At 36.4% G+C, this 124,060-nt stretch overlaps 4 protein-coding genes across 11 annotated transcripts; 3 read left to right on the forward strand and 1 right to left on the reverse strand.

Moving 5' to 3' along the window:
* The first annotated feature begins 2,738 nt into the window (after nucleotides 1-2,738).
* LOC138335148 (DNA nucleotidylexotransferase-like) lies at nucleotides 2,739-12,447 on the forward strand. Its single transcript, XM_069284096.1, has 9 exons — nucleotides 2,739-2,958; nucleotides 3,661-3,850; nucleotides 4,343-4,444; nucleotides 4,927-5,106; nucleotides 5,960-6,031; nucleotides 6,304-6,424; nucleotides 7,083-7,215; nucleotides 10,464-11,031; nucleotides 12,093-12,447. The coding sequence occupies exons 1-9, from the start codon at nucleotides 2,819-2,821 to the stop codon at nucleotides 12,177-12,179; spliced, it is 1,593 nt and encodes a 530-aa protein (XP_069140197.1). The 5' UTR covers nucleotides 2,739-2,818; the 3' UTR covers nucleotides 12,180-12,447.
* Nucleotides 12,448-22,436: 9,989 nt separating this feature from the next.
* On the forward strand, nucleotides 22,437-39,658 carry LOC138335149 (cytochrome P450 26A1-like). Of its 3 annotated transcripts, none has more exons than XM_069284100.1 (5): nucleotides 22,437-22,567; nucleotides 34,807-35,020; nucleotides 35,509-36,000; nucleotides 36,449-36,880; nucleotides 37,508-39,658. In XM_069284100.1, exons 2-5 carry the CDS (start codon nucleotides 34,808-34,810, stop codon nucleotides 37,856-37,858), a joined length of 1,488 nt encoding a protein of 495 aa, XP_069140201.1. In that variant the 5' UTR covers nucleotides 22,437-22,567; nucleotide 34,807; the 3' UTR covers nucleotides 37,859-39,658. The 3 variants fall into 3 exon arrangements, with proteins under 3 accessions (XP_069140201.1, XP_069140200.1, XP_069140199.1); XM_069284099.1 differs by lacking the exon at nucleotides 22,437-22,567 and adding an exon at nucleotides 28,089-28,312; XM_069284098.1 differs by lacking the exon at nucleotides 22,437-22,567 and adding an exon at nucleotides 28,511-28,581.
* A 2,611-nt stretch (nucleotides 39,659-42,269) lies between these two features.
* On the reverse strand, nucleotides 42,270-105,303 carry LOC138335150 (F-box/LRR-repeat protein fbxl-1-like). Of its 6 annotated transcripts, none has more exons than XM_069284104.1 (7): nucleotides 105,247-105,303; nucleotides 67,108-67,588; nucleotides 51,712-51,978; nucleotides 51,130-51,296; nucleotides 50,270-50,472; nucleotides 45,313-45,492; nucleotides 42,270-44,266 (listed from the first exon to the last, which is right to left on the reverse strand). In XM_069284104.1, the coding sequence occupies exons 1-7, from the start codon at nucleotides 105,286-105,288 to the stop codon at nucleotides 44,095-44,097; spliced, it is 1,512 nt and encodes a 503-aa protein (XP_069140205.1). In that variant the 5' UTR covers nucleotides 105,289-105,303; the 3' UTR covers nucleotides 42,270-44,094. The 6 variants fall into 6 exon arrangements, with proteins under 6 accessions (XP_069140205.1, XP_069140203.1, XP_069140206.1 ...); XM_069284102.1 differs by lacking the exon at nucleotides 105,247-105,303 and adding an exon at nucleotides 101,879-102,073; XM_069284105.1 differs by lacking the exon at nucleotides 105,247-105,303 and adding an exon at nucleotides 99,126-99,180.
* On the forward strand, nucleotides 84,507-119,351 carry LOC138335152 (zinc transporter ZIP13-like). Its single transcript, XM_069284107.1, has 9 exons — nucleotides 84,507-84,894; nucleotides 105,334-105,438; nucleotides 105,843-105,952; nucleotides 106,462-106,635; nucleotides 107,514-107,603; nucleotides 108,234-108,347; nucleotides 108,722-108,791; nucleotides 110,319-110,418; nucleotides 111,408-119,351. The coding sequence occupies exons 1-9, from the start codon at nucleotides 84,612-84,614 to the stop codon at nucleotides 111,478-111,480; spliced, it is 1,119 nt and encodes a 372-aa protein (XP_069140208.1). The 5' UTR covers nucleotides 84,507-84,611; the 3' UTR covers nucleotides 111,481-119,351.
* Nucleotides 119,352-124,060: the final 4,709 nt, after the last annotated feature.

A 124,060-nucleotide genomic window follows, 5' to 3' on the forward strand; every position in this document is an offset into this window, starting at 1 on the left:
GGGGGCAAGAGCCAAAATTTATACAAGTTCTGTTCCCCTTCCCCCAAGGATGTTTGTGGCCAAATTTTGTTACATTCCATTCAGAACTCTATGACAAGTAGCGATTTAAAGGATTTACCTATATTTCCCCTATTGGGCCCCGCCCCTCCAGCCCCCGGGGGGTCAGAGCCAAAATTTATACAAGTTCTATTCCCCTTCCCCAACGGATGTTTGTGGCCAAATTTGGTTACAATCCATGTAGAACTCTATGACAAGTAGCGATTTAAAGGATTTACCTCTATTTCCCCTATTGGGCCCCGCCCCTCCTGCCCCCGGGGGGTCAGAGCCAAAATTTATACAAGTTCTGTTCCCCTTCCCCCAAGGATGTTTGTGGCAAAATTTAGTTACAATCCATGTAGAACTCTATGACTAGTAGCGATTTAAAGGATTTACCTCTATTTCCCCTATTGGGCTCCGCCCCTCCTTCCCCCGGGGGGTCAGAGCCAAAATTTATACAAGTTCTGTTCCCCTTCCCCCAAGGATGTTTGTGGCCAAATTTTGTTACATTCCATTCAGAACTCTATTACAAGTAGCGATTTAAAGGATTTACCTATATTTCCCCTATTGGGCCCCGCCCCTCCTGCCCCCGGGGTGTCAGAGCCAAAATTTATACAAGTTCTGTTCCCCCTCCCCCAAGGATGTTTGTGGCCAAATTTGGTTACAATCCATGCAGAACTCTATGACTAGTAGCGATTTAAAGGAAATGTTGACGGACAGACGGACGACGGACGGACGGACGGACGACGGACGACGGACGCCGCGCCATGACATAAGCTCACCGGCCCTTCGGGCCAGGTGAGCTAAAAATGTAGATGCTAAGACTGAGAAGGTGGTAAGTACATGTAGAGCATCCCCTCCCTCTCATGTGAGAGGCCTATACATGTACATGTATAGTGATTTATCATTGGACACTATATTGCTGAGTGTGTTAAGAGTCTACGAATTTAGGTTAAATAGTGTCCTGTGTGCTATACCCTCTAACAATGTGCCCCCTTCACCTGGCTTTACTATAATATTTACCATTCAAATGGTATTTGTTTTGATTTACCCATGATCTGACTTGAAGATGGCATTTTTCTCCCATACTCCCACAGGGATATCCTGTGGTTGCTAGGGAAAAAGACATCCCTATCTTATACAAGGGGGTGTAAGACAGCTCACACGCACTAGACAATAAGATGATGTCATCAATACATGCGGCAAAGCTGCGATGTGCATTGTCAATAACGTCATCAATTTTGACACATATCTATGTTCCTGTGATCCTGACGCGATCAAAAAGCTAGAAAGCAACGGGAATTTCGTATTTTTTCTTAAATAAGCATGAGAGAAAAAGAATCAAATATTGCGTCAAGTGGCCATCAACCCTAAGCAAACCTCGGGTTGACGTGCCAAAATCTTTCACTCTGGTAGAGATATCCCTGTCCACTTGACAGAACCATGTAAGATTCTATTAATCTTAGAGAATAGTGAAAGTTTGGTACATGAATGTGAGCATGGATGGTGTAGGCCTACTACGGGAGAACGTGATAAAAGTGTGTGGATGTGTGATAACTTTTAAGAACTAATTTATATGTGTTATTTACATGTTACCGTCGCTAGGATTCATCGTTTGTTGTCTTCAGTCGTCCATGCTGTGCATGTGTATTACCGTCGCAGGACAAATGTCGTATGACTGGATGAGAGTTAGGGTGGGTGTGTCAATGTATCGTAAGCACCGATTGGTCTGTGTGTTTTATATCGTTTCGTGTGCACATGTGTTTTAAGGGTAGTACAGAGCTCTTTGGGCTGAGACTGCTCCGTTGTCATGTGTGAACTAAGTGGACTGACTGTGTTGGTGTTTGTGTTCATGGTGAGTTTATGTAATATTGGTTGTATGTCTGCACTGAAGCCGGGAACTGGCCCCTTATATGTATGTGTGTGTGTCCCAGCGGCAGCCAATAGGTATTGGTAAGGGGCGACGTGTGTCCGTCGTTATATGTAATGTTGTATACATATATTTAACTGTGGTCCGTTTTCAATACACCTGTTGAAATGTTTATGTGAGTTGTTCATTTCTACGTAATAGACACCCTTTGTGACCCCTTACCAGAACCTGGGTTAGGTGTGGTGGGCGATACGCCTACAAAATAATATGATGAGAAGCGTAAAACATAAATTGGTTCAACACTAGTGGTAAGGAAACGAATACAAATGACCTTTATATATTTTAATTAATAAAATCTTGGGTTGGGATTTGAAGTCGGGGAGTGAGGGGGGGGGAGGAACTTACCGCTATTTATAGTATCAAAGTTGGAAAAGAATACAGATAGGCCTATGACTTTTTTTTCTAAATCATTAACATCAATATTTACACACGTATATACACAATTCTATTTATATATGCTTTCGTTGATATATGAAATACTTACCGAGACAAAAGAAAATATTGATTTTTATGATGCCAGCGCAAGAAAAATTGTTTAGGTTCGCAACGCGCCACCTGTCGACAGGAAGTTGGTATCGAACACTAATAAGGAAAGGGGACGAAGGCGAGATAATACACTTGATTATTTAAAATGAAATATAGCTTTAATCCGTACTTATTCAGTATAATACATTTACATTTTACATAATTTGGATATGAAATTCACCGTCAACTGATATTCCGCAGAAAATACAACGTATTATTTTCTTTCTTTCTTTTTCCGGATTTCGATTTTAAATTTAGTCTACAACTTTCGTTTTCCTTGTTCAGCAAGAATCAGTGTGGTGTGTTTTCGTCAAGAAATTTACAAATATGAGCGACACTGAAGCGAGTACCAGCGAGAGCAAACCCGTAGTGGTTTACATTGTACCTACAAGGATTCAAAAGAAGCGTTTAAAGGATATTAAATCTGGAGCCAGGCGCAAAAAACTATCCGTTGTGGAGTCATTTGGGTAATAGTTTTGTATGAAAAAGCTTGCATGCATAATTTCGTTCACATTGTTAACTTACCAACCAGAATTACATTGGTTATAAATGCGTTTTCTTTGACCTATACTCATTTTACGCACGAAAAATACATTAAATCGATTTGATAACGTTCTGAAGAAACGATAATTCTCTGTTTGTTAAAAAAATACTGAGTAACGGAATTTTAATTGACATGTAATTGTACGCTTACTGGATAGTCTGACAGAATGGTGAAAAAATGTGGCTTTCGTAGTAAAAGCGCGAATTCTTGCTTGATAGAAACTGGTTACCAGATCAATTTCAGATATGGGCCGATTGAAATAATCCAAGATGGCCGCCAAATTAAAGATGACCGCCATTTTTGATAAAAAGTGATATAATATATATATATTGTACATTTTAGATATGTTATAGGCAGGATATATTTGGGGACAACTTTAAAATATGAAAATTAGCATCTGTCTATCCAAGATCAAATAAATAAGCATATACACATTTATGTCACATTGCATTAATTATTTGTTTTAAAAAAAATTATCTTGATAATATAATATAAAAATGTGAAAAAATTGAATTGTATGGAAATAACAGCTGATTTTTTGTTTATTTTTTATTCATGTAATATAACATTCACACTCTAGTAGTAGTTTAAATACAATGTTATGATTTATTTAATTGATTTTCAGTCCAAGGGTGACACACATTGTAAGTGAATTAGACAACAGATACAAAGTTGCACGCAAACTCAAGATTGTGGATTATTCTATATTGAAAGGAATGGAACTTCTTAAGTTGACATGGTTTACAGCATGTATTAAAAAAGCTGAAATTATACCAGTAGAAGACGAACACAGAATACCGGAACCCCCTCCAGAGGTACTGCACATCATGATATAAGTGTTTTTTTGTTTTTTGTTTTTTTTTTTTTTTAAAAGAGAGAGAGAGAGAGGGAGAAAAGAAAGTACCCAGATTTTGTGTGCATGTATACATATAAAGGGATGATTTGACTTTTGTCATTTTGATAATTATAACCTAATGTTTCATTATAAATGTATACAAATATTACATTTATTATGGACACAGATGCTAATACATATGTAGCTTATGTCTATCATTTATCATATAAAATACAGTATGGTACAGTAAATATACATACACCTGAATATAATTTCTTATTATCCAATCTCTGAAAAAAAATGAAGTTGTAGATTTAATAAATGACAAGATGAACTCAATCATTGGTTAAAAGTTTATCAGTTTTTAAAATATGACTTTATTCAAAATTTTATTCTTTTATAAAATGTTCTTTACAATCTGGTTAAAGTGTATATAACACACTGTATATGTCGACTGTGCTTTCTTTGCCAGGAGGAAAGTGCAGCCCCTCTGGAGTCACTACAGCAGATCACTACTACAGAGTGGGCGTGTCAACGTGCTACGCCCCTACGACACTTCAATGAGATATTCTGTGTAAGATTTGTTATATTAACAACAACAACATTAATTAGTGTTTATTTATATTGAGTCTCACTCTCCTAAAACCATGTCTACATTATACATGTATGTATGGTACATAACCATAAAAATAACAAGAATAGTACTATTTAAAATATGTTACTTTTCAAAAGAACCTAAAAGAACACATGGAAAATCTAAATCTATGCAGAATAGAAGAAAAATGAAAAAGATATTGTAGTATAATTATCCTCATACAACCAATTGACCAATTTGAACGAGTGATATTATCAAAAAGAATCTTGGAGTATTTGAGAAATACTGTATTTGATAAAAAATGATTACCTTCCAACTCAATGTCTGTTTGGTTTTCATTGCATTTTACCCAGTACTAGTGTGCTAGGGTGAGCTCTAAAGTTATCTGGTTTACTGTGGTAAAGCTTTGTTAAGTATTTTGGTGCCTTTAACCTTGATCTTGCCCATTTTTCGCTGATTAGAATGCTCTAGAAGTACTTCAGATGAAGGCAGAGTTCGTCGACAGTGGTCAGGACCACCTACGCTCACTGGCTTTCCGCAGGGCTTCTTGTGTGTTGAAGTCACTGCCATTCGTAATCACAAATGTCAAGCAGGTCAAAGGTCAGAAAGACATTGGGGGTCATAGCAGACAGGTCATTAAGGTAAGTCAAAATGTCAAACAGGTCAGAGGTCACTTATATTTTGGGGGTCACAGCAGACAGGTCATCAATATTTTGTATTGCATATTACAGAGTTATCTGCCCTTGCAAGTAGATATTGATTGTGACGTCATGTGTTTGATAGCTTCATATCATACTTTGCCGAAAAGGCAAGGTGAATTCTGCTCACAAAACAATGATGTTACAATGGATATCTACCTACAAGGGAGATAATTCTTTATTATGCAAAAACGGAATAAGTAAAAATACGGATAGGGTGTGGTTCCTTGGGTTGCTTATGCAGTACATGATTAATTATCTGTACAATGACGTTGGCAACTAATGGTATCAATTCTATTGAATATCACCTATACAGAATGTACCAATTTTATTGAATACCAATTCAAAGATGCCAATGATTTTATTGAATAATACCAACAAAAGGTGCCATTTCTGTCATTCAATTAATATGATTGTTTTACAAATACCCAGTATATTATTCATTACAAATACCAAGTATATTATTCATTATTACAGTTTGCACTGACATGGACTCACTAACCATGCTTTCTATTATTATCAGTATCAGTGTATAATGATAGTACAAATAAAAATTACCTTCTGCAGTTCCATTTAGGCAAAAATCTGCTTTGTGTATTTGTAAATCATATAATGATTAATAACTTCCTCACAAAAGAAATTCTTTCATTTTTAATAAATTCCTCTCAAAAGAAATTCTTTCAAAACAATTAAAAGGAGAACAAAATTCTTTTATTGAATGAGAATTGTTCTTAAAAATAAGGATTGTATTTATCATTGTGCTTTACAACCATACAACTTCTGATTTCAATTGCAGGAGATTCTTGCTGAAGGATTCGCCACAGAGGTAGAAGAAACATTAAAAGATCCATGGTTTCAGAAAGTCAAGGTATGTTTACCACAGGCGGTTTGTGATGATTGTAATTTTCTCTTTATTATTTGATTTGAGATTTTGTCAAAAATTGTTATTAAGGATACTTCTTAATGCCTTCGATTGGGTAACTGCAAATAAACTTATTTTCGAGGAGAAAACTTTTAAATGATGAGAAAGGTTATTTTTATTTAAAAATATGGAAAAGAGTTTACTGTCTATAAGGTGTTTTATGATACACTGATAATAATGGTAATTTCTATCTAAAACCTTGTTTGTTGCTGTATCAGCTTTTCTCCACAATTTTTGGGGTGGGACCAGCCACTGCCAAGATCTGGGTAGAACAGGGAGTGAACACGGTGGCGGAGGCTCAGGCCAAGTGTGAACGCAAGAACTGGATGGTTCAGTGGGGTAAGTATAAACTATACTTCTTTGGTATAAAAAGGCACTTTCAATGGGGTTATATACAACTTGTTATGGGCCCTGCCCAAAAGGAATTACTTTCCTTCCCTAAATCACCTGATCCCAAGAAAAAGTGGGGGAAAGAAAAAGTTTCCTTTTGGAAATTATCTCCATGAGATGATTCTCTTTCAAAATTACTTAGCCAAGGGTTCCTGCCATATAAAGCTAGAAAATGCACTGTATAGCCTAAATTACTGTTGCTTCAATAGAGATATTACACAGTTACATTGTCCAATTTCTAGATAGAATATATAGATATCACATGTAAATCAGTTTTGTACTTTCACACCTGTTATCTGTATTTTGTATGTGTGTATTAATTCAACATAATTACAACATACCTGTTCAGTGTATTTTTGTTAAGCTAGATAAATCCCTTTTAAAAATACACTATACAGGTATATTTTTAAAAGAGATTTATCTCGCTTAACTAATATTAGTTTCTATATTGTAATATGCATGTGTTCACTACTGGTGTTTGAGTATTATTAACTTGTTAAAAAAAATAAAGTAAGGGTTATGAAAGGAATACTCCACAAATTGCCGTAGAGTTTTGAAATTTAAGTAACCTTTGTAAATAATTACATCTTCCTTGACCATTGTCCAGGCCTGGCCTTCCATGATGATTTGATTGACCAGGTCCAGCTGATAGAGGCTGAGAATTTGACCGCTGTTATCAGAGCAGAAGCCGAGAGGATCTTACCGGGTGTTATTGTGACACTAACTGGTGGATTCCGAAGGTATGTAGATACTCTTTAGATATGCTCTACCACTGACAAATCACAAAAGTTCATTACTTTACATCATTACCACTATTGAAAAGGTTCTAATTTTATTTTCCAATGAAAACAATGAAAATCAGGGGTAGAATTTAACTTTTTAAGCCACTATCCATTTTTGGCAAGTTGGTAAAATTTCAACTCGCCAAATCAGAAACTTGCTTGCCACTTTGAAATTTGTATTAAAATTAACCAATTCATTGATAACTATTTTTAGGTCATCTGACCCGAAGGGTCAGGATGACCTATTGTCATCATGCACCGTCCGTCCGTCGCCGTGCGCCGTGCGCCGTGCGCCGTGCGTAAACTTTTCATTCAAACAACTTCTTCTCAATAACCGGAAGGCCCAGGGTACTCATATTTGGCCTGTAGGTTGCTGGGATGGAGGGCTACCAAGTTTGTTCAAATGAATGACCTTGACCTTCATTCAAGGTCACAGGGGTCAAAAAAGGCCAAAATCTTTAAACGACTTCTTCTCAAGAACCAGAATGCCCAGGGTACTGATATTTGGCCTGTAGGATGCTGGGATAAAGGGCTACCAAGTTTGTTCAAATAAATGACCTTGACCTTCATTCAAGGTCACAGGGGTCAAATAGGCTAAAATTCTTTAAACAACTTCTTGTGAATAACTAAGAGGCCTAGAGACCTGATATTAAGCCTGTAACATGCTGGGATGAAGTGCTACAAAGTTTGTTCGAATAAATGACCTTGACCTTCATTCAAGGTCACAGGGGTCAAATAGGCTAAAATTCTTTAAACAACTTCTTGTGAATAACTAAGAGGCCTAGAGACCTGATATTAGGCCTGTGGCATGCTGGGATGAAGGGCTACCAATTTTGTTCAAATAAATGACCTTGACCTTCATTCAAGGTCACAGGGGTCAAATAGGCTAAAATTCTTTAAACAACTTCTTGTGAATAACTAAGAGGCCTAGAGACCTGATATTAGGCCTGTAGCATGCTGGGATGAAGGGCTACCAAGTTTGTAAAAAAAATGACCTTGACATACATTCAAGGTCACAGGGGTCAAATAGGCTAAAATCTTTAAAGGACTTCTTCTCAAGAACCAGAAGGCTCAGGGTACTGATATTAGACCTGTGACATGCTTGGATGAAGGGCTACCAAGTTTGTTCAAATGAATGACCTTAACCTTCATTCAAGGTCAAAGGGATCAAAAAGGCTAAAATCTTTAAACGACTTCTTCTCAAGAACCAGAAGGCTCAGGGTACTGATATTGGACCTAGTACATGCTGGGATGAAGGGCTACCAATTTTGTTCAAATGAATGACCTTGACCTTCATTCAAGGTCACAGGGGTCAAAAAGGCTAAAATCTTTAAACGACTTCTTCTCAAGAACCAGAAGGCTCAGGGTACTGATATTGGACCTGGTACATGCTGGGATGAAGGGCTACCAAGTTTGTTCAAATGAATGACCTTGACCTTCATTCAAGGTCACAGGGGTCAAAAAGGCTTAAATCTTTAAACGACTTCTTCTGAAGAGCCAGAAGGCCCAGGGGACTGATATTTGGCCTGTAGGATGCTGGGATGAAGGACTACCAAGTTTGTTCAAATGAAGGACTTTGACCTTCATACAAGGTCACAGGGGTCAAATAGGCTAAAATCATTTAAACAACTTCTTGTCAATAACTAAGAGGCCTAGAGACCTGATATTAGGCCTTTGACATGCTGGGATGAAGGGCTAACAAATTTGTTCAAATGAATGAACTTGATCTTCATTCAAGGTCATGGGGGTCAAAAAGGCTAAAAATTTTACACGACTTCTGCTGAAGACCCAGAAGGCCTATGGTACTGATATTTGGCCTGTAGCATGCTGGGATGAAGGGCTACCAAGTTTGTTCAAATGAATGACCTTGACCTTCATTCAAGGTCACGGGGGTCAAATAGGCTAAAATCTTTAAATGACTTCTTCTCAAGAACCAGAAGGCCAAGGGTACTGATATTGGGCATGTAGCATGCTGGGATGAAGGGCTATCAAGTGTATTCAAATGAATGACCTTGATCTTCATTTTAGGTCACGGGCGGCAAATAGGTTAAAATCTTTAAATGACTTCTTCTCAAGAATAAGAAGGCCCAGGGTACTGATATTGGGCATGTAGCATGCTGGGATGAAGGGCTACAAAGTTTGTTCAAATGAATTACCTTGACCTTCAATCAAGGTCATGGGTCAAATAGGCTAAAATCTTTAAACGACTATGTTGTATTGTACTAATAATCAGATGACCGTTAAGGCCTATGGGCCTCTTGTATTTATTTATTGTATATAACAATAAATGTTTTACGTTTTAGTGTCGTTATATAAGTGTAGTTTGACAACTTTTTATTTTCAGAATGACAATTATTTAGCATTTTGTGCAAATAAAAAAAAATATATAAAAAAAACCTTATATATGATTAAAGTGTTTTTGTCTATTCTAATCTTAACTGCAAATAACAGCAGGATTTATACTTGTCCTTTTTCATCTTGTGCATGCTTTTAGCAAACTACTTAAAACATTAGGAAGACATATTTTTCACGGAACACCTCTAAACTTTTCAATACCAAATCAATGTCGCTGTTTTTGAGACGCTTGAAAGTATACAGTATTTCAAAGTGTCGACAAGACGCTGCATTTGGAATGTTGTGCTTCCGATTCACGATTCATTTAGGCTATAGTTTGGCACACAATTTAGGACAGGTGTATTGATTGGAAAATTTAGTAACTATACATATGTATTTGAAATGACGAACGATGCACCCGCTCGCCAAAAAATGCAAGTACAATATTTTTCCACTCGCCATTTCAAAAACTAACTCGCATTTGGCGAGTGTGTGCGAGTGTTAATTTCGAACCCTGAAAATAAATAATTTCATGTGGAAAAAAAATCTGTGGCACTATGTCCTATATGGAATGAAGTACTTATTTCTCATGCACCAAAATCAAAATGAATTATTTCATATTATTTTTTTTTGTGTTAATTAGACATATATAAATGATTAAACACCAATTATTGTTCAAATGATGAGTATCGTTTATGCTCTGTCGGCAGTGGAGTATCTTTAAGCGACATGATACATACTTGTATGTTGTGCTAAGCAACATACAAAAACATACATACAATTAGTTGAATTGTCATTTTTTAAAACTTTTATGACTGTATTTCGTAGCACACTAACATATTTTTATCTGAAATTCATCTGTGTCATTTTAGAGGTAAATCCTGCGGCCATGACATAGACTTGCTGTTCAGCCATCCCGAGGAGGGGAAGGAGGTGAACTTTCTACCAAAGCTACTTACACAGTTGGAACAAAGATCGCTTGTGTTGTGTGGAAAACTGGAAAAGAGTTCTTATGGTGACCGAGTGTTATCACGAGACTACAATACAAAAGGACACATGGATCACTATGAAAAATGGCTTGGACTAATGAAACTTCCTAAACGTTTCTGCCATGAGAAAATCAACCCCAGTGAGTATCGGTTTCTGATGTCTAATAATGCCCCGGTCAGAGGCATTGAGACCTGTACAGCGGACGACTACGAACCACATAGCAAGAAACAGCGACTGTGTGAAGGGGAGCCCTCTCCGATTACCTTGGCCACATCACCTCGTACATGGACAGCTCGTAGAGTTGACCTTGTGATTGCCCCTTACAGCATGTATTACTACGCCCTGTTAGGTTGGACAGGAAGTAAGCAGTTCAACCGTGACATCAGATTGTATTCACAGAAGACCCTCAACCACAAACTTACAAGCCATGGTCTATGGAACTTTGAACTGGTTAGTATTATAACAATTCAACAATTAAAATATATTTAAGTATATTGATGTCACTATTTTTAATTTTATCGGGCTATGAAAAAAAATTTGTTTGCGAACTGATTCTCACAAAAGTTTGCAAGCAAAATTTTTTTTTGATAACCTGATAATATTAAAAAATAGCGACATCAATGCTTATAATTAATTTTATAATCTATTTGATAAGTACGTTTAAATGCACTTTTCTAGTGATTTTTCAAGGGATTCTTTTATCGAATCAATATGCAATGTCAAGGTTTTTATTGTGATGTCACGATTCTTTATTGTGATGTCACGATAACGTCTGGGTTTCACACCATTCTCAGATTTTATTTCATAGTGGTATGGAAAAAAAATATTGGCCAATCAAAAAGCCAGATAATCTGATTTAGTATGAAAACAAAGAAAAAATTAATGATATAAGTATGTATGTCTTTGTCATGAAATAGGCATGTGTCAAGTCTAAATGTTTCCTCAGGGGAGAATTTCTATGTCTTACATATGTTTTCTAGTTACAAAAGAGTTTCAGTAAGTTGGTAAAATGTAACAAACTAAATAATGTGAAAATGTTTTGTGTTTATGTTTGAATCATGCTTTGTAAATTTTATGGTGTGAGAGTCAGTGAAAATGATATTGAAACAATTTTTTCAAAAATTATATGAATTTCAAGGCAACAAGAAAATGGATAAATGGCACGTACCTGCTAGATAATGCATTGCTCAGTAACAATTTGAGTTACCTTTATCAGTACTCATTTGCAGTTATTTATTCTATAGCAAATATTACGGTTTTGAAAAAAAAAATCACTATCATAAAATAGAGACAATAAAATGATATATATTGTCTAATAATTATTGTTTTTGCAAGAAAAGATTTTGTCATATTTTTGAGGAGATATTTTAGAAGGGGAGATAATTTCTTTATACTTGGACAAGAAATTGATTTGACTATCGAAATATTTTCTTAAAAATTGTTTAAGGATACAAATAAATTATTCCTTGTTCTATCTTTATTATTTCACTACTTTTGTTTGTTTGTTGCAGAACAAAAAGCTTCCAGCATCTAGTGAAGAGGAAATATTTTCACACTTAAATCTTCCTTACCAGCAACCATCAGACCGCAACTGCTGAGTTCTCCAATACTGGTGTAAATATTCTGCACATGAAATGTAGGACTTTTAGATACATACATATAACTTTAGCTAGCCACATTATTCATTCAACATGTATTTTTCAGTTCTGTGTGAATGGAGTATATTGTATAGTGACCATCATGACCTATAAAAATAACTTTAATTTAAGGTGGTTGTCCTCTTTGGATATGCTTGCTAATAGTCAGGATATAATAAATCTGTGTAATGAAATACATGTATGTTGACAATCTTTTAGTGACATGAGCTCAGTGGCCGGCATGAAGGGTAATCGAAAATCGCTGTAATCGTAACATGATTGTAAATTAATTTACAAATTTCTTCTCAAGTAATCGCAAATAACATTTTATCAATTATGAAGTTGATTTTGGCACCCAAGTTATAACTAAGATAGGTTTTGAATTGTTAAAAAGTTCTTCTTATCTGATGGTAGTTCAAACTTAAAACTAATGATAAATTGGGTAACACATTGTCTAATATTGGTATCGTGCATAATCTTTTTAATTTCGTTTTCTGAAAACTGTAAGGAGCTAGAAAGGCAAATAAAGAATACCAAATGAATTGTCAATCACAGGATACACCTTTATAAGACTAAATTTTTAGTTTCATCAACACCTAGTGTGCCAAAGTGCATAGGAGAATTATTGTATTAAACCATAGAAAGGTCATTGTTTTCATAAAAGCCAACAGGTTATTGAATAAGGTTCAATTTAGTTGTTTTAGGGAGTATATCTCCTCAGATTTCCAACTGTACTCTGTTGTTTTTTAGGAAATCAATGCAGAACGTCAATAATGGACTGTGTTTATATTAATCAGTATGCTGTCGATCCTTTTCACCTTCTAGTATACAATCAAATCAAAATTATACTTTGTTTAGTTCTTAGAAGCATAAGGTCACATTTTTTCTTTGAATAAATCTTTTTTAAATTATATACTTAATCAACTTTTTTACTGTATTTAACATGAATGGTGCATTGAAAATTATAAATGATAAGAAAAATTTACACTGGACTATACAGTATTTATGCTTTCCTCATTCAGAAGAACTCTAAGAATTGATATTTCAGGTATTACAAGATATCTTTTCTAAACTTGTTGTGTTTATACTGTTATCTGCAATTGCAGGTTGTCAATTAAACAATTTTGAAAGAATGCAACATGGTAATCTTTCAATGTCATTCCAGTTTAAAAAGCACGATGTGCGCACATGCTGGGACAGGTGGTATATATCTTGAAAATCACAATTTTACATAAAAAACAATTTGACAAATTTATATGATACTATTTTAATGGTCTGGAATTGATATCAAATCAGTAAGAAATATGACTAATCTCATAAATATCTGTGATTAGAAGATAAAATCTAATAAATCATATTTAATTATCGTAATCGAATGTAATTGGAATGTAATTTCAAATTAATTTTGTGTTTAAATGTACATCGATAGCTCGTAATCGAATACTAAAGGTCAATGGTACCTGTAATCGATTAATAATCGATTACTGAATTTTCCAGCTAACGTAATCGATTATTAATTAATTTACATTTTGAAGTAATTGTGCCCATGCCTGGCTCAGTGTAAGGGAAATATTGTGTATATCGACCAGTCTTTACAATGTCAAGAGCTCTGTGTAAGGGAGCACTACGTATACCGACCAATAATTACAACAACACAAGCTCTGTAAGGGAGTACTGCATATACCGACCATTATCAATTACATTATGAGCTCTTTGACATGGAATATTGTGTATACTGACCATTATCAATTACATTACGAGCTCTTTGACATGGAATAGTGTGTATACCGACCATTATCAATTACATTACAAGCTCTTTGACAGGGAATTTTGTGTATACCAACCATTATCAATTACATTTTTACAAGAAACACTTTGTATACCAATCATCTATTACAATGACATCTTTAATATTAGGGAAACATTGTGTATACTGACAAATAATTTTAATGTCATGAGCTCTGTATTATAGAAATTCTGTTTATACCGACCATCTGTCACATTCTTGATTCTGGTAATTGATACATATACAAAGTGTATATGGTGTCTGCGGATAATTGATCTCCCATATTGGAAAAGGTCCAGATCCATTGCTTTGGGTGAATGTTGTCTTAGTGGTGAAAACCAACCCTCAATCTCTCAGTTAAAAACAAAGCTTTTGACAGATGTCAGATAAAGGCTGTAGGTTGAGGGGTTTTCCCCCAAGACTCTGCCACTGCTGTGTAATACCAACCTAAAAACCAATTTCAATTAATGTTTATAGTTAAGTATTATTACTTTTATTTTAGTGTTCAATTTAAGAGTGAATGCATAATGCATGTAACCGACTGTTTGAGCGTTCATACTGTATAATAGAGTAAATGATCTTGTGTAGTGCTAGGATTGTGATGACGACAGAAAGACAGAAAAATCGTGTCATGCATGGAAAAGTCGTTTTTTTATGGAGAGAGAGAGAGAGAGAGAGAGAGAGAGAGAGAGAGAGAGAGAGAGAGATGCTTATAGCTTGAAAAGTTTTTCTGTAGTCTTTATCATGAAAAAGCTAGCTAGAGGAACATATTTTTAAATGTAAATACGATTGTGTATCTTTCTTACATCTGTATCAATTTTACATATATACTTCTCCATCCATATGTCATTCTGTTTGTGCTCAATACACAAATGTACTTGTTTTGTCATTCATTGATAATGAACTGCTAATGAAATTTATGTATCAATGCAAATTATATAATTTGGATCTCAGAGAAAATTTTATATTCAAATGCTGTTATTTGTCATTTGTACATAACTACAATGTAAGTTACTATCAATTTGAAGTTTTCAAAAGATAAATTCCTGTCCATATGGTAGTTCTGTATAGTTGCGAATAATTGCAGGGGGGGGGGGGGTCTATTACAATAACTTTAAAGAGACAATTCAGTGAGGCTAATTCTGTTACATAACCGCAAAGCAAAATATGACATAAGCATATTGTTCTAGATTTCTTATGAAACATTTAACAAGAAACATTGACAAATTTTACGACATTGTTAAGTGTTTTGATTGATACCGTTGAACTTCCAAATTGTTGATCAATACTATTAGCAGCTACAACATGTACGCTGTACCCATACCCGAGTGTAAGTCATACACGTTAAACAAATGCAAGACATAACCACAGATGAGTCGATGAAATTATTTTTAGACAAGAACATGCATCCAATAAGGTAAACACGCTACTGAAAGAGCGATTTGAGTAGTTCTAGGCTAAAATTTCTTTACTACACTGGCAAGGGCCAGGGTTCGGCATACAAGACATCTGACCACTATGTGTAATGGCGGACAGTACGGGTGTTTGAGCATTTTACATACATTTCACTACAGTGGACTTTTCTGGCATATCACAGTAAAACTAACTCATGTAATTTCTGTTAGAACTGGTTTGTTTCCAAAATATTTGCAAATTTTAATGTACTCTTAGACTGAATTGTCCCTTTAAAATTTGTATTATTCATGTAATACAATGTATAGTTTATACTTCTTTAATAATGTAATTTTTATGTGTACCTAGCTAAACATTAACAGAGTTAAGCTTAGGAAAGAAGACACACAAAACAGGATGATATGAACCTTCATATTCCTCTTTATCTTCAGTTTCTTTAAATACTTCAAACCATAAATCAATTTTTAAATGCATCAATGTATCATATTTGTTGATATAGAATTTATGCCGGGACTTCATTGTTTAGGAGGTTGTTCTAATATCTACTTCAAATGTACTGTACATCAACATTGTTAGTGATTTTTATATGCTTACAAATTCTCTCTGGCATATAATAAATAATGAAATAGTACAACATTATTACTGATTTTTATATGCTTAAAACTTCTATGGCATATAATAATAAAAAATGAAAGAATATACTAATTGTTTGATGTTAGTTCATCTTGTGTATACAGATCTGCAGCAATTGATTTGAATCATATCTATATCTCTGGGGAACTCTGCTAAACCAGTATGTCTCTTTCAGCAAGTGGTTAAATGGTTTTACAGGGACCTGGCATGAACATTTTTAACCAACAGTATACATATATATATTATAGTATCCATACTATAATATATATATATATATATGTATACTGTTGGTTAGAAATTTTTGTGCCAGGTCCCTGTGGTTTTAAACATCTGTATCTACCACAAATAAGAAGCCCATGGAGCTCACAGTCATCTGCCTACTGGTAGTACAATACACCAGTGTGGACGAATACAGTAGTGGAAAATCAATCTTTGGATAAAATACAACAGGCCCAATGGGCTGAAATTGCTATAGAGGTTGTTAGTTCCTGACAACTGTGACCTTGAAAGTAGGTCAAGGTCATATAAGGAAACAGACTTGAAAGAGCTTCATCTACTGTGCTAAATACTCAATATCACAGTACTTTATGAAGTCTTTTATTTATTGAATTTTTTTTTTTGGTTAGAAATTTTCGTGCCAGGTCCCTGTGGTTTTAAACATCTGTATCTACCACAAATAAGAAGCCCATGGAGCTCACAGTCATCTGCCTACTGGTAGTACAATACACCAGTGTGGACGAATACAGTAGTGGAAAATCAATCTTTGGATAAAATACAACAGGCCCAATGGGCTGAAATTGCTATAGAGGTTGTTAGTTCCTGACAACTGTGACCTTGAAAGTAAGTCAAGGTCATATAAGGAAACAGACTTGAAAGAGCTTCATCTACTGTGCTAAATACTCAATATCACAGTACTACTAAGACTACTAGTTATTTATAAGTAATTATTCACTGTGACCTTGAAGGAAGGCCCAATATTGTATGTCTCAACACCTCTGAACTACTGACAAGTCGTTTAAAAACTGACCCTTAAGGAAAGTCGGTATCTTCATTTGAACACACTTAATAACTCTTCATCCCAGCAGGATACAGACAAAAAGTACATTGGGGTTTAAACAAATTAGCCTATTTGCACCTTGTGACTTTGGATGAAGGTCAAGATCATTCACTTGAACAAACTTGGTGGTACTTCATTCAATCAAGCAAGGTAGGATAACAAGTTTGTATAGGCTGAGGAATGTCAACAAGACAGGTCTATCAGGAAAGGTCAAGGCAGATATTCCAACAAGGACTACTGCCACAGCTTTCCTGGCCATTGAGGGTATACGATATTCCCTATCAAGTTACAACAGTGGAGAGACTTGAAAGGAGAATAAGTAAACATCTCTTGAGATGGTTAGGGGTTCCTCAGTGCTTCTTATCAACAGGACTATACAGTCGGGCATCAACACTACAGCTCCCGTTTATAAATTGGTAGTAGAATTAAAGACTGGAGAAGCAAGACTTGTCATGACACTCAAAGACTCTAGAGATGAGAAAGTAAGACAAGCAGGAGTAGAAGTGAATACAGGGAGGAGGTAGTCAGCCAGAAAGGCTGTTACATAGGCAGACAGCCGACTGTACCACAAGGACGTCGCTCGACAGTCCGTATTGGAAGACAGGGGTTGGAAAGTGATCAGACAACCAGATGGAATCAAGCTAATCTAACAGAGAGGAGACACAAGTTCAAAGAGATATAGGCATCATGAAAAAGCGACAGGTAGGAGAATGAAATAAGTAGAAATTGGCAGTTAAGAACCATCGGAAGCAGAAGAAAGGAAATTGTCCTGAGCAATGATGTGGAAACGCACACCATGGCAGCTTTACTTTATCCTGAGGTCGGTCTATGATGTACTTCCAACACCATCAAATCTTCACAGATTGGGACTGGTGGAAGAGCAAACATGCCATCAGTGTGACGAGACAGGATGCCTAGAGCACATCATCTCTTCGCGTATTGTGGCACCGTCTCAAGAGCGATACACATGGAGACATAACCAGGTGCTCAGGCAGCTTGTGGACATCATGGAAAAGGAATGGCGAAGAGAATATCGCACATAAAGGGCTAACATTTATCCAGTTCCAGAAGGAGTGTCAAACACCGGTGAAAGCAGCAAGCAAGACCAATCTAGGTAGTGCAGGAAGCGGCGGGTGGCATGTCGGCCTGGGAGTGTAAAGTGGTGGTGACGACAGCATTACGACCAGGCATAGGCTGTAAATCTTCTAGCAAGACAAAAAATGTTAATACTGGAACTGACTGTACACTGGGACCAAGTATGTTGAGTTGTTGGACAAATTTGGAAGGAAAGTCTGACAGGCATGGAACTTCCCGATGAAGGTAGGCTGTTGAGGATCCCACAGCTAATCATGCACAGAGGCGAGAGTATCTAGAAGTCAACCGTCTGAGAGTAGGGTCTGATCACACCTACTGGCCTACCATCCGAAGAGACTGCCATGATAAGGGTTGAAACCCTCGAAGATGGATGGACCTGGCTGATGACGACGACGGTTAAGTAGCAACATCAAAAGCGGACATTCGGGTACTATTCAAGCTATTATTAATTAAGAGATTACTCTACTTTGTGACAGAAGTTCGAAATTTTGACTGCGAACAAGCTGTTGAAGACGGAGAACAGGGCCCTTGGACCGAAACAGTTTTATGAATTATTGATTAAAGGCAGTAATCCCCGTACAATCACTGTGAGTGCCGCCTGCATTGAATGGCGAAGTTTGCAAGTATCCACTTTGATCCACAGAAATCAGGGTGTCTTATCGTCATTAAGAAGCGAAAGATAATTAAACATGCAAGACGAAAGACTTATCAATGATGTACGTCTTCAACCGGTTTGTTTTTGTGGCAATCGGAGCATTTAGCATCTGATGCAGCAAACAAATATCTGAGGGGTGGAAATATCGACAAGACTAGACTTCGCGGTATGTACAATATGGGCACCATATGGAGGCAATGGTGGTATTAGCTTGGCGTATCATAATCTGTTTGATAACAGAGCCGATGGTGCATTGATAATAGTTGCAATATTGTAGCTCAAATGCAAGAAAAAGCGAGTGAAGGTGTGCTAAATACGCTGGTTCTCTGACTCAAACTTATGAAAACATACTAGCAATACCGAAACTGATACAGTATATTTCTATGCTTATATTTTAATCACTTGCATCATATTTGAATCCCTTGGAATAATTGAATTTTTTAAATGTACTATTTACTGAGCTGCCATTAGGTCGATACCTCGTAAACTGTTGAATAATACAGTATATTTACATCACCATTACACTAAGAAACATAGTAAGTTGGTACGTAGTGTAAAAGCCATTTTGTCAATGAGCAAATGGTCAAGGGTCAAACTTTGTAGGCTTGACCTCTCTCTTTTTTATTCACTAAAGGGGGTACATGTTCTTCGTTTTGTGTTCGTTCGAAAAAGTTGATTTCTAGCTAATGTTCTTCCATGTTTTACTGGAGTAACTACATAGGTATATGTAAGACATGTTTTAGAGCTTGTTCTTTATGACCATCCTCGATACTAAAGGGGTTTCTTACACTGTCTTTATATCAACCATGTGCTACCTCATAGAAAAACTGAAGGCAATTCAGAAGAAAAAATGTCAATTACTTTGACGATTACAGAGAGAGCGACGCCCTACTTCAAAGCAATACAGTCAACCATAGTGTTTTTTTGTGACATAGTCCAGGGCATCCTTGATACTCCAGGGGTTCCGGTCACTTACGATCTACACACCCCTGGACTATATCATAGTAAGACTGAAAGCAGCTCAACGGAAAAAATCTTAACCAATCACAGACCAGAAAAAACTCCTTTGAAGACTACAGAGATCGCGTCGCCCAACTTCAACGCCAAACAGCAAATATGCGGCTCTTTTGATGTACATCAAAGGACTAAAATACATGTTCTTTTGTGTTGCGTCCAGTTTTACTATGAGATTGTCCGAGTCCAGGGTAGCTCGAAAAACTCTGGCCCTGACACCAGACTTAGACATTATGACAGATAGATGTCTGGTCTAAGTCTAACCAGACATGCAGCTGTCATAATGTCCAAGTCTGGTGTCAGGGCCAGAGTATCTGTGGGCTAATTCCAGGGGTGAATATGACGGCAATGATAGTTCATGTAACCCCTGGAATATCGATGATACTTTATGTATATATGGTCATAAAACTGAGCATATAGCCTATTTAAAAGAAAACCAGTTTATGTCCTAAATTTTGACGTAATACTGTAATAAACTTTGGGTACATTCATTCCGAATCTATTGAATTATCAGTCTACAAGACTCAAATGTCAATTACATATTTATTATAACACTTTATTTGATAACTGGAAGACATAAAGATAATATATACTAAATATCTCCTTATGTGACGGTATATTATGTCTCCCTTATTTACTAATGTCGATATTAACTGAATTTTATTGTATGATTTTGTACCTTGTGTAATCCGGTGGTCAGTGCGGAGTCAGTCCGGGTCGGCTGACCTTATCAGGTAAGGTATAGTAGTGACCTGTGTATGACATTCCGACCGCGGTCAGCAGTTCATGTCCACACAATGTACAAGTACTTAATAGGCAATACGACCTATAGGTTATGTAATAGGATTTTGAATTAACACGCACTGTAAACTTACTCAGCTATTAGTTTATTTCAAACCCTCTGGTAGTATTTTCTGTGGGGAATAACGAACTAACCAACAAACTAGAGTTTATTTCTTGTGAAATGTACGTATTAGTTCAAGCCTACTCATATTCAAATTTGATTGAAATGTGTCAATTTGACCTACATACAATGTAGTATAGTCAATTACAATAGATAGGGTCTCAACAAATGATTTTGTTTTCTCCATGACACTAGACGGGTAATCCAAAAGTCTTGCTGACCCTCCAAACTTTAGTTGGAGGATCCAAATCCTGCCGACGCTATAAACTTTAGTTGGATGATCCAAATCCTGCCGACGCTCAAAACTTTAGTTGGATGATTCAAATCCTGCCGACGCTCCAAACTTTAGTCGGATGATCCAAATCCTGCCGACGCTCCAAACTTTAGTTGGATGATCCAAATCCTGCCGACGCTCAAAACTTTAGTTGGATGATCCAAATCCTGCCGACGCTCCAAACTTAAGTTGGATGATCCAAATCCTACCGACGTTCCAAACTTTAGTCGGATGATCCAAATCCTGCCGACGCTCCAAACTTTAATTGGACGATCCAAATCCTGTCGACGCTCCAAACTTAAGTTGGATGATCCAAATCTTGACGACGCTTCAAACTCTAGTCGGATGATCCAAATCCTACCGACGTTCCAAACTTTAGTTGGATGATCCATATTCTGCCGATGCTCCAAACTTAAGTTGGATGATCCAAATCTTGCTGACCCTCCAAACTTAAGTTGGATGATCCCAATCCTGCCGACGCTCCAAACTTAAGTCGGTGATCCAAATCTTGCCGACGATCCAAACTTCAGTTGAATGGTCCAAATCCTGCCGATGCTCCAAACTCTAGTCGGGTGACCCAAATCCTGCCGACACTCCAAACTTTAGTTGGATGATCCTAATCTTGCTGACGCCCAAAACTTTAGTCGGATGATCCAAATCTTGCCGACGTTCCAAACTTTAGTTGGATGATCCAAATCCTGCCAACGCTCCAAACTCTATTTGGATGTTCCAAATCCTGCCGACGCTCCAAACTCTATTTGGATGATCCATATCCTGCCGACGCTCCAATCTACAGTCGGCTGCTCCAAATCTTGCCGACGCTATAAACTTTCGTTGGAGGATCCTAATCTTGTCGACGCCCTAAACTTTAGGTGGATGATGCAAATTATGCCGACGCTCCAAATCCTGCCGACGCTCCAAGCTATAGTCGGATGCTCCAAATCCTGTCGACATTCTAAACGTATACAGACGCTCCAACCTTTATAGTAGTCGACGTTTCAGACTCCAGCCGACGCGCCCCTCTAGACGACGCAACAAACAGCAGCAGATGATTCATATTTTAGTCGGGTGCTTCAGATTCTTTCAAGCGTTCCGAATTCTACCGGGTGCTCCCAACGTAAGTGTTAGACGCTCCAAAATCCAACGATGATTTGCATTTCAAGGTTTCAAGATTTGTTCATAAGAGGTTACATATCTATGGTACACAAATTATACATTTATTGACAACTGACATCCAGTCTTCAGTCTTAACTTCCATACATGGTCATGTACATTGTACTATGTCTTTTATGTCAACTGTTACAGCCCGTGTTATTGCCCAAGCGATAAATATCGTAACATCTTAAATACTTGTTGACAAAATGTATGAATGGGGGTGGTGGGTGTCGTGAACAGGTCAGGCCTAGTTTGTTACTATAACTTCGTACTATACTATAGAGTACACAGGTGGGAAACGGCCAGGTGAGAATCGTCCAGGTGAGATGTAACATCACCAACACGTGTAAAACTATATACCAGGTAAGACATACAATGTACATTATAATAGAAACGTTCTCTTCATTTTCAATGAAAAAACAGGTTTAATAATTCCATGTAGTTTAAGCAATTTTCATATAAGATTTTATTTTATTTTTCGCCATTTAAGTGATTTTATTGCGCAACAAATTATTTGGCTACAAATATTTTGGCACAGTTTCCAAAATAACATTTGTCTCTAAAAAATAATGTAATATATCGATTACGAACATCGCGGTCGTGTAAGATGCAATTGATAATACATTTTTTTGTATATTGTTTGTAGGTAAAGGAATACAATTGATAATTACCAAGCTTTGTTAAGTTTTGTCTAACTTAGATAAAAATAGAAAATGTTGGTCATCATCCCTGTTATATAACTTTGAGTGACAGAAAGGATATAACAGGGCTGTATCAACTCATTCAGGTTTTTTCTCAACGACACACGTTAATATGATATACAAGCAGCACGTGACTATGAATTAATGTTTTCGCAGTTCAATGTATGTTTTGTAGCTGCTGACACGAATACACAAGACTAAGACGAAACTATGGCAAAGATAAATACCGCGTAACTAAATTTATTTTTTACTTCAGTATTTTTAATTTTTTAGCATGTTTTTTATCGAAAGTGTCGTTTTTCAAATTGTGACCTTTGACCCCAGAAATTACTATACATGTAGTCATATTTATCTGTTTAACTTGTCTCCTCGCAAAATATATTATTATTAATCGCTATTGATGAAATGCTTAAGATTCGCTCAAATGGCCTCTCCATTTTTATATAGATTTGTTATTTGCCAATCATGTATAGGATAAACACGCTATGACATAATTTCTCCATAATTAATTGAACAAAAGTAATGTTAGCGTATAATAATGAAGGTTGAGGAACCACGTGCCGGAAATCCATGCCAGGTTTCGGTGGCACCAGGGTATGGATTCTTGAGGCTTAAAATACGCGTTTAATGACTAAGTAGCATAGAAGTATACCTAGCATTAAATATGGATCAAAATTAAAGGATTTAAAAACTTCATTGCCCCATATTTTACTACTTCAAGTAACTCGTATCCTACATATATACGTTTGTAAGGACTTAGAGCTATCTAAAATGCAACCGTTGACATAACTTCTTTGACCCCAAATATTGAATATATTGACATTAAACATAGTGTATAGGTTTTTTTCAGAGTACCACATTTTAGATTTCCGTTGGTACGATTAAATAATTCTGTCGAGAAAACACATTGTAACATCATTGATAGTCCTCTCTGCTTCTGAGTCTCGGCGGAGACTCGAGTTTGGCTGCGATCTCTAATTTTCTGCCTGAAATATCGAAATTAAATCCGATGAATAATTTCCTCATACCACCGACAAAATCTTTAAACCATAACAATAACCTGCACATGTACGTGTAGACTACCTCTACCAATGATCATGGCGATACATTTTCTTCGTGCTGTCTCATTTTGCAGTCACATTTGGGCTTGCAATCGAGCGTTCCTCGCGAGACTTTTCGTTCTGTCCTCTTGTCAAGCGTTCCCTGTGAGACCCTGAGTTATATCCTTTGTCGAATGTTCCTCGCGTTACTTTCGGTTATGTCTCCTTGAGCGTTCCCCGCGGGGTTTTGGATTATGTCCACTTGTTAAGCGTTCCCTGCCAAACTTTGGGTCATTACGTCGCCTTGTCGAGTGTTCCCACTTCCCCGCGTGACTTTGGGTTATGTCCCCTGGAGTGTTCCCGCGAGACTTTGTGGTAAGTTTCCTTGTCGAGGGTTCCCTGCGAGACTTTGGGCTTTGTCCCCTTGTCGAGTGTTCCCCGTATGTCCCTTTGAGTGTTCTCAGCGTGAATTTGGGTTAGGCCCCCTTGTTGAGTTTTCTCCGCGATGCTTTAGGTTATGTCCCCTTGTCTAGAGTTCCCCGCGTGACTTTGGGTTATGTCCCTTTGAGTGTTTTTCTGCGTGAATTTGGGTTAGGCCCCCTTGTTGAGTTTTCCCTGCGATGCTTTAGGTTATGTCCCCTTGTCGAACGTACCCTTCGATACTTTTGGTTATGTTTCCTTGTCGAGGTTTCCCTGCGAGTCTTAAGGTTGTGTCCTCTTTCGAGCATTCCTTCCGATGCTTTGGGTTATGTCCCCTTGTCGAACGTTCTCCGCGAGACTTGAGGATATGTCCCCTTGAGCGTTCTCTGCGAGACTTTGGGATTTGTCCCTTTGACAAACGTTTCCCACAAGGCTATTGTTTTTTTATCGGTGTGATCTTGGGCTCTGTCCCCTTGTCGAGAGCGTTCCCCACAGGGCTTCGGGATATGTTCCCTCGCTACTTTTCATCACGAGGCTTTGGGTTACGTCCCCTTGTCAAGAGTAGATCACTGTCTTATTTTGTTCCTGTTTTGGACTCATTATATATCACGATGGAATGGGAGGATCGCTTTACCGGTCAATATATAATATGGACGGTTGGGATGAATTGCGTGTGCAACGCCTTTGGTCGATTCCATGAATTCGAAGCACTATCATTAAGACAGGGGTATCTGCTATCGCACGTAACTGGGCGAACATTTTGACATGTTATTTTTTCTTCATCAATCTATGAAAGGTTTAATGAATTAAACTTACTTTAACCGTCACCGCCATGTTCATTTTTCTCTCGGAACGCTTCTCGACTTTACATAAAGTGACTACATTATGCAAATTATGTTATGTTGTGCTTGTCGGTAAACTCGAGAAGCGTTCCGAAAAACAAATGAACATGGCGGTCACGGTTAAAGTAAGTGAGCTACACGATGTTTAAATGGGGTTTCTACAAAGTACGGGTCATGACACCTCCAAAGGAGATTGTGGATGAACACAGTTATGGATACTGTTTACCACCACAAGCGTAGATTTTGTGATTTTGGCTTGGTTTTTGAGGTGCCCATTAGAGCCGAGACGACATTTCGACCGGACAGAGAAATGTCTACCTGGCATATTTTTCGTAAATTTCCTGATTCATCAAACCATAACTTCGTCAATACTTGGCCAATTTTGTTCATCAAGCACTCAATGGAAAGATAAATTATTTCTCTCTAAGGTAAGATATCCGTCAATGTTGTGTAGAACCCATTTATTAAAATAATCACGGTTTTAAAAAAATAGGTTCGTTTTTCTCGACCGCCGAGTTCATACCCTTGATACTATAATATATATATATATGTAAACTGTTAGTTTAAAAAAGTCGTGTCAGGTCCCTGTTTGCTGGTTAACCCTCAACAGTTCATTAGTCACTGGTTGTTCAAATTTCTATCCATAACGTCGTTTATAACCGAAGATTACAACAAAAACGTATAGAATGAATAAAATTGGCAAAAATTATCCATGATCGATTGTTTCATTTGTCTTAGCAAGTGACCGAGTACCTCTATAGAGACTCGCAACTACGAAATTTAAAAAATACTATACACTTCCGTTCATACACTGTAATGAAAGTACTGTAATTCTCACCAAGTAGGTAGTTTTTGGTGGTGAATAACATATTAAAAGCTTATCTCGATCCTTGAGTATGAAACATACGGCACATATAACTTTAAGACTAAAATCAGTTAAATGTGACACCGTTATGCTTTAACCTTTTTACCGACCGAAGAATGACCTGGTGAGCCGACCCCGAACGTATTGTACGAAAACTCGGTTGGAATGTTATAATTAGATGTCCTGAATCTGACCTCAGTGAAGATGACCTTAGTTGAGTTGACCTCAGGTTAAGTATATAAATATACACTGAGACAAACAATGATATAGATTGATAAGTAAACATGATAGTACTATGTAGTACTGTACTGAGATAAAAACGTTATGTAAAATATACCTATATAGTTCAGGTGACGTTAAGTTCAGCGGGTCATACAGACTTTACCGTCAGTTCAATATAGGGGCCTACTCGAGAACTGTTGGATTCCATGCAACATCACAATGAAATAACTTTGATTGTTTATGTCGGTCTTTGCGACGTTAATTACTTGACAATTACGACAATTTAATATTTGGATAGAAATGTACATGAAAACAATTTTATAAAAAAACCATATAGATATATCGGTGACACTTAAAACGTGAAATCACACAATTACTACGTACATATACATATATAGATCAGATTGCCGCTGTCCTTCAGATAAATATAAAGTTGTTATGACTTATACCTAATATCAAATCTATGCACCGGAAGAATCTCTGCAGTAGTCTTTCAAAGGTTACTAAATGTCGTGTGTATTTTACAATGTAATAGACTAATGACGTCATCAACCTGTATTTTATTTATCAATGATTACTGATCCGTTGGTAAGATAGACTTGAACCAAAACATGATCCAGCTTTCCGACCGGTTTGGTGTATTATAGGTTTTATTTCTGGCTAACAACAAGATTTTATTTCATTATGAAGGAAATGAATACTAGTTTAATTACATAATTATACATTTTTTTAAAGATGATTGTCGAGAACTCAGATCTTGTCACCTGAGAACTGCACTTTAGAATGCAATCTGATGAAAATACATATCCTTATAACCGCTCCGTTCAAAAGAGGATTTGACAAAATCGCCTAAAAGGTCATGTTCGGATGACCTTTTACTTTCCACACATTGCTACATCAATGGAAAAAGCATTTCGTTCCAGTACACATATACAATTAGCTTTGGCCGAGATGACCACGTATACGTTTTACTAAGGGAAGTAACTGTGATAGATCAGGATAAGAAGAATTTTAAATGCATGTATAAACCAAAAGACGATTTTAAAATTACCCGTCAAAGTCCTTCATGTATAAGACAATTAATTGAATTACACGGATCGATGCTATTTCAATTGGTTCGACATTACTGATTTCCAAAAGAAATATTTGCAACAGCCTTCGGCTTTGGTTAGAATATTATAAGTTTCCTGCGCGGAATTATAGTGTGTTCTGATCATAATAGTACGATTATCACGAGTTAAATGAATGTAATAGCAGCTCCGAGTCCCTGTGATGCAAAACTAATCCGAACTGTCTAATCCCTGTGACCTTGTTCGCGCTGTGACGCATAAGTCTATCACTTCCTGTGTGTGTTGGTATTGATTTTTTATGTATCTGTGTATAAAAATAGCTTGTCTGGCGATATAAAGTCTCGTTTTTTTTATACGGGCTGTATATATATAATGTATTCACAATACATTCCTAGTATACACCAACCAAAAACGAAGCTTTTGTGTCAATTCAATATCAAATTTTGAGTTTGAAAAGGAACATTACGTTTTTAGTAAATTCATCACTCAATTTTGGTACGTTATAAATAATTTTAGTCATTCATTTTTTCAATGAACATTATTAATATTGTGTTTCATACATTTTCTGAATTCAAAAGTCAATTCACAGAATGATCCCGTAGATGGACATGACCTTTAAATCTACATGTCTTAATGTTTTACGTCCAAAACGATATCGTGCCCAGAGCATGAACCAATGCGCCATTTGGTTCGCACTGATAGTTTCCAAAACCAATAAAAAACATTAGCCCAGTTATGTATGAAATGTCGTGGTGCTTTACCTTGGTCATGGTTTTAGCTACTTAGTGTATAGTTGAAAGATGTCAGCTCTGCGCCAGGTCATGACCTGATGGCACAGTGAACTCGGGCACTGACCTCTGTCTACTACGATAAATAATGTAATGTGGGGTAATGTTTAACCATCTCGAGAAGGGTAGTTAAAATTCACACCAGGCCCCGGAGGATCAGGTAGGGAACAGAATTATATTTACAGTGATTATTTTACAATGGTGGAATCGTAAATATTTGTATTATTGAGACTAAGAAATACGTTTGTTATACATGTATAAATACAATATATACAACTGAGTCTAGTTAATATCAAAAAGACTTATATTGACAAAATGTGTTGTGATGCGTAAAATCCTTTTGTTAAGCGGACGTCAATTGCAAAATATACATTTACTTAAAGGATAGAGATCGTGTAATGGCTTTCCTGTCATTTCACAAGAAAACAGGTACATGTAAAAGATTTTTACGTACTGATTAACATTTAGCATAACTTGCTGTGGTATAAATTGATTATACTTATATATACCTGTTACTTATTTAGAATATATATATATATATATGCTGATGAGTAATATATATCTTAACAGATAAAATGGGAATCTACAGAGATGTAGCTGAATGTTCATTGATATCTGTAATACACATTCAGCAACAAATACCTTCACACCTGAACATTTACATTGCAGAAAACATTCTGTTGCTCTAAACAATCAGAAAAAAGCTTACGAAAAAAGATAGATAAGGAGAATAAGAAGATTAGAAATTCAGGTATGGAGGTGTGTGGGGATGTCAGGTATAAAGGTGTGTGGGGATGTCAGGTATAGAGGTGTGTGGGGATGTCAGGTATAGAGGTGTGTGGGGATGTCAGGTATAGAGGTGTGTGGGGATGTCAGTATAGGGTGTGGGGATGTCAGGTATAGAGGTGTGTGGGGATGTCAGGTATAGAGGTGTGTGGGGATGTCAGGTATAGAGGTGTGTGGGGATGTCAGGTATAAGGTTGTGGGGATGTCAGGTATAGAGGTTTGTGGGGATGTCAGGTATATAGGTGTGGGGATGTCAGGTATAAGTTTGTGGGGATGTCAGGTATAGAGGTGTGTGGGGATGTCAGGTATAGAGGTTTGTGGGGATGTCAGGTATAGAGGTGTGTGGGGATGTCAGGTATGGAGGTTTGTGGGGATGTCAGGTATAGAGGTGTGTGGGGATGTCAGGTATAGAGGTGTGTGGGGATGTCAGGTATAGAGGTGTGTGGGGATGTCAGGTATAGAGGTTTGTGGGGATGTCAGGTATAGAGGTGTGTGGGGATGTCAGGTATAGAGGTGTGTGGGGATGTCAGGTATAGAGGTGTGTGGGGATGTCAGGTATAGAGGTGTGTGGGGATGTCAGGTATAGAGGTGTGTGGGGATGTCAGGTATAAAGGTGTGTGGGGATGTCAGGTATAGAGGTGTGTGGGGATGTCAGGTATAAAGGTTGTGTGGGGATGTCAGGTATAGAGGTTGATGTCAGATGTCAGGTATAGAGGTTGTGGGGATGTCAGGTATAGAGGTGTGTGGGGATGTCAGGTATAGAGGTGTGTGGGGATGTCAGGTATAGAGGTGTGTGGGGATGTCAGGTATAGAGGTGTGTGGGGATGTCAGGTATAGAGGTGTGTGGGGATGTCAGGTATAGAGGTGTGTGGGGATGTCAGGTATAGAGGTGTGTGGGGATGTCAGGTATAGAGGTGTGTGGGGATGTCAGGTATAGAGATGTTTGGGGATGTCAGGTATAAAGGTGTGTGGGGATGTCAGGTATAGAGGTGTGTGGGGATGTCAGGTATAGAGGTTTGTGGGGATGTCAGGTATAAGGTGTGTGGGGATGTCAGGTATAGAGGTGTGTGGGGATGTCAGGTATAGAGGTGTGTGGGGATGTCAGTATATAGAGGTGTGTGGGGATGTCAGGTATAGAGGTGTGTGGGGATGTCAGGTATAGAGGTGTGTGTGGGGATGTCAGGTATAGAGGTGTGTGGGGATGTCAGGTATAGAGGGGTGTGGGGATGTCAGGTATAGAGGTGTGTGGGGATGTCAGGTATAGAGGTGTGTGGGGATGTCAGGTATAGAGGTGTGTCGGGATGTCAGGTATGGAGTGTGTGGGGATGTCAGGTATAGAGGGTGTGTGGGGATGTCAGGTATAGAGGTGTGTGTGGGGATGTCAGGTATAGAGGTGTGTGTGGGGATGTCAGGTATAGAGGTGTGTGGGGATGTCAGGTATAGAGGTGTGTGGGGATGTCAGGTATAGAGGTTTGTGGGGATGTCAGGTATAGAGGTGTGTGGGGATGTCAGGTATAGAGGTGTGTGGGGATGTCAGGTATAGAGGTGTGTGGGGATGTCAGGTATAGAGGTGTGTGGGGATGTCAGGTATAGAGGTGTGTGGGGATGTCAGGTATAGAGATGTGTGGGGATGTCAGGTATAGAGGTGTGTGGGGATGTCAGGTATAAGGTTTGGGGATGTCAGGTATAGAGGTGTGTGGGGATGTCAGGTATAGAGGTTTGTGGGGATGTCAGGTATAGAGGTGTGTGGGGATGTCAGGTATAGAGGTGTGTGGGGATGTCAGGTATAGAGGTGTGTGGGGATGTCAGGTATAGAGGTGTGTGGGGATGTCAGGTATAGAGGTGTGTGGGGATGTCAGGTATAGAGGTGTGTGGGGATGTCAGGTATATAGAGGTGTGTGGGGATGTCAGGTATAGAGGTGTGTGTGGGGATGTCAGGTATAGAGGTTTGTGGGGATGTCAGGTATAGAGGTGTGTGGGGATGTCAGGTATAAGAGGTGTGTGGGGATGTCAGGTATAGAGGTGTGTGGGATGTCAGGTATAGAGGTGTGTGGGGATGTCAGGTATAGAGGTGTGTGGGGATGTCAGGTATAGAGGTGTGTGGGGATGTCAGGTATAGAGGTGTGTGGGGATGTCAGGTATAAAGGTGTGTGTGTCAGGTATATGAGGGTGTGTGGGGATGTCAGATGTATAGAGGTGTGTGGGGATGTCAGGTATAGAGGTGTGTGGGGATGTCAGGTATAGAGGTGTGTGGGGATGTCAGGTATAGAGGTGTGTGGGGATGTCAGGTATAGAGGTGTGTGGGGATGTCAGGTATAGAGGTGTGTGGGGATGTCAGGTATAGAGGTGTGTGGGGATGTCAGGTATAGAGGTGTGTGGGGATGTCAGGTATAGAGGTGTGTGGGGATGTCAGGTATAGAGGTGTGTGGGGATGTCAGGTATAGAGGTGTGTGGGGATGTCAGGTATAGAGGTGTGTGGGGATGTCAGGTATAGAGGTGTGTGGGGATGTCAGGTATAGAGGTGTGTGGGGATGTCAGGTATAGAGGTGTGTGGGGATGTCAGGTATAGAGGTGTGTGGGGATGTCAGGTATAGAGGTGTGTGGGGATGTCAGGTATAGAGGTGTGTGGGGATGTCAGGTATAGAGGTGTGTGGGGATGTCAGGTATAGAGGTGTGTGGGGATGTCAGGTATAGAGGTGTGTGGGGATGTCAGGTATAGAGGTGTGTGGGGATGTCAGGTATAGAGGTGTGTGGGGATGTCAGGTATAGAGGTGTGTGGGGATGTCATGGTATAGAGGTGTGGGGATGTCAGGTATAGAGGTGTGTGGGGATGTCAGGTATAGAGGTGTGTGGGGATGTCAGGTATAGAGGTGTGTGTGGGGATGTCAGGTATAGAGGTGTGTGGGGATGTCAGGTATAGAAGTGTTGTGGGGATGTCAGGTATAGAGTGGTGTGTGGGGATGTCAGGTATAGAGGTGTGTGGGGATGTCAGGTATAGAGGTGTGTGGGGATGTCAGGTATAGAGGTGTGTGGGGATGTCAGGTATAGAGGTGTGTGGGGATGTCAGGTATAGAGGTTGTGTGGGGATGTCAGGTATAGAGGTGTGGGGATGTCAGGTATAAGAGGTGTGTGGGAGATGTCAGGTATAGAGGTGTGTGGGATGTCAGGTATAGAGGTGTGTGGGGAATGTCAGGTATAAAGGTGTGTGGGGATGTCAGGTATAGAGGTGTGTGGGATGTCAGGTATAAGGTGTGTGGGATGTCAGGTATAGAGGTGTGTGGGGATGTCAGGTATAGAGGTGTGTGGGGATGTCAGGTATAGAGGTGTGTGGGGATGTCAGGTATAGAGGTGTGTGGGGATGTCAGGTATAGAGGTGTGTGGGGATGTCAGGTATAGAGGTGTGTGGGGATGTCAGGTATAGAGGTGTGTGGGGATGTCAGGTATAGAGGTGTGTGGGGATGTCAGGTATAGAGGTGTGGGGATGTCAGGTATAGAGGTGTGTGGGGATGTCAGGTATAGAGGTGTGTGGGGATGTCAGGTATAGAGGTGTGTGGGGATGTCAGGTATAGAGGTGTGTGGGGATGTCAGGTATAGAGGTGTGTGGGGATGTCAGGTATAGAGGTGTGTGGGGATGTCAGGTATAGAGGTGTGTGGGGATGTCAGGTATAGAGGTGTGTGGGGATGTCAGGTATAGAGGTGTGGGGTTGTCAGGTATAGAGGTGTGTGGGGATGTCAGGTATAGAGGTGTGTGGGGATGTCAGGTATAGAGGTGTGTGGGGATGTCAGGTATAGAGGTGTGTTGATGTCAGGTATAAGGATGTGATGTGTGGGGATGTCAGGTATAGAGGTGTGGGGATGTCAGGTATAGAGGTGTGTGGGGATGTCAGGTATAGAGTGTGTGGGGATGTCAGGTATAGAGGTGTGTGGAGATGTCAGGTATAGAGGGTGTGGGGGATGTCAGGTATAGAGGTGTGTGGGGATGTCAGGTATAGAGGTGTGTGTGTCAGGGTATGTCAGGTATAAATGTTTGTGGGGATGTCAGGTATAGAGGTGTGTGGGGATGTCAGGTATAGAGGTGTGTGGGGATGTCAGGTATAAGAGGTGTGTGGGTGTGTCAGGTATAAGGTTTGTTGGGGATGTCAGGTATAGAGGTGTGTGGGGATGTCAGGTATAGAGGTGTGTGGGGATGTCAGGTATAGAGGTGTGTAGGTAGGGGGTGTGTCAGGTATAGAGGTGTGGGGATGTCAGGTATAGAGGTGTGTGGTGTGTCAGGTATAGAGGTGTGTGGGGATGTCAGGTATAGAGTGTGTGGGGATGTCAGGTATAGAGGTTTGTGGGGATGTCAGGTATAGAGGTGTGTGGGGATGTCAGGTATAGAGGTGTGTGGGGATGTCAGGTATAGAGGTGTGTGGGGATGTCAGGTATAGAGGTGTGTGGGGATGTCAGGTATAGAGGTGTGGGGATGTCAGGTATAGAGGTGTGTGGGGATGTCAGGTATATAGGTGTGGGGATGTCAGGTATAGAGGTGTGTGGGGATGTCAGGTATAGAGGTGTGTGGGGATGTCAGGTATAGAGGTGTGGGGATGTCAGGTATAGAGGTGTGTGGGGATGTCAGGTATAGAGGTGTGTGGGGATGTCAGGTATAGAGGTGTGTGGGGATGTCAGGTATAGAGGTGTGTGGGGATGTCAGGTATAAAGGTGTGTGGGGATGTCGGGTATAGAGGTGTGTGGGGATGTCAGGTATAAAGGTGTGTGGGTGTGTCAGGTATAGAGGTGTGGGGATGTCAGGTATAGAGGTGTGTGGGGATGTCGGGTATAGAGGTGTGGGGATGTCAGGTATAAAGGTGTGTGGGGATGTCAGGTATAGAGGTGTGGGGATGTCAGGTATAGAGGTGTGTGGGGATGTCAGGTATAGAGGTGTGTGGGGATGTCAGGTATAGAGGTGTGGGGATGTCAGGTATAGAGGTGTGTGGGGATGTCAGGTATAGAGGTGTGGGGATGTCAGGTATAGAGGTGTGTGGGGATGTCAGGTATAGAGGTGTGTGGGGATGTCAGGTATAGAGGTGTGTGGAGGGGTGGTGTCAGGTATAAGGGTGTGTGGGTCAGGTATAGAGTGTGTGTAGTTAGTGTTGGATGTCAGGTATAGAGGTGTGTGGGGATGTCAGGTATAGAGGTGTGTGGGGATGTCAGGTATAGAGGTGTGGGGATGTCAGGTATTAGAGGTGTGATGGGATGTCAGGTATAGAGTGTGTGGGGATGTCAGGATAGAGGTGTGGGGATGTCAGGTATAGAGGTGTGTGGGGATGTCAGGTATAGAGGTGTGTGGGGATGTCAGGTAAGAGTGGATGTGTGGAGATGTCAGGTATAGAGGTGTGTGGAGATGTCAGGTATAGAGGTATGGGGATGTCAGGTATAGAGGTGTGGGGATGTCAGGTATAGAGGTGTGTGGGGATGTCAGGTATAGAGGTGTGTAGATGTGTCAGGTATAAAGGTGTGTGGATGTGTCAGGTATAGAGGTGTGTGGGGATGTCAGGTATAGAGGTGTGTGGGGATGTCAGGTATAGAAGTGCTTGGTGATGTCAGGTATAGAGGTGTGTGTGGAGATGTCAGGTATAGAGGTGTGTGGAGATATCAAGTATAGAGGTATGGGGATGTCAGGTAGGTACTGATTGTGATGTCATGTGTGATGAGTTTGACACCATACATTTCACTTTAAACGACTTGAGTTGTGCACAAAATGATGACATGACAATGGATACCTACCCGAAATGGAAATCACTCTGTTATATGCAAGTATGGAATAAATATACAAAAATGTATGTAGATTTCAGGTTAAGGTAATTTAATGATTGTTTTATTTTTTCATAGAATGGAGATCACTGCCCAGTACCTTTTGTTGGATCCAGTGTGGCAGCTTGCTGGAGTACTAACACTTCTGCTGACATTACCTGTACTGCTGAGGTGGGCCTGGCAGGCTTACATCTACAGGGTTTATCCAACAAGTACTACCTCGACCAAGCCACTACCGCCAGGAACTCTGGGATATCCAGTGATAGGGGAGACAATCCACTTCATTCTCAAGGTAAGGATTAGTCCTACCTAGATTTGCTCTAGGTGATGACAATGTTTGAGTGAATTATAACCGATAAAATCTTTTCTTTGTCTTAGTCAAAATCTCTATATGGATCAGCTCTTGCTTTTTTCTCCCAATTCATATTTTACCTCTACAAACTGAACTCTTGTGTAATCTGGTCAAACGCTGTGGTCCTTGTAACTTTCTAATGAGACAGATTATTCTGTAGTGGATAAAGTGTTATAAACTCAAAGTCAAGCTAGAAATGATATGTTCTAATATTCTCATATGTATCAAGAAATATATACCAGTATCAATGATTTGCTCTAAAACATTTTAAATCACAGTAATAAAACATGCTTTAGTGACCACCTCCGCATAACAACAACCTGCCTAATAAGATCTTTTTCAGTGGATTCCAAATGCTCAATTTAAGCACCAATGGATGAGTATAAAAACAAATTTGTTTTAAAGAAGTCTATAAATATATGTTTCAGGTTGCTGAATACTACCACGAAAGAAGGCGCAAATATGGGACAATATACAAAACCCATTTAATGGGCCGACCAATGATTCGTGTTAGTGATGCAGAGTACTTCAAAACTATTTTAAACGGTGAAAATAGCATTGTTGTGTCGCAGTGGCCTGAGTCTACACAACGCATCCTTGGGTCTGGCGCTTTGTCGATGATGAGGGGGGACACACACAAGGTACGAAAGAAATACATCGCTGCAGCATTCTCCCAAAATGCATTGCAGTCCTACATACCAAGTTTTCAGTTGACGTGTCGTCAGCAGTTGAAAGCCTGGAAGGAACAGGGAAATATACTTGGTTACAAGGAATGTGCAAAGCTGACATTCATGATAGCCTCAAAAGTTTTAATTGGATTTCAATATGAGGGGTCTGCAAATCTGGTGAATCTATTTGAGGAAATGATGTACAACTCTTTTTCTCTCCCAATCAACCTTCCTGGGTTTGGTCTATACAAGGTAAGATTCTCTTGTCAAATTGTAAATGCAGATTATTTTTTGTTATTGGATAAATTCATAACCTAAGTTGTTTATTATGTGGGTAAGTTTGGGGAGTTGAGGGGGGAGGGGGGGTTGGAGGTGGTAACCAATCACAGAAAAACTTAAACCAAAATCTGTACAAATACAATAGGTTGGACAATAGGAGAGGGTGTAGGATGGGGAGGGGGGACCTTGTGGAGTGAGGGGGGGACCTTTGAACACAATCTTGATGCTCTGAGCCACTTGATCAGTACCGATGATTCACCCAGTTCAACCCTGCTACACAGATAGTGACATAAAAATCTGAGTACTAAACTATATCTAAAGGACAACGGTGAACAGAGCAAATTTCTCAATGGTATAAAAACTGTGCCTAAAGTTCCAATATTGGGGATAGAAATTAATTTTATATTAACATTTTTTGTAGGGTTTGAAAGCTAAACAAAAGATTGTAGCTGAGATTGACAAATGCCTGAGAAAGATTGTGAATGAGGGAAGCGACCAAGATTTTACGACAGCAATGCACTTTATCCTGTATTCCCAAGAAAGAGATGTCACTATTCCTTGGGAAGAGCTCTGCGAAGCCGCTAACGAGCTTTTATTCACTGGACATGACACAACCTCTAGTGTCCTTTGCTCTGTTATTATGTACCTTGGGAAAAACAAAGAATACTTGGACAGACTTCGGAAGGAACTCGAAGAAAATGACTTGTTGGATAATGAGGATGAAACCTTTGATTTAAACATCACCAAGTTGAATTCCCTCCCCTTTCTCCATTGTGTTATGAAGGAGGTTTTAAGGCTCGCACCACCTGTGGGCGCTGGATTCCGACGTGCGATCAAGACATTTGAACTAGGGGTAAGTCAATGTGACTATCCAGAAAGCAGAAGTGCTTTAAATTTCTACTACCAAATTCTTGAAGCACTTACCATAACACATTAGAATAAGAACGTTCTCAAGAAAGGGAGAATATATTTTATGTATTGTGACTTTAGAAGAACCAGAGTAAAAGGCTCTGTCCAAAGAAGAAAATTTGTGATTCTTTCAAATTTTAAATAGTCAATAGATTTTGCATGAATTTAAGCAGACAGAGCTAAGGGAGCCAGCATTAAATCAGAAAGCTGAATAATTGAAAATTTAATTATATATATTTAAAAAAAATTAAGAATAGTATTCAATTATTTTCAAATGTATTGATGCAGACTCCAAATACTTTTTATTTATGAAGTAGTACCATAAACATACTGATGTTAGTGCAGTCAAATTTTAGCACAAACGCGAAAAACATCTATGATTTATTAGCATGAATATAAATTAGTATAATTTGATAATTCAATACCAGAGATATTCAAAATTTAGCGCCCTACATAACTAATGCTTAAGTCAAAAATAGTGTAAATTTAAAAAAAAATATAACTACCTCTAAAATTAGTTTATTAAAAGTATATCGTGATATCATACATGCATGATTTCTATTCTATGCAGGACTATCAGGTACCTGAAGGCTGGACAATATGCTTCGGTATACGGGAAACTCATCACAATTCTCCAGTCTACTCAAAGGCACTGGAGTTCAACCCCGACAGGTGGACAGAGGAAGTATCCGACCTTGGGAAACAGGACATTGGAAAGTTTAATTTTCTGCCATTTGGGTATGGAGGCCGGATGTGTATTGGGAAAGAATATGCTAAATTGCTGGCGAAAGTTTTTATTGTGGAATTGTGTCGTACATGTGACTGGAAGCTGGAGAATGATAATATTCAGATGACATATATCCCTATTACCAAGCCAAAAGATCTTTTACCAACACATATCTATAACAGGGGAGGTAACTAGATCAGTATTGCCAAGGGAGATGATAAAATCAGTAAAAGCCTCTGACATGAATTTCCATTGATTAGGGGGAAAAAGTAAATTACAGAAGATAAAACAGAAAGAAGGTCGGTTTAATAAGATTTCGAAGGGGAGATAATTAAGATGATGTTAAATAGAAGGCTTTCAAATCAATAGACATTTCATTTTGTAGATAAAAGATTTCATATATTGAATTAATATTTGAAGTAGTATTAGGTCATTTTAGACAGATAGTGTATCTTACAGGGGAGTTCATTATATACATGCAAAATATCTTTGTATTATGCATGCAGGAAAGGTAATTGTAATCTAAAGGTCAATGGCACAGGGACCTGGCACACATTTTTTTAACAAACAGTATACATACATATATTAGATACTATTATATATATGTATAATGTTCAGATTAAAAAAATCGTGCCAGGTTCCTGTGGTGTGTAGCATCTTTAAATCTCTCAAGAAAGTAATCTTAACATAATAGTTTCTTTACAAACAGGGGAGGTAATAAGATTAGTTTAAAATTGAGTTTAAAGGGCAAGTAATAAAGATAAACAAAATTAAGTTTAAAGGGAGGTAATAAAGATAAACAAAATTAAGTTTAAAGGGGAGGTAATAAAAATGGGTAATATTATCTAAAATAGAGGGTAATAAAAATAGACAAAATTAAGTTATAAACAAAATTAAGTTCAAAGGGGACATAATAAAATTGGATAATATTATCTGAAAAGGTTATCTATATCGAATGATATTATCTTATAAGAGAAGGTATCTGAATTGGGAAGACTTATCTTACAAGGGGAGGTAATCTTAATCACAGATTGGATGGTAGGTGTATTTGTTTACATCCAATATAGAAAGGTTTGATGTGCATATTTATCAACTATGGCTCCATATCTGCTTACCTTTTTTTTCTTTGCAATTTGTGAGAATGTAAAAAGGGGAATAAATCCCGGTGTCTAGCTACATACAGATGTGATATTATTTTAAAGTTTCCCGGTGAAATGAGCTTGTATTAAATATGTACATTTTATATATTTGTTATTCATGAAAATTATTTTTTTTATTTCAATACACTTTTTAATGCTCCTACAAAATTTATTTTATTGAATATTAATCATTAATTGATAATAACTTCACTAATTCTGTATTTGCATATGAGTTATCTGCCCTTGTATGTAGGTATTGATTGTGAAGTTTTGTGTTGGCGAGTGTAATGTCACATGTTTTGGAGAAAACAACTTGAATTGTGCTCACAAAATACTGACATCACAATGGATGTACCTACATACATTGTGACAAGGGAGGTAACTCTATGATATGCAGTGACAAGACAAAGATATATTCCCAAAACCCAGGTGTTAAAAGATGATAAGGTTAATGACAGTTTTCAAAACAAGTTAAATTAACTTGACATAAGCTTGACAAAATTTATAAAATTCTGAAGTATTTCATTCTTAACCTGAGTTTAGAGATGATACAATCACAGGATTTTCAGCAAATGTGAGACGAAATAATTCACCAATCAAATGTTTGAGCTAATCACTCTTTGGGCAACTGGCTCTGGTGATTTTACAAGTACACATACATATTTTTTTTTTATTTTTTTTTTTTTTTAAAAGATAAATATATATAACTTATTCCAAAACCATCATCTTCTGGAATCTTATAAATATAAAAGTGAAATTAATTAATAATATTGGGACACATTCTTCAGTTTAATTAATGGAATTAATTAATATTTGGGCTTTAACTTTAAGGGTAATGTATTACACATCGAAACAGTTTACAGGGTTTCTTTTATGTACATAAGGTATACCAACTCTATTATGATATGTATTATTTTAGTAGTTGTTTAATCACTATAAATATAAGTATACATTTTATATGGCTGAACTGTAAATAGGGCAAATAAAATATGTGTCTTTTTTATTTTTATCTATCATATATACAACAAACCAGTGTATAAGGCAAGACTGATGTTTATATAAGTTGAATGGCCAAGGTATTACATTACATGATGTATTACATATGTTAGGCCAAATATTGGAAAAATGTGTTTATAACTTTATGATTATGTTTACAATGTATATGCACCATACCAACACAAGTTATTTTTTATTTGTGTTAAATTTGTGATTGTCAATGTACCGGTGTGAGGCTAAAATAAAATTAATCACATTTTGATTTTGTAATTGCAGTATAGATATATGATGTTATCTCTAAAGAATGTTTGTTTTTCATTAAATTTTTTAGTACCATGAACTAAACTAAAAATAGAGTACATAATTGTACATGTGACAGTAAATTATTGACTGACTGCCAGACAGCATGACATATTGTAATGATAAAAATAAATAGATATATTTATGTATAAATACTGTTGGTTAGAAATTTGTGCCAGGTCCCTGTGGCTTGGAGGTTTAATTGGCAGCTGGCGGTTTGTCAGTAACTTTCAGCCAATTTGTCTTTTTACGATGAATTAACTTAAGTTCGAATGAGGAGTCTTTCAGATACAGAAACTACTATACTTTTACAGTACTGGCAGTCAGAAACAAATATTCTTTTTGCTTGACCTTTCTGTGCAATGTAAACTAGTGTAAATTACATGAGAAACTGTTTGTGTTACATTTCATCTATTACCACTCATTGTTTTTATCTTTATTTGTTTTTATTGCTAATTAATCCTGGTGATATTGACTTTATGTTGTAGATATATTACCCCAGTACATTTATACATATATTAATATATTTTTTTCTATGGTGATTTTGATAGTGCTAAACCTGTCCATTAATATCTCTCTGCATTGATAGAATAATAAGACAGTTACTTTTCTTAGTGCTAAAACTACTCATTCTTTTTACATAATCATAGATGTATATAGGTATACAGTTATAAATATATTTATATATACTCATACTCTGCTCCCTACAAAAACCTACTTCAGACAGTTAAAGGCCTGGATAAAAAGTTTTATATAAAAACATTCTGGATAAAAAGTTTTATATTAAAACAAAGTCTGGATAGATGAAATATAGTTTTATAAAACAGTTTCATCAGTTTGGCTAAAAAACAGATTTTTGATATAACAAAATATTTTCTGTGGTGTTAAGTTAGTTTACTGTAAATATTGGAACATATTTTAGTACTGGTGATTCTGCACTAGAATTCATAGCCTTATTCATTTTTCATGTATGAAGTTTGATCATGGATCACAGTTGTCTGTATAGTGATGATGCATGTGTATCATTTTTCTTTAACAAATAAAATACTCCTAAGCAAAAATATGAGTTGCATTCTTGATTTGTAAAAAAGCGACAGATGATTTTGAGAACATCTCAATCAAATGTCCATCATTTTTAGGGTGTGGAGGTATTTTGTGCTCATACATAAATTAATAGAATTTTCCATGGATATGTGAACTAGATAGGAATATCTCTTACTGATAGAAATATTTTATTTTGTTAGCAAAAGGCCTGCCGAATGCTGATCTTCCAAAATCTTTCACTGATGTTTATGCTTAACAGACTAATGTTTAAATCATTGTTCTCCAATGATATTTTAAAGAAAGAAATGAAACGTTTTTATCAGACAGTCATTGCGGAAAACATAGCTGTCTTTTACTTGGGTAGTAAAAATACAGCTAACAGGCACAAATTGTCAAAAATGTCTTGAAAATATCTTGAAAAAGTATTTTCCTGTAAGCTTTAAGCACTTCCATACCTATCTCTTTGACAGATCTATGTAAGGTTCTATTAGTCGGTTGTGTTATTTTCCTCATAGATCAAAGGCAACAGCTCTGTCCTGGTTTTTTCGTAGCGGCCAAATGAGAGTGGAGTATTCATTCTAATACTTGCTCTCCAAGTTTAGAGCTTAAATTGCCAGGTATTGATTGCAGGTTGGTGATTTTTCTCGGAGAATTCCACCAAAACCTGTTAACATCTCTAAATGACAAAAGCCGTTAAAAGGACGCACAATATCAGCAAGTCCAATCTTCACAGGTCATTTTCAGGGCCAAGAGTCAACTAAACTACAACTCAATTACCAGACAAAATAAAACAAAGGGGAGTAACTCTGTTCTGATACAGCAGAAAGCCACTTACAGATTGGCATATTGACTTAGACCAACACTTATAAGTGGCTTTTGGAGTCTTTTGACACATTCACTTTGCCAAACAAAATAAGACATCAAATTTAAGTACAGTTTAATCCGCCTTAGTGATCACTTCAAAATAATCACGATGTGCTTAAAAAATAAAAATACTTTTGATATTAGCATCTGATCTATCAGCGTTACTTTCCTTTATTTCACTCCGTCAGTACTCTTGGGTGATTTCAACATATTTAAAGACCACAAGTGACAAGGGTTGACAGATATAAAACAGACCATGTTAATGGTATTTCATTAGTTTAATGACAATCAACAACCCGATAAGTATAATTACCTTACAGGTAAAATAAACAACGCTAGGTTAGACAACAGATGTCCCACACAGGTAGTTAATGTCTTAGCAGTATCACTGTTAAAAATGGCGGAACAATTAAAATAATGTTACCAACTTAATTCCATGTTTTTTAAGTTTAACAACTTCTTCATAGCCCTTTAATTTCATGATCTCTAACTCATACTTTATGTTACATTTAATTTGTTTTTGCGAATTCTAACACACAAAATATGCCAGATGATTTACCATATTTGACCAAATGTGCTCTGTCCATATAAAAGTACTCCTCCCTGTTTAGAGGCCTCAATTTGATTTACAATGGCGAGATTTCATAAATACAAACTATACAAACCATGTAGGTTTCCTTGTGTGATTTCTTTCGTAAATTAATTAATATCTTACTGCATTAATTTTGTGAAATGCTAGCCCAAATTTAATCCTAAATAGCGCCATTTTCATCATTTCGATATTTTGACCGCACTTTTTAAGTTGAATATGGTTATTGAGATTCTATTATTAAATCAGAATGCATTACATCAATTCTGACAATCCATAGAAAAAAACAACTTGAATTTGATTTTGAAATGAGGAGTGATTTTTAAACAATTAGCCCTGAGAGCCAATCTTCTAGTTTTTATTTTTAACATTTTGATATAATCTACTAGCAACAGACAAGATCACTTTGTATAATAAATTCTTTAGTTCATAAAAATAATTAACAAGTATATAGATAAAGTCTCTGAAACATATTATCATAAATAGCAAGTAAATGTATATCTAATTGCACATTTTGTCCCAAACTATCAAAATCTACATAATATATCTACAATATATTTGATTTCACAGCAACGGGTTCAGCTTTAATTTGTGTCCATTTCTTTACCTTCTATCACAAGAAAATATCTCTGTATATATTCTATTGGTGTTAGGGGCTTTAAAATCACCAACCTTAATGATCGTTATAAATCACAATAGTGATAAATAGTTTAATAATTATATGTTTTCAACTGCAACTACAAAAACCAAAGTTTATACAAAACAAATGCTTCATATAATACAATAATTTAGAATGCAATTAATATTGGGTCTTAATTATATCTTTCAATTTAATTTTAGATTCATAAGGTTCATTGGTGTCTAAAAAACAATACATTTAGTAGCAGTTATCTCCCCTTGCATTCACATAAACTACTGCATAAGCTTTGAAAAAGTAATATAAATGCATAGTTAAATATCCTTTTAGAGTTCCTTCATCTGTAGTTAAATCAGAGTGATGGGAAATTTTGATTTTTTTTTAAAGTCTAACATTTGATTATCGGTATCATGTTTGATTTGTTAAGGTAACATATGTAAAGACATAAAATGTGAAGCACTTGTTAACCTGGTAGGTTTATACGTTACAATCTGAATGACTAGGTTTCTTTCTACCACTCTCAAACAAGGATAAGTTTTACCTATCGAACAAACTCTGGACTTTCTCATCAATACTAATGACCTTCACTGACACAAGACAAGGTCAAGGTCACACGGTGAGGTATCACATGACAGCTATACTGAGGATTGTGGGTAAACTAATCCAAAGGGATTGGGATCACAATTTTTTATACGAATCTTCTGTGTACCCAAGCTCCTTCTGATCTGTCTTTTTTCGGCTAACTGATGATGGAAACATGCAGAGATTCCAAATGGTCAGTCAAATGACCTTGACCTTCACAGTCTTTGGCAGACATGAAAACACCAATACCAGTTACAGGCTCTGTAAGGGGAAATATCTCTCAGTTGAAGAGAAGATCTTTGTAACAGGACAGGAGACTGACGATACTTGTTGAGTAGTTTGTGGTTGTCCTAACGACCTTCACTCGGTCAGCTCTCTCGAAATTTGATTTGACCATCTCGTAATATTCTCCATCACTTAGTGTGAAAGACTTCATATTAGGGCAGCGTAACCTACAAAATACAGAGAAACAATTATTTCGCATAATTATAGTTTCAGCAGGATATTATGATGCTTGATTTCAAAACCTATCAACAGCTAATTGAGAACAAGAAGCCCATGGGCCTTAACGGTCACCTGATATTTGATGCAAATTAGTTATGTAATTTCCTTGGCAACTGCATGTCTTTTGTTCACGAAACAGGAATATAGATATTATAGGTCTACAATGTTATTTTTCATAACGTGGGTTGTCTAATGTTTCCTGCTGTCATACTGAATACTGCGCAGTATTTAACTATCGGTGCGCCAGATGGCAAAACAGCAAAATGACTCTCCACTGTTATCAAAAATTACGGAGGAAATCTTGCATATGTTTGGTGTGAGCTTATGTTAAGCCATCGGTATATATATTCTGATGTTATTAATGTTTTTTTAAGAAACCTTTATGTTTTACTTCAGAGAGGTAGTGGGCTTAAAATATCAAAAATAATTAATTGCATCCTGAAAAAATTCCATGGCACTATGCCCTATGTGTAATTAAGTACTGATTGTGCATACACCAAAGGTAAAATAAATTAGTTTGTATGTACCTTTGTGTTAATTAATACGCTAAAAGCTTGCGTTAACACAATTATATGTCACTTATTGCTAAAATCTTTTATGCTATGTCAGCGGTGGAGCATCTTTAAAATAAAATATTCTATAGTTCATTTTCATAGGAGATACATATATTTCCGTCAATAAGGTTGGTTCATTGAAGATGCAGCTGGTTACATTGTGTTGACATGAAAAAGGAAACGATGTAATAACAAGTTTGGAGTATGTATACATGTACTGTATGTTCTTATGCAGTTTGAAAACTAGTAGTCAAAGAAAAATTTTATATCAAAAGAAAATTCTGAATGTTTTCATTTATCAAAAAAAAATTCATTTTCGTTATTGTAAGACAAATCCTTAATAAAATCAAAATTTCAAAAAATAAGAAAAAGCACTGTACCTAAGGGGACAAATGACATTGTAACCATACTTAAGTTACGGTACTGGAGATGGACATTACCTGAGGTGGTCTACAAATTTGTTACTCTTGTCCGAGAAGCGAATGGTGTCGGGATCCCACTGGATTTCCAGGCGCTCCAGCCGCGGACAGTTCTGGGCATACCATTCAATCACCTGATCAATGTGGACCTTGCTCTGCATCTTCAGGAACCATCCATTGGCTGTACCCAGAACACAGATCCTAGGGAAATAAATAAATAAACAAATAAATAAATAAATAAATTGTGAATAAACAAATAAATAAATAAATAAATTGTGAATAAACAAACAAATAAATTAATAAATAAAGTTTGGTTTTATCATCTAATGTCCTATTAATAGCCAGGGTCATTTATGGATACACTAGGTTAATATGTGACAGAAGAAAGGGCGAGTACCCGCAGAAAAATCCTTGGCCTACGGTCAGAAACTGGCAAATGCCCCACATGAGATTCAAACGTGTGACCTACACTACAGGTTTGGTGGTAATATGTTGGGATATCTTAACCACTCGGCCACCTTAGCCCCTTAATAACTAAAGAATAAATAGGTAACAAATGTCAAGACATGTGAATTTACATGCATAGATGTTATCATTGAAACAAAATATTTTAATTCAGATTGTGTGTCATTTCCTTCAATTTATATCAGTGGCATATCAGAGAACTATCACTGAGGTTTTTCAAATATCCCAAAGGGTTGCAATAAGTAAATGAATTAGAAAAAAATGATTAAAAGACATAATTTTAAAGAAAATTTTATCTTAACTATGGACCCTGAATGATTCCTGAAAGCCAGAAACCTTTCTAGATTGCCACTTATTACTTCATGTAGTTTTTTGTCTAGTGATGCGTTGTAGTTTTTTGTCTGGTGATGTGATGTAGTTTTTTGTCTTGTGATGTGATTGTGTGTGGTGATGTGATGTATTTTTTTGTCTGGTGATGTGATGTATTTTTTTTTGTCTGGTGATGTGATGTAGTTTTCTTGTCTGGTGATGTGATGTAGTTTTTTGTCTGGTGATGTGATGTAGTTTTTTGTCTGGTGATATGATATAGTGTTTTGTCTGGTGATGTGATGTATTTTTTTGTCTGGTGATGTGATGTATTTTTTTTGTCTGGTGATGTGATGTAGTTTTTTGTCTGGTGATGTGATGTAGTTTTTGTCTGGTGATGTGATGTAGTTTTTTGTCTGGTGATGTGATGTATTTTTTTGTCTGGTGATGTGATGTATTTTTTTGTCTGGTGATGTGATGTAGTTTTTTTGTCTGGTGATGTGATGTAGTTTTTTGTCTGGTGATGTGATGTAGTTTTTTGTCTGGTAATATGATGTAGTTTTTTTGTCTGATGATGCGATGTAGTTTTTGTCTGGTGATGTGATGTAGTTTTTTGTCTGGTAATGTGATATAGTTTTTGTCTGGTGATGTGATGTATTTTTTTATCTGGTGATATGATGTAGTTTTTTGTCTGGTGATGTGATGTAGTTTTTTGTCTGGTGATGTGATGTATTTTTTACCTCACAAACAAGCAGCATGTTTACACAATAAAATGTATTTGCCGTAAACACATACCTAATGTTATTTTTATTCCCTAGCAAGCTGCCACGGTGATTTGTCACCGACGCCACACCTTGGTTTAAGTTTTTTTCCTGGAATATTTTTTTTTGTCGGCTACCTAACAACCGACATAAAACTCCTGGTAATCAATAGAGAAATTCCTTGCCTAGGACGGCCAATTACTATTCTCACTCACACAACAAATTGGTCTGTCTTAAAGGAGCATGGCTCGATATTGATTTCGTATGGTTTATTTTCTAACTCTGATACAGATAAACGCTACCATACCATACCAGATAGCTCCGATACTATCTCCCATTCCTACAACATAAGTCTCTTATTTTTATTTTCATCTCGAGACAAGAAATGATGTGACATGACAATTAGCCCTTGTACGTTGCGACATTGTGTGGTATTTAACCTATTTGTCTACCACTTGTCCTCCTATGAATTATGCATGTGGTACCAGGTTTACTATAAGCCATTCCAGTCTAAAGCCAGCCACCGAATCTATACCATCAGTCAATCACACACTAGCGGATGAGAGTATTTTTGTATTGGTAAAACTTAAAATTGATCTATATCAATAGAATCTTACATAGGCGTGTGATGTGAACATGGATATGTGTTACATGGACTAATAGAATCACTCGTGAAAGATTTGGCCGCCAACCCTCAGCAAGCCTCGGGTTGACCAGCAAAAATCTTTCACTCGAGTTGAGATATCCCTGTCTAATTGACAGACCAAGTTTGATTCTTTTTCTCCCATACTTATTTGAAAAAATATGAAAAACACATTGCTTTCCAGCATTTTCATCACATTATGATCAAAGAAACGTAGTTATGCGTCAAAATTGAGGACGTCATCGACAATGCATGCTGTGACTACGCCGCATGTATTAATGACATAATTTCATTGTCTAGCGCATGTGAGCTGTCTTACACCCCAACGTGTAAGGTAGAGTTTTCTTATCCATCGCAACCACGGGACATCCTTGTGAAGTATGGGAGAAAGGGATATCTCTAACATAGGACAGGGATATCTCTTGCAAGTTCCATAGGATAGGGATATCCGCAATTCTAACGGTGTGAGATTTTTCTATCTCACCTTTGGGATAAGATTCTTTAGCTATCAAACACTGTGCAAAGTCTCATGATTGACAGCCACTTTGTAAAGCCTTGCGTTTGAAAGCTACTCTGTAAGCCTCGTGTTTGACAGCCACTTGGAAAAACCTCGTGTTTGACAGCCACCGGGTAAGGTCTCATGTTTGACAGCCACCCTGCAAGGCCTCATGTTTGACAGCCACTTGGCAAAGCCTCATGTTTGACAGCCACTGGGCAAAGCCTCATGTTTGACAGCCACTGGGCAAAGCCTCATGTTGACAGCCACTGGAAAGCTCGTTGAGCCACTGGCAAAGCCTCATGTTTGAAAAGTTAAAAATCTTACCCCTTTGGTTGAGATTCTTCTGTCTCACCCTAAAGGGAGTGAAAAGATTCTATTAACCTCATCCTGAATGAAAGATTTTAGCTAGTTAATGTAAGGCTTATCAAGGGTTGAGGGTCAAAATATTTCATGTTGAGATATCCCTGTTAACCTGATAGGCCTATGTTTGATTATTTTTCTTCCATACTTTAATAGATATTATGAAAGTTGTGTTGAAACATTTTCATACAACTTCATCAAATGGACATTGCAACACGTCAATATTAATGATGATGTCAACAATGGTGGCCACATTGCTGATATGACGCCATTGTCTAGCATGACGTGTGGGCTGTTTTTTCAGTACTCCAGTAAAAGACTACCGTATTTGCCGTAATTGGCGCCCAGGGGGCTTATATAATTGTAACAAAGAGGGTGCTTATTAATGAACCAAAATGTAAGTTGTGGATGAAAAAGTCAGCCATATTTTAAATCTTTCTGTACTCATGGTACATTAATCTGTTACAGTAAACTTGCATATGCCTTTGGTGAATACAGTGATAGGATCTTTCCCAACCTAGGGAGGAAATAGAAATGGGCTTGTAAATAGGAATACCCTAAACTCTGTCGAGAGGGGCAAGGAAACGAGACATGGAGTGAATTGAGACGGTCTTTTTTCTGTGCTTTTATGGAAATAGTATACCAGCCAGATAGCTTTTGTTAATGGACACAGTAGTAAGGCTTGTCAAACAAGATGACAAAGACGGGCATAAGGCCTAATCATTTCTATAAAGGTAATTGATGGAAATGGTCGGCAGTACTATCCAAGGAAAAATAGATTTATTAACCCAATCCTATTGTCTGGGGATGCTGACTCGGTGTTTTGTCCCATATCAGCAAGTCTGTGTTCTGTAACTACAGCAAAAGAAGCTTACAAACACTAGTCAGATATCAGTTATCAGTAAATACAATTGATTCACTGAGCACTGAACGACCAATCTTCGGAATCCACTTAGGATCAATAGGAAATGTTATTGAAAAAAAATTATAAACGATAAATAGCGTTCTTGTTTGGTTTTATCATTGATTGCAGGAAGGAAATAATTGATATATGTTTTGTTTTTTTCCATCCCGTATAGCTGGTTATTTTTGTGGGAAAGACATTTTCATGATTTCGCAGAACATTGTGCTATGATCGTGAAAATTTGACCCACAAAATTAAGAAATAGTTGAATCATATATACTCTCAAAACATATTCGAAAATTTGACAAAACAGCTCAAAATCACGAAAATTTTTGATATGTGAATGCAGTATAATTTTTCAGGGTTTTAATTTTTGGCTCACTCTCCTCTCAAAAATGCCTCAAAATGTCAGAAGACATAAATGCTCTAAATTCCATATATGAAGACGAGACATGACAGGATTCAATGAAGCAGACAGGACAAGGATGGAGTGGAACTATACATGTACCAGGTGTGTCCCCATTGTCATGGTAAAAGACCTAAAAAGCACCAAGGTCTTTTTAGTACTTTTTGTAGTACTTTTTTTTAATTTTTTAATTGAGATAAATAATTAGTGACAAATTTAGCATGAAAAGAAGTGCTCTAATTACATTATTTAAAATTGTCAACTAAAGCGGAAGTTTACTGGGTTGATCAACAGTAACCAGATGGCTCAATCAGTAGACTTTCCAGCTAGTGTCCGGAGGTTCAGGGTTCGAACCTCGGTCTGGTCGCTACAATTTCTCATCTCCTGTTACGAAATTGGCTAACTTGCCAAGCCCTGTTTCAAGCTTTGGGAGTACATTAAGAAGGGAATATGCATACTTGTGAGTTGTTGTGTCTTTGAGGGAGAAAACTTAGAGAAAGAAGGGAGAAATGTAGTGAAATTGGACCTGGTCGATCATCAGTGACCATGTAGCTAAATCAGTAGAGCATTGGCTACTGTTTGGAGGTCCCAGGTTCAAACCTTGATCTGGCTGCTACATTTTCAGCCCACTCACCTGATGTTCTTTAAGAATGATATCACATTGAGCCAGAAGTTTTCTGTCAGTTTGGGTTTGCCTGCAATCATTACACCCTCTAGGTTGCCCCCTAGTTTATGTAGTAGCTGGTAGATGGCGCTTTCTGATAAGTCGTTGGTGTAACTAAGATCAATGGCCTTCAAATGGTTCAGTTTACCTCTCGAAATCAGCAGTTCTAGAATCTGAAAAAAAAAATTAGGGATGTAATTATAAAGATTCTCTTATGACTTTATACATTTTATGGGTTAAACTGATGAAACTTCTTCAGAAGTGATAATTTTTAAGACTTGTAGAAAAACACATGGACTGATCAAAATTGACCTTGACCTTTGACATGACTTGAAATCCATTGATTTAATCTATCAAGAAGGGACAGCGGTTTAGTGCAGAGCTGAGCAGATTAAAGGGGAAAATTTGTGGGCATAAGTTTTCAGGTGCTGTTAACCAGCTTTCTTTCACATGCAATTTACTTTCGTAAATTTCACGATATAAGTATATTCGAAAAAATTAGCAGCCGTGAAAGAATGTTGATTTATAGTGTTGGACCTTTCTACCACAAAGTCTTCACTGGTTGGTTGCCAGCTTCAAGCCACAATTGTTAAGTTTACAGTTACTGTAATTCAAAGGGACTTTTCTCTTCCACCTAAACTGTGACACTGAAACTTTTTATAAAGGTCTCAAATGACAGTAATTAGAAAAACAACAAAATTTTGTCTACCTAAAAGAAGAATGCATGACACCTTATCCATTCTGTCGGTACAGCTCCAATGAAATAGCCTACAGGTATGCCTCCATGATATAGTAATTAGGTAACCAAATACCTGTATAATCCTACTTACACGATCAGAGAAGAATTCACAGTAACCTAGACCGAGGAAGGTAAACCCAGAAATTCGGAGAAGCATGCTCTCCAGACACACTGTGGAGAGTTCTGTAGATGTCAGATCCAATTCCTGGATCACGGACATCTCCCAAGGGGCGGCGATCATGTGTTGGTCTACCACACCTAAAACAACAGGTAAAATCAGCGAAAATATTGGTCAGGATAAGAGACTAAGAAGGTGAATCTTGTTATTGTAAACCAATTTGCGCTACTAAGGTGAATTGTAAAAGTTTCTCTCTACAAATGATTATTAACTTTGATAAGATTGAAACTCATTTAACTTTACAGGTTTTCATTTCACAAAAATGTATGTCCGTAACTTGATTTGAAACTAAAATTGTGAATTCTGTAGCCATGAAAAAAATAATCTGGTGTACTTTAAATTAAACCTGTAACTTCCAGATTATTCAAGTATTTTTATCATTACACTTCAAATATTCATATATGCATTCTTTCTCTAATCAATTTCTTTCTCTCCCCTCTCCCATGTGTCACGTGACGTCATGGTTCCTTTACTTGTTTCTTTATCAACACTTACCTGTATGTTGTAGTAGTAAAGTTTTCAGTTTCTTGCATCTTTGTAGAAGGACCTTGAAGGATGACCCTTTGACCCTGAGACAAAAGTTCAAGGCCACACATTCTAGATGAATACAGTTGGAGGCGAGCAGCTCAATGTGTGAATCGTCAATGAACGTGATTCCGTACAGGTTCACGACCCGGAGGTTCGGTGTGTGAGCTTTGATCTTACCGATGTTTACAACCTCATAGATGTCGTCTTCTGCTTCTGATGACATTTCAAATGTACCTGGAAAACACAAAGTAAATAAAATTTAGCAAAATTATATACAATTCTTTATTTATTTGATAAATTATGATTCTGGAATATCTCAAAGTGGGAAAGACAGCTGAGGCCAAGACTTGAAGTGAAATGCTAGAATTGTACAGTTTTAGTAATACCAAGAAAATGACATTGTATCATGAATTAAATGACATTGTATCATGAATTAACATGATTAACATCATGGTACAACATAGAATATTTAATAAATATAAGACACATGCTTATTTATTTCTCAAAGTGACAATCTCGCACACAGGAAAACTCATATATACAAAACCCACAAAGACATCATAAAATGATATTTAGCAAGAACTTGCCATGTAAACTTCCATTTGTAAACTAGAGATTGTCTTTAAGACAAAATGCCCCAACCTCAGTATTAACAAATCAGGATTGGACGCGGCAGGATGTAAAACGACAGGACAAGATGTGAAACGAAGGGACACAATTTGATACCACAGGGCAGGGTAGGATGTACTGCAGACATTGGCAACACAATGTGCTCAAAAACTTCACATAGCAAAATGAATGGAGATTTATTGCATCTCCTAATAAAAATTTGCATTGTTTGTTTGTATAACTATTTAACATACCCTTACCGGACCCCTTACACATGTTCAATGAGACTGCTTAGAATCATATCTCGGGCCATAGAGGATTTTATAACTGCAGTGAGTCATAAATATTCTATAAACAAAATAAATCAAGACGTAAAACAGGACATATCTTCTAAATAAAACCAAATGATCAATATTTATAGAAATCTGAGCACAGGCATTTACCTCCGCACCATAAATAATTCACTCCATAGGAAATATTAACAAGTACTGGTGAGCTGAGAGGAGGAGAGAGCCCTACTTTGGATCGACACAGGAATAAGGAATGCTATTTATACAATCTATCAATATATGTCCGACATGATCTTCTCAAACATTTGGTACTAAGGAAATTACATCCAGTGACTCGGGTTTGTCGTCATGGCGACAGAATCTGTAGCAACGGAAGTTGTTTTCTTTATCCATTGTCCAGTTGCTGTGAAGATAGTTACTGTATATCACATATTATACAACATGGCTATACACATATGAATGAAATATTCATAGATTTTTCAGTTGAACTTTTGTTTCATTTAGTAATTAAAAATCATACAACATAAAAGTAATCAAACTTAAACATTGCAAAAATTCTGATTCTGAATCCAGCTAATTATAGCACTTCTACTTTTTATTATCAGTGTCCTACAGTCAAACCTGTCTATAAAGACCACCCAAGGGGGAAATGGTCTGAATAGCAAAGTGGTCTCTATACACAGGTTAGATTGGTAGTGTAGGACTCCTAAAAAGTGGTCTTACTGAGCAGGTGGTATTTAAACAGAGGTTCTGAATTTAATTTGGTGTGATAAGTCAGCCAGGGTCATTTAAGGACACACCAGGTTTAGATGATGGAGGAAACCCAGAATACCTGGAGAAAAACCACCGACCAGCAGTCAGTACCTGGCAACTGCCAGATATGGGATTAAAATTCAAAAGCAAAAGGTGGATTGAGGCCTTTTGGTAATGTGTTTGGACATCTTAACCTGGTGGTAGCCCCAGAGATCACTTTCACTTCAACTAACTTATTGTACCATTTGTCAGGAGGGTTCTGTTTTGTTCTAACTCTACGGGAGAGGAACATTAAAGAGCTTCTAATTTTACTTCAAGTTAAAAATATGAAAAAATAATTAATTGCATCCGAAAAAATTAAGCGGCACTATATCCTATATGGAATAAAGTATTGATTGTGCATGCACCAAAGGCGAAATAAATTATTTTATATTATTTTTTGTGTCAATTAGACATATACATACACGATTAAAAACCAATCATTGTTCAAATGATGAATATCATTTACCGTATGCTTATGCTCTGTCGGCGGTGGAGCGTATGCTCTGTCGGCGGTGGAGCATCTTTAATAGTGAAGTAGTACACATAGTTTAACTTTATGTTCAAACAGCTGTAAAATATCTGTTATGAACATGTTGTATGGCTGACATTCACTGGTGTAAACAGATATCATTAGCTAACTGTAAAATATGTCAAGTGTTCCTTCTCCCCTCGGCTCCCATCTGCTCTTACCGTCAACAAGGTTATCATTCTTATGAGAAAGCCACCAATTTTCAAAACAATACTAATCATGATCTTATTGTGTGATTGTTTTTAAGAGTATTTTATGTTACAACAACCATACTATTACATACCGGTATACAGATTTCTAAGGAAACATACATCCAGAATTTTCTAGGGGTTACTATCACTGTCGTCATATTCATCATATTCATACAAGTTTGTTTCCAGAAATTAAGGTGTGACCTCCACCTCTGGGTCTGAGTGACTAGCTAGTTTTCTGACAATCTGGCTACAAGCCCTGCACCTCTGGACCATGATTTCAAGCAGTTATATAGCTATAATGTGTGACTTGCTCTCAACCATGTGAAACATCTATAAGGAACTGGTAGCTGGATCAAATGTTTTCCTTGGAAACTCTGGCTTTACTCTATCATTGTTTTAACTAAATCCAAGATCTAAAATGTTAAAGGGATGAAAAAGATTAGTGGCTATGGTGGATAAGTAGTAAGATGTCCCTTCATTCTACACCTCTGGGTTACAAGTTCAAAACCCATGTAGAGCAATCTCTCATAATTTGGTGATTTTTTTCCCGAGTTCTCTAGTTTACTCCACCCCCTAAACTTTGCATGTGTTTTACCCACTATCCCCTGGGAATTAAAATGAACTCTCCGGGCCTTTGAATTTGAAGAGTTCAAATGTGTCTACAGGCCTAGGGATAGATGAATCAAATAACCCAAACAGTTAAAAGGATATAAAGCAAAATAAAACCAAAGAAACTTGGTAACCATATATGCAACAGATTGAGTGACAACAAACTGCACTCTAGTGTTCGGGTCCATACAGTAAGGTTCTACAGTAGTAACGACTGATTTTAACATTAAACTGTCAGCAACATGAATGAAATTGGTATTGATCAAAATTGTTCACTTTGTCTACACAAATGTATTTTTCCAACAGACTTATTTGTTTTTGTTCAGGCGCCATGTTTGAACATTGGGTATATGCAAACAAAATAACATAATTGTCACTGTCACTGTCACAAAACGGTTGAACCTGAGGCAAAAACTGATTATATTACATGTATTGTTTTACTGGATTTAGACACTGCAGGAGACTCTTGTTTGACAAGTTTGGTTTATCTGAGATGAAACATTTTAAAACATTTAATCCGAGGGATATATTTCAGTTCCTACAGGCATACACCATGACTGGGAAATGGCATTGTTTTTCGGCTTAACCATATCACCCCTAAAAATTCATAATGAACTGTCCCTGCCTTTGAATAATAAGAGTTCAAATGTGTCTCCAGGGGTGGATGAGTTAAACTGAAAACAGGTATTCTGACACACCTATCAATATCAATGGAAAATCAGTAGAAAGGAAATACTGAGAATGTGCAGTTATTTGAGACACATCTTCACGAATGTAAAGTTTCTTCAATGTTGGAGAAATTGACAAATTATTCTCATTTTCGTTATAGGTGTTCAGAATGGTTACCATAGCAACAACAGTGGCAATGATAAACAACCATCATACCCATTGTATCAAGGATGTACTTGCTATTTGAAACTCTTGGCCAATTAAAGACATTTCTTAATGTATTGAAGAAGCTTGATATCTTCTGTTTCTAATGATTTGAAATATGTGTAGTGGAATTGGACTGGATCAATCATCGGTAACCAGGTAGCTCAGCAGTAGAGCATTCCATTAATTATCGGAGGTCCCAGGTTTGAATTCCAGTTTTTCTCCTCTTGTGTTACACATGTCTGTTGAAGAAACACTGCCATTATCTAGCATACTGAAAGAACTAGAGATCTTTGCTAAGTGTTAAATTTTCTACATATAATGATTTTAATAACATTAAAATATGCATATTGAAAAATTTAACTTCTACCATTTTCTTGTGTACTATGTATACTGTAGAAATTTTTCGATGATGGAGTTGGTGGGCGACCTAGCTGATAAATCACCAGCCAACAGGGTTATGAATCTGATCAATTACAGAGGTGTTAGATAGACACATTTATTGGACTGTGGAGTATCTACTGGAGCGGGAGGGGTCAGTAATGGGGGGCTTAGTTATCATTATATAGATAATACCATCTCCTAATAGGAGGTGGGGTGGGGGGAGCCTACCATCTCCAAATGGGAGTGGGGGTTGGTGAGGGTGGGGGGGGCTACCATCTCCAAATGGGGCGTGGGGATGGGGATGGAGGGGTAAGGCTTAGTGAGGGTGGGGGAAGCCTACCATCTCCTAATGGGGAGTAGGGGTGGGGATTGGGGTGGGGGTTGCTTTAGTTATCAGAGATAGGGGTGGAGGAACCATATCCTAATGATAGGGGGGGGGAGGGGCTTAGATATCAATAATACAAGGATATACTGCCTACCACCCCCTATCTGACTTCCAGTAACATTAAACTTCATCACCAGTACATTATAATCTCCCTCAGACTACCCAGGATAAGGCTGACCTTGGGAGTTATGAAGGTCATACCCAATACACTTTCTTGAAAACAAGACTTTAAGTCAAAGTCTGGTGGAATTTATGTCTATAAGTAAATGGAGGTTGGTAGATATAAAAAGGCAATGTTTGATAAACAAAAGATAAAAAGGCAAATGTTAAAAAATCTGAAAGATATCCTATCTTCTTCGATTTAAAATTACAATTCAACAATAAAATCATCTCATCAATATAAGGTCTTTGATCTGACTCCTAATACGAATATGTTCAATTTTCACAACTCCAATTATACACAAGACTCTTTTGACATGTTGCGTAAGTTGTACTATTTAATACCTTTAATTTGTTTTACGTTCTATTAAAGGGTATGTAACAAATTCAACTGTTTTCTAGTCATAGCTTGTATTGTCCTCATAAACAAGCCAGGGTCATTTAAGAGCATCCTAGATTGAGGAAGTGGAGAAAAGCTGGAATAAGTAGAGAAAAGTTTAGTATCTAAGTGCAGACTTGAGACAAAAGTTTTTCTCCTTGATGTAAATTTTTTTTTGGCTGAAGTTACCTAATTTTGGTGCGAGGAGGGGCCAGGTGGGATTCAAACCCAAAAAAACAAGAGGTGGAGTTAATTTGTATAATGGCAGAACATGTGTGATATATTTCATGTAACTCGATCAAATAGTTGTTTTACCTGAATATTGTACCGATTTCTTGTGAATTTTGATAATTTTATGCAACTTAAATTCTGGACTCATTTCATGACTACTATAATAATTTTATACATATCATGAAACACCTGGTTATAATTAACTTCCCCTTATTCCCTTTGCTTCTGGGGCTTATTCTCTTTAACTTATTTCCTGCTGGTAGGTCTCAGCCATGGGGTGAATATAGCACAGAACCTGGCACATACCTACCTACACTAAATGGCCTCACTGATTTTGGCAAACATACCTGTTTGTAGTTGTAGAACAAATGCATCCTTCATAACAAAGTGAGTGGAGAAATGTAAGTGTATCTGTGTTTCTGTTACCAGTCAAATGGGTGATTAAACATCTGTAACCTTGTCCTTACTCAAACACAACAACTAAAATCAGGTCAGCCGAACCAAAATCCTCAGGAAATTTGGCTAGCAGTGCCAAACAATAAATTGAGTAATTAGTATACAAATTACAGTCTAATAAACAATAACTAGTTAAAAAGAGACTTCAATTGACTTTTTATTTGTGATTCATCAAGTTTAGATAATCAACTTGAAAAGATATATACAAACAAGAGGCCCAGAGGCCTGTATCGCTCACCTGGTTTTTTGTTTAGTAATTATCACAAGACTCTGACAATAAAGAAAAATAAGCAAAATCGACTCCCAAAGTTTAATTTTGAATCACAACCATACAATGATGTTATTGATACCATACAAATATGCTATCGAATACATAGGTTCAGAGACAAAGTAATTTATATTGAAAGTAGTAGCCTAATTGACCTTTTTGAACCTCGTGGCATCTATTGCGTGTCTAAGGCCCCGGGGGTCAGTCCCAATCATTTGTACAATTTCAAATCCCAACCCTATAAGGATGCTACAATTGCATTATAAGTGCTGCTTCCATTCTTAGTTTGCAGAGAAGAAGTCGTTTATATGGAAATAGCTAAATTAACCCCTTTTGACTCCATCCTTCAGGCCCCCGGGGGGTCAGCCCCATCATTTGTACAATTTTGAATCCCCACCCTATAATGATACTACCATTGCATTATGAGTGCTATCTCTTGCTTAGTTTCAGAGAAGAAGTCGTTTTATGGAAATAGCCAAATTGACCCCATTTGACCCCGCCCCTCAAGCCCCCAGGGGTCAGCCCCCATCATTTGTACAATTTTGAATCCCCACCCTAAAAGGATGCTACCATTGCATTATGAGTGCTATCCCATGCTTGATTTCAGAGAAGAAAGTCGTTTATATGGAAATAGCCAAATTGACCCCTTTTGGCCCCGCCCCTCAGGTCCCCCGGGGATCAGCCCCATCATTTGTACAATTTTCAGTTAGTAAGCCCATAAGGATGCTACCAGTCAAATTTTGTTGAAATCCGACCAGCGGTTATGGAGAAGAAGTCGATTGTTGATGGACGCCGGACGCTGCGGTATCCCATAAGCTCACCTCGGTCCTTCGGACCAGGTGAGCTAACAAGAGACAGGCCAATATGATTTCTATCGCAACCTTGGCACCAGTTGTATTAAGTATAGGAGAAACACTGAAAACTGTGGGAATAGTCAAGATAATGAATTGTTCGAGGCCCGTTTAAGAAAAGGATTGAAATATGTTTACAGTTGTATAGTGCATGACTTGGATTTTCGACACACATTACATTCTTTTTTGGTGTATACACAGTAAAGATGTAACACTTGTGGACTGACCTTCCTTTACATTACTACAATTATTCAACACCAATGAAAACTATTTCAGATTTTTTATAAATTGTGTTTTCAAGATGCCATTTATCTAGTAGTCATCTTGGATTTCCAATTAACCCGATAAATAACAACACTTGTTTGAAAAATAATAACACTTGTTTGAGATTATATTAGGATCATTTCAGGCAAGATTCAGCTAATCAAATCACAGTGATAAAACTCGAGCAGAAGTTTAAAATGTGTTTCCAAGATGGCAGCTTTGGTAGCCATCTTAGATATCGGGTCAGAAAGCCGTAAACAGTTTTTTAACATATCCCACAAACATCAGTTAAATATCTAACAAATTACTTAAAGGCCCGCTACCTTACCAAAACTAAAAGTTAAAGTTTCTTAAAAACAGCAAAAACTTAAGAAAATGCATATTGATGGCCTAAAATGAGGTTACAACACAAAATAAATGCAACATCCCCTCCATGACCTATGTTTACAGTGAAGATTCATAACGCCATTTTGCCGTCTGAAGCAGTGATAATCAACTAACGCATGAAAATTAGGATGATGGCGGGAAACATAAGATGACCCGCATTATGGAAATTAACATTTGATTTATTTTACTAACATGTTTAGAAGGTAATGATGAGTGTAGTATTTACGGTAAGCTTTTGGGACTCTACTTAATTATCAATCTTGTTTTACAATCACATTAAAAAAAAAAAACAAAAAAAAACTGTCATTAAGGTAGTGGGCTTTAAATCAATTTCAAGAAAGTAATCATGGATTTTTTTTTTGTATTTGTATCCATTGCAGAATTCATTCTTCTAAATTATTTAACTTTTTGTTTTGTTTTTGTCTGATGATGCCATGCTGTGATGCATATTCCTGAGAGATTTGTTCTTGAGAAATAATATTCTTTTCATTGAGCCCTGAAGATTACCAAGACCCACTATGAAGCTAGGCTGGTATATTAACTTATTCACCCATGAAAACCCACTTAGACTCATCTAAATCAAAGCCTAGACCAGTCCATTATGAAATTTCAGGGTTGAATGAGTTAATAACAGTTGTTATGAGTGCCATTTTGAACCTTTATAATTGTAGAACACTATACACTTGATAGACAGCTACTGACAGTCCTGAGTTATGTAAGATCTGGGCTGTACCATATACATGCACCTTGTACAGCATCTCCATCCAGAAGTGGATTCACCTACCTCATTAGGTAATATATACCATATTCACCTTAATTTGCTCCCCTAATATTTGTCTTGAAAATTAATATCTGTCTCCTTTACCAGAATTCACTGTAATTAGTGCCCCTCCTCTCTTCTGGAAAAAGATGTGAAGTTATATAAATGCCCCCTTCCCCCCCCCCCCCCACCTCATCATCCCATGGATTAAACAATGTTTTACAACTGTATGATGCTCATAACATTGGTATCCCATATATTACCTAACATTCATGTTATGAAAAAAAATAAACTGAATAAACTTGCCAATTATTTCCATGAAAATCATGCTTCCCATTGGAAGCATTCTTTATTTTATTTCTTTATCAAATGTTATTCAAATTTGATTCAAATGCTTCTTGTAGCAATATCTTTATGAAAGGCTAGTCCATATTTCTATTTAACACCCCCTTATTTCTCTCTGTTTTTGAAGCACCCTGGGCGTTTATTGAGTCAAATATGGTATGTGGAAAATGGTAAAGTTGGCCCAGCAGAGTTCAGTGTAGTATATACCTGAGAGCTATGTGCTTACTACATAGGTTATAGGTATGTAGTTATTTCAGGAGAAACAGATGGTTTCTACATAAAATTTTCTCAGCCAAATCTTCACCTCGCTGAAACGAGCTGTAGTACAATTACCTTGTTATAAGAAATTCATAACAGCACAACTTCATAAATTGACATGAGATATATTTTTTAAAACTTTCCTCAGAAAAGAGAATGTTCTGAATCACAGTTTATGCAGTACAACAAAGCTGATGGAGATATTTACTGGTGTACATACATTTGTAGGGCTGTACCAAAAATACTTTGCTATCTTCATCACTAACACATGCTGTAGTCAGGCAGAATTAGAACAGAATAGGGGCGGTGGGAAGTGTGATAATTACTGCTGTCTTCACTAACAAAGGCTTACCATGCTGTCTTACCACTCAACACACTGAGTGCAGTCAATGTTCATTACCAAAATCTGACATAGGAAATTTTTTATCAAGGGCAATAACTCCACTTAATAATTTTGAGCAAAGCTAGAGAAATATTTTGTGTACTTTACAGAATGACCTATGAAACTTGTAAAACCAATCTTCATGATGTAATATTGTTCTGAAATGGTGTAAAAGGTTTTACAGTAACCATGACAACAGAGTATGTTCTAAGATAGAATGAAGTTGTCGCCATGTCCTATTTTTATTCTTTAAAAGTCTCTCGTTGTCTTCTTTTGTGAAAATACTTCCTCAGCAGATAATAACCATTAAGCTTGTTTCACATACAGTAGAATCTTGATGGCGTCTAAAAGATCCAACATGATTGAAATCAGGGGGATGACACTACCATCGATCCACTACGCTCGGCACTTAACTCCTTCATTCCATCTATTGAATTGAACAGTAATACCCTGCATGATAATTCAATTGCGACAAGGTTAGGCAGACAGTTGCCCGTCATATTCAAGCGCACTTTAAATTCCCATAAATACTATTATACAAAGTAACTTTCCTCTGTAAACAAAATTAAATCTTCCATCATCAATGCTTGTTTGTTTCTTTTTATTTCTTCAAAGAGTTAATCCCATCCCACCCCTCTCCTTCGCACCCTAATTTTTTAAAAAGTTTTTACAATCACATAAAAATGACACAGAATCTAAAGTTGTGTGATGATAATTGTGGTTCAAATGGCCTGTATATTCACATGTCTGAAAGTTCAACAAAACCTACATGGACACTAGTACTGTAACCTGTGGCTAAGGTGTCCAGACTAGCCATTTACTTTTGGACTGCAACTTTGAAAATAAATATTGGACAATTTTTACATTTTTGAGCGTAGTATAGTAGTTTTTGATAGGATACACCTTTCTCCTAAACCTCATTAACCTGGGCCCTCCATAAATCACCCTGGTTGAGAATGGGATACTGGATATGGTAAAGAAAGATAACGACCAGACATCAAACCCCTACAAAGGAGACAGAACACAAGCAAAACCTGTAATAGGCCCATTGGGCTTAACGGTCATCTGATTATTGGCACCATACAACACCTCAAAGAAAATAGTAGTGGCAAACACTTAAAATGTAGGTCAAGGTCATTCATTTGAACAAACTTTGCAGTCCTTCATCCCAGCATGCTGCAGGCCAAATATCAGTATCCTAGGCCTTTTGTCTTTTGAGAAGAAATTATTTGAATGAAAATTTTACGCACAGCGAACGACGCACAACGAAGGACAATGCATGATGAAAATACATGGAGGTCATCCTGACCCTTCAGGTCAGATATCCTAATAAAATGCTTAGCATTATAGTCTTACAGTCACCGGTGGTCATTTGAACTACTGTAACAGTGTAACATTAAGAAAAAGGCCACTGTCCACTCCAGATCCCTGTGTAGTCAGGCATTATTGTACGACATTTTCAATCTCAAATCCGACAACCTGTCAATACCAGCAGAATATCTATACTGGTCCAGATGATTATCCTATACTGTATTATCATTGGAATTATTTTGTCCTTTAAAAGATTAAATTCCTTTCCTAAATGTTGTGTGAACATCTGTATGGTTAAATACATCTATCACTATAACACACCATCCTCTTATCCTCTCCTGAATCTGCCATTTATTTTAGGTTAACCAGCCCCAGTGCGTTCCTCTCCATCAATCTGTCGCTATAGGCCAGTTTAGCAGCCATTTGTCATCCTACATCCGGCAAAGAATTATTGATCTAATAAACATTTTGTATTGGGTTATCTGCTCTTTGTACGCCTAATGCAGTGTGATGTATTACTCAATTTTGTGTTCATTACAATCTCATTACTGCAGAATTGATTTTCACAGACAAATTGATTTAAGACATTTAATTACATCATTATAACAACACATTCTATATCATTCAAAATATTACAAGGTCAAGGTCATCACATACATCATCTTCATATTCATAAGGTCAAGGTCAGATCAATCTTGTTACCAGGTATTTCTTATTTTATTTTATTTTTCTATTTATTACAGAACTGATTAAACTATAAATTAATGTTTAAAGTATTAGAATTGATCAAACTATAAGTTCAAAGTTCAATAAATCAGACAGCTTTACAACATGGATACACCATTAATAACAGCAAGTTCATCCTAAAATTAAAAAAAACTATTCTGATCAGTAAAGCAACTGAAAAATGCTATAAAAATCTGCTAACCAATTCTTAAAGGTGAAATTGGCTGTTATTATTGACAAAATATTGGATGTTGCTGACTGGAGCCAAATGAAGATCTTTATGTTTATATATATATATATAGAGAGAGCTGTACACCCACCACCAATACTTTTAAAGGAGCTGGCATGGAGATTTATGAAATATTGATCCAATTGATAAGATTTTTGCCTATAATTAACTGATACAGACAGAGATAGGGCTCATCTATCAAATAGCATCTTCCCACCTAACAGGACATTATTACAGTACACACTCCTTTGTCTGAAGAAAACATTACTAAGCATAACATAGGGTATACTTAAGTGAAGATTACAAAATGTCTGACATTCTAGAACATGCTTTTCGTCTTTATATCCCTAGAGGCACATTGGTTAGAGCTTCTGATATTCTTCTATTGAGCTTCCACCTCTGGGTCATGGTAGCATAGTGGTTAAGGTGTCTCAACCTGTGGGTCATGGTGGACTAGTGGTTAAGGTGTCTCCACCTGTGGGTCATTGTGGCCTAGTGGTTAAGGTGTCTCCACCTGTGGGTCATGGTGGCCTAGTGGTTAAGGTGTCTCCACCTGTGGGTCATGGTGGCCTAGTGGTTAAGGTGTCTCCACCTGTGGGTCATGGTGGCCTAGTGGTTAAGGTGTCTCTACCTGTGGGTCATGGTGGCCTAGTGGTTAAGGTGTCTCCACCTGTGGGTCATGGTGGCCTAGTGGTTAAGGTGTCTCCACCTGTGGGTCATGGTGGCCAAGTGGTTAATGTCTCACTTGGGTCTCCACCTGTGGGTCATGGTGGTCTAGTGGTTAAGGTGTCTCTAACTCTGTGTCATGGTGGCCTAGTGGTTAATGTGTCTCCACCTGTGGGTCATGCTGGCCTAGTGGTTAAAGTGTCTCCACCTCTGGTCATGGTGGCCTAGTGGTTAATGTGTCTCCACCTGTGGGTCATGGTGGCCTAGTGGTTAAGGTGTCTCCACCTGTGGGTCATGGTGGCCAAGTGGTTAATGTGTCTCCACCTCTGTGTCATGGTGGCCTAGTGTATCCACCTCAGGGTGGCCTAATGTGGTGGTTAATTGTGTCTCCACCTTAGGGTGGCCTAGTATATAGATACTCAGAATTTGAATTAAAAAAAATTCTTCTCATGACTGTTCGTTCAGTGGATATCTTTTTAAAATTCTTCAGAAAAGTAAAAGGTGAAATAATAAATCTCCACCTTTGGGTTTCTATAAATAGTGGATTATAAAATCGTAATTAGTAAAGTGTCCTAAAATGATCGATTACCATTTTACAACCGATTCCCAACACTACCTTTCATTTTTGGAATGGAATGGCGAATCAGTAAATGTAAACTCCAGTTACAGAAGTTTCAGTAAAATGCAGATCTCCAGTTTGCAAATAAAATTTACCCTTGACAGGTATGGATAATTACTGAGTTACTCAAGTTATAACTTCATTGAAAATTATAAATAAATTATTTATGGGGAACAAAAGGAGCTGTGAATACATCTCTAGAACTTACTGAAGACACAGTTGTATAAAGACTGGAATAAAACTATGATATGGAATCACAGGGGTGAAAGAGTAAGCCAGCTTCTCCCTGAATACAAGAGCTCCTGAGCTGCAGATCCAACAGAGTGGTAAGCCTTTATTAGATAAAGATTCCCCGAACCATAGAATGGTGCATTATATTTATAGATTGTCAGCTGCTAAAATTCTACCACACTTGCAACCCTTGAGGCCTAACATAGGAACCCCAATCAACCAAAATGTACACTGCAATCCTTATACCAGATAGAAGGCATGAAGTCTCTGACTAATTCACTGGTAGATTTTTGATGTCAAGTACTTCTGCCCATTAAAACTAATATCCTACATGCTTTTATTTTTAATTACGGTGATAATCATCTTTTAAATATTTCCAGTTTTTGATTTGATATGATAACAAGTCTTTTCATATGCTTGTGTAATATTTAAATTTGATCTAATCAATTTCCATCTACGAGTCATGCTCATGATCTACAATCAGTTAAGTGTTCCTTCGATCTTTCATAAATTATTAAATTGTGGTTATGATTATCTAAGATAAAAGCACAAATCCATAATTCACATTAATTTTTGATAATGATCACTGATCAATTTGTGTTAAAATTTGTGTTGAATTTAAACCCAGATATAGATTTGAATTCCCGCTTGGTGTAGTTGCAAGGTTTATAGTTTGACCACAAATGGTTTATGTTTACCTATCTGCAGTGAAAACTTTAGATTAGGATTCATTTTGTTTTCATTTTGTACTATATTCGCCATAATTAGTGCCCCTTCCCCTATAAACGCCCCTCCCCCTTTCTGGAGAAGAGTTGAAGTTGTATAAATGTCCCCTTTCACGGATTTAACAATGTTTTACAACATGTGATGCCTTTAACATCATTGTATCACATATTACATGACCATAGGAGTCTTTAACATGTGAATCACGACATAATAATGTGTCTCAAAGGATAAAAGGCATATACAGGTTTACTGTAACAGATAATGTGTCATGAGTACAGAAAGATTTAAAATATGGCTGACTTTTTTCGTCCACAACTTACATTTTGGTTCATTAATAAGCATCCCCTTTGTTACAATTAAATAAGCGCTCTGGGCGCAAATTGCCACGAATACAGTATATATATGTAGCGGAATTGGACTGGGTTGACGTTCGTGACCAGGTAACTCAATCGGTATAGACCATGCGGCTTGTGTTCAGAGGTCTCTGGTTCGAGCCCCGGTCTTGCCCCTACATGTCCAGTATTAAGGTCACTGAACTGTAATAGTCTTGGATAAGCAGATGGTAGTTAGGTTTATATCTTATCAGTAGAGGGTCGAACATTAGGAATAGAGCTATGTATATATATGGAGGAGATGACCAACTGATAATGAACATGTTTGTATCTAAGGTACATATAGTATTTACATCAAAGTTCATATGCCAGGCAGATGTTCACGTTACATCTGTTCGATGTTACAATATCAATTCTTGATACTATCTTCACAGCTGATTGTGGCATCTACATGTATATTTATAAATATCAACTTTTCATAGTGGTATACATCATACCTTTAGCGTAAATTATATTACAAATTTTTCACAGGTTTTAATTTTTTAGAAAAAGTTATTATCTGATAGCCACGAAAACGGAAAATAACGGCACCACAAAAATGAGTTTACTAATGGTGTTTTAATAAAGCAATATCTCTGTAAACATTGAAAACCCATGATGGCTGATCATTACATCCTGGTTTACCATCCATTCTTGGTGGAATATCGATGCTTCAACACTTGTCACATATGCATCAACATGCTTTTTCCCATAAACATCTACTCAACATCCACAGTTCATGATGAATACAAATTTGACATCCATACTCGACCCAATAAGCACTCCCATACCTATAAGCGCCCCTCTCCTTATTGAAACCTCAATATATCACTGACCTCAAATTGATTGCAGACTGAAAATATGTAAATTATGTAGGTTTTCTTTATTTGACTCCTTTTGGAAATTGATTTATGGCTAATATTAACATTCTACGAAAGTTTAGTCCAAATTTGTCACTTTTAAGTGCCCCTTCATTTACCAAACTTTTAACTGCTTTGGGCACTTATTGGGTCGAATATGGTATATGAATTTTGCGTTAACAAGGTTAAACTGTATAAAGAACAATTGAAACTTACCAATCATATGGAGAACTTCTAATGAAGAGAGACAGCTGTATATACGTCGCATGAATCCCTCCAGAAAAATCACTTCCGAAAGACACAAGCACAGACTACGTAAATTACATGGAAAGGCGTTGAGATCGTTGAAATCATGCAATTGCATAGCATTGGAAAAGTCAAGGGTCATGTAGTTCAAGTTTGGACATTTGTTTGCAAGTTCGTGTAAAATTGGGGCTGTGATGAGTTCACATGGAAGTTCTATGTACTTCATTGTGGCACCGAAACGTATCCCGATCAGGGACAACAGAAGGTCTATGTTCGTAACATGTAATCCAGAAAATTCAGGTCGTAACGACACAACATGCCACAATCGGCTATCATAGGCCAACATCCGCCATTTTTTACACACTTGTGCTACAAAACTCAACTCGGGATGCTTCAGGTAGGAAAATACTTTCAGCAGTAACTTTTCCGGAATCTTCTGGATTGTGCAAGTCTGAAAAATACAAAGATACCATGTCACAAATACTTTTACAACAAAGTAGTAATGCCCCTATTACAGGTCTTGTCACCTAATAACCACTTCCCAATACACATGCACATAAACCATTCCCTGCAGGTGGAGCCTAGAAATGCTTAAAGTAGGTCACTGTGACTAATCTTGATTTTGGTACATGGTGCACTTGATGAACTTCACTCAGGTTAACCAGGGACACAAATAAAATGCTTCAATGATATATAGAATACTTTCACTGACATGCATATATTTGTCTACATATTACTGATCATACTTTTTTCTTAATTTTCTGAAAACTAGCATGGAATCTAAAGAGATAGCTAAATATATGTTGAAGAATAAAGTGGTCATTATCTACCATCATTTAGTACAATACAGTGACAGGCAAATTGTTTCCATCACATATTCATTGTATTCAGATAGCAATATTTGGGGAATGTATCAGTCGTTTTATACAATCATACAGAATACAGTGACAGGCAAATAATTTTCATTGAACATATATCTCAAAGATGACAGCACTCCTCTTCAAACCTTAATAAATATATTGGTCAATTTATATAATTATATAGAATAGAGTGTAAGGCCAACCTTTTGACCTTAACTTCATTAATTTTTGAATTAATTAAAGAGATAATCCCTGAATATGCCGGACACTATATCAGTCACCTCATATACTGTAAACAAGCTAATTTCCCATGCTTTAAATTTTGCATATCATGGGCAATTAGATATCACAAAAACAAATACCGTATTCGAACCAATAAGAGCCCATGTCCCTATAAGCGCCCCTCCCCCTTTTTGAGGCCTTATTTTCAATTGCCTCATAAAGAAAGACCAAAACTACACAAAACTGTATAGATTTACAATAATTTTATCGTATTAGCACCTTTTCATTTAAAATTTTCTAAATGTCCTGGGTATTCATTAGGGCTGCCGCGGTTCACCGGTATATTGGGGTATTGCAATGCACCACCAAAAAATATTGTACCGCGATACAGTTTACCTGTACCGGTTTTTTACGATATATTTTCTTAGTATCATAATTTCATTAATTTGATATAATTAAAACGTCCTGTCATTAAAACAAAACCAGCAAGTTGTATCTGTTTTCCTTTCCGATAATAAGAAGCCATGTGGGTATCCCTTTCGTTTTCATTCGATTCAGATGTCGGTCAAATGTTTGTAACTAACCTGTATTATGTTCAAATGATTCAAACATTTGCATGATGTTGAATATAAACAATATGACATTAGGCTAGTTTCTGAAATATTATCAAGCTGATTTGCTCCATCAATCAACAATACCGGAATATATAATTCTCTCTAAACACATTTAAGGCCCGGTGAATACATGGCTGCAAGGATTTTGCCAGCTATTTCAGGCTTCATCGTCCGCCGCCATTTTCGAATTCCTACACGTGTCAAAACAACACTGCAAGCCGATCAGCCCTTTGAAGTTTAATCACGATCGTACGCTTATTTTGCCAGGACAATTGTTCTTAAATTTGTTCATTATTTAGGTTCAAAAGTGTAAACTATCATGTTTAGTTATTGCATTATTAGGTTACGATCGTCTGTAGCCTAGCATTTTCACAAACAGACTCGTATTTTTTAAAACAAGAACCTCACATTTGAACATTTCTGTTACTCAACAACACGGTTCAAATCGATGTAAAACTACATAACATAGCACTGTATGTTTGTTTAATGTAAAGGGTGATTTTATTATGGAATATATACAAAATAGACACCACATTTGTTATGGTCAAAATATTGCAATACATATCACAATACAGTTGTTGTGTATCACAATATATCGTGGTACGCTACTGCCGTATCGCGGCAGCCCTAGTATTCATTGGGTTGAATAAGGTAGCTGCGAAAGAGAGTCAGGTATGTGTAAAGTATAACCTTTTGACTCTAAATCATGAAATTGAATTGTCAAGAAAAGGTGGGATGTAAATGCAAAATTAATACTTATTGATGTGAAAATAAGTTGGGTTTATTATTATCGTTTCAGTAGGCTTCTGTGCTAAGTAAAACACTACTAACATCCCCACACTGATGGTCATATCAGTATCTGGACATTATCTTTATAGATTGTATAATTATGTACTTGTAAAGATGCTTTGGTTCCTATGATAAATGATTTAACTCATTCACCCCTGAAAATTCATAATGAGCTGTTCCATTCTTTAAATTAGAAGAGTTCAATTGTGTCTCCAGGGGTGAATGGTGCTCCCATTAAGGTACCTCAGCTAAGACATTATACATCAACCTAGTGTGGTGGTCTCCATGGCAACCTGTCATCAGATACAATAATACCCAGGGTTCTAAGTAACCATTACTACAGTAATCAGGATCAAGTCACCGGGATGAAAGTGAGAATGTACTTTTCTGAGTACTGTGTAATCAACTCAGATAAGGTAGACCGATAACACTTTGAATCTCCCCCCAAAGAACCACGGAGGTTTTTTTTTATTGGGAAATCATCCCTTTTATACACTGGTTTCACACCTCAAACCAAACTAGCAGAGTACAAGCTGTTACTGTAGCTGTCATACACTTTTGATGGTATTCTGAATTATAGCAGTAAATGTCTAACTATCATATATCCACATATAGATGAAGTAATTCACTGTTGCCTTTCAAAATCCCGCGTCGAGAGTAATATTTCAGCAATTATGTTTTAAGTAATACAATAAGACACATAAAAATTCATCTTTCTCTATTGTTAATCAATCTATTTTCGCAGTGACATAATTCTGAGTTTCTGCACCCAACAATTATTCCCAGGAATTTAATTTCCCACTTAAGAGTAATATGGTTCTACTTTAACTGTGCTTGAAGCATTTTAGATGCAAGTAATATCCAAGGTTTCTTTTTGCATGCGGAATACGCAAAATTAAATCTCACCCAAAAATAGTTAGTTTGTATTAATTCCCTATACCAGAAAAGGTGTTATAAACTTAGAATTTTGTATACCAGTACATATGTAACTTATTAGGCCAAGAATGTATTTGCTCCAGAAGATGCTTACAAATATACACATCATTACAAAGCAAAGTCTAAGAACTGGGCTCCTACCAGGTCATAATGGTAATGTCATACACATGAGAGTCAATAACTCGTAATCACTTCCAGCTTGTGTCAGTGTTAGCCATTATTATCATATTTATGTATGCATGAAAAGTGCACTGAAGATTACAAAGACCTGACGTTAACATGGATGTGGAACAATATCAACCAACAACAACATCATATACATGTGTATCTCATATGTACAATGTCAAACATTTCATTCCTTCCTGATAATTGTACACCATTGACTAACCAAAAGGAAGTGGTACACATCCAATCACTTTAACCATTATATCCCTCACCTGTACACCAACCAAAAGGAAGTGGTACATGTCCAATCACTTTAACCATTATATCCCTCACCTGTACACCAACCAAAGGGGAGTGGTACACATCCCACCACTGTCACCATTATATCTCTCACCTGTACACCAACCAAACGGGAGTGATACACATACCACCACTGTCACCATTATATCTCTCACCTGTACACCAACCAAAGGGGAGTGGTACACATCCCACCACTGTCACCATTATATCCCTCACCTGTACACCAACCAAAGGGGAGTGGTACACATCCACCACTGTCACCATTATGTCTCTCACCTGTACACCAACCAAAGGGGAGTGGTACACATACCACCACTGTCACCATTATATCTCTCACCTGTACACCAACCAAAGGGGAGTGGTACACATCCCACCACTGTCACCATTATATCTCTCACCTGTACACCAACCAAAGGGGAGTGGTACACATCCCACCACTGTCACCATTATATCTCTCCACCTGTACACCAACCAAAGGGGAGTGGTACACATCCCACCACTGTCACCATTATATCTCTCACCTGTACACCAACCAAAGGGGAGTGGTACACATCCCACCACTGTCACCATTATATCTCTCACCTGTACACCAACCAAAGGGGAGTGGTACACATCCCACCACTGTCACCATTATATCTCTCACCTGTACACCAACCAAAGGGGAGTGGTACACATCCCACCACTGTCACCATTATATCTCTCACCTGTACACCAACCAAAGGGGAGTGGTACACATCCCACCACTGTCACCATTATATCTCTCACCTGTACACCAACCAAAGGGGAGTGGTACACATCCCACCACTGTCACCATTATATCTCTCACCTGTACACCAACCAAAGGGAGTGGTACACATCCCACCACTGTCACCATTATATCTCTCACCTGTACACCAACCAAAGGGGAGTGGTACACATCCCACCACTGTCACCATTATATCTCTCACCTGTACACCAACCAAACGGGAGTGGTACACATCCCACCACTGTCACCATTATATCTCTCACCTGTACACCAACCAAAGGGGAGTGGTACACATCCCACCACTGTCACCATTATATCCTCACCTGTACACCAACCAAAGGGGAGTGGTACACATCCCACCACTGTCATCCTCACCTGTACACCAACCAAAGGGGAGTGGTACACATCCCACCACTGTCACCATTATATCTCTCACCTGTACACCAACCAAAGGGGAGTGGTACACATCCCACCACTGTCACCATTATATCTCTCACCTGTACACCAACCAAAGGGGAGTGGTACACATCCACCACTGTCACCATTATATCCTCACCTGTACACCAACCAAAGGGGAGTGTACACATCCCACCACTGTCACCATTATCTCACCTGTACACCAACCAAAGGGGAGTGGTACACATCCCACCACTGTCACCATATATATCTCTCACCTGTACACCAACCAAAGGGAGTGATACACATCCACCACTGTTATATCTCTCACCTGTACACCAACCAAAGGGGAGTGGTACACATCCCACCACTGTCACCATTATATCTCTCACTGTACACCAACCAAAGGGGAGTGGTACACATCCCACCACTGTCACCATTATATCCTCACCTGTACACCAACCAAAGGGGAGTGACACATCCCACCACTGTCACCTTATATCCTCACCTGTACACCAACCAAAGGGGAGTGGTACAATCCCACCACTGTCACCATTATATCTCTCATCTGTACACCAACCAAAGGGGAGTGGTACACATCCCACCACTGTCACCATTATATCTCTCACCTGTACACCAACCAAAGGGGAGTGGTACACATCCCACCACTGTCACCATTATATCTCTCACCTGTACACCAACCAAAGGGGAGTGGTACACATCCCACCACTGTCACCATTATACATCTCATCTGTACACCAACCAAAGGGGAGTGGTACACATCCCACCACTGTCACCATTATATCCCTCACCTGTACACCAACCAAAGGGGAGTGGTACACATCCCACCACTGTCACCATTATATCTCTCACCTGTACACCAACCAAAGGGGAGTGGTACACATCCCACCACTGTCACCATTATACATCTCATCTGTACACCAACCAAAGGGGAGTGGTACACATCCCACCACTGTCACCATTATATCTCTCACCTGTACACCAACCAAAGGGGAGTGGTACACATCCCACCACTGTCACCATTATATCTCTCACCTGTACACCAACCAAAGGGGAGTGGTACACATCCCACCACTGTCACCATTATATCCTCACCTGTACACCAACCAAAGGGGAGTGGTACACATCCCACCACTGTCACCATTATATCTCTCACCTGTACACCAACCAAAGGGGAGTGGTACACATCCCACCACTGTCACCATTATACCCTCACCTGTACACCAACCAAAGGGGAGTGGTACACATCCCACCACTGTATATCCTCACCTGTAACCAACCAAAGGGAGTGGTACACATCCACCACTGTCACCATTATATCCCTCACCTGTACACCAACCAAAGGGGAGTGGTACACATCCCACCACTGTCACCATTATATCCTCACCTGTACACCAACCAAAGGGGAGTGGTACACATCCCACCACTGTCACCATTATATCTCTCACTGTACACCAACCAAAGGGGAGTGGTACACATCCCACCACTGTCACCATTATATCCCTCACCTGTACACCAACCAAAGGGGAGTGGTACACATCCACCACTGTCACCATTATATCATCTCACTGTACACCAACCAAAGGGGAGTGGTACACATCCCACCACTGTCACCATTATATCCTCACCTGTACACCAACCAAAGGGGAGTGATACACATCCCACCACTGTCACCATTATCTCTCACTGTACACCAACCAAGGGGAGTGGTACACATCCCACCACTGTCACCATTATATCCCTCACCTGTACACCAACCAAAGGGGAGTGGTACACATCCCACCACTGTCACCATTATATCCCTCACCTGTATACCAACCAAAGGGGAGTGTGTACACATCCCACCACTGTCACCATTATATCCCTCACCTGTACACCAACCAAAGGGGAGTGGTACACATCCCACCACTGTCACCATTATATCCCTCACCTGTACACCAACCAAAGGGGAGTGGTACATCCCACCACTGTCACCATTATACCCTCACTGTAACCAACCAAAGGGGAGTGGTACACATCCCACCACTGTCACCATTATATCCCTCACCTGTATACCAACCAAAGGGGAGTGGTACACATCCCACCACTGTCACCATTATATCCCTCACACCTGTACACCAACCAAAGGGGAGTGGTACACATCCCACCACTGTCACCATTATATCCCTCACCTGTATACCAACCAAAGGGGAGTGGTACACATCCCACCACTGTCACCATTATATCCCTCACCTGTATACCAACCAAAGGGGAGTGGTACACATCCCACCACTGTCACCATTACATCCCTCACCTGTACACCAACCAAAGGGGAGTGGTACACATCCCACCACTGTCACCATTATATCCCTCACCTGTATACCAACCAAAGGGGAGTGGTACACATCCCACCACTGTCACCATTATATCCCTCTTCTGTACACCAACCAAAGGGGAGTGGTACACATCCCACCACTGTCACCATTATATCCCTCACCTGTACACCAACCAAAGGGGAGTGGTACACATCCCACCACTGTCACCATTATATCCCTCACCTGTACACCAACCAAAGGGGAGTGGTACACATCCCACCACTGTCACCATTATATCCCTCACCTGTATACCAACCAAAGGGGAGTGGTACACATCCCACCACTGTCACCATTATATCCCTCACCTGTACACCAACCAAAGGGGAGTGGTACACATCCCACCACTGTCACCATTATATCCCTCACCTGTATACCAACCAAAGGGGAGTGGTACACATCCCACCACTGTCACCATTATATCCCTCACCTGTACACCAACCAAAGGGGAGTGGTACACATCCCACCACTGTCACCATTATATCCCTCACCTGTATACCAACCAAAGGGGAGTGGTACACATCCCACCACTGTCACCATTATATCCCTCACCTGTATACCAACCAAAGGGGAGTGGTACACATCCCACCACTGTCACCATTATATCTCTCACCTGTACACCAACCAAAGGGGAGTGGTACACATCCCACCACTGTCACCATTATATCCCTACATGTACACAAACCAAAGGGGAGTGGTACACATCTCACCTCAGTCACCATAATATCCCTCATCTGTACACCTGTGCTAAGATTAATCTTGGTCACACACAGTATCAGATATGGTTGAATTTTAGCAAGTTCAAGTTCAACTTGAGCACATGGATATAGAAAAACTGTTATTATTGCAATTCTATATGCGTCATATATCTACAGAAACAGGATTTAGGTTTAAATATGGTCTAACCACCTTTTGAGGTATTACACCACTTCTTAGCATAGAAGTGCTTATTGTTTGCTTGCCTGTATGTTTGACCATATTTAATGTAGAAAACCTTAAGTAATGTAAATAGTGTGTGGATAATTAACTTTAAGGCTAACTAGAAATACTGAATCACTCCAGCCACAAGACTGTGATACCTCAAAGCTGCACCACCCATAGATCTCACAATACTGAAGTGTTCATGTTAAAATCTCTAAAACAGGTATACACTAAAACAATCACTTGATTCCAGAAAACAATAACACACCTGTGTTATCTTGTTTTCTAACAATCACCTCCATCACTCAAAACAGGTGAGAATCTTGTCTATAATCATCTTGTTATTTGTAGGAGCACGCCCAAAACAAAGTCATCCAAACAGGATACATACTTTCACTGCTGAGTTCACTTTGACAACAATTGCTGTTACATGCAGGTGTAAATTCACAGTTTTTCTCTTTCATGTGATTAGTCTTTTATCTACAGTTCAGATTGGTAAAAAGGTAAAACACATTGTTTTATCAACAAAACTTTATACAGAATGAGATTTCAACACAGGTCAAGGTTGTTAATGTCACAGGCTTGAGGCAGCACAGGGAGTAGTTGCAAAGTACTTGCCATCAAAAAAAGATTTTGCATTTTCCTCTAAGAACTCAGTCATGTACCTGAAGACCTCCCCACCTCAGTACACCCCTAAAAGACTGCAGATCTTGACAGGGGTGTAAAACAAAATCACCTCTGTTCACCCCTAAAAGACTGCAGATCATGACAGGGGTGTAAAACAAAATCACCAATCAAGCAACAAGATTCCAAAGCTACACCAAATAAATTGGAAACCACATGCATGATCATACACCTGAGGGTTGCGTTATCAATGATTTGACTAAATTGCTTAGACTTCCAATGACCCAACTATCACTGCACCAATAAACCCACCCTAACAGTAATAAAAAAAAAAGTTTATAAAAATTTTATCACTGCACAGCATCATCTCAGTATGGCTCAGTCTATTAGTTAGAGGTCAATAGCTGTCTATGGCAATTAAAGATAACAACTTCACAGCTTTATCAAGTGATGGGTTAGTCTATCAGGCACAGGTCGCTGTATTTGTAGGTAATTAAAGATTACAACTTGATTACGTTCACTTGCAATTGATCAAGTCATGTTTCAAATGTTCCAAGCATGTCTCTTAAAGATTTCACCTCTAAGAACAGGTCATTTCAGTCTTAGACAGTCAAAGAGTCGGCATGGTCTTAGGCAATCAATGCTGTTACGTCTTGCCTGGAAACTGTTCAGAGTCCATAAATACATGTGATCTCTTTGAAGAAGATAACATTATCCTTAAAGAAAAAACTTTTTGATTTGGATGTAGGTCTTCTTTTTTTTAAGTCATCTGCTTTAAATGATAGCTATAATTGTTAAAACTAATCATTAGATTATATGAGTGCCTTCAATTTGTACTAGGCAATGTCATTCCAGCACCCCTTTCCATAAAAGAGCCCCTCCTCTCTTCTGGAGAAGGAGTTCAAAATATATAAAAGTCCTCATCCCATGGATTTAGCAATGTTTTACAATTGTGTGATGTCTATAAAATCAGCATTGTATTCCATATTACATTAACTTGGAAGTCTTTTACATGTAAATCATGACGTAATAATGCATCTCAAAAGACAGAAGGCATATTATGCATATTTATTTTGACATGAGTACCGAAAGAGTTAAAACATGGCTGACATATTTAGAGGTTTTTCGTCCACAGCATGCTTATTTTGGTTTTATTACCCCCTTTGTAAAATTTTACAGAATTGGGAGCTAATTAAGACTTATACGGTAGCCAATTAGCTGTTAGTGTTTTAAACTCGGAATTCATTCCATAATACCAAAACAAGATGTGTTTAAAAAAACGTAAAATCTACTTGGGTAAGCAATTTTCGCTCAAACATGTTCCTGGTGTAATAAATTTGTTATAAAAGACTATGTTTTGCCATAACAAAAGCACAAGTTATTTTTCGTACATCTTATTTTAAGTTAATGTACGCTGAACACTGTGTAGTATCTTGATAAAAGCCATGTCTGAGAAAAGGCTGAGGCGACTAAGAGCCACAGGTGCACACATGTACCGACCCTGTAACAGTGTTTATACCCATTGAGACTATATCGTAGTGGAATATGTTTTATCTCCCTGACAAACTACATCCTCAGTGCTACAAGACCTTGTCTGTTTTCTTTATTAGTAAATACTGGAGAATCTCCCAGGCCGTTTGATGAATGAGATCTACCTCATAACAGGTAAACAGGGCACTAGAGTAGATCAGGAGATATGTACTCTGATCAGCAGATTTCCAATAGACCTTCCACAGCTCCCCTTCAGTATACAAAGTATAGTTGATGCTCTGCAGTGGCAAAGCAGAAAGGTATTTCATGGTAGAATGAACTAGAGGATTCCTTCTAGTTCAATGACATTATAACACAAATTTGTTCTCTTTTCTATAATTAACTACAGTAAAATTGGAGTGCAATGTTGTATATCTGTATAACAGAGTTTCAAACACCTTCTCGGTAAAAGATATCAATTTTCTTTTCAGTTTTTCATTTTTAAATTTATATATACTGGGTTATCAAGGAACATTTTAAACGGGCCCCTCAGGAAATCTTTTTACATTTTTGTGTTATATTTCTTCGGTAAACATGGTTATTATCTCAAGTCCTTAAAATTCTGCGACATGCAAGATTAAACACTTGGTGTCAGTAATAATAGAAAAAATAAGAGCTGCAACTCCTGAGCAAGGTACTGAAGGGTGTATTCTAGGTTCATCTGGTGCTGCTGGTTGCCAACAGGTTTCGGCCTTAAAGGCAGGCTGTCATCAGGGCACAGCTTACATGGTGTACAAATAGTGTCAGTGTTATTTTTTGACATATATGTATAACTTTGGATTTTTGGTAATAAAGTTTATATACTGTATTGACCATGGTTACATACTCCCCCTCCAGGAAACAACTCGTCCTCAAGTTTCCAGGGGTCACAGCGATTCCTTTGCAGGTATCATGAAGTATCTTTCCCGAGTCCTTACATGGGCGCCAATGTAACAGGGTGCAGAATTTACAATAAATTTAATACCTGCCTCTGCCAGGGATCAAACTCTGGACCTCTGGATTAATCGTCTGACGCTCAACTGATCGAGCTTAAGGGAAGTTCTCTCTCGCCGAGTGTTATATTGCGGCTAGTATTGACCATGGTTACATAAACAAAACTTAACATGCAGTGAAAATCTTTGCAGTAAAAAGGCCTTCGCATAATTGCCAAAAATTTCTCGATCACGTAAATTTTCCCATTTACAGTACGTTGTATATATGTAAACAAATTGCCTGGTTGTAGACAATAACATGGACTTGAAACAAAAAGACTCAACACAAAGTGTATGTTTTATATCTACTACCTAAAGGACATAAAGCAAACCAGCAGTTAGCTCCACAGACAATACACAGTCTTGAGTTTGGCCTGACCAAAGAAAAGAACCTAGATTGTTATATCCCAGAAACATAGTGTCAATTGGCAACAGATACAGCCAGGTCTTACAAACAGGCAATGTCACTATTACAGACAAACTATATCTTATCTGGGGAGTCCTAGCCTGCTTGGAGAGTGTTAGATGGGATGTTACATATACTGTGATGCCAATGGTTATATCACATGCAATACACCAATCACCATGGTAACCTAAACCCCTGGGGTGAGGAAGAGCCTATATGTCTTGTGTAAATAAAAGTGAAGGTGTGGAAGAAATCCTGTAATTTTCTTAGAGGCTACATGGAAACATTTTGTCGAGGATTTAATAAAATCATGATCTTTTTGAATGAGATGAAAAATGTATGGAATACGAAATCATCTCTATTGCTTTCATGAATTTGGTACGTTCCTGTTATCATTAAAATGTATGAAATACAAAAATATCAGAATAATGTTTTCATGAATGGTACTGTTATGATTTGAATTAAATTTTTTCTTTTTTTTTTTAACTAAGACTTAAAAACACAACATTTCATTTGATCTACATTTATTGGAACATTGCTTTGAACACCTCGTGTGTTTGGTTTATACACGAACTGTGAGAGTTGAAGAGTAAGAGTCGACACCATCTCTCTGTGACTGATGTCATCTCCGGCACCAACAGAGAACATTCCAAGCACACGACAGGCATTATCTACATTACAAAGGAATACCCAGGGAATCACACACAGAAAGTAGCCTCATCTTTGTCAGAAGCACTCTTTACCGTTACATAAAGATCGACACACTGTTATAGAATTACACATCACCTGTAGTGTTCTCTGTACGGTACCGTATTAATCACAAATGTGATTTTGTTCTCAATTTCATACTTTGAACTTCTATAATTATATCTTGTATAATTAATGTTTTGAATAATCAATTTTTATTTGTTTTCATACTTAATCTTGATTCTTGATTTGCAAAAATTTTTTTTTTCTGCATTCACTATGAAAAAGAAATAATCCGAGAATGGCGCAGGGTTCTTGCCAGCTGTTGTGGGAAAAAGGACCCCAAGCAAAAATTGGGAAAATATCATCGGTGTTTCTCAGAAATTGGCAAAATTTTATCAGCATTATTTTGTTAAAATTTTCATCAAAATTTTGTTGAAATAATATCAAAATGGGGAAATTAAATAATAAAGAAGGTTAAGCTATTTGAACTTTCTTTAAATGATATCATAACATTCTTAAACTTCTATATTTAATTTTACTGATGTCATAGGTATAATATAAGACGTCATATTTGGGGTTTAAATTTCATTTTACTACATTTGGGAAAATACTGACTGAATTTGGGAAAATAAAATTTTATTTTTCAATATGGAATAGGTCCTTTTACCGGACCCTATAAAGGCCTGGCAAAAACCCTGTGGCACGAAACTCTGTTAACGTGACCTTACAAAAGACACATTGGCGTTGCGTATTGATTCAGAAACAGAATCCCTTGAAAAATCACTAGAATAATACATTTAAACATACTTTGCTTTATCAAATAGATTGTGAAATTGATTATAAGCATTGATGTCACTATTTTTTAAATTCATTAGGTTATACCTCGATGAAATTAAAAAATAGTGATATCAATGCTTTAAAAAAGACTATACATGTACAGTGTACAGTTTCAAAATCTTTACATGCCGTTGCTTCAAACAATTGAAGCATTATTGTTTACTACAATTTGTTCTCTCTGATATATTGCATATAACTTCAACTTTTTCAAACACACTTGGACTTTCATAATGCAAAGTTACAATGCTATCGAAATCAACATTCTTTAAAATAAGCTAAAATAAGAACATGTCCAGTAATAAGGTCATATCAAATTCTGCTTGTATGTTCAGAGGGGTAAAAGCCAATGTACACTGACTAGTCAATCTCTTCTAATATGGTGTAATTAATAACAGCCTATGTCCAGTAATAGGCCCATGTCATCATGTTATCAGCCCAACAGTAACGTCATATACTCACTAACAGGGTATACAAGTAAAAATCAAATGTTAAAATTAAATGGTTTGGTTCTATGTTTTCAGCATAATATTGTGACTACCCGGCGGTAACCTACAAAATTAAAAAAAAAATACAAGGCTGATTTGCACACAGGTACAGATACATTATATATATAGCGGTATATTTCAAAGTGTATAATGATTCTCACAAGAATATGTTCAGTGCTGAGTTTGGTCTAAGGTTAATGTGGGTGTCTTGCAGGATATTGCTCTGTTGTACTACTCTATCATAACGTCCCAGAAATCATTAACTCGCAGATTTACTCCAGGGCAGATGGAGAATGATTTGTTCATTATAATCAGAGAGATTGATGAACACAGATAAATGAATTACAGCTGTACTATCATAATGAGACTATTGTAACCTATTAACAGGAAAATCAGGAAAATTGGAAATAGAAAATAGATCTACTGGTTTGTTATATATCATTTTCGCAGTAATAAGTGCCCCTCCCATTTTAAGTGCCCCTCCCCTCTTCTGGACGAGTTAACACCACACTCTATCCCGTGAATTTCACAATGTTTTACAACTGGATGATGCTTATAACATCAGCATTGTATTGCATTTTGCATATTTTATAATATTGTAAGAACTTGCATGTCATTCACATGTAAAATTTAATGACCAACAAAATCACTTCATTATAAGCATAGTCCGTTATACACATGATATTGCAGATTGACAGGGAATGAAAATTACGTTATAACCATGAATCCCTTGTGTTTTACTCAGTATTGACTGACCGAAACAAGGTGGTTGGTCAAAGGCATCAAATATAAAAGAAGTAGAAAAATGCCTGGCCAGACAAGCCCACAACCATTGTTAGATAGACCAGCTATCAACCTTGCTGGTCAGTCAAAATATGCAATATATATTCTGACACTATCAATTTGTCACAGGGCTTATTCCTGCAAGATTTGGGGCCAAAATTAGGTCCCAGTAAGGGGCATATTCAATGGAAAAAACCTCTAATTTTTCCCCCAACAAGTCTTTTAAAAAAATTCCCAAAATTAATTACTTGAAATTGCTTCAGAAAAAGTACATAAACTAAATTGGAAATGAATAATCCAATTCACTATATATAGAGATACTAGAGATTTGGGTCAAAATAATAAAATAAAATATATATATTTTATTTTATTACTTTGACCCAAATCTCTAGTTTTGTCTCCAACTAACTTTCCCCATGAAAGCCATGGGCTCTATTCCCAAAGTGCTAAAACCCTGTATCAGTATTCTAATGAGTAAAAGATATAGTCTTGATTTGTCAGATGAAACATTGGGAAAAACAGCTTTTTTTTTCCTGTAATTGTAAATTTACCCCACTAAAATGGTATGATTCTAGTGAGACTTACAGTGTGGACCAAACAAGGAAATCAATGTCAATTAAGATGACTACCAAAACAGCATCTGTCTAGTTATTCAGCTCTCCATAGTATTGGCTCATTCTTTTCGCTCAATACTCTGGATAAAATTCCAAACATTGACAGTCTTCAAAGCTCTAGTGTTTTTTGTAGCTTTGATTTCACTGTCTCCATAGTATCTGTTCATCCTGTAAACTGCTGACAATAGCTCTATCATCAGAAAATATAATCAGAGCTTTGTCCTATAATCAGACATATAATATTGAACTGCACTCCGCAACATGCTGCTAAGTGTATTAAACTTGCTGTTACAGAGGCAAATTAGATCACAAGAATGGTTATATCTCAAATTAAATGGAGGCCTCTGCCACATCAATATCTAATCTATCTAAAATGGTTAATTGCTTACCGATAAATAAAGTTAATTGCCTTTTCATGAGTTTGGGGTAATTTGAAAGAATAAATACACAAGAAAATCTAGTTTGTTTGACGATGTAAAATAAAAATTAATGTTTGTTTCTTCACTTTTCTGCTTGTGATGCTCTTTATAAGTGATTATTTTTCTTCAATTTATTTCATTTGCATTTTAAATATATAATATTGGATATAAATATCAATGCAATTAAATCAATATTGACATTTTACACCATTAAAGGGACAATTCAGTCTAAGAGAACATTAAAATTTATACATATATTGGATAAAACCCAGTTCTAATGGAAATTAGACCAGTCAGTTTTTCTGTGATATGCCAGAAAAGCCCATGGTGGTGAAATGCGTGTGTAATGTTCAAACTCGCTCGCTGTCCGCCATTACACGTTGTGGTCGAACATCTTGTATGCCGAACCCTGTCCCTTGCTCGTATTAATGCTACTTTTGTCTAGAACTGCTCAAATCGCTCTGACAGTTATGTGTTTACCTTATTAGGTGAATTGTCTTGTCTAAAAAATCATTTTATCACCTCCACAGTGGTTATGTAGTTCATTTGTTTCACGTGCGTGACTTTGGCTCGGATATGGGTACAGTGTACATATTGTACCTGCTTAATCGTATTGATCAACGATTTGTAATTACAACTGTATCAATTAAAATACCAAATAATGACGTGGAATTTGTCAATATTTTATGTCATATGTTTCATAAGAAATGTAGAACAATACTTTTATGTCATATTTTGCTTCTTGGTTATGTAAAAGAATTAACCTGAGTGAATTGTTCCTTTAAGAGCTTTTTCAGAGGATATATTGAAAATCCATCTCAACGTTTTAAATAATATCAGCATATTTTTTTTCCATTTTTATTTGTGTCATACATTATTTGCACATATTGATTTTATTTAAGTCTTTGTAATATTAAACTTTACGGGTATAAAGATTTAAAATATTTCAATCAAATTTTTCATAGCTCTATTTGCTTTACTTATAATTTGATATAGAAAAATAGATTTTGTGTAAACACATGTCCTAAAACTAAATACAATAACATTATTTAGGAAACATTATATATACCCTAAATCAGTCCTAACACCCTGTAATGTGTGACCTCAGCTGGACATATTTATACCCCAACTGACAATCCCTTGCTGTGATTTAGAACTTAATGACATAATATCGGTATCTACACGTTGCCACGCCCGATTGTTTAACAATTATTTTACCCACCGGTACTATGTATTCCCTGTCTCTATCGCCGAGTTGGGTGGAGGCACTTGCCACCTGTGTAGCATCCTGAGCAACATTAAAAATTGTTGCGCGGAATCCTTCCATTTTCTTCACTCATAAGAAAGGTTACACCTTGTCAGAAACACCTTAATCCATCGTAGTTCTGTGCTTAACTGATCTCTGCCGTCGTCAGCATGCGGTTTCGTTTACTACGATGTGCTGCTGGCTGCTGCTGCTGCTGATTCAAGCCGTTTCCCGCGATAGTTGGTAATGCAAATGTCAAAGTTCACAGCCAGCATTATTGTTAGTGAAATGTATTAAGTACTTCAGGTTTCATCCAGAATTTTTTTTTCACATTCATATCGAAATTCATGCCGATTTTGTGTTAAACTTCAGTTGCAATACACAGAAGGGTGAAACGAAACTAGACATAGTACTCGAATGCGAAACTACCGCTCATCATAACTTATGCTAGCTTTACTTGTGATCAGAGTTCAAGGTCGGAAAACACCTTCCTGTCTGGGATCAACTTTGTTCAAAGTTTATATGTTATCAAATACCTGACTGTCACCAATGGCTATCAGCGGACAGTTGATGTTGGGGATCGTTATCTATGGGTTGCTGATAAGTCTGACAGATGGAGAAATACACCGGGCAAAGACGTCTCATAAAAGTGGGGGTAGAGGCAGCCGAGACATAGACGTGGCAAAAGAGAACCTAGCAGACGATATGTTTGGTTCTCAAGAGTTCAACACTTGGATTTATGCAATTTGTGCTTCTGTACTTGTTGGACTAAGTGGTATTTTCCCACTTCTTGTCATCCCTATTGAAGCTGGTCCAGCATTGAAACATGGCGGTAAGTGTAAATCTTTAGTTATTTTGGGAAACCCGCCATCCATACGGTACAGTAAAGCCTGTGGCTAACATAAACACAACGTTTACGGTCTCGTGCGGGCACTGTTTAGTCTGCTACAAATGAAGCCACTGGAGTCTAGGAAAACACGTGTTTAAAGAAATGACACGTGTACATAGTTTGTGTAAATAAGTTATATTACAAATATTGCCATACATGTAGATTACCTGTCCAAAAATTAAAATAACTTTGCTAGAATATTCCACATGATGTGCAACTGAAATTGATAAGATTATCTGGGATTGTTTCACATAACAAATGGACATGGGCGAACCTTACATCAATATAATTATTGAATGACATTTGGTTAACTTTTATGCATAGTACATTAATTTGTATTGAAACAGAATTTAGCTGCAATAGATATGTAGCTCTGTAATGGCAGGCGACCAGTCCTCGCAGGTACCAATTCTCGCCATCACATCATAAGCTTTATAATTACCACTCAAATTATGTCAATTAAGACATCTTCTGATTGAAGACACTAGTACTACTACTAAATTTATGTGTGATCATACAAGTACACATGAGATGGCGAGAATTGGTACTTGACAAGAACTGGTTGCCATGCAGAAGACTTTTCGTCAGATATTGCGAAGGATGGGTACATTCAATTTGTTCTAAATGTAATTGTATATGTATACATGTATTGACGTCCCATTCAGCTATCTATGAATTAATCTGTTTGAAAAAAGTTTCTATTCAGAAGATTTTTAAGCCTTATGAAACATAAATTGATGGTTGCAGGTATCATAATTAGACCTATTTCTAATTTCTTAAATTTGACGCATAGTGTTAAAATATACATGCAATTCAATGGACGTATAGACTGTATTTAGTCTTAAGGTTTGACAATCTAATCCTAAATTATTGTTTAAAAAAATACTAATTGTTGTGTTCATAATGGACCAATATTTTAAAGATGCTCCACCGCTGACAAATGGTATTTTTTCCACTATCAAAAACAGGAGCAGACTATTTAGTATTTTTCTTCAGTTATAAAAGTTACTAACTTTACATCATTACCACCATTGAAAAATTTGAGCTTCTAATTTTGCTCCAAGTTAAAAATATGAGAAATAATTAATTGCATCCCGAAAAAATTCCGTGGCACTATATCCTATATGGAATGAAATAATGATTGCGCATGCACCAAAGGCGAAATAAATTATCTTGTGTTATTTCTTGTGTTAATTAGGCATATATATACACGATTAAACACCAATTATTGTTCAAATGATGAATATCATTTATGCTCTGTCGGCGGTGGAGCATCTTTAAGATAATTCTTAAGTATATTTTTTATGAATAAAATTTTAGCGCCATAGTTACAAATTTTCTGTATCTTGGAGACATGTCTATACATTTAAATTAATATTAAGAGGATCAGATGATTGTCAGCTACTGCAGATCTCTTCAAATTACTAATATTGAATACCAATTTGCACATTGCTGAATTTTCTTTCTTTTATAATTTATTTGTAAGCAGCACAAATTAAAAAGTGTTAATCAAAAATGGCATCTATGCAAGATGTCAGTATACATTTTGTATATATAGATTTTGAACATGTTGATAAAGGATTTTCTATTTAGGTTTTTGTTTTTAAATAATTTTTTTAAATCCCATATCAAACTGCATTTCTCTTTGGCTTTTAATAAAATAAATGATTTGAATAGATCCTAATGTGAGATTAATTTAAATTTTTAATATGATTGACTTAGTTTAAACACTATCTATTTTTTTCTATGATAACTGATTCATTACTGCACGGTATGATTGATATGAGTTACCTATCCTTGACTGCAATAAAGATAAGGATAGCGGCCCAAATGAGACCATATGTTGCTATGTGAAGCTATAAGTTATCAGGAGTTGCTTCTCTTGTATTGTATGTCTGTAGAAGCAAGGAAGCGCTCTAGAGAAGCTTAGTTATATATTGGTATAAATTGACAAAAAAACAATTAAGTTTTTGATTAAAAATATAAACATTTAAATGTTTTGATTACCAAACACAGTATTTGTGAAAAGAGAATAGTGAGTAGATACACAAGTTTGTGAGTTGTGGCCACACATATATACATACCGCTGTTGGTATTACAATATATATTCAATATTTTATACAGATCTTTCCTGTTCCAAAGAAAAATAATGAAAACATCTCTATTTTTCAAATCATCAAGAGATATATCATAACCAGAAATTTTAGACTGTATTCATAATACTAAATTGAATTTTAAATAAATATATGGGCCTGTGTATAGAAACAATCTGCTTAGCCAAAACTAGTATTTAAGACAAATATATTGTATGTATATATATAGAGTACATGTATATACCATGTAATGAACTTATGGAGTTGTAAATTCATGTAAGCAAGCAGAAATTTTGGTTATTTCAATTCAAAACAAAATAACTCTAATCTGTAGATTTATAAATCATTTGGTCAGCTCTTCAAGATATCCTAGCTGGCAGGGTTTTCCATAATCGGTGTTCAGATAAAGTGAGGTTCCCTTAAAAGGTAATTGGAATGGATCCCGGACTTTCAGAAAAAAAGTATGGTCCTTTTTTGTTTGCTATGCTTAAAAAGGAATGGGGATGGCAAGTCTTGCTGGAATTAAAGCAAATTTGAATTGCTAAGTTTCTTCATTAGGTAGCCATCATTTCATAATGAGAAAACAAAAACTTTCTTTTCTTTGCGCACATTACGCCTCCACCCACACACATACCACATTCAAGCCTATCATACATGCTAGGATGACATAGAGCAACAAGTGTTTCCTGATGCATTCCAAAAATAAGTGTTTTATGTTGATGAGGAAAAAGTTACCTCCCTTAACACAGACAGTTTCATCAGCAATCAGTTTTTGTTAAGATTTGTTTTGCCATTGTAGCTGAGGTGCTAAGTTTCTATCTGTTGCAAACTTCTATAAATATTATCCTGTATCAACTGGAGACCAATAAATCTTACATTCACTGTGAGCATTTTGACAATTTGATGGTGCATTAAAATATATGGAAGCAAATTAATAAGTTGAAATGCTAAGGCATTGGCTTCACCACTACTGAGTCAGATGATTTAACCACAGCTAAGTAAAGTTATTGACTTAGCTACAATAGGTGTTCAATTCTCAGTTAAGTTGGCTTGGCCACTATATGTTTTTATTTCAGCTTTAAATAAAGTTATTGACTTAGCTACAATAGGTGTACAAATCTCAGTTAAGTTGGCTTGGCCACTATATGTATTTACTTCAGCTTTAAATAAAGTTATTGACTTAGCTACAATAGGTGTTCAAATCTCAGTTCAGTTGGCTTGCAATTTTGGCCACTATTATGTTTTTACTTCAGCTTTTAGTAAAGTTATTGACTTAGCTACAATATGTGTTCAAATCTCTGTTAAGTTGGCTTGGCCACTATTTGTTTTTATTTCAGCTTTAAATAAAGTTATTGACTTAGCTACAATAGGTGTTCAAATCTCAGTTAAGTTGGCTTGGCCACTATATGTATTTACTTCAGCTTTAAATAAAGTTATTGACTTAGCTACAGGTGTTCAAATCTCAGTTAAGTTGGCTTGGCCACTATATGTATTTACTTCAGCTTTAAATAAAGTTATTGACTTAGCTACAATAAGTGTTCAAATCTCAGTTAAGTTGACTTGGCCACTATATGTTTTTATTTCAGCTTTAAATAAAGTTATTGACTTAGCTACAAGAGGTGTTCAAATCTCAGTTAAGTTGGCTTGGCCACTATATGTTTTTACTTCAGCTTTAAATAAAGTTATTGACTTAGCTACAATAGGTGTTCAAATCTCAGTTCAGTTGGCTTGCAATTTTGGCCACTATTATGTTTTTACTTCAGCTTTTAGTAAAGTTATTGACTTAGCTACAATATGTGTTCAAATCTCAGTTAAGTTGGCTTGGCCACTATATGTTTTTATTTCAGCTTTAAATAAAGTTATTGACCTAGCTACAATAGGTGTTCAAATCTCAGTTAAGTTGGCTTGGCCACTATATGTTTTTACTTCAGCTTTAAATAAAGTTATTGACTTAGCTACAATAGGTGTTCAAATCTCAGTTAAGCTGGCTTGCAATTTTGGCAAACTATTATGTTTTTACTTCAGCTTTTAGTAAAGTTATTGACTTAGCTACAATATGTGTTCATTTCAGTTCTAGGTGATTGACTTAGTTAAAATAGCCTTAGGTGTTGTAATTACAGTAAAGTGATTAACTTACATAGTTAAATAATTGTAGGTGTTTTAGTTTTATGATTGAATTAGCTAACAGGTATGAAAATGTCAGCTAAATAATTGACTAAGCTTCAATAGATGTTTTAATTCAGCTGGAAAAATAGAGTTCTTTATAACTGAAATTTGGTCATTGATTTAAAGCTATTATATATAATAGGAGTTAAATTTCAACTAAATTAGTGGCTGAGCTGAAATAGGTGTTCAATTCTTAGAGGTGTTCCATTTCAGCTAATTTATTGACTTGGTAGCTAAGACAGGTGTTAAAACTCAGCAAAGTTGTTGGTTTGGTTTGTTGAGATTAATGTCCTATTTATTGCCATGGTCATTTAAATGGATGTCAAGTTTATGATGGTTGAGAAAAACTGTAGTACAAAAATGTACCTAGAGAAAAACCACCAGGCAGTGGTCAGTACCTGGTAACTGCCACACACGGGATTCAAACTCTCAACTCAGAGGTTGAGGGCTTGTGGTTATATTTTGGGATATCAGGGCTGACTTTGAATTTCAGCTAAGTTATGAACTGTAACATGTAGCTACTGCAAATTGTTCTAATTTTTGTTAGAGTTATTTATTTCAAATATGTTCCATTTTCACCATTGTACATATATATATATATGACTTTTAACTGCAGGTGTTGACTTGGTTGATAACATTACCCGGTGTAATATCTTCTTTGTGATAATGAGTATCTTTGTGTGCCTGATCAAGTAGCTGGTGATACTGAGTAAAATTTTATATGTGTATATAGATTAAATAAACATGTATAGATTATATATTTACTATATATTGTAATACATATGGAGGCATGGTGGCCAAGTGATGCAAGAATAACAGTTTTTCTTTGGGTATTATATATTCTTGAGGCTTACATAGGGCAGTTGCCATGTTTGGAATTTAAGGAATGGTTAAGATTTCTTCAACTTGTATCATTAAAACTTGGCCTTGTATTAAAAAGTGTGTTACAGCTTTATAAATGTTATCCACCAAATATACTTGTGTAACAGTGTGAGAGTAGTGTGCCACCGGCGGGCTCGAAACTTGCGACCCCCACCCCCCTACCCCCCTAGTGCAAAGCTAGAAGGTGACCGCATCACTATGTACAATTAAAACCTGCTACACATGTAGCAAATAGACTATCAAAGTTGTAATGTCAATATTTAAACCATTGAACTTTAAACTTAATCGGTAAGATGTTCTCTAAAGACAAAATACACGAAAAGGCTGCAATGTCAGGGTCAAATGTCGGTCACTTTTCAAATGTCAAGATCATTTAGACATCATTTCTTATCAATGTTATGTTGAAACAGTATGGAAATATTGTATTGTTTAAAAGTTACACAACATTAATGTTTCATTTCTACACACTTTTCCATAGACTTCAAATTGAAATACAGGATGAGAGTTTATAGACATTTGTCTTTCCTATTTCCTCCTTATCATGATGCTTACAAATATAAGAGTTTTAAAGATATTCTGATTTTTTAATGGCATGTTATCTCTCTTAGGAATTTCTAAACATGTGACTAGGATTGATAGGAAAGATTGAAGACTGTGTATATAGGTAAAGGTGCATGCATAAAGCATGTCAGAAACAAATATTCTGTGCAGGAAAGAGAAGTATGTGTACCAGATTACACTTCATCATGATCAGCGCCCAGAGCACTTGAAAAATTAAAGGGTTGTTTATAGATTGAAACCAAATTCGGACCTTTCACAAATTTAATACATATATCTATCCATTAATCAATTTTCAATTTAAAGAAGCAAAAAAACTTATTCATGTATGGTATTTAGTAATAAGGATTTGAATTTAAAGTACTGTATTCAACCAAATAAGCACCTAGGGAATTTAATAATTAAAGGGAAAATAAAAGGTAGGGGCACTTTTAAGCTAGTCCACCAAATGTGGACTACTTTTTCACAAAATCACTGCACAAAGTATATATATAATCAATTTACCAATAAAAAAAAAAGAAAAAAGAAAGAAAGAAACCAATGATTATCATATTTCTGGCATGCATTTACTTTGAGATAATTGAAATTGAGGCTTCAAAAAGGAGACAGAGGCACTTACTGGGTCAAATATTGTAAGTGAACTGTGCAGGTCTCGAAAATGGGGTCGGGGAATTCATGGGAATGTGCATGGGCACTTATGTATGGGGATTGGACTGGTTTGATCATCGGTGACCAGGTAGCTCAGCGGTAGAGCATTCGGCTAGTGTTTGAGGAGGAGGTCCGGGGTTTGAATCCTAGTCTGGCCGCTACATTTTCCTCTCCTGTTACAAAATTGGCACCCATGGTTTTGGTATAAGTGTCTTGTATGTATTGGAGAACAAAGACTTTGAAAAAGGAGGGAGGAGTGTAGCGGGATTGGACTGGGTCGATCATTGGTGACCTGGTTGCTCAGCTGTAGAGCATTAATATTTTTGGCTAGAGTTCGGAGGTCCTGAGTTTGAATCCCGGTCTGGACGCTACATTTTCTTCAATCTTGTTACATATAAAAGAGATGTGTAAGGTATATATAGGTAGTGATTGGAGTGATCCTGTTTTTAAAGAATAGGAGGATTGTTTGGAGATTGGTGGCTAGTATAGCTATATAAATATAAAATGAGGCAGAAAGCAGGGTAACAAATCAAATTGATGACCAACATAATGCCAAAACAATTTTAATTGATGATTTACGTAACATATGTTGTGTAGGTGCAAGTTGGATTGGCATGCAGTCAAAACAAATTAAATAGGTTTAGATAAATTAGGTTGGTATCTGACAAACAATTTGTCCTTCCAAACTTGTCCTTCAAAACTCCAATCCTGAATGACTGAAATTAAACTTAAAATATTCAAAACCCAAATGCTAAATAGTAAATATAGTGAATTGAGGAAAACATTCCTATCATCTGGTAATGCTAGCACTATTTAACTAAATTGTATGTATCATAGAGTGGATAAGATATTAATGACTTTTTAGTTCCAGCACTTGTCTGCAGTCAATGTGTCAATAATTGGAGATGATATTCTAAGAAATGTCAGCAGAGTTTGCGCTGGGAGTTCCATAAATGGAGACCTTTTAAGTTAAAATGGGGTCCCCGAATGTAATTTGATGGGTTTTCTGAAAATATTTTTCATGTTGTATGTTTAAAAAGGATATGTGCAACATTGCAATTAAGTCAGTCAGTGGTTTATACCTTGGAACTTTGGCTTTATCTTGGCTAGTTGTACAAATTTTGCTGGGCTAAACAAACCAATATCATTAACGGTAAATTTGGCATAAGAAACTACCTAGTATGAATTATGAGCCATGCCACTATTTTTCAATTTATGTGAATGACTGATAGATCCAATGTCTATAACCAATCATGCAACATTAGAAAAGATTATAGTGTAAACAGGTCTGAGGTTAAAATCTTAACAGTCATATTGAATATTCTAATTAATCTACTGTATTTGGCCCATTCAGCATACGGTGCAGAAAAAAATGAAGTGGTTTTTAATAGGACCACATTTGGACTAAACTTATCTGCCTTTGCAAGTAGATATAAATGGCAGCTAGATTATTTCTCATGTACAACAGAGTATTTGTGAGTGTGACGTCATATTTTTTCAGAGAATTTAAACAAAAACATATTATCATACACTAGATAATAATAATAAATTCTTACCCTCAAGGGCAGATAACCCTTTAATATATAAAGATAGAATAGGAAAAGTACATGCATGTTGTATAGATAAGCTAAGACAGTTCGAGACATTGGTGTACATTGCACACATGCATTACATGCACCTGGACCATATCATGTAGCCCACACTCCTACACATGTATACAAGTCAATAGGGTACGTTCTATCAAATATAGATCATTCTGAGTCAATAACCAACTCTACTATACAGGTATATCTGATTAGACTAGTTAGGGGGTCTAAGGTCAGCTGGATCTAACAATGGGAGGCTGTATAAAGGACAAGGCTAACCTCGGGGTCATAGATAGAAGAGCTGATAAAATTAAGATACTTATCATCAAGGCACTAAAAGTTGTACAGAATCATATAGTAACATCTGACATTCTTTGTTCACCTGGGTCTGAGGTCATGGAGCTTCACGTCTGTACTGTAATATTAGTGCTCATTATCCATACTTGAGTAGCTATGGCTATCACATGTTTAAACAAATGACCGTTTAGGTTAAGGTTTTGATATTTTCGTCATGGAAAGTAAAATGTATCATGGAAATGAATGAGTACTGTATATATAGGCACTGAATTGTGTTCCATTTATCAGAGCTCTTTCACCCAGTATACATGCAATGGAATATCCTAAGTATTACACAGAATGCATATGATTCTGTTATTAGGAGACTGGGGATTAGTTTGTTGTTAGAGATTATGACCTAATTGTAACTGCTGTTAGAACAATTGTTTATGAGGTTATGATCTGTGCCAGAATGTTGGGATAATGGGCAGTGTAATAAGGTTGTCTGAGGTCAAGGCCATTGTAAACACAGACTAAAAAATATAACAGGGCCAAGGTTGAAGGTCATGATCATGACCCATTGTAACAAGGAGGTTGTCTGAGGTCACAATATTAGTATAGACAATCGACCAGAAGAGTGAGAATGTGATTGAGGTAAAAGGTCACGACCTACATATTGTATACAGTATAATAATTACCTTAAAGGCGGTTGACTGATGTCATGACTTTAGTAAAAAATAATGGTTTAAGTGGCAAATATAACAGAATAGTAAAGCTATAGGCCACAACAGTAGTAGAACGATGACTGGAGATCACCTGCATTTAATGCATGTATATTGTTGTTGATGGAAAAAAATGAGGGAAATATTGGATACTTTGGCAATTTATCATAATAAGCACTTGAAAATAGAGTATAGATAATTTACTCATACTTTGAGCTTATTTTACAATGAATCAATATATTAATGAAAATTTTTAGCAAAACAGAATTTGAAAAAAATTGTATATGGTTTAAACATTTATATTTTTATTAGTGAAGTATTTTACTTTGCTGATATGTTGCAAGAAGAAAAATACTATGGACATACATGAGGTATAAAACGAGAAAAATCACATTTAGATTCAGTGTGACAAATACACAGATGAAGACCTACCGCTATGTAAGGCGATACATCCCTGTAAAAACTCTCGTGAGACTTCAGCTTACTTGTCATCCTGATACCACGCTGGTAAAACTCCACAGAAACTGTATAATCCTTGTGAAAAGTACAGCAGTTATACTAACGAAAGATGTCTTTTATATACCTTCTACTCACTATACCGCTGCATGCGGGTACTTTTTACATATAGAGTCCTAACCACTTGTTTCATGTGTAGAAAACGCTACAAAACCCAGAAAAATGAATGCAGTAAAAGAGAATTGTCTGGGGAGAAGCCTCAGCTGGTCATCAGGATCTGGTATTAACTTTAGTGGTCCTGGCTGGAGTAATTGGCTACTACAAAGGTCAACAATGCTTTACCTATGATGATCCATAACTCGGCCAATTAATGTCCATGTCCATCCACCTCATAGCTTCCTTCCTGGTAACCCCTATCTACCACAATCACTGCATCCTAATGAACCAGGAGGAGATTCTATTGTGTAAGAATGGGGCATGTAGATAGATTTCTGTGAGAATCAGGGTTCTGTACACTTGTCAATTCCTGATAGGCTAATTTTGTCTCTTCATGCTTTGTATCTGGTATATAGCCAAAGCGGAAAATCTTGTTCTTATGTAACTAGTTGACAGTGTTTTTGTCAAAAGAACTAGAGATTAGAAATGATGTATTAGCTTTTATAACATTTTCAAAGTTTCGTAATTCTTCAAAAGAAATAGTTACTAGTATCATAGGCTTAGAAGTACACACTATGTACTCCTGTTGAAGTAATACTGTAGCGGCCTTTAGGTACACACTAACTCCAGCCGAAAATGAAATGTAGACACTGTATATATAACCACCTTCCTTTATCCTAGAATTGTTCCTGTTATGCTTGGCAATGCTAAGAAGGCAAAGTACATGTATCATGCAGATAAGCTTATTACTCTGTCCCAGCCTGTTCAACTACTGTTGGTAACTGTCATCCAAGGCTCTACTGTATCAAAGCTCATACTGGGAGTGTGACTGAAGGTTTCCACTAACGAGTAAATGCAATGAGGATGGAATTAGCCAGAAAAATTCTGTAGTATCATCATCAATATGCCGCTAATTAAGTTCACCTCGAACTTCACCTCACAACACAGGTAGAAACACAGATGTGGATATATGATGAAACTTCAGAATCAATATATACAAGCAATTAATTCACATAAACTTCACTTCATATGTCGATCAACACAGGTAGACATTCACACTTGAAAATATTGAAGGTTGACAATCAATATTACATATGTGAGTAGATCGTCTCTTAATAAATAAACTTCAGATCTCGTCAAAGGTAGAAATTCTCACTTGGAAATAATGAAGTTTGACAATCAATATTACATACGAATTGGTAAACTTTACATTTTGTCAACTATGAAGTGGAATCAATTTAAGTTCTCTGCTTCCATGTATTTCCTTTCTGTTCAATTTGTTATATAACAATGATAACAAATCGTTATGAGACGGTATGTTGAACTTATATCAGGAATCCTGTTGAAAACTCTCCATCTTATATATATGTTTATAACATTCTCTCTGTGTAATGTCAAAGCTCTCGGGCTGATAGTTTATATGGATCATAAAACCCTGATGCCAATAGTTCCATAGCCATTAACATGTACACATGTCATTTCTTGAGTTGGTTACAGCATCCGTCATCATGCTGTATCTTTAAAGTGTATGAAGCTTTGTATACATGTACGATGCATGTGAAGCCAAGTTCTGTAGAAATACTCCGACATGTTGGGGTTAAGCCTGGTTTTTGACAATAGTCAGATTTCTGGATGTAAAATGAAGCTAATCTGTAAGGTGATGCTCTCACTGACAAACAGCACACAAGATATACAGCACTTGTCAAACCTTAAGTTTTGGCACTTAAACAAAAAAGATGGTCTGGAGTTTGTGGGAGCGTGCTGGATACTTGAGTACCTCAGTACCTTAGCATATATATAGGTCCACACATAATCAAGGAGTTCAGGTCCAACAGAGCTGATTATAACTCAGATCTGTTATGGGAATAGACTTCTACTAATTAACTTCCAGAACCATCATGATCTGTGGCAGTCTCCTACAATAAAGTTCCTTAGGCAACAATGTATCATAAAATCCTCCCCATGTAGACCCAGGGGGCTGTTAAATGTCATGTCTCGGTCCTGATTCCAGTTATAAAACTTGGGTAATGTATAATTACTACACTAAATAATGTGATAAAATAGCCATAATATATATTATGGAGTATTGTTATCATACACTCGATATGAAATATTAAAAACCGTGTGCTCCAGGCTCAGATTAACACAATGTACCCATTGCACTTGATAATTGATTGGTCTGTCCAGCCCTGTATAGATTGATGTAAGTGACATCATCTGTTCTAATGCTGTGGTTTTCTAGAAGATTTGGATGAAGGAGAAATCCGATAATGGTGCAAAAAAACAATATTTAATATCATGACATCACAATGGAGACAATGACGTTCAATGGAATCGTACATGTTTAAACATATAATGTTTTATCAAGTAGTTCTGAAAAATCAAGTTATTTATAAACATCGATTTTGTTTTCAAACTTTTGTGAGAATCAGCTATGCAGATTCACACATTTTGCAAACAAAATTTCTTTCATACCCTGATGAAGTTAAAAAATAAAAAAGTGGAATCAATGCTTAAATATAGCTTACTGGTGTGCACTGATCTGATTCTTTGGCATCAACTTTTCTATATCTGCAGAAGTAAACATAATAGCATGAAAGACCTGGTAGCTTAATAAACAGGGAAATATGATGACAAACAGCTGTGACAATATAATGTTAATATTACAATAAAACCCTAAATGACAGAGGTTACTATGTGTGAATTAAAAACAAATGTTTACTATGGAATATTGATTTCACTTCTGTGGCAGGTGAAATAGCAATTAAAATGAAATAATCAATAATTAAAGTTAGCCTTGGAATAGGTTGATCTGACTACTGAAAATTATATAGTTTGACAGCAATAAAATAATGGTGGTGGTGGTAATGATATTGCTTGATATCAATGAGATCTAGGATGGGTTTGATACTGTTCAAAATCCGTCAATATTTGCAAAAGTTACAGGACTTTAAAATTATCAAAATAGACAATTTCTTGGTATTTACTGCTCAATAACGTTTGTATATATTAACCGATTAAGCAATTTCAACCAAATTATGTATATTGTTTTATATCAATAAGATCTGAGATGGGTTTGATACTGGTCAAAATCTGTCAATATTTGCAAGAGTTTCGGGACTTGGTACCTTTACTTAGTCATAAACAATATTTTCAACAGTAAATAACTATTTTTTGTGATGTTTAAACTGCTGTGCAGGCGACACATTCACTGACGTGGAATTCTTGTTATGATGATGATGCTGATGGGCTGCAAAGGTGGCAATTATCATAGAGAATTTGTGTTGATCGATATATAATTGTGATGATGATGATTTTGATAGATTTATGATGATTATGATAATGGATGATAATGGATGATGATGACGATGATGTGATGATGATGTGATGATGATGTGATGATGTTGTGTGATGTTTTATGATGATGATGGTGACGATAATTATGGTGATGAATGATGACAACACTAGCAGCAGCTGTAATGATGTTTCAGATGACAGTCATAATGATGAAAAAGTGGTCTACACATACTTTCTGTCCAGCTCACTAGAGCATGTTTTAGAGACCATTTTTCTGGCTGTCATTTGATGCTGTGGGAATATTTGGACTGCTAAATTGCCTCAGAAAACTAACACTTCTGGCTTGTTCTGATAATTTATTCATTGTAGTATGAGATGGCGGTAAAGCTACAAAGTTAATTGTTTCTGCTGCGGTAGAACATACTGCTTGATGCAACATACTTCTCCCTGAAATCCAGGCCGGGTTCTTTCCTTGTTGAACATCATTAGCATACAATGTTAAAAGCATGTTTGTTACCACTCAATTTTGAGATATGCAGCAGGTTTTAACAGCCTTGGTGCATGTGAGGTGCATGAATCATTGCTGCTCAAAAGGCCAAGTGCTTTGAAGTTTTACTGCACACACATACTTTAAACCTCTAATTCTTAATTTAATAAATAGATACATGATGCAGCATCTATTTTTTTATATATCATCATCTGTGGAGCCCTGTTGAATACTTTTTGTATCCAGCACAGATTCCTTCGCTGAGTCTATACACTGATTAGCACCCCTCCACCATCCACTTTATTTACATTCATGATTTAAAAGTTTAAGCATCGCATTCATGATTTGGCATTAGTCAAAAATAACAATATATTGTTGATCAGTTTTGTTAATTTTGGTACATTGGGCCCTCCCCAACTCCTGGGCCCTACTCCCCCACTCCAAGGCTCTTCCCCACTCCCGGGTACTCTCGAGCTCCTCACTCTCTGAGACCCTTCCCCACTCCTGGGCCCTTACCACTCCCTGGTCCTCTTCCCGCTCACCCTTTCCGGGTCCTCTCCCCAATCCCGGGTTTACCCTTTCCGGGTCCTCTCCCCTCTCCCGGGTTCACCCTTCAAGGTTTTCTCCCCACTCTCGGGCTGTCCCCCACTCATGATCAGTCTCCTCCACAATATCATATAGTAATACATGTCCATTCAAGCTTATCACATTGTCAGAGGTAGAAAAACACAATCAATAACAGACACACACAAAAAAATAATAGCATCAATGATCAGTATTGAGTTTAGAAGAACAGCATGATGACGTTGCATATGGTATAAAAGATAACCATTACCATTAAAATTACCTTTCTGTGACTGTATTCGTCCATGTCTGAATGGATATGGGGTGTTGACTAGCCTTACACAGGTAAAAGGATACAAATGATCAGCTCCGTACAGGTAAAAAGATACAAATGATCAGCTCTGTACAGGTAGAAAGATAAATGACAAAGCCCAGTATCGCTCCAGAGGCTGATCAGGGTACCTGTTACAACAGGTGGGATCAGTCTGTAGTATATTGTTAGCCAGGTTAACTGATTAATTATACATGTACCCCAGTCATTCCATTACTTTATAAAAATCCACGAGCTCTGCGTGTGTACATTATTTGTTTAGAAGAACTATCATATAATAAAATGTTTATACAGTTAAACCCCATTACCTTGAAGTCATTGGAACCATGATAATACAGTATGCTCAGGGTTTCCATTTATGCTGTTCCCATATCCTTTTAAAGCATAGAAAATCAGAAGAACTTTTTTCCTGAAATTGTTGCTTATATAGGTCCCGTCCTGTAACCTAAAATGGTTATTTAAGAACATATATGTATACCGCATTCGACCCAATGTCCCTATAAGCGCCCCTTCCCCTTTTTGAGGCCTTTAATTTCAATATAAATAAAGACTAAGACTATAAAAATCTATAGGTTTGCAATAATTTCACCTTATTAAGCACCTTTTCACTTTTTCATTTTTTTAAAATGCCCTGGGGCCGCCCTGGGGCCTTATTAGGTTGAATATGGTATGTCATATCCACATGGTTCTATTGGAGAAAAGCCAGAGTCTCCAGAGGAAAGCCATCAACTTATAACTTTATACAATTGTCTCATGTGTGTCTCAAATTGAGTCAAAATGTCTGTCTTAATAATATGCTTTCATGATATAAGCTGAAAAGCTTAGATAAGAAATATTGATGAAATTGTAGACTTATAGGAATTGGTGTCCATTGGTGTCATGGTATTGTTCAGCAATGTTCAGCAAGATGAGATAGCTAAGATGGAATCTCTAAAGGTAGTCTGTTCACATATGATGTTGTAATGACTAGAGCTAAAACACACAATGGTTTACAGTTGGTGTACATATAAAGCTGCCCTTCCTGATGATAGATTCACTGACAGGCAAGCTTAACAGCTGGTACAGATTTATATTCTCCAAAGTATCCGAGATAAAGATCATCATGTAAGATTATGTACACAAAGCTGTCGACAACAGTATTGGAGATGTACATACAGAAATAAAAGAATTAAATTGAAATGTACCTGGTATACTAAGATGAGAAAGCTAGATGAAAAAGGATTTGAACGTTTGCTTTTCCAGCTTTATCAAACCATACTCGGTGAACACATTTGTATCACAATTTCATCACTTTCCTCCTTTTCATGCCTTGTTAAACCAAACTTAAAGCGCAGTTACTTTTAATGAATTCAACACAAATTTCTTGAGACTTGTTTATACAGGTGTATTCTGACACACACTGGCAGTAATTGTAAACAACACTGTTGTCTGTTATTGCTACAAACAGGGGAGGATATCCTGATAAAAAGTTGAATAAAAAAGTCAAGAAACCACCAAGCAATTTTGGCGTTAGGGAAAAAAAGTTCAAATCGGTATTTCATTAACTATCTAGCTGATATAAGAAAACCTTTATCTGGTATACCAAAACATTGTTTTAAAGTTGAAACTTGACGCTAAAATGATAAATTTGGTAATAATTATGTATAATCATCAATATCCAAATTAATCTTGATAACTTCATGAAAGACAAGATTCGTCACCATCATCGCCATCATCATCATATCATTATCATCATTTTCATCATTATTATCATCATCATCATTCACCTCCAATATATAATAATTATTTTCAACCCCCCACCCCACCCCCCCCCCACCCCCCCGACAAGACTTACCAGATAATATTTAACATACACCACTTTTGTATATTACTTTGAGACACATTAATTGAATTAGTATTTACCAAAAACAAATCTTGTTTCCTACGATTGAATCACTGTGTTAATGGTTACACGTGTCACTGAATGATGGAACAGAGTCGGCAATATATACAGGAGGTTGAGTCAGGCAAACCTTTTATCTGGTAACATCATTAGCACCTGTTATTGGGTAGGTACCAACAGTTACCTACAGTCGCTAATGACAAACCGCGATTACAATTAGTGTAACGCTTGCACCTGATTGGTGGTTTGTGGTGTGTGGATACAGTTCACCTTCCTCTGCCCTCTCGTGTCAGTGACGACTTACAATCCCAGGCCAGACCTCTCTCACCTCTCAAACTCTGGTAGGTGTTGATATCAGGGAGGTTACTTTTTCTTCACAGAAACACAATGGCGTAATTCTTATTGTTTAAGATGAAAATTATAACTGAAAAAATTGTGTAGGAAGACGATATCAAAAAGCATGACTTCAGGAATTTAAATATCGGCTAATTATCTTTATATCGTCATTTTTGTTTGAGATATTTGTTGTGACTCTGGAAACAAAATATATTTTGTGCAGGGAAACTACTTTGCGTCTGTAAAACCAAATTTTCACGTTCTGTAGTGATATCGGTCAATCTGCACCTAGATTCCGACATCATAATGTATATGTGGCAAACAAAAAGCTATTTTATCTATACATAAACACGATTGGAGTGATAAATTAAAGAACTGATTACTGAGGAATGCAGGATAAGTAGAAGAGACAGTTGGTGAGCAGGGACGCTAAGACTGTGACGTAATGTCTGTAGATGTGAGGAGATAGAGAAGATAGGGTACTCACTGAAACATGATGATGGGTATGGAAATGGTCATCATGTGTTGGATCGTGTCCAGTCCTCATATCTTATAGCCTTGTTAGTCCCAACAGCCCTCAACTTCTTCACGAAAATGTGAAATAATTTCACAACAATTGACTCGCCAAAGTGTATAATGAGTCCCTGATGTTTGTAAGGTTAGTGATCATTCAAGGGTAAAAAAGGGTCATCACTATGGTTATTGGCAAAACAAGAAATTGTGTATATATTGAGCCCCATGTATCCTGCATTATGAAGGATATGGAGGTAGTGGGAGGGAGAGGGGGGGGGTCTTTAGTGGTGCAGCCGGCAGCCAAATATAGGGAGCAGACGGAAACCAGACACTCAGTATTGCCACATGGTACAGCTTGGAAAAGCCTGCAGGGTAGTAACATGGAGTCTACCTAGTGATAATAGTCATATAGATATCAACATGTTTTTATTGGACAAAGTGTGTAATGGCAGTGTGACTACAATCCATGCCAAGAAAGTTTTGTATATTAAAATTAAATTTTCATTGATATTTTTGGGAGTAGAGTTGTAAAGGAGGACTCTTGAGAGCAGTCTGGTGGCATTCACAGAAGCAAATTCACCCTTGATTTATGATGCTAATTGGATGTGTATATTAGTGATAATTTTGTGTGCCTACACAATGTATTAGATAGAATTGGATTATGTTTGCCTGATAATAGGAGGGTGGGGAAGGGAGGGAAGGGGTACGACCATAGTCCTAGCTAAGAGGATTACCACATGTAAGACATGGCAGAATTATGTATTAATTAACATATGTTGCTTCCCTGTCTACTGTACCAAGAATAACATGAACTTAACTGAGGACACCAAACATATCATATCGCTGTATTATACAGCTTTACACTTTGTCCTGATCAGTTCACAATTTGTATGATAACCAAATTCTCAAAACATACTAATTTCAAGACACAATCAAATGACAATACTGTGTAATAAACTTAATACATTTTGTATTTTGTAATATCAAACTGTTAATAATTTTATTAATTTTTTCATTACTTTATATCAATTTAATGTCCTAGTAATGTAACAGCCAGGGTCATTAAAGGATTGCCAGGTTTATTGGTGGAGGAAAACTGGAGTACTTGGAGAAAAAACAGCTGCCTGACATGGGATTTGAAGAATCCAACCCAGAGGTGGAGGGTTTGTGGTGATATATGTCAGACATATCTTAACCACTCGGCCACCATGTAGGAGTATAACTACCGTACTATAAACTTGATTATAAAAAGCAATGATAAAATGTCAGTGTTTTTATCTTTATATGTTTAGTATTTAAATGCCTGGTTATTGAAAAATAATAATAGTAATACTAGGGATATTATCTGGGATATATGTAATACATTATGAAAGGTCATGTAGATTCATTAATACTAATTAATTAGTACTAGGAATAATTAATACTTAGGATATTACCTGGGATACCAGTATATGTGATACATAGTGAAAGGCAATGCAGATTCATTATTACTTATTTAAGGTCCCTAGATATAATTAACTCAGGAGAACACTTCGTCAGTTGGTGACCAGCCTTATATATTGATATTTTGTGGCCAGAATTATGTAAAGCTTGTTGTTATGGATCATTGCTGACTGACCTTACTGACCAGCAAATCTCCTGAGGGCTCTTCAATAAGAATATTGACCAGTGTGAGAAGGTGGGGAAGGGTTTGGAGTTAGCTGTGTCAAAGTATTACCGTAAATTACTTTATCTATTGGTGTGGCTGGCTTTACTCACCCATAAGGAAGATTATTGACCCTTGCTGACCAGTCTAAATGGCCTAAATGACCAGTCAAATTCTAGGCCCCTTCTGATGAAGGTATTGGCCTAACTGACCAGTCATATTGGCCTCAATGATCTGTCAGATTCTTGGTCCCTACTAGTGAGATTATTGGCCTAACTGACCAGTCACATTGGCTTAACTGACCAGTCATATTGGTATAAATGACCAATCATATTCTAGGCCTCTTCCAGTGAGGTCATTGGCCTAACTGACCAGTCATATTTGTATAAATGACCAGTAAGATTCTAGGCCCCTTCCAGTGAGGTCTTAAGCCTAACTGACCAGTCATAATGACATAAATGACCAGTAAGATTCTAGGCACCTTCTACTGAGGTTATTGGCCTAACTGACCAGTCATTAAGGCCCCTTTCACTGAGGTTAATGGCCTAACTGACCAGTTATTATTGGTCTAACTGACCAGTCATATTGGTATAGATGACCAGTAAGATTCTAGACCACTTCCAACTTTGAACTATAATTCATGAATTGAAAGACATCAAAATTTGTTTGATATTGAGAATGTGTTAATTAGTGATCATAATGATATTAGAATACATAGAAGGAGGAATTAACATGACATGGTTTTTGTTTGTTTGTTATTTTCTTCATATTATCTACTTATAACATTTGTTTAAAGAATAGCTTTAGTTACTGTAGGTGGCTTTACATTACAATCAAGTCACTTACAATTGGGTTTTTCATCTAGTTATTGATTAAATCTTTAAAAGACCTATGTGATTGATCAGTCAGCTTTCAAATGAACATAAAAGCATGAAATGTTGTAACATTGACTAAGGTATCAGTCTGAATGTGCTTACATAAATGGATGCAAGAAAACAGGAATCTGTAAAATACATTAACAGTTGGAGAGAAACGGAGACAAAAGGAGACTGTGTTTTGAATATTAAGTGTGCTGAATTGATTTAAGGCTATGCATTAATGTATATCACTCTCATTGTTTACCCTCCAGGGTAACTTTATTTCCATTCCACTACAATATATTTCCTTGAAGATAAAAAATAGCATTGATTTCATTTAAGGAAAGCTTTTAAAGTGTGCAAACATGAAAAAGAAGCACATGATATACATTTCTTTGGCTTTACATGTATTCCAGACAAATGATGATTGCATTGTAGACAAAGAAAAAAAATAACAATAAATATACTTTTTAAAGCCGATAAAGTAGACAATAACTTGCATGCCGTGGATGAGTCTACAAACCAAAGACTCTTGGGGCTTGAGTGGAGCTCAAGAGGAGCTTAACTAATGTCAAGAGCTTGAATTACACAGGAAGGGGGCTTAATGAAAGTGAATATCTAAACTTAAATTTAGTTATTTTTATCAAATGTCACCAAAAGTTTGATTTTGAGTAGCTAAGCATAGGAAGAAAAAATTATCGACATGAACAAACTGTAATAAAATACACTCAGAGATAAATAAGATTACCTTAGATCTTTTAACTTTCAGGAAATGATAATGAATACTTAGAACCAATAGTTGTTTCCAAGATAAGGGTTACAGTAGAAACAGTTACATACATGTAGATACTGGTATTTGTTTCTCTTGTAATAAAATATCATATTTAGACAACACTTTTCTCATCATAGTGATTATTTCTTTCTCAGCTGCTGCCAACAAGTTGAAGTTGTTGCTGAGTTTTGCTGTTGGAGGCCTGCTAGGAGATGTGTTTCTTCATCTGTTACCAGAGGCATGGGAACATTTAAACAAAGGTAACACAAAAACAATAAATAACAATCCAGGCTTTTAGATCAAACACTTCGATAAGTTTATGATTATTATGCTCCAATATAATTGCAATAATGAAGAAATGGGAAATGAACTAGGAAAGAGGAGATTATCTAAGAAAGGGGGGGGGGATTATCTAAGAAAGCGGAAATAATCTAGGAAAAGGGAGATAACCAACTTTTTCTTTTTTCGCCACTTAGGTGAACAAATAATGAAGATTATCTAGAGAAGGAGAGATAATCTAAGAAAGGGGAGGTAACCAACATTTTCTCTCCCCAACACAGGTGAACACAAAAAGGGAGATTATCTAGGAAAAGGGAGGTAATCTAAGAAAGAGAGATAATCTAAAAAAGGGGAAATAACCAATATTTTCTTTTTTCCTACACAGATGAACACAACCATGATGGACACATGAAAGTAGGCCTCTGGGTGCTTGCTGGTATAATCTCATTTCTCCTTATAGAAAAGATATTTGCCAAGGAAGGAGAATTTGACCATGTAAGTTATCTTAAAATCGTTTTACATCTGAAAACCAAGACATATTAAGGATTGATACACATAATGGAATATCTTAATGGAAATGGAGGCTCATATGTGGATTTAAAATGGTGATCTCCTGTTAAGTTTTGCAATAATAGTAATATCTGAAATAAAATAAAAAAAATAGAAGCATTTTGTTCTTCACAATTCCTGATCTTTAGTTAAGTTTTGCAATGCTAGTAAGTTATGAAATAAAAAGCATCTTTTGAATTACCGGAAAGCAGCTTGCAATGTTGGTTGTTTTATTTGTCAATTTTTAACCCAGAATCAAAATAATTTCAGGTAAATAGATATGTTGTAGTACTATAGCAGACGCCAAGATATTAGCAATAAGGTTTGAAAAACCAGAGTAATTGTAAAAAAATAATATCAGTAAAATTGTCCAGTCTTTACTAATTTTGGCTCTTAGGAGAAAAAACAACTTTAAAAGTAATATGTAGATTAATCTAACTGTTTTGTTTTATCAGATGGGAGATGAATGTGAGGAGGACAAAGATCCAGCATTACATAAGACAGACTATAAAAACAACAAAGATTCTCTACGGCACAGAGAAAAAAGTTGTAATATAAAAGACATCAATAAACAAAAAGAAATCTCGGTAAAATCTTCCAGTGAAGCTTGCGATTATCAGCCTATAAAAGTAAGAGGCTTTCTCTCATATCTATTGTGATAGAATTTTAATGCAATATATGATGAAAATAGTACTGCAATTTGCATGGTAATCATATTTTAACGGTGATCATATTTTGGTGGTATGTTTTAGTGGTGATCATATTTTAGTGGTAATCATATTTTAGTGGTAATCATATTTTAGTGGTATTATATTTTAGTGGTGATCATATTTTAGTGGTAATCATATTTTAGCGATGATCATATTTTAGTGGTAACCATATTTTAGTAGTGATCGTATTTTAGAGGTAATCAAATTTTAGTGATAATCATATTTTAGCGGTTATCTTATTTTATTGGTAATCTTATTCTAGTGGTAATCATGTTTTATTGGTAATCATATTTTAGTGGTAATCATATTTCAGTGGAAATCATATTTTGCTGGTTATCACATTTTACTGGTGATCATATTTTACTGGTTATCATATTTTAGTGGTATTATATTTTAGTTATCATATTTTAGTGGTATTATATTTTAGTGGTAATCATATTTTAGTGGTAATCATATTTTAATGGTAATCATATTTTAGTGCATTTCACATGAGAGATTTTGCACTAAGTTGTACAAATTCAACACCAAAATAAATAAGGTTATGATTACATTACCTGGTATAAGTCTTTGATTAACATATTAGATAAGGAGTCAACTTTAATTGCCAACAACATCTTATTGTTTTAAACATTGAAAGGTGTTTTCCATTGAGGTTGTATTTGTCCTTCACTTTTAACCACTATCATGGTTTTGATTCTAAAACAAGTCTCCTGCCATGTACATGTTTTTCTATACTAAACTGCCTTGTCATTATTGTCATTTTTTGTTTTTACATTGTGGTGCCTTGTACATTTCAGGTCAGTGGATATTTAAATTTACTTGCTAATGTGATAGACAATTTTACCCACGGCCTAGCTATAGGTGGCAGTTTTCTTGTAAGCAATAAGGTAAGTTAACTTGTAAATAAAATGACTCCTCATGCAAATTGTCCAAGACTAATATTCACCAATTATAATACATATGTATATGAATTAGACTGAACTCTAGTCTGTAGAATCAATGAAATTTGGCTTGACGATTTTAGTCTCTGCCACATCTCTGATTTTAGATTTGACAAGACCCCGAATTTCAAACTTAGGGGAGATAATCTTGAATTAGAATTCTGCTAAGAAAATCTTATCAATTACACAGGGTCTGGTGGCCAGTTTATGTGAAAATGTAAGCCCTGTTCAATTATTATAGCATTTAAGTTTGGATATTATTAACTACTTTAAAATTTTTCGAAAATATGGTTTGATAAAGGAAATAAAGTGATAAATGATAGGAAAAAAGAGAGGAGAGCTACTTATTACCTAACCATGATTTACAGATTGGCAAATAAGTGTATTATATGCTCATTACTCCTGGCTTGATGTGCAATGAATCCAATAAGCCATAAATCTTTTGCAGTTTACTTTGGGATCTATATTTTGTCTTTTTGTACCAGTACAATCACTCAGATTAAGACCAAAGCAATAGACTCCGTACAATACCTAATTATCCATGTCTCCTTTCCTACTGTGCCTGGTATGTTTTAGGTTGGTGCTATTACTACATTCGCAATACTTTTACACGAAGTTCCACACGAAGTCGGAGATTTTGCCATTTTACTTCGCTCGGGGTTTGACCGATGGAAAGCAGCAAAAGCACAGGTATACTTCTCGCCGATTTACCTCAGTCACTGTTGTCACAAGATGTTGATATTGTTGTTCTTGTGATTAAATCTCAATTTTAGCTACCCTCTGTAATGGAATCAAGGATTTGGGTCAAAGTAAATAATATCAAGTTTCGTATAAATCTTATTTTATTATATTTAAAGTTGTATGGGCTATCTTATTTTATTATATTTAAAGAAAAAAAATAAGCAAAGTGTGAAATGTTTGAGAAAATTCCTAAATTCAAGTTTTGTGGACATAAATTGCAGATTTATTTAGTTAGTTTGAGCATATTCCTGTCAAAAAATATTGCAAACCAAGTAAATAATTAGTTTTGAGTTTTGATAAAAACTGTATTGCTTATTTTACAGATTCTTACAGCGTCTGGTGTATTAGTGGGGACTATTACAGCGCTTACAGCAGAATCAGCTCAGTCGGCAGGTAAATATGGCTATAACCTTACTCTCATCTTACCTGTAATATTTCTGTCCTAATTAACATATTCTAAAGGTAGATTAGTCTGAGAGGCCACTGGTCAGCCTATTCATCATTGGACATTTTTTTGGCTAATTGTGTTAGTAATCTGATCAAAATTAGACTTGTAATTCAGCTTTACTGCTACATTACACTCTAATTACAAGATCAAAGTTGCCTCATCATGACCCCTGTGCTTATCCAATCAGCTTATTGCCTACGAAATCTTGATTTCCGTGTAGTTGATTCACTCAGAAGTAAAAACTGCTAACAGTATGTACCAAGAGGTTCTGATTCTAGGCCATGGGTCATGCTGAGATGACCCAGAGTGTAGCAGCCATTTCTTTCCCCCTCTGTCTAATAGTTTCCCCAGGGAAAGAATTGGCTAGCTGATTTCTTCCCCAGGGAAAAAAACTGGCTAGCTGATTCTTTCCCCCTAGTTACTTTTATCCCCCCCACCCCCGGGGAAAGAATTAGCTAGCTGATTATTTCCCCCATCTTGATTAATTCTAGGGGGAAACTATTGGCTAGCTGATTCTTTCCCTCCTCTTGATTAGTTTTAGGGGGGAAAACTATTGACTAGCTGATTCTTTCCCCCTCTTGTTTATATCTATGGGGGAAACTATTGGCTAGCTGATTCTTTCCCCCTCTTGTTTATATCTAGGGGGGAAACTATTGGCTAGCTGATACTTCCCCCCCCCCCCCATTGATTCTTTCCCCGGGGAAACTTTCAGCTAGCTGATTCTTCTTGCCCCGGGGAAACTTTCAGCAGTGGGGAAAGAATTGGCTGCTGGGATGGGGATTTGTTAGATCTTGTATTGGAGCATAACGTAGAGCATTGTAATGGAGCGGAATTACAAGCTTATTTCAATTAGACTGACTGTGTTTAACACAACAAAATGTTTCAAAAGTGTCTCATCGTGCTCTAACTCTATTGGAGTAAAGTTAGATATGCTGTAACTCTTTACCTGTCCAGTAACGGAAACCAACTTTCTTTCATTGCTAAAAAATTTTACGATCTCGGTTTCAAAACAAGGTCATGAAGATTAACATACACAGATTTAAAAATCGAATGGGGATTCCTAACAATATAAATGATGAAGTTGTTATTTCACGGAGATAAACTTTCACGAATTTAATTGGATGGCATAATTTGCAAAAGTATATCACACACAAAAGAAAGCTGGTTAATTTTCCAGTAATGTTTCTGTAATGGAAGAGAGGAGCCAGAAGAATAGAAAGCCATATGTCTGCCATGTTCCTTGAACATTTCAAATCTAATCAACAATTATCAAAAGCGTTTTTCATCAAACTTTGAGTCCATATTCATTAGGTATGACGTTACATTTTAGGCTAATGCACTGCAGTTGTTGTATTTGTCATAGGTTGATGTTTTTATTCCTAGAACTCTGCATGTTATCCATCACCTAAGATGTCTTTAATGATCAAATTATACAAAAAGAATCATAAATCTACTGGTTATTTGAATTCTAGGTGAACGAACAGCGTGGATTTTACCTTTTACATCTGGAGGTTTCATATACATAGCCTTAGTGACAGTGGTACCAGATCTTCTGGAGGAAAAACATGGCAGGTAAGCTATAAAAAGTTTATTATGGGATCTGGTGATAGTCTGGTCATAAAAAGGCTTGAATTGAAGGTCTGTTTTACCCAGTTATTGTTATGTTACAGGGTCAAAGACATGCTTGAATTGATTACCTGCTTTTGCATGCATGTCAAAATTTAGTGTGCACAGATTTTCATGTTAACATGGTTCTACAAATGTGAGAATTAACATGAGGGGAGAATTTATGCGAAGGTCGCTTTATTGCCAAAATTTCCCCTATGGGTAATATTTTGTAGATGTATATGAACTTTTTTGTTTAAAGTCTGGAAGTGTATCTATTGCCAAATATGCAAAAAATTTTCCACTTTTACATGGTACCAAATTGATTTGAAGATACCGGGTATACTTTAACAGCTGCGTTATGGATATTTCACAGCAAATATTTCTCCCCCACATGATATTTTGAAATATGACCTGGATGTTGTCAGTCATGGTAACAAATGATCATTTAGATCAAATAGATAATACCTTGATCATGGGTTTTAAGCAAAGTATTGATAAAAAAGGACTATTTTGCCTAGACTGGTTGATGTTTTAGAAGAAAAAAACGTTTAAAGATGCTACACCCTGACAGCTAAAGCATAAACGATACTTATCATTTGAGCTATAATTAGTGTTTACTCATAAATGTATGTCTAATTAACACAAAAAATGATATGAAAGAAGTTGTTTTGTTTTTGGGGATGCACAATCAGTACTTATATAGGGCATAGTGCATAGTACATTTCATATTTTTACTTTTAAGTAAAATAAGAAGCTAACTCTTTTCAATTGTGGTAATGATGTGAAGAAAGTAAGTTTTTTGAATAAAGAAAAATACTAATTTGTCTGCTTCTGATTTTGATAGAGAAAATATACCATTCATCAGCACTGTAGAATCTTTAGTATATGCTCACATATGAATGTGAAAAAAATATTGAAGTTTTAATATTTACTGACCTTTCTGTTTGTTTCAGTGAGTCTGTGAAGCAGGTGCTATGTCTATGTGCTGGGATCTTTTCTATGGCCCTTGTGTCTTTGATCCACTGATTATTCATCGAAGGGCACTAACTCAGTATGTCGTCCATTTCAAGTTTCTACGACCTTGGCTTTTACCTCTTGTGAACTATGGAAAAGAATTCATACATTGAAAATTATTTTCAACTTGGATGTTTTACCTTTCAAGAAATATGAAGACTGATGCATTTTCTGACTGAGAACCAGAAAATATTAATATCCAGTAGTCCCACCTCTGTAAAACAAATCTTATACATACTGTTCACGGAAATCTCCTACGACCACCTACGCCATCAAATATAAATCACCATTGACAATCTTCTGCGGCCACTTACGCCATCTGAATCAAGATATCTCATCTCTTATGAAATAGAAAACCACTACTGACTAAAAACAAATAAAGGATTCAAACCAATCGCCTAGGTTAATTTAACATTCACATTTAAATCTATAAGCTTAACAAAATCTAGCATGGACTGAAAACCTGTGTCAAAGTTCACTGAAGGCCTACAGGTCAAAATATGTTTTCATATGAAAATGTCTTCAACTCCAACACAAAGCTCATTTTGACTATCCAGTATTGCGGGGTTCAAACATTATTGAAATAGTCATATTTGTCAAAATTTCAGTAGTCCCACTGCTATGAGAATACCTCTTGTCAGATTAATGAGGTTTTCACCTTATCTGCCAATGATTTTTACTACCACATATATATTTATGTTTGAGACACTCTAGTCATTGTTTATCTGTAAACAAGGTCAAGGTCACTTAGTGTTATTTAGTTGCAATAAAGTTCAAGGTCATCTACACTAGGTTTAGAAGGTTTTATATACATGTACATGTGTGTACTGTAAAAAAAAACTTTCTTTCGTGGCTAATAAATCTCACAACTTCTGTTTTTGCAGAGATCAAGTTTCTCAGAGTTAAAATTGAATGGAGCTATCTTTAAATCTAATTGTGCAAGAATTGTCTAAGCTATTGATTTGGGAGGATAAATATTCATGATTTTACCTTGATCGCGAAAAATTGATCACTCGTAAAAGAAAGTAATTTTACTGTACTGTTAGATAGCCTGTAAAATACAGGAAGGAAACTAGAGACCCATGTCAGGTCAGGCAGTTGACACTACACCTTAATTGTTACATGCAAGAAATTATTTATCTCTCTTATCATGAAATTGTACATGTACAATTTTATACTGTACCTGTTTCATTTCTTTCCTAACATTAGTGATTTGTTAATGTAATTTTAGTTTGATTGTACTTCCTATCAAATTTCCTTCTGTTTTCCATATTGTCATATTAGTGTTAAATGTTTATGATTGTGAATGAAGCCAGTATTTTAAGCAGCAAAGCCCACTCCATTAACAAATGAAATGTAGTTGTATACTAAATTTAGTTTTATATCTCGAAGAAAATTGTACATAATTCAATTATTAGGTCACCTGACACGAAGTCAGTGACCTATTCTAATCGCCTTTTGTCCATCGTGCGATGATAAACAATTTACAGTTTCGACTTCTTCTCCATAACCGCTGAAGCAATTTCAATGAAATTTTACACAAACCATCTAAGGCATAACGCCAATCAAAATAGTGAATTATATGACCCTTACCCCCCAGGGGGCTATGGGAGGGGCCAAAAGGGGGTAAAATTGACTAAAATTTCGTCTTCTCCACTCACAGATGTGGTGGAATCAAATACTCTTCATGGATAGAAAGGTCTCAAGGCCCTCTACAAAAAATGTGAATTGTATGATCCTGGGGTCTGGGGTTTTCCCCTGGGGAAGGGGTCAAGTTTACTATAGTTTATACATGAAAAACACATTTATGAACATTATTACCTAAGTTTTCATAGGAAATTAGTCAAATTGGGTTAGAATTGTTAACCTGAAATAGCATTTCAACGACATATCCACATTGGTCCTGGCCAATGCCCAGGGGCCAGAGAGCGGGGCCAAAAGGGGTCAAAATGGCTAAACTTTCAAAAATATTCTTCTGAATTCACAAATTTTATGGAACTAAATAATCTTCATAGATTAAAAAGTCAAATTTATAAAATCACTGACTGACTTCAAGGGCCTAATGCGCCAATATATAGTGTTAATATGTCTTAATTTCATTCTGTATCCGAACTCAGGTGACCGTTAAGTCCCATGGGCCTCTTGTTATCCTTCTGCTTGCACCAGAAGATGGTATTAATTTGTGTTATTTTGTCATACTTTCATTTCTGTGCAATTACTGCAACATATATGAACAAATTTTTTTAAACTTTTAAACCCTTAATTAATCCATTTACTCCTATTAAAAGAAACATTTAGGAGTGAATGAGTTTAAGGTTCAGCCTTTGTAGCAAATTACAATGAAGCCTTAGGTCAACATTTTTGGTAGACAACAATTGTTTTAACCCTTTTGTAAATTAAAAGCATCATTCTGTGTTAATTCTGCATAAATGATAAGAATAAATGATACTGAAACTTGAATATAACTTTGAATGTCCTCTGGCAAAGATGGGTGCATCGACAAACCATTCCCAACCAACATATTTGTTAGAGTTATGGGCCCTTGATTGACAAAAATGTTTATTTATGTTCCTCATGTGCAATTAATATAAACAAATATGTTCTGCTTGAATTATGTTTCTACATAATATTTCTTGAAGGAGGCAGGGGGATACAAATTCTAAGAATTTGCTAGTTTAAATAGAAATAGATGTAATGTTTTATATGCATGAAATAAGGAATTGTTTTCATTTTTAATTTTGTTCTTGTTATCTAATTTCATACCTTGGTGCTACTACAATTTTTAAGCCTTTTGGTAAACAGCAGTTAAAATGAAGAAAATTTATTGGTATATACCAGATAGATCACTGAGCTAGGGGACTGTTTTAAACCGTTTTCTTAGCAGTACTGTAAAAAGACTTAGTCTTAACTCAATGTCCTGGTTAATTGTTCATGTCACCTGAAGTTTACTGTCTGTAGATATTATGATTCATGATGAACATGGAATATATACACATACAATGAAACCTATCTTTGCGACCACCGATATCTTAGGGTTCCAAATGGTCATTTGTAACACCATTTACCTGTGTATAAAGACCACCTGGCTATAGAGACCACTTTTCCCTTATCTTTTCAGTGGTCTTAACAGACAGGTTTGATTGTACATGTAGGTATTGAGAATATTTTTGTTAACATTGGTGCTTTTTAGAAAGCTCTGCCATAGATGATTTCAATGTGTTCCTTGGTAAGGAATTATTTTCTCGTAGATAAGATATTTCCATATATTTATACTTCTCTTTCCTGTTTATATTGTACCCTTATTTTCATACCTCTACCCCTATTTATAGTCTTCCTCTGGTAGTAAGACTACACAGACATAGTATACAGTTGTTTCATGCCTTTTCAGTCAACAGTCAAAACTCTTTCCCGAGGTGTTGGGATCAACCCGATGAACTGTTTCCTGAGGCCGGAGGCAGAGGGAAACAGTGTATAGGGTTTGTCCCAACACCGAGGCATGAAACAACTGTTTTGTTACCTGAACTGCAATCTTAAACTTATCACTGAGCTTCTGGTGGGATGAAAATTTTGCTTAGACTTTGAGTCGATCCGGCGCGCCAATGTTTATGACGTTAACAATTAATTATGCCATCAACAATAAACGCATGCAAACGTTCCGTCCCAGTCAACAGTCAAACTATTGACCGGTCAATAGGCGAAATTACTTCATTTACATTTATATAGAGAGTTGGGTAACAATATTACCTGTATGTCATAGTATCCCACCTGTCCTTTCTGCCATGAAATGAAGCGCATTAGTATTACCCATCATTGTCCTGTCCTTTCACGTCACGTCCTGTTCTGTCCCAAATAGATTTCATATAGATCAGAGGGTATATATATATGTCTTGATGACATTTCTGGTTTCGTTATCTATTTTGTTAATTGTTTATAAGATTTTAATGATTATCACATGCATTAGATTATGCAGAAAATTAATTGTGTCTACCAAGGGCAGATAACTCTTAAATATCAAAAGGCATATATCTGTAATATATCAAAAGAGGAATAAACTCACCATAAACTTGAGAATTCTTGATTTAACTGTATACCAGTTAAAGTTTCTGGCTTTTTGAAGGATAATTTAGCAATCATATTTCTTGAAATGTGATTCAAGGACGGATCTTTGAATTTGTCTTCCAATTAAAACCCAATAATTAACCAATTATGCCTATTGTCTTCCTATCAAAACCCAGTAATTAACCAATTTCTGCCGATAAATTTGTATTTTATAAGATCTCTATTTTATTTTCTTACATAATCATAGAAATGTATTTATTGTTGTTCCTGTATCATTGCAGCATTATTCTTTAAATCAATAAATTCTATATATATATATGAATACAGGTGTTGATAAAGGGAGACAATAAGGTTTGTATAAATTTGTGCCAATTTTTTTGTCATGTATAAACAGGGTTAGCCATGTAAGTTATTCGTAAGGAATTTGGCTCTATATACTTTAGTATTGTAGTAAGTAGTATCGTTATTTACAAAGTTTTACGGATAATATATCAATATTTTTGGACTATCATCTTTGGCTGATGGTGTTAAAAAGGGTTGTGCAATGTTCTTTACTTATTGATACTATATAATATTTTATATTTTTTAAACAAGTACAGTAGATTACATGCAATTATAGTATTGAACCTTATTTCTTTGGATGCTAGCTAAAACATTTACAAAAGTTAGGACTTTTCCAGTATTTTTGCATAAGGTGCAATTTTTTTTCAAAATTCTAAACTGTCTGGTATTTATATTGGTTATGGTTTTTCAGTATTTCTGCATAATGGTGCAACTGTACACAGTAAGAAATAGAAAATATGTTATTTATAAAGAAAGTCTTTACATGATACATATTTTGATAAGTGAATATACATGTGTATGTTTAATGTTTGTTTAAAAAAACAACTCCATCGATTATTCATGAATATTGGCCACAAGAAAAGTTTGTAACCTTTTTGATTTTGACATTTACTCTCCTACATTTACTTGTCGTTATCCCATCAATTCGGTGCCATATAACCGCATTAGAACATGAAATAATACAAGATTTTATTTTTACATCACGGAATTTGATATTGTTCCTACATCGGATCTTTGCTTCACATTTTCACTTGTAATAATGCACTGACATCTGTGAAAATATTCAGAAATTCAAAGAGATCATTTATAGTTATATCCCAAGTTATATTGACTTAAAATACTTCATACATTCATGTCGATGTTGAAATATAGCAAACTGAAAATATATTGTTGTAGTGCAAAACAATTCATTGTTAGTATTGTCTTATGGAGAAAATGTAGTACATTAAAACAAATGCTGACAAGGTTATCTCTAATACATAAAAGAATAATGTATTTTTTATGGTGGCGTAAAGTTCTACAAAACATCATGTTGCAAAGTTTCGTTTTGCAAACTAGGAAATATACAATATGTCTTTGAAGTTGTTTCATATGTAGATGCATATTACTCTGAATTTAAATTCTCATTTCATGCGAAACTGTTTTAAATATTTTATAAAATCAAAATTTGTACTTCTTTCCTGCTTAATATTGTAGATATTTTACAATCAAACATCGAAATATTTCAGAAAGGGTAAATATGTATGATGTGTCTTATTTCTTAATTTAATGTACTGTTCTGTAACATTTATCACACACATTTATCAAGTTATTCAGTAATTTGTATGATATTTTTATGTCACTTGTGGAACTTATTTCCCATCTGGCTGTGTATTAAGGTTTTATATAACTTGATAGTGATGTGTTTAGATATCCCAGAGTTATCTACCTTTACGCTTGCTGGTAGTGATTGAATATTATGTTTTTGCAGGGTTTTTTTGGAGAAAAATGTTTTGTTTTCAATAAAAAAAATTGTGACATTACAATCGATACCTATATATCTGCAAGGGAGATAGCTCTAAAAACAATTATATGACTTAATGAAAGGCTTAACAAAATTTGGCATCTGACAGTAGGCCTACCATATATACATGATGTTGATTCTTGTTTTTTACTTGGTAGAAAAATAAAGTTATTGAGACACTATAATATATATTTGTCCGGAGGGGCTTTTGTCCATCACTCAATTTTGCACATAATTGTCATAAGTTAGCAATTTTTGTAACCAGTTGCTTATATGGTTATTTATATGTCATGATATGATATGTTTTCTTTGTGTCATCACTTTGTGCTAATGGGATTTATCATATGTGTTGAACAGTTATTTGTCATCAGTTTTTGTGTTGTTGATTATGTCATCATTTTATGTGTTGATTGCTTATGTCATCATTTTATGTGTTGATTGGTTATGTCATCATTTTATATGTGAAGATTTGATGTGCCATCATTTGTTTTATGTCATAATGAGTTTATAGTAAACAGTTGCATTGCTTTGAATGTTTTGAATTTGTCTCTTGAAGAGAGCATTTAGAGTGCCAGTCTTAACAGTGGAGTATCAGTGTTCAAGTTTTGTTGCAAATATTGAAAGTGGAGTGTGAAATTGCAAATGATTTTGAGTCGCCTGTGAGATTTATGATGCTGTGAAATCAGGATTTCCCTATGCCTTGAGCTTACCTTGCCATAGCAGAATTTTCGAAGTTTTCAGTTGAAGTTTCATGTCTTTCAAAGGCAGAAATGTGTCATGGATGATACCGTTAAAGATGGTTCGTTAGATGTCATCTGTTACCATCACTAGTGAACTGTCTCCTGAAAACTCAACTTGTTATTGTTAACTTTATGTTATGTTTGCATTTGTACTCTAGCTGTCTCTTGTTGGAATGATGTAGATATTGCTATGAAATATCTAATGATTGTCACAGTTGAGCATGTATGTATGAGGCTGATAAATTGACTAAGGATGTATGGTACCTGTTGTAAAAGTTGTTTGATTTATATATGTGTATATGGTGACTGTGGTATTGGAATATTTTCAATTAACTCACGGTAGCATAGTTTCTGTTATGGCAGATACTCATTATACAGTCAAATATACCTGGTAGTTATCTCAAAGTCTGTATGACTATGGTAAGAACTTTTAGATATTCAAGTATTCAAATTAAACGAGCTTGTCCGGTACAAACAATGTATGTTGAACTAAGCAGGGTCTGTTGAGTTATTGAGATTCAATTGAGTACCAGACAGTATAGTTTTTCAGAGGAGACAATATCAAAAGATAGGAGGCGTGTTTTTTTTAGATTTAAAAGGACGTTTGCTCCAACTGTTGACCAATTACCTAAAAAAAATGTATGTGACTCCTGTCTGTTGAGATTGTCTCCCCTGAATCATTGTTTCCCCCATGTTTTCAACCCCCTGCATACTTCTGAGTACCCAGGCGGCTCGCGGAGGACCAACCCATTTACCCACCAGTTAAACAATACGGTGTTGGCTCAACATCTTAGATTTATGTTATGGTTTTTGATGTTTCTGCAGTCATGAAAGGCTAACATGATACCTGCTATATTGTTACTATCCCTGATACTCCATGGGATAGTTCAGGCGTAGATAGAACATCAGTAATAGTAATCCCTGGAGTATCAAGGATGTATTGTTACTTGTAATGTTTTTGTTAAGTTACAGCAGTCTGACACAGATTGATCCGACTATTAGACATTGTATTGGTAAAGCAGTATTTGAACTTCAGCATGTAGTAGAGCATGCTGAAAAGACTTTTTGTAAAAATCTATTGTTTTATCAAAAATGGTAAAAGATGAGGACTTGGTATAACATATATTGTGAATGTGATACTTGTTGAACTTCATAGCATACATGTATGCTTTTATTTTAGTAGCACTAGGCAGTTTAAAACAATTTATAAAATGTTAATAAAGATAATATTTCTTGAACATATTATTTTTCTTTTCATTTCATATTTCATTTAATTGCATAACCCTATATATCAGTTTATGGTATACCAATGTAATGATGTGCTAACAAATGACATTTCTTATCATTTTATCCAAGCAACTACATGTACATTTCTCATTTTTCATTGTTCTACCCATTTTATTGCCCATTGTTCTACTCATTGGTATTGTCCATTGTTCTACCCAGTGGCATTGCCAATTGCACTATCTATTGGTATTGCCCATTGTTATTGCCCATTGTTCTACTCATTGGCATTGTCCATTGTTCTACTTAGTGGTATTGTCCATTGTTCTACCCAGTGGTATTGTCCAATATTCAACCCATTGGTATTATCTATGGTTCTATTCATTGGTATTGCCCATGGTTCAATCCACTGGTATTGTCTATGATTCTATTTATTGGTATTGTCTATGGTTCAATTTATTGGTATTGCCCATTGTTCTATTCATTGGTATTGCCCATTGTTCTATTCATTGGTATTGCCCATTGTTCTACTCATTGGTATTGCCCATTGTTCTATTCATTGGTATTGCCCATTGTTCTATCATTGGTATTGCTATTTTTCATCACTCATTGGTATTGCCCATTGTTCTATTCATTGGTATTGCCCATTGTTCTATTCTTTATTGGTATTGCCCATTGTTCTATCCATTGGTATTTCCATTGTTCGATTATTGGTATTGTCCATTGTTCTATTCATTGGTATTGTCCATTGTTCTATCCATTGGTATTGCCCATTGTTCTATCCATTGGTATTGCCCACTGTTCTATTCATTGGTATTACCCATGCTTCTATCCATTGGTATTGCCCATGGTTCAATCCACTGGTATTGTCTATGATTCTATTTATTGGTATTGTCTATGGTTCAATTTATTGGTATTATCCATGGTTCTATTCATTGGTATTGCCCATTGTTCTATCCATTGGTATTGCCCATTGTTATATCTGTTGGTATTGTCGATTGTTCTATTCATTAGTATTGCCCATTGTTCTATTCATTGGTATTGCCCATGGTTCTATCCATTGGTATTGTCCATTGATTTTTTTATGGTATTGTCTATGGTTTCAATTTCATTGGTATTATCCATTGTTCTTTCATTGGTATTGCCCATTTTCTATTCATTGGTATTGCCCATTTTTTATATCCCTTGGTATTGTCCTTGGTTCTATTCATTGGTATTGCCCATTGTTATTGGTATTGCCCATTGTTTTTCATTGGTATTGCCCATTGTTCTATTCATTGGTATTGCCCTTATTCTGTTCATTGGTATTGCCCATTGTTCTTTTCATGGTATTGCCCATTGTTCTATTCATTGGTATTGCCCATTGTTGTACTCATTGGTATTGTCCATTGTTCTTTTTATTGGTATTCCCCATGGTTCAATCCATTGGTATTGCCCATTGTTCTATTCATTGGTATTGCCCATTGTTCTATTCATTGGTATTGTCCATTGTTCTATTCATTGGTATTGCCCATTGTTCTATTCATTGGTATTGCCCATTGTTCTATCCATTGGTATTGTCCATGGTTCTATTCATTGGTATTGCCCATTGTTCTATTCATTGGTATTGCCCATTGTTCTATCCATTGGTATTGTCCATGGTTCTATTCATTGGTATTGCCGATTGTTCTATTCATTGGTATTGCCCATTGTTCTATCCATTGGTATTGTCCATGGTTCTATTCATTGGTATTGTCGATTGTTCTATTCATTAGTATTGCCCATTGTTCTATCCATTGGTATGTCCTATCCATTGGTATGTCCATGGTTCTATTCATTGGCATTGCCCATTGTTCTATTCATTGGTATTGCCCATTGTTCTATTCATTGGTATTGCCCATTGTTCTATCCATTGGTATTGTCCATGGTTCTATTCATTGGTATTGTCGATTGTTATATTCATTAGTCCATCTATGGTATTGTCCATTGTTCTATTCATTGGTATTGCCCATTGTTCTATTCATTGGTATTGTCCATTGTGTTCTATTCATTGGTATTGCCCATTGTTCTATTCATTGGTATTGCCCATTGTTCTATTCATTGGTATTGCCCATTGTTCTATTCATTGGTATTGCCCATTGTTCTATTCATTGGTATTGCCCATTGTTCTATTCATTGGTATTGCCCATTGTTCTATTCATTGGTATTGCCCATTGTTCTATTCATTGGTATTGTCCATTGTTCTATTCATTGGTATTGCCCATTGTTCTATTCATTGGTATTGCCCATTGTTCTATTCATTGGTATTGCCCATTGTTCTATTCATTGGTATTGTCCATTGTTCTATTCATTGGTATTGTCCATTGTTCTATCCATTGGTATTGCCCATTGTTCTATTCATTGGTATTGCCCATTGTTCTATTCATTGGTATTGTCCATTGTTCTATTCAATTGGTATTGCCCATTGTTCTATTCATTGGTTGCCTTGTTCTATTCATTGGTATTGCCCATTGTTCTATCCATTGGTATTGCCCATTGTTCTATTCATTGGTATTGCCCATTGTTCTATTCATTGGTATTGCCCATTGTTCTATCCATTGGTATTGTCCATGGTTCTATTCATTGGTATTGCCCATTGTTTCTATTCATTGGTATTGCCCATTTTTCTATCCATGTATTGCCCATGTTCTATCATTGGTATTGCCATGTTCTTATTGTTCTATCATTGGAATTGTGCCCATTGTTCTCTATTCATTGGCATTGCCCATTGTTCTATTCATTGGAATTGCCCATTGTTCTACTCATTGGAATTGCCCATTGTTCTACTCATTGGAATTGCCCATTGTTCTACTCATTGGAATTGCCCATTGTTCTACTCATTGGAATTGCCCATTGTTCTACTCATTGGAATTGCCCATTGTTCTACTCATTGGAATTGCCCATTGTTCTATTCATTGGTATTGTCCATTGTTATATTCATTGGTACTGTCCATTGTTATACTCATTGGTATTACCAATTGTTCTATTCATTGTTATTTTCCATTGTTCTACATTTTTCTTAGGCATTGGTGTTGCTTATTGTTCTACCCATTTATATTTCCCATTGACAATACCCATTGTTTTACATATTATATTACCAATTGATATTAGCTAGGTGCGTAGCCAGGGTTCAAACATTGTGGATGCAATGTTATTCCCTACCGAATCCCTTCAAAGCAACTTGTCCCTCCAAAGTGATTTAATTCGTGCCTTAGCATAACTATTTGTAGTGAAATAAATGTTCATAACACAAGTATTGTACAATATTCAACAACAGTGATGATAAATACAATGATATTTTCAAAATAGTACTTATATACATTATACATCGCACGACTTCCTTTTCTCTCCCTTTTAACTCTCATCTCCAGACATCCTCTCTCTACCACAATAAAAACATGACTGCCAAGGAAACAATGGCTGGGAGGTATTTCCTATGAGACGTTATCTAGCTATACCTAGACTGGCCACCAGACCCTAAGTTGCTGATAAGACTTTCTCAGTAGAGTTCTTTACTAGATTATCTCCCCCTAGTTTAAAACTTAGAATCAGGCATGTAGTAGAGACAAAACTAATCAAGCCAAATTTTAGTGATTTTTTTTAATGTTCTAGAGACTGGTGGCCAGTCTAAGCCATACCGTAAGTCTATGTTTCCTTCGTTGGTGGAGTGGATCTGAGGTCCAATACTCCTTAAGGAAATTATATGTTAATGATTACTATTACACCAGACCAAATATCATAAAATGTTCACAGCTTCTGAACTCAAAGAATATAAAGGTAATGAGAAATTTATGTAAATTTATCAATGTTATGTTTAAAAAGTCATATAAATGTCCTCCTTCTATGTTGCATTTCTTGACTGTTGTAAAATGTTTCTCTACACAATGTATTTTGTAAAGAGACTAATAAAGTTTGAAATCTGAAGTTTACCATACTAAGGATTTCCCACCACCCCACCAATGAAGGAAACAGACAAACGTCAAAGAAAGTGTACAGACTGAAGTGTTACTGTCAGTAAGTACACCGTAACACTCTACATTAGCATCAGGGCAAACATACCGGAAGGCCAATCAGGGTTTAGGGGAGCTTTGATTACACCCTTATACATTTTGCACCTTAGTTTGAAAGAAGAAAGAAATACCACTAGAATCGAACTTCATTACATATATCAATTAAAATCGATATTTCTAAATATTGATACTTCTAATCAAGGATGTATATGTCTTATAAATCCTTGTTCTACTACATATATATTTGCATTTCTGTTCAAAGTGATTGCTAGTACTAACTCCTGTAATTATCGCCACTGACGGCGACGACAGTAGATTAAACAGGTCCGTGATAGTTTGGCTTATTACAATGGTGACGTATTTTCTTGTACTTACTAGATATGATGTATGGAGAGTTACGAATGAAAATCTTGATTTAGGTGTATCATAAACTGTTGCAAGAGGAAAAAGTGTCGACGAGATACATGTGCGAATCATTACACATTAATGTATATATACCAAAGAGCATCACACAGAAGATAGATGCTTGGATATATTCATGCATATTGCATAGTACCTGGACAAAAGAACTCGGACTCTTCATATTTTTACTGATAGTATTTCATCAATAAATTTCTGATGTTTCGTTTTCAAACTATAACTATTTTTGTGCACCGCTTTAACTTTTTGTTCTTATCAAGATGGCAACGAAATAC

Source organism: Argopecten irradians, chromosome 11 (assembly GCF_041381155.1).
Source record: "Argopecten irradians isolate NY chromosome 11, Ai_NY, whole genome shotgun sequence".
NCBI classification, from domain to species: domain Eukaryota; kingdom Metazoa; phylum Mollusca; class Bivalvia; order Pectinida; family Pectinidae; genus Argopecten; species Argopecten irradians.

Excerpts from the sequence above, each read along its gene's own strand:
- LOC138335149 (XM_069284100.1), top strand. The coding sequence starts at position 34,808 with ATGGAGATCACTGCCCAGTACCTTTTGTTGGATCCAGTGTGGCAGCTT. Across the intron at positions 35,021-35,508 it reads CAATCCACTTCATTCTCAAG|GTTGCTGAATACTACCACGA; the intron begins GTAAGGATTAGT and ends TATATGTTTCAG. Across the intron at positions 36,001-36,448 it reads CTGGGTTTGGTCTATACAAG|GGTTTGAAAGCTAAACAAAA; the intron begins GTAAGATTCTCT and ends CATTTTTTGTAG.
- LOC138335152 (XM_069284107.1), top strand. The coding sequence starts at position 84,612 with ATGGCTATCAGCGGACAGTTGATGTTGGGGATCGTTATCTATGGGTTG. Across the intron at positions 105,953-106,461 it reads AGGAAGGAGAATTTGACCAT|ATGGGAGATGAATGTGAGGA; the intron begins GTAAGTTATCTT and ends TTGTTTTATCAG. Across the intron at positions 106,636-107,513 it reads GCGATTATCAGCCTATAAAA|GTCAGTGGATATTTAAATTT; the intron begins GTAAGAGGCTTT and ends TGTACATTTCAG.
- LOC138335150 (XM_069284101.1), bottom strand. The coding sequence starts at position 84,143 with ATGGAAGGATTCCGCGCAACAATTTTTAATGTTGCTCAGGATGCTACA. Across the intron at positions 51,979-67,107 it reads AGAAGTTCTCCATATGATTG|GTACATTTGAAATGTCATCA; the intron begins GTAAGTTTCAAT and ends TGTGTTTTCCAG. Across the intron at positions 50,473-51,129 it reads GTGAATTCTTCTCTGATCGT|ATTCTAGAACTGCTGATTTC; the intron begins GTAAGTAGGATT and ends TTTTTTTTTCAG.
- LOC138335148 (XM_069284096.1), top strand. The coding sequence starts at position 2,819 with ATGAGCGACACTGAAGCGAGTACCAGCGAGAGCAAACCCGTAGTGGTT. Across the intron at positions 5,107-5,959 it reads ATAGCAGACAGGTCATTAAG|GAGATTCTTGCTGAAGGATT; the intron begins GTAAGTCAAAAT and ends TTTCAATTGCAG. Across the intron at positions 6,032-6,303 it reads CATGGTTTCAGAAAGTCAAG|CTTTTCTCCACAATTTTTGG; the intron begins GTATGTTTACCA and ends TTGCTGTATCAG.